The sequence below is a fragment of the Diabrotica virgifera genome, chromosome 2 (genome assembly GCF_917563875.1).
Source record: "Diabrotica virgifera virgifera chromosome 2, PGI_DIABVI_V3a".
NCBI classification, from domain to species: domain Eukaryota; kingdom Metazoa; phylum Arthropoda; class Insecta; order Coleoptera; family Chrysomelidae; genus Diabrotica; species Diabrotica virgifera.
The window spans coordinates 78,634,028-78,741,495 of NC_065444.1; the positions used below are offsets into that span (position 1 = coordinate 78,634,028).

The window sequence follows — 107,468 nt, forward strand, 5'->3', positions numbered from 1 at the left end:
CTTTAAATAGAGTAACAAATAGACCTTCCTTATTACGCTTTCTATTTATGGGTCTCACACTAAACCTTCTTACTCTTCTTTGCTTGTTAAGAACTATGGCAGATATAGTCGCTACAATTATTGTTAAATAAAGTGGGACTGCTGCCATGGCCAAAGCAACTTTTCTATTAATCTTCATATTTATTTAAAATTATTCACTTTTCTATGAATCTAAAGACCAGAAAAAAATTCTTCAAGCTCTATAAAAATTTGGTTAGGTTTGTATTTTCTGAAGTAGTTCTTAAATATTATGGTTAGGTATTATGTCTACTTATAAACCAATCTTAAATCTTATGAATTATGATTGTGGTTAAAGGTATGTTTATGACTATTTACTATGTCAGTTTATAAACCTGGCTTTAGTTGTTGTAAATTCACCGTCTTAATTCTTCTTCATCTTGGGCTTCCCAGCCTCCATGATAAACTTTACTAGATAGTAAAGTCCAAAAATCCTCTTGCAGCGCGTTAGCATGTAAACGGCCTCAAATAAAATGGATGTAGTTGTAATAACGCGTTATCAAAACGCGCTTTAAACGCTTGTCATGTGAACGGGGCCTTAGAGTGTTCTCTAGAAAATTATTTTGTTAAAAAAACTCATTTTCTTGGGATATAAGGAACACAAAAAACAAATCAATAAAACACGTTTTAAACAATATTTTTGTATTTAATATATATTCTTACAATAAAATTTTATTTTATAGTGACAATACCTCCTCGAATACGTTCAAGGCAAAAAATGCGGCCATCCACCGATCCTGTTTCAGCAGGATATAATCCCTGAAAGTAGCTAAGGCCCATATTGGACAATTGGAGCTGTATAGGCTGTCACGTTAATAATTGGACACAAAGCAATGGTTTATAAACGTAAAAGAAAGTACATATATATCTCCGGGTACCTATTTCATTTTAATCCAGTTCTCTTTTGTACCAATATTGTCAATATAGCCTAGGCGTCAACAAAGATTTCCGTGATTATTTCATCGACTACAAAAAGGCTTCTGACAAGATTATCTGAGATACATTTTGGATGTTATTGAAAAGGAAACAACCAGACAGTAAATAATGCAGAATTATAATACTACTGACTTAAAGTCAGTTATATAGCCTAGAAATCGAGACAAAAAAATTACAACAAATGTAAAAAAGGAAAACAAGGATTCATTTTCTCCTATGTAATTATACAGGGTGTTTGGTAAAGAATGGGCCATAGCTTAACCTTATATTCCTGAGGTTAAAATAGGTCGATTTAAGCTAACTTACCTTAGAACAAAAGTTGATAACCGAAATACAGGGTGTCAAAATTAAACTTTTATTTTATTTATTTTCGAATATTTCCTGACAGGCATGGGACAACAACACGAAATTTGGTAAGTGGTGCTGGTATTGTACACCTTACTAAATTATGTTAAAAAACGTTTCTGGCTACTACCAGAGGCGTACGACGGGGGAACGTGAATGGTTGACCCTTCCCAAATTCTACGCCACTGACGGAATTTCTATTTAGTGCAATTTTTTGATTCTTCAATACTTTCTATGTAAATAACATACTCTTGATTCGTAACGATAAAGCCATTAGTTTTCGAGACATTTGAAGCTAAAAACGAAGGAGCATAATACATTATTCAAAATAAGTGTGCCTTTTAATTTTTAACTTCAAATATCTCGAAAACTAATGACTTTATCGTTACGAATGAAGAGTATATTATTTGCATAGAAAGTTTTCGAGAATCTAAAAATTATGTTAAAATAGCAGTTTCATCATTGGCGTAGAATTTGGGAAGGGTCAACCATTCACTTTCCCCTGTCGTACGCCTCTGGTATTAACCAGAAAAGATTATTTAACATAAGGTATTGTATTGTAAGGTAGGGTGTATTGTCCAAGTAAAACATATTGTGGAATAGCTTTAAGCCGGTGAAATATGATATTCTTCATATACGATAGTAGTTTTAGTTCGGTAGCAGTGTAGTGATTCGAGTGTTTTGTTTGCTGTAATTATTTTGAATATTGGTTTAGTATTTCGTTTGGAGAGTGTAAAGTGTTGATTATCGTAATTTAATTAATGCGAATAGTGATGTCGCGCCCGTAGGAAAAAGAGATACACAAATTGCATGCGGGATTTTTCAACGGGCCGGATTAAGTAAGCAAAAGGGCCGGATCCGGCCCGTGGGCCGGCTTTTGCCCACTCCTGCTCTAGAGAGTATTGCCGAAAAGCATGGACACACTATATTGAGACTTCCCCCCTATTTTTGTGTTTTCAATCCTATTGAGTTAATTTGGGGACAATTCAAACCAAGTATAAGGCGTTCAAATAAATTTCCTAAATTTGACAAAAAGGTAATTGAGATAATTAAAAAAGAAGTAGCCAATATTACCAAAGTAGACTGGCAGAAAAGAATCGCCAAAGTGATCAAAGTGGAAGAATATTATAAGAAGATTGGGCACTTCCACATTAATGGTGGAAATAAATTTATTATTGAATTGGGCGATGATAGTAACGAAGAAAATACGGAAGAAGGAGAAAATGAGTTAAGTGTATCAGTATTTTAATTGTTGTGTTGTGCAATTCATTTTCCAAGCATAAGTGTAGTAAGTGTAAGTGTAGTAATGAAAAGACTCGGTTAAAAAAATATTTTTAGATTTTGTATTTTTAATAAATAAAAAAAGAACGGGGACATGCTTGCATTTTTTGCTGAATTTTAAAAGTTTTGAACTGTATACCTAAAGTAATTTTAGATCTAACTGTGTTTTTATAAAGTTCTTTTAGTATCAATAATTCTTACAATAACAAGATTAATTATAAAAGCTATTCTACATCAGTTATTAATGCAAGCATGCGGTAAGAGGGAGGGTCCCTGTGAGGTTAAATGTAATTAAAAAATTGATCAAATTAATTTTAACACATACGATGTTATGTCCTGCTTTAACGGTATTTACCTAAGTATAAAGAAATATTTTTAACTACATATTTAATTACCAGAAAAAACCAGCTGCCGGCCTAATAGCTTAAAGAAGAACTACCCAAAGCTACAAATCTTACCTATTACACTATATAGATTGCTTGAACAATACAGTACCTACACTTTCTGCCAAGTATCATAAGGATATGTCAAATAGTTTTATAGTACCGGGCAAACATAGTTATTAAAGTTTTAAATAAAGAATAAATTATTAAAAAATATATTTTAAAATTATTTGACATATCCGTGTCATACTTGGCAGAAAGTGTAGGCACTGTACACCCTAATAAATTATGTCAAATAATCGTTTCTGGCTACTACCAGAGGCGTACGACAGGAAAAAGTGAATGGTTGACCCTTCCCAAATTCTACGCCACTGATGAAGCTGCTATTTGAGCATAATTTTTAGATTCTGCAATACTTTCTATGCAAATAATATACTCTTCATTCGCAACGATAAAGTCATTCGTTTTCGAGATATTTGAAGTTAAAAATGAAAAGGCACAGTTATTTTGATTAAAGTATTATGCTCCTTCGTTTTTAGCTTCAAATATCTCGAAAACTAATGGCTTTATCGTTACGAATGCATAGTATGTTATTTACATAGAAAGTATTGGAAAATAAAAAAATTGCACTAAAATACCAATTCCGCCAGTAGCGTAGAATTCGGGAAGGGTCAACCATTTACGTTCCCCCGTCGTACGCCTCTGGTAGTAGCCAGAAACGTTTTTTTAACATAATTTTGTAGGGTGTACAGTGTACAGTACCAGCATCACGTACCAAATTTCGTGTTGTTCTCCCATGCCTGTCAGGAAATATTCAAAAATAAATAAAATAAAAGTTTAACTTTGACACCCTGTATTTCCGTTATTATCAACTTTTGTACTCAGGTAAGTTAGCTTTAATCGACCTATTTTAACCTCAGGAATCTAATGTTAAGCTATGGCCCATTCTTTACCAAACACCCTGTATATCATAAAATTTGTATTATTGTTAAAGTCGTGCAATCAGTCTTGAAGTCAATAGAGATATCTATTTGATTTCTAAATAAAGACTACAATACAGAGAAAAAAGACAAAACTACTGAAGTATTCCAAAAAATTGGTTAAGACGTCTCTAAATTTTTTATCTCTTCGGAAGTGATCTGTAAGTAGTTTGTAGTAACAAGACAGGTTTGTAGATTGCGCTCAGATGACCGAATTTGGTCATAAACTGGCCAAATAAATAAAATCGGTGTTATTGAAAATTATTCTTCATTCTTTTTGTACCATTTATCTCTTTGCGGCACGAGATTCAGTTGCACGTGTAAAATGACCACACTTTTCAAGAAACAACTGATAACCATTTGCGTTTGGTTGATAACTAAACCGTGCAAATTTTACCAATTAATGATTATACTTAATAGGGGCAGAGGGAATAAGTAATTCCAACCTCTTGCGTAGGTGTAACTTGAAAAAAATAGATTAGTAAGTGGTTCATTTTGTGGACCACTGTGGAACATGTAGCAAAAATTTGGTGGTTCAAATTCCAATCCGGTTTGCCGAAAAGAGTTATAGAACTTTTTCTTGGTGTATACTTAGAGTCACTTGTGTCTGTCTCTATTTTAAGAGCTACAGATATCCGAGACTTGAATTTTTGAAATTTTTCTACTAAATCGTCTGTAACTTTTCACGAAACAAACTGCCTAACGTTGTAAAGTCGCGTTTAATAGTTATGATATGTCAAAATATCAACATTATCGATGATACTTCATTACAATGTTTTTTTAAGCATTGACGTGAAGTGTTTACCCTATTAAGCTGAGCAGAATTGCAAATTAGCATCCAATATGGAGGTCCTACCACTGTTTGTGTCCAATTTTTAACGGAAATCGAAAAAAAACAAAAATATACGGTAATATGTCAGAACATTATACAAAAATGAACAGTTATCAATCAGGTTCCACTTCGAATAAAAAGTTTACATATTTAGGTCTAAAAATAAAGACTTTTACCAGTTATCTACAGCCTATGTAATAATTTTTACATCAGTCTTAAGAGTTAACCTGACCATCACAGCCTTTTAGTACTTCCTCGTCTATCTAATGCCAATTGTTGATGCTATATTTGCTGCCTTCGGTGAAATTAGGAGAAAAATTTACGTTTATAGTGACAGGATGAAGGACGTGCATGGGCATGTTCTCCAACAAATCATAATTGTGCAGGAACGGAAGTAGGGACTTATAATCGATGGTGAGAGGGATGTAATATGATCCTTTGGCGTGCAGGACGAAGATCGGGACGTTGAAGTTCTGTTTGGTGTCTACTGGGATCGATGCTTTGATGCTGGGGGAGTACCTTTGGATCACTTCGGCTCTGGGAGGTTCTAGTTTGTGTACTGAGGACGTGCTGTCCGATGGAGATCTCCTGTGTGTGTTGTCGCTGTCTGAGATTCGTGTGCAGGGCTCGCTGCTTGGAGGGGAGCTATGGCTGGAACTGAAAATATACCTTTTTATATGTAATCTACCGAGATAAGATGCGTGATATTGTGTATATCTTTCTTACAGTGTTTTATTACCCCATAGATGGTAGTGAGGATTAAGACAAGAAGGCTCACGGGTTTAACTCTTTCAGGGGCGACGGTACCCAAAATGTAGCACAAAAAATTCACTGAAATGGGCAGTGGTACATATTTCGTACCGCGTTTACATTGATTTTCTCTAATCCGTCCAAATAAGGTAAAATTTGCTGTAGCATTTTTTCCCTGAAAGACTTAAACCCCCAAGGATTTTAAACTGCAGTCTAAACTTCTCTGAAGAGGTGAAATACCTTGGTATTACCCTTGACATGAAGTTAACATGGAACTCTCACTTAGATAGTAGAGCTAAAAGAGCATATTGCCTATGAACAGTGTCGGCGAACGGTCGGACGCACTTGGGATTTTCCACCCAGGGAGATCGCCTGGATCTACACTACTGTCATTAGGCCAATGCTAACTTGCGGAGCTATTGCTTGGGTACCAAAAGTGCTACAGGCAAAAGCGGTCAATAAACTAAACCGTATTCAACGGATGGCTTGCCTAAATATAACACGTGCCATGAAAGCAACACTGACTGCTGCAATGGAGTTGCTCATTGGCATCACCCTTTTAGACATATATATCAAAGAGGTGGCGCTGATGACGACGATGCGATTGCGCTCAGCGGGTGCAAACCTTGATGGGGCAATGGGACAATTGAGATGTCGTTTCTGGCGAGGTGAGCTGGAAACGCTACCCCTGTTACGCGCAGTCCATAAAGTCGACTCAATTGTCGTTTCTCTTGTCGTTTCGCCATTACTGAGGATCGTGATTTCTTCCAATATTCCTAACAATTTTTCTCCATTGGTCTCTACCTTCAGCTGCTCTAGGAGCTTCGCAGAATGAGTTTCCAGCTGAATTCTTTATTTGATCGGAGCATCTAGTTGGTGATTGTCCTCTTGATCTTCTCCCCGGAACGTTTCAGGAGAAAAAGGCAATATAGGGAGACAAACGTGGCAAATGCGTATTGCATTATACACCGATGGCTTCAAAATGGAAGAAAGCTCAGGATGCGGGATATACTCCAGATCACTAAACCTTAGCATAAAATGGGGTATGGGCAAAAATGCCAGCATAGTTCAGACTGAACTGGCTGGTATCTCCATAGATGCAAAAGAGATAACCCGAAAACCACCATAATCTGCAAAAACAGCAGACAAACGCTACTAACCCTACATAGATCACGTGTCACATCAGGACTAGTAATGGAGTGTCATCAGTCACTAGCACAAGCTTCGGATAGTAACAACATCATCCTAAGGTGAGTTAAAGGGCACAATGGAAATAAAGGCAACCGCATATTACTGACCAACTAGCTAGAAAGGCAGCAGGCCTAAGGCTCTTAGGGCCTGGTGATCTTTGGCTGGTCAATTACAACAATCGCGAATATTGCCAAATGTCAGTCCCACCCGCAAACCGTGAACAGATGGGAAGAAGGGCCAGGATGTAGACTTGCCAAGGTAACACTAATGAACCTTGAGAAGTCGGCATCAGAAAAGTATTTGAGAATGACCAGAAAAAACGTACGCTTGACAGTGGTTTTTTAACTGGCAATTGTCAACTAAGCAAGCACCTCCACACACTGGGACTAGTAGACACACCTCTATGCAAGAAGTGTGAACGAGACGACGAAACTGTCGACGTGTCGAGCATGTCCTATGGAAAAACATGGGGACTCTGTCCGAAAATGGCGTACTGGACATATACAACGATTGTGAGACCCATGATAACATATGCATCCTTGGTATGGTGGACAAAGATGCAGCAAAGAACCGCTATAAACAAGATAAGCAGGATACAAAGACATGCATGCTTGGGAATAACGGGAGCAATAAAAACAACACCGACGGCGGCACTGGAAACCCTGTTAGACCTACCCCCTCTTGATATATTCATCAAAGGGGAAGCGAGGATGGGAGCATACAGGCTGCAAGGAAAACCAAGGGATAAATACGAGAACCTTGGGCATAATCAGATTTGGAACCAAGGTGGGGTAAGTATATCTGATACATACACTGACCACATGGTACCAAAATACACATTTAATAGGAACTTCGGAATAGAAATCAATGACCGAAGGGAATGGAACAGCATCAGTAGCAAAATCAGGGGAACGATCTGGTATACGAACGGATCAAAAACCGATGAAGGCACTGTAGCCGGTATTTTTAGTGAAACAGAGAATGTAGGACTCAGTTTCTCACTAGGAACATACACAACTGTGTTTCAAGCGGAAATGTACGCAATTCTGCAGTGTGTCATAATGAACAACTTGAGGGCCTATGAAAATAGACGGATCAATATACTCACATACAGCCAAGCATCAATGAAGGCACTAATGAGCCCGAAAGTGACGTCAAGGCTGGTATGGGAATGCCGGCAAGAACTGGATGAGCTGGCAAAGAACGGTTCATCAACTTCATATTTGGGCCCAGAACCTGCTCTAGGAGTACGTAAAACAATAATTAGGGGACAAGTCAGGGAATGGGTCAAAAACAAACACAAAGAATACTGGGGGAACGTACCTGGTCAGCGACACGGGAGGCCCTTAATAAGGGAACCCTCAAAACGGAGAGCTGAGGAACTAATAAAATTACATAGGAGTCAACTCCGCATAATTACAGGTCTTCTCACTGGTCACTGTGCCCTGAAAGGACACCTGAATAGAATTGGGCTGTACGAAGGGAACCTTAACTGCAGACTGTGCAATAGGGGAACTGAAACAGCATATCATGTACTGTACGAGTGTGAGGCTTTGATCACAAGAGGCAGGCTATTTATGGACAACCAAAATTAAGTCCAGCAGAATATGCCACCCAACCCATGCTAGGGATGTACAATTTGGTACGTGGAACCAAACTTGTGGATTGGGTGACATAAAAGGTAGGATGGTTGGCAAAATAAGCCCATGAAGCTGCAGTGCCATCGGAGACATATGTCAGACGACCTCCAAAAAAAAAATGTCCTATGAGAATGTTTGGATTTATCCAAGGGGAAATGTCCCCTGGTGATTTGTCTACCTTCCTGGAAATGACAGGATGGACAATGATCTAAGGACCACAGCCCCCTGGAATGCACAATGGGTCAATTGTGACTTAAGTGCTGGGAGACCTTACTCGCCCTTCCTACTCTACAGATACAAATTAATATGTAATCTACCGAGATAAGATGCGTGATCTTGTGTTTATGTTTCCTACAGTGTTTTATTACCCAATAGATGGTAGCGAAAATTAAGACAACAATAAAGTAGCTTTTAATGATAGTGTAGGAAACAGAGGTTGAACCTCGCAAAATGGACACAAGTCCGGTTTTATTTTTTTTCTGGTATATCAAGGGGTGCTTATTATGAGACTAACATTTTCTTAAAAAATTTCGCCCCGGAGCCCCCTTTTCATTCTTTTAAAGGGGGTGATTTGTGGTTTTTGCGAAACGTAGCCCTTCCTGTAGGTTTTACAAAAAATGTATTAATAGTAAAATGAAGAGAACTATATTTCCTACTATTTATTTCACGACTGCATATGTCTATTACACACCGTTTAGCGGGGGAGTTGACAAATATTTAAAAAAGATGTTTTAAAAAAATATATTTTTCCCTAACTGTACTGACATTTAAGAAGAAACCCTGCGGCCATTAATCACAAATAATTAGCTGATTTTTTGGTATAGGTTTCATTGAAGGGCAATTGCAAATTTTTAAATTACAGGGTGTTACCTTTTAAAAAACCCCTTTTTATACCATCTGAACCGCCGCCTATGCTAGAGTAAAAAAACTTTCAGCGATTATATATGTACTGGTGTTATTTACAAATTTCTATAATGCACCCTCATTTTTTTTCCGGAACCACCCCAAAAAAGGAGAATTATTAAAGAAAGTGATTTTCTTGGAATCCTTCACACACCATACCCTTTATTAAAATGCTTCATGTATCATTTTGTGCACGTTCTTATTACCCATACATGGACACCAAAAGCAATTTCTTGATGCAACCCCTGTAGTCAAAAAAAAATAAGTAAAGGGGGGGTTGAAAAAAATTTTTTTTTGCTTTTTGACCCATATGGACATATGCTCCATCAATAGGGTTTTTTTTATAAATATATTTGATTATTGCAACATCCCTGCGGAAACTACCCCTATCCTTGAAAATAAATTGCAGAAACTAACCCTATCCCTTGGAGAGCATGTTTGTAGGATTTTTTCAATATATATGCATTTTTTTAAAACTTATACAGAATTAAAGACCACTATTTTCTCTACAAATAAGGTCCTATGTATTTTTTTCGTATAAACAACCGTTACGGCACAGTGGCGCCGTAAACCTCAGAAATGCTTTGGCGGGCTCCAGTTTTTGTTTTTTTTTTTTCGTCACCTATTCATTTTATTGATAACGTACTTATGGAAAATAAAAGAGCACAGTGTCTGCTACACATTATGACCTATGCATACTTTATTTTCTTTGCACCCTCAAGCCACAGTGGTGGCCCAAAATCAATTTTTGATTATTTTTTTTAATTAATTCTCCTTTTTTTGGGGTGGTTCCGGGGAAAATACGAGGTGTATTATACAAATTTGTAAATACCACCAGTACATGGATAATTACTGAAAGTTTTTTTACTCTAGTATAGGCCGTTCACATGGTATAAAAAGGGGTTTTTTAAAATGTAACACTCTGTAATTTTAAAAATTTGCAATTGCCCTAAAACGAATCCCATACCAAAAAATCAGCCACTTATTTGTGATTAATTGCCACAGGGTTTCTTCTTAATTTTCATGACAGTTAGGGAAAAATATTTTTTTACAATCATCTTTTTTAAAAATTTGTAAACTTTGGTGCGCCACCCCCCTAAACGGTGGGTAATAGGCATATGCTGTCGGGAAATAAATACAGTAAAACCTCGAAATAACGGACTAATTGGGGGGACGGTATGTCCGTTAAAGCCGAAAGTCCGTTATATAAAAATAGGTTTAAAATCAATCAAATTTTTTTTTAAATATATGCCGTAGTATTTTAGATACAGTGTACAAATCTGTAAGTTAAGAGAGGGATTAAGTTTTGTTTGCTACTTTTTTACTTCTCGACTTCATCTCAAAACTTTCTACAATATACTCGTTTGGTTGCCAAAATTATTCACTGATCCATGCTTTGAATAAACTATGTATTTTTGGAAAAACGATTCAATTAAAGTTACCATCTTCTGAATGACGAATATGTTCAGGGGTTAAGCAGGAGTGTTGTCTAAAATCAATAAACAATTCACCTCTTTCGGCGCTATTTCCAGTTTCTTCTCTTGAAATTTTCTCACTGCAGGTACAAATTCTTAAATAAAACAATTTTTGAAAATATCTGTGGTGAACCATGCCTTATTAGAGCGATAATATGAAACGGGCAGATGATGCAACTTTGACAACTGTACATAGATTTACGAGAATTGCCAATAATTATAACAGTTAATCCATGCGATCCATCGGCTTGAGTACAATCTAGTGCCGAGATCCTTTCCTTGCTAATTTTTCTTCTAGAATTCGATTTTTCATATTTTTTTGCATTCAAATTTTTTTTCATTCGATCGGATTTTTTGTCCGTTATATCCGAAGTCCGTTAAATAGAGGTCCGCTCTATCGAGGTTTTACTGTAGTAGGAAATATTGTCCTCTACATTTTACTATTAAGTAAATTTTTTGCAAAACATACAGGAAGGGCTACGTTTCGCAAAAACCACAAATTACTCCCTTTAAAGGGATGAAAAGGGGGTCCGGCGAAATTTTATTAGAAAATTTTAGTCTCATAATAAGCATCCCTTGATATACCAAAAAAAAAAATAAAACCGGACTTGTGTCCATTTTGCGAGGTTCATTCAACCTCTGTTTCCTGCACTATGATATAAGATCTACAATTTGGATCTTAATTATTTAACTATATACCCAATACTGGGCGAGACCCCAGTACCCTAACGACTTTAAGGACTCTAAACTTCACGGTTATTTGAACCAACAATGTCCAACATCACAGTGATAACAAAAATATTTCCTCAAAAATCATGCGATTCATTTTAAAAAAACTTAATTAGACGAGATAAAGAAAATTGGACAATAATCCAACAAAAAAAAAGCAAAATAGAAACATAATATTTTTGAAGTGGTTATGATGATTAGAAAGAAGAAAAACAGTCTTTAAAACAGCTCCTTCCATCAAACTGAAACACTCACCTCTGATTTTCTATACTCGTCAACGAGTTTCTTCTTCCATTTTCTAGTTTCTGAATTTTCGAGGGCTCTGGAGTGCTCACGTTACTGTCTTGGTTAAACCTCAGTTTGATATTGGTCTTATATTTGTAGGACATTGCATGAGTTTCTGGGTGATCTGCGTGTTTCTCGTACTCAGCTTCTGTTACCATCTGACTATTGGGGGTTACTATGTAAGAGCCGTTGTTATTGTTGGGTTCGGATTCCATTTTGGGCAGAGAGTAGCCTACTGTCTTGGGATTTACGTCATTTGAAACTGAAAATAAAAGTATTTTATAAATAACTTGCCGATATTTATTTCTCGTTTCTCATACAAAATCTTTCGATCGCTCATTTCTCAAATCTTATATAAAAATGAATTTCTAGTTTCCTATGTCACGCCATAACATGAAAAGGACTTTTCAAAGAAGAATAAAAGTAGAAGTAACTTTGATCTGCTACTGACATGACACAATTCTAATGAAGACGATTTCCAGTTGTTCGAAAAATTACTTCTCAGAATTTACTGGGCTCGAGGTCATAATTAGTAGGTACATTCGATTGACATGAAATTTGGCATACACATAGGTAACATGTCACAGAAGAAAAGTGATAGTGCTGCGATGTGTGCTTTTGCTCTGGGGGTGAGTTTCATCCCTTCTCGGGGGTAAAAAATATATGTTCAAAATAAGTCCGCAAATGGATTAAACCGACTAATTCTAAGCAACTTTTGTTCTACAGAGCTTTTTCATTAAGTCAATACTTTTCGAGTTATTTGCGAGTGAATGTGTTCATTTTTTTACAAAATAACCACGTTTTTAGACGGTTTTTCACCGTTTTTAGACCTCAAAATTAAGTATTTTGTCCAAAAAAAAAACATTCTTAGCAAAAGTATAGCCTGTAAAAGAAAAAAAAATGGTGTGTAGTGTTCTAGGTCCAGTAGAAGCAAAGTTGTAGCTAATAAGAAATAGGTTCATAAAAAATGATGCACTTTTTGGAGAAAACTAATCTCAACTTTTTTAATGTGTTTAAAAAATATTATTTTTTGTTTTTTAAAAAAGGTTCTAGCATCAAAAGTAAGCAAGTTACGCTCAAAATAAAGTTGATCCCTTTTTTTTTGGCCAAAAAAACTCGGGAAGATCACCCCCTAATTAGCATCTTAAATGAAATTAATTGTTACCGCTTCACAATTTACTTTACTTATATGATCTCTAAGTTTCATCGGTTCAAAGAGCTTATTTAAAAAAAATTGGTTTTAAAGTATTTTTTTATCTTTAATTTTGAAAAAAAAATGCTTTTTTTTTAAATAACTTAAAATTTATTAGTGATACCAAAAATCACAAAGAGTATAAAAATGTAGGTTTTACTTTTCTAAATATTGTTGATTTTTTTGTTTTTCTGTAAGGCAAACATTGGTGAAGATATGGCTGTTCAAAATTTGCATACACTCGTGATTATTGACTAGTTCAAGCCCTTTCAACCACAGCCTCTTCAAAAATAAGCACTTTGAACTGATGAAACTTACAGATCATTTAGTTCCTACCATTTCCAACTATCGAATGTGAAAAATCGGGTTTTTCAGATTCGATACCTTGCCCTCGCATTATACGTGATACATCTTGTGGCAAATTCTCGTTATTGTAGCTTGATTAGGGGCGCGGGAAATATGCTGTTTAAATAATCGAATATGAACATTTTTTCATTTGGTTGACTGCAAACTGACGAAAATAGTTATATTCGATATTTTGTTTTGTATAAATATAACTAAAGGTATATTTGTCTAAATGTCGAATGTGTCACATTCGTTTTGTGTTATAATTTATTCAACAATTATTAAATTATAATCTGTAAACTGTCGAAAACGCTACACTGCTGAGAAGAATAAAATGCACGTGTTTACAATTAGTGCGAATTTTGTTTCAGTATCGCTTCCAAGAAATTCTTGTGAGGCAGTTTATGATTTCATTTTAACGGATTTTCATTATTTGATTATACAGTTATTCGCTATTATACATTCGCTACTTTGAATCATCGGACCGAAACAAATATTTGATTAATACAAAAAGCAAAGTAACAAATGTGATTTTTTGGAAAGAAAAAAATGATAAGCAGTTCAAATTTGTTATCAATCTAACAAGGATTAAACATTACATACAAAAAATATAAAAATTTTCCCATTTTGTCAATGCGCTGATTTAGGAGTCTCTAAAAGAGAGTTATTTTGCTCTCCTGAAAAGTACCACTTTTCACATTCGATAGCTGGAAATCGCAGGGACGATTTAAAAAATAGATACACGAGTAAAGCAACTTGTGAAGTGGTATCGATTAATTTCGTTTGGGATGCTAATTAGAGGGTTTCACGATTTTTTTTTAACAAAATACATGGTATAAAATTTATTTTGAGCGTAACTTCCTTACTTATAATGCTAGAATCTTTTTTAAAAAACAAAAATAAAGATTTTTTTAAACACTTTAAAAAAGTTATAATGAGTTTTAAGTTGAAATATTCGATTTGGAATTTGGCGAGTATTAACCTATTTTTCATTAGTTACTTCTTTTACTGGGTCTAGGGATCTCATACATACACCATTTTTTTACTTTTTTATGGGATATAGTTTTCCTAATGTTTTTTCTGACTTACTTACTTTTTGGGTTACTTGCAAAAAACCGCCAAAAAACGTGTCTTTTTTCTAACTCGGAATGTATTAACTTAGTGAAAACGTGCTACAGAACAAAAGTTGCGTAATTAGCCAGTTTATCCATTTGCCGGACTTATTTTGAACGTATATTTTTTCACCCCCGCGCAGGGGTAAAACTCACCCCCAGGGCAAAAGGCATAGGCACAATATCACTTTTCTTCATCGACATGTTGCCTACGTGTATGCCAAATTTCATGTAAATCTAAGCGGTTCTTCAAAATTTATAGGTTTTGCAATATTTTACGTAAGCACAAAATTTGCCCATAAGGATATTCATAAGATAACTTGGATATCTCCAGATGGAAGGACAAAAACCAGATAGACCACGTATTAATAGAAAGTAAACATATCAGAGCAATTACCGATTCCAGAAGCTACAGAGGGGCAGATACCAATAGCGATCATATTCTAACGATAGCCAAACTTAAACAAGAGCTGCCAAGAAACCCAAGAACAGCAAAAGAAAGATTAACATACAAGATAGAATTACTTAAAGAAGAAAAAACGGCAAACAGATTTGTGGCAGAGATAAATAAAAGACTTCGTTACCCCACCGCAGAAGATATTGATGAAGAATGGAGGAATATACAGATAGCGATGACAGAAGCAACGGAACTATGTCTAGGAAAAGTACAAGCAGAGAAACGAAGAGACTGGTTTGACGAGGATTGTAAAATAGCATTGATACGTAGAAATAAAGCAAAAATAGAAAAAGACAAAAATAATACACAGGATACTACAGAAAAATATAAAATGGCAAGAAGAGAAGTAAAACAAATCTGCAGAAAAAAGAAAAGAGAACATCTTGACAAACAGTTGAAAATAATAGAAGAATCATACATAAACAAGGAAATAAGAAATTTCTACCAAGAAGTAAAAAAATCCCGAGGAACTGCAAAGAGTAAAACAAGTTATTGTAGAGGTAAAGACGGTGTGCTTTTAGGAGAAACAACAGAAAAATTGAACAGATGGGCGGAGTATTTTGAAGAACTATTAAATGCAAATAAACAAGCAGAACCCCAGGAAATAAAACAACATGAACAGGATAACACAGAACAACAACGTGAAGAAGAACCTACACTACAAGAAGTAAAAGAAGCAATATTGAAGCAAAAAAATAACAAAAGCGCAGGAGAAAGCGGAATTCCGGCAGAGATTTTTAAAGCAGGAGGAGAAAAGCTGCAAGAAAAAATTTTCCGACTAATATTAACAGTCTGGCAAAAAGAGGAAATGCCGCAACAATGGAACAATGCACTCATCTGTCCAATCTACAAAAAAGGTGATGAAACAAGTTGCGAAAATTATATAGGAATATCGCTATTAGAAGTGGCCTATAAAATACTTGCAAAAATCATCCGAAATAGATTGCAAAAGGAGTTAAATAAGATCATTGGAGAATACCAAGGAGGTTTTAGACCAGGAAGATCAACAACATCAACTACAAAAAAGGTGATGAAACAAGTTGCGAAAATTATATAGGAATATCGCTATTAGAAGTGGCCTATAAAATACTTGCAAAAATCATCCGAAATAGATTGCAAAAGGAGGTAAATAAGATCATTGGAGAATACCAAGGAGGTTTTAGACCAGGAAGATCAACAACAGATCAAATATGTTTATTAAAACTAATACAGAACAACAGCTACGAACAAAATTTGGGACTACACATGTTGTTCATTGACTTTAAACAGGCTTACGACTCAGTAGACCGAGATATGCTATATAAAGCAATGAGATCCTTGGGTATTTCAGGAAAGCTGGTTAAATTAGTGAGAATGACGCTCAACAATACAAAAAACAGGATAACACTGGAAGGAAATTTTTCAAAACAATTCACAGTGAATAAAGGACTGAAACAGGGTGACACTCTATCTACAGACTTATTTAACTTGGTACTAGAGCATATAGTAAGAAGGATAAAAATTAGTACAAGCGGTACCATATTTAACAACAGACAGCAGTTTATAGCTTACGCTGATGATCTAGTCATCCTAACAAGAACAAAGGAACATCTCCAAAAAATATTCCAAAAGTTTGAAGCGGAAGCAAAAAGGTATGGATTAAGAATCAACCAAGGAAAAACAAAATACATGGTAATGAAAGGAGATATAAATAAAGAGGATAACTATATAAAAATGAAAGGAGAAGGAGATGAATATAAATTTAAGGAAGTAGCATAATTCGAATACCTGGGAGTGACTGTAACCAGTACTGGAAGGGAAGAAAAAGAAATAGATAAAAGATTATTGAAGGGAAGTCGAGTTGTGGGTGCCTTAAACGTGATATTAAAAGCAAAAAATGTATCAATAAACGCGAAAATCAGAATGTATGAAACGATAATACGGCCCACAGTGTTGTATGCGAGCGAAACGTGGGTAATGAATCAACAAGAGGAGAAGAAGATACAGATATGGGAAAGGAAGGTCCTGAGAAAAATTTTTGGAGGTATACAGATAGCGGAGAAAACCTGGAGGAGACGAACAAATGAAGAAGTAATGAGGATGTATGGGAGACCAAAAATAACGACAAAAATACGAGCCCAAAGAGTTAGATGGCTGGGACATATTACTCGAATGCCAGAAACTAGAAACGTCAAACGAATATTGAATGACAGAGCATTGGGAAAAAGGAGACGAGGTCGCCCAAGGAAGAGATGGTTAGAGGCTGCAGAGAGGGATTTGGAAGAAATCGGGGTGAAGGACTGGAGAAAGAGTGCAGAGGACCGAAAAGAATGAAGAAATATTATCCAGAATTTAGAAGCCGTAGGCCTATAAGGCCTGTTAGCGCTGTTATATATATAATATTTTACCGTCAAAGAACGTACTAGATATGCTAATACGGAAGACAAGAAAAGTTATAGACAATAATATACAAATATCATGAATAAAATGCAATCAAACGAGAATAAACAAACCAAGGACTAACACAAGAGTTCGATAAAATAATACGGAAAGATAGGTATACAAATAAATCAACGCACACAAAGACGTGTACGACTTCCTTAAAATGCCTAAAACCCGAAGCGAAGAAGATAATAAAATGACAGAAAGACTAAAATCGTAAAAGATGCGAGTGTTCAATTTTTCAGATGCAAATCTTTTTTTGCTGTATGATTTCAGTAATTTTTATCCTCAATTTTAAAGAATTCTTAAGCCAACCCTGACTAACAGTACCTAATTCATCATCATCATTATCATTGGCTCTACAACCCATGGTGGGCCTTGGGGCCGTTTCCTGAATTAGCTTCCATTCCTTCCTATCCTTCGCCTTGGTGTTCCAATTTCCCACTCCTAACCTAATTCATCCCTACCAATACAGACAACTATTGCTGAGACTAAGCAACGCGCAATGCTATCTCAGCCTCGGCCTCCATTGATTGTCACCCGTCTCTGGGACAGTTCTCATTTACTGCCTTCTCCACTTGAAGGCAACTGACCTTTTCTTTGGGCTAAATCTCAGTACGAAAACGAACATTGTGAACAGTAATCTCTATTGATCGACATCCGCCGCTAGAGAGATCAATGTATAAGTGGCCGTGAGCCTTTCTTTGGGTTCAAACTCTTCTCTGCTGACCCGCAAGAGAGCAAAAGTGCAAATAACTCTCTCTTGTGTGTTATCTTTTTTGGGTGCAACTATTAACTTTAACCTTTCTTCGCGTTCCATTCCAAGTGACGTGACAAATCGCGAATCCCTGAAAAACAATTAAAAATCGTGCACGAACCAGTTAATCCGCTTGCGAAACCGGCATGTGGTTTATCAAAACAATAACAGTGACCAAAAACGACTTGGTAATATTTTTATAAACTTATAATATTGTAAAAGACTAAGTTTTCACTCTAATGGCATACAACATATCCCACCAGAATGAAAACAATGGGAACCTTCTCTGGTTACACCTCCGAGGCTTCTACAATTTGCAAGCCATACGGATGCTGAGACTAAGGAAGATGAGGGAATTCTACAATTTACAATTCACGTCACATCTGCTCAGCGCGGTAAAGTTCCAACGAGACTGGTTCCCTTCATACTCCACACAGAGTAAATGTAAATCAAAAATGAATAACCATTTTCAATTTCGTTGCAAAACGAAAATACAGCCGAACCATATTCCAGTCCAATCAGAGAGTGCTGCAAGCACCTCTACCGGTTTCGAAACTTATTAGTCTCTCATCAGGAGGCACATATGCTGCTCTCCCCGATCCAACCAAAACAAACCCCAGCGTGCAGTCCCGAATTGCAACGAACGAAATGGCATAGATGCCCTAGCGGCAACTGCTAGCAAAAGACTAAGTTTTCACTCTAATGGCATACAACATATCCCACCAGAATGAAAACAATGGGAACCTTCTCTGGTTACACCTCCGAGGCTTCTACAATTTGCAAGCCATACGGATGCTGAGACTAAGGAAGATGAGGGAATTCTACAATTTACAATTCACGTCACATCTGCTCAGCGCGGTAAAGTTCCAACGAGACTGGTTCACATTTACACACACTCCACACAGAGTAAATGTAAATCAAAAATGGTTATTCATTTTTGATTTACATTTACTCTGTGTGGAGTATGAAGGGAACCAGTCTCGTTGGAACTTTACCGCGCTGAGCAGATGTGACGTGAATTGTAAATTGTAGAATTCCCTCATCTTCCTTAGTCTCAGCATCCGTATGGCTTGCAAATTGTAGAAGCCTCGGAGGTGTAACCAGAGAAGGTTCCCATTGTTTTCATTCTGGTGGGATATGTTGTATGCCATTAGAGTGAAAACTTAGTCTTTTGCTAGCAGTTGCCGCTAGGGCATCTATGCCATTTCGTTCGTTGCAATTCGGGACTGCACGCTGGGGTTTGTTTTGGTTGGATCGGGGAGAGCAGCATATGTGCCTCCTGATGAGAGACTAATAAGTTTCGAAACCGGTAGAGGTGCTTGCAGCACTCTCTGATTGGACTGGAATATGGTTCGGCTGTATTTTCGTTTTGCAACGAAATTGAAAATGGTTATTCATTTTTGATTTTTTATAATATTGTCTGTATATCATAGTCCCTCGATAAATTTCCAATTGAACCAGCAACTTAACATACAGTCCACGTAACTGAAATTATATTAATAATTTCGTATATGTACATGCCCTTATTGTACAGTGAGAGTGAAGGGGCATCGGAGGCGTAAAATATGAAGTTGGTGACCGAACTTACATAAGACTAGATCCCAGTTTCTGTGTAGCGCTATTGGAAGAGTAATTGTAATAAATGGCAGTCTACTCTTAAATAAATTGTTCGTTTATACTGTCAAATCTTCTTCTCCGACAGATATGCAATCGTTAACTTGATGCAACTGAGGCAAGATAATAATAAAAAAACTATTTTTTTTTTAATAAAGGGTTTAACATAATAAATATATAATAAATTTTAGTGAGTATTAGAAACTTTGTTTTGAGCATGAATCATGAATCATACTATTTAATTTACTCTCTCTGATTTTTAAAAGAGCTATGAATGCATGACTTACTTGGTTCTGGTATGTTCGGTACTGGTACAATGTGTTCTGTCAACAATGAAGAATGGTGGTTCCCGTTGAACGAGGCAGCACGGGAAAACGAATCTCCGTGCTTTTGTAAATGATTCAACAGTCTGACGCAAATGGCTTCACGTGGAAAATGTCCTTCCACTTCTACCATGAATCGCATCGCTTCCGACATACATTCTTGATATCCTAGCCTAAAATAGTACATAATATTATGGTTTGTGTTTCAAAAGAGAGTCTTAAAAGTAGTGGCGCCCCGGGAGGGAGAAGGGGTTTGATAGACCCGAGATAGAAAAATTTCTTGTCTTTTACAAACAATACAAAAAAATTTCGGTGCACAAGCTAACCCCCCCCCCCCTCCACAGAGACGAAAATTGTAGGTGCGCCACTGCTTAAAAGTAGATGATGGTTATTCGTGCTACATATTATACCCTCAGGTGAACGGGTCATAGGAAACTCAATGGTTTCAGCACGACGGGACAACCTGTCACAATACCAGGGAGTCTCTTCGAATACTGCGCGATCATTTTGGGAGTTGCCACTCACCAGAACTAATGCCACTAGATGCGTATATATGGGGAATTCTGAAGGAGTCAGACAGATCCACCGTCTGCCATTTCGGAATTGCGGACTAGAATTAAAGATTTTTTCGTGCCAGAGGCAGTGGCGGATCTAGAAATTTGCCTTGGGAGGGGAAATTTGCCTTAGGGGGAACTTCCAATAAAAAAACCAACCAAAAGACGTAAAAAAGATAAACTCAGATTACATAAAAGACATAAATAATAACTTATAGGCATTAAGTTCCCTTAATTTTCCTAACTAGCGTGTTTATTGGGTTGAATTGGTCTTTCTGTGGTTTCGGTTTCATCTCAGCTAATATATTCTTGTTTGAACAATTTTTTTCTTTAATTTTGGACCTTGTTAGGAGCGGAGCATTTCCTTATTTTCCCTCCCAGTAGATCCGCCACTGGCCAGAGGGCATCTTTAACATCTGTTTTATTGGGAACGTGGTCGTCGTGGATAATGTTTGCAAGGCTATTTCATGTATACTAGTTATATAAATTTTCATAAACATTCCAATATTCATTTCAGTACTGTTAATTTTGCCGCATACTGCATTTGTAAAGAATGGAAACCAGTATTGAAAACAAATGTTTCAATAATTGTTCTACGAAATAAACACACTCCGAAATTTTGCAAAAATATAATACATTTGCCAGAGTATTGCATAGAGGTTATTAACATAGAGTGAGCCTACCCTCCGCGATTCCTGACGACAAGATCTCTTGGACTGGTTTGGTGCTATCTCTTTCTAGCACATTGTATCGAGAAACTAAGATGACATTAAGTATGAGTATAGGCACGGAAGGGGAGGATTACTGAGGTGCGGCTAAAGATACAGTGCCGCTCCCTACTTTGCGCATGCGTCAAAATATTTACAACGTTGTCATGTTGTTTACACATTGACATCGCCGGGAAATTCAAAATGCTAGCTCGTGGCAAGGAATCTTTTATTTTGACAAATGACATAATAATATTTTTGTAATGTAAATGTAAATATAAAAATAACCTATAAAAATAAAATTCTATTTTGTTTTACCTGTACCTGTAAGGGTATTAAGAAAATATATAAGATCATTGAAAAGAGTAAAACGTTGAATTTAATTATTTTGTCAGTTAAAGAACAACATAACCATCATACAATATGGAAGTGCTATTTTAGGTTTAGAAGTTTTTAAATACTTTTGCATATTATGATGGGTATATAAAATGGAGAATTATGGACAAATGACACCATTGCAGAATCTTCAGACAGTAGTTGAAGTGCTGTATAATCAATCACAAATTGCCTCAAGAATTGTTATTGAAAGAATATTTGGTATTTTATGAAGAAAAGATTCCCCATATTAATATGTGAAATGAGATGCAAGTTACCTTTTGTTTGAAGAATAATATCGGCTTGTATACTTTTACATAATATTGCAGTTGTTAATATAGTCCAGAAAGCCACTGCGCATCCGCTAGGAAAAATATTCTAATTCGGATTTTTTGCACAATCTTACTCAAAAAGGACTCCTTTTAACAAATTTGCATGTTGCCAGGACCAAAAGGTGGTCAAAAATTTTTTAAACGTTTTTTTTTGTTTTTTTCCTAAAATTATTATTTTTGCATGAAAAAGTATTTTTAGGTTTTTTGGATCATTCCAAACAGAAAAGGTCTTTAGTCACTTTTCTCTAAAAATGATAGTTTTTGACATATAAGCGATTAAAAATTGAAAAATTGCGAAATCGGCCATTTTTAACCCTCAAAAACTATGTGAAAAACTGAAAATTTGAATGTTGTCAAGGTAGGTAGATATTCTTTAAAGATCGATTGATGAAATCCCGAAGAGTTTTTTGCAATACAGTATTCAAATCTCCTTTGTTTTTTAATTGCTTATCAAGCGTGCGCGACACTATTTTCCACCGACAGTATGGTGCAAATGAAAGGAATAAATTCGTTATTTCGTAAACTGGCGAATTTAAGGAAAAATCCCGAAACAGGTCGATTTTTATTTTTAAGTTATGATATTGTGGCATATATGGTATACTAGTGACGTCATCCGTCTGGGCGTGATGACGTAATCGATGATTTTTTTAAATGAGAATAGGGGTCGTGTGGTAGCTCATTTGAAAGGTTCTTCAATTCTCTAGTCAGTAATGTAAACATTTACATAATTATTTATACAGGGTGTCCTTCTACTTCTTTTTTTGTCAAATAATTTAATTTAATAAAAATTTTTTGGACACCCTGTATAAATAATTATGTAAATGTTTATATTACTGAATAGAGAATTGAAGAACCTTTCAAATGAACTAGCACATGACCCCTATTCTCATTTAAAAAAATCATCGATTACGTCATCACGTCCAGATGGATGACGTCACTAGTATACCTTATATGCCACAATATCATAACTTAAAAATAAAAATGGACCTATTTCGGGATTTTTTCTTAAAGTCGCCAGTTTACGAAATAACGAATTTATTCCTTTCATTTGCACCATACTGTCGGTGGAAAATAGTGTCGCGCACAATTGATTAGCAATTAAAAAACAAAGGAGTTTTGAATACTGTATTGCAAAAAACTCTTCGGGATTTCATCAATCGATGTTTAAAGAATATCTACCTACCTTGGCAACATTCAAATTTTCAGTTTTTCACATAGTTTTTGAGGGTTAAAAATGACCGATTTCGCAATTTTTCAATTTTTAATCGCTTATATGTCAAAAACTATCATTTTTAGAGAAAAGTCACTAAAGACCTTTTCTGTTTGGAATGATCTAAAAAACCTAAAAAAACTTTTTTCCATGTAAAAAAAAATAATTGTAGGATAAATACAAAAAAAAAACGTTTAAATAATTTTTGACCACCTTTTGGTCCTGGCAACATGCAAATTTGTTAAAAGGAGTCCTTTTTGAGTAAGATTGTGCAAAAAATCCGAATTAGAATATTTTTCCTAGCGGATGCGCAGTGGCTTTCTGGACTAATAGAGAAAACATTGAAATACTGGAAAAGGAGGATGCTGTTAGTTAATCAAACAAGCTGTGGCAGTATTTACATTTTCAACCAGGAGCAAATCTAGTGCAACTAAATTTTGTGTGTGTTTGTTTTAAAAGATTATTCTCCATTTAACTCAAGCCTAAATGGTTCCCACATAACAATTTCATATTCTTGGTAGATTCGATATTCAATATTCGATAAAGGTTTATTTCAAGAATAAACTTTTACGAATATTCTAAGTAACTATGTACATGAATGTGCTCAGTATATTTGGTCCGAGAATATTCTTTGAAGTATATGCAAAAAACATGAAATTTAGAATGTTTTTGTAGTATTTGCTATGCTTCTACTACACACATACTAAAAAGAATATATTCCGACGAATGTTGGTAGTATAATATGCTTCGAACATGATGGAAAGATCATTGTAATGTAGTATAATGTTGATAATTTTATTTTTATTGGACTGCAGTTTGTTAATAAATTTATAAATAAATAGGTATATTATATTGGTGACTGATTTAAGTATTTTATTATTATTAGCAGTTTATTAATAAATTTATAAATACATACATACATGATATTGGTGTTTGATTTTGAGTATCCTTTAAAATTTATTTTATATCTCATTCTGTTAAAAGGACTTCCACAACTAGCAAAAATGTATGAACAAAGAAGTTATTTTAAAGGACAAAAATAATAATAGAAAAATTAGCTTTATGGTGTTTTTTTGTTAATTTTTTTGACAGTATGTTTAAATAAACAAATGCTGATGACACGAAAATGAAAGTGTAATACATACTTTTGGTTGAAAACTTTATAGATTATGGGCCGGTACTTTATGTCCCGGTTAAACCTCGGTTAGCTAATCAATAAAGAAAAGTACCTCTTTGGGCCTCTTGCGTTGTAATATCATGTATAATCATAATATCATCATCATTGGCTCCACAACCCATGGTAAGTCTTGTGACCTGTTCCAGAATCAGCTTCCTATCCCTCACCTTGGTTTTCCAATTTCGCACTCCTAATCATAATAATAAGTATAATTGTGTTTATGTCTATGCTATGCATATATTTCTGTCCTGATTAAATCCGGTTAGCTAATGGCGGTTTAACCGGGACATAAAGTACCGGCCCTATATCTAATATAATAAAGGATTAAAATTCCAAAAACCTTTGTTTTATTGTATTAACCTGTTTATATTGTTAATACCATAGGTATATTATGTTACATCTGTTGAATTGAACTGTACTTTCGAATCCAGAATTTTAACAAATCCTAAACTTTTCCACAATTTCTCAAGCATGATATTTGTGAATTCAAATTAATTGAAATTACATCTTATATATCTATACCTACTAAAAATATTTATTTCTACACAAAAATGTTTAAATTAATTATAAAGAATGTCTATGTGATTCTTGTAATTAACAGTTTAAAATTATATAGCTTCAATAAATGTCCTTTTTTCATATTGATTTGGGTCAAACCATGAATAATCTGTATCTGAGAATAAACTTTTATTTAGGAATCCTTTTTAATGAATAAAACAGGACATACACATACAACTTAGATCCAAAATATAAAAAATATCCAACAAACAACCAAAGCTGTGACAAATATACAAAATACAAGTGAAGTTAGACGCAGACGCGTTTCTTGTTCTCAACGTAATTTGACAAATTTGTCCTTCAAACTATCTCGGAAACGGCAACGTTGGAGTTGAGGACACGCATGCGCAAATTAGGGAGCAGCACTGTATCTTTAGCTGCACCTGGATTACTGTCGCAGCTTTACTATGCGTACGAGTGAAACAGCACTGAGCCAAATAAAAAAGATGGTGTCACTTCATTCTGAATGACACTCTGTCTATGATAATATATAAGTCTATGGAGTATTGATGTAAAAGATAGGCCACACGTAGTGCAGAATGTGCATAACGGATTGCGTTCGGTCACAATGAAATTTGATATTAACAATATTTGTATTTTTAATTCAAATTTTCAGACTAATTTCAAATCCTTCAACAATTCAAAGGATTTTTAAAAAGTTTGAAAATACTGAGGCTGTAATTTCTAATTGTACCTGCAGGTATCTAATTGTACCTGCAGGTATAAAAATCTGTGGCTAACGGACTCGCATCCAAGCCATTTTTTCACACACACACAAACACATACCTGCAGGTACAATTATACTTAGCAATAGGTTCATAACTCTACAGCCTAACATTCATAATTCTACAGCCTCAAAAATTTTGACAACAAATAAATTCCGATTGTATAAATTTCAGTGACATCAAGAACTAAGAGAAGGGAGATGATGAGAGATGAGCAGAACTTTGTTATAAAATTCAAGGGAGGGCTTGAGAGACAATTTTTAAAAAACTTTTTGTTTAGCGATTAATTTACATTTACATTAAATAATGAACCAAATGTTCAAAATTATTGGATTTGGTCGACAAGAAAGCCTCAGCATATCATTGAAAACAATACTCAATATAGTTGAAAAATAAATGTTTGGTTAGGAATATTTAGACACATTATTGGAATATTTTTCTATGACGAAAATTTGAAATCAGAAAAGTTTTTGGACTTGCTACAAGAGGAGATTTTACAGAGACTTGCAGAAGTAACTCCAGATAAAGAAGAAATTTGGTTTCAAAAGAATGGGTGCCCTGAGCACAATAGCCAGGAGGTTAAGGAATTCCTAAAAAACAGTTTTAATAATCGTTTAATTGGACTTAATTATGGTCTAAACAAATCAATAATATTGAGACATACAATACGAAAATATTGTACATATTGGGAATTAAAACACACGAAATTATTTACACCTCATTCCAGCCATTCTGGGATTTCTATGCACCTCCTCTACTTTTGAGATGTTTTAGGGTCTGTCACTATTTGGAAGTTCAGATTAGGACTTGTGAAACTTGTACCATTGCTCCCTTGTTAGCTCTGACCGTCTTGATAAAAAATTCTTCTGATCTCTTCTGGGTGGCGAAAGCGACTTTACATTAAATGCGATTCTTTAGATTAAGACGTAATGTTCTTGAAAAGCAGGACCCCCTTGGGATTAAAGCAACGGACGTTAATTTGTATGCCTGTCTCTCAAAAAATTACTTCAACCATGCTTGTCATCATCTTCCAATCTAGGGTTTTCAAGCTATTGTCTATATGTATTTGGTAAAGCTATTCTTGTGTTCATATAATGTTCTCGTAGCTGGCTCTTTCAGTAGACGATCTGTTTGTCTGCCAAAGAAAGAATTTGACACAGTAAGACTTACAGATGTAATACACCTCTTGTATAATAAAGAATTCGCGCTGGATATTATAAAAACAATTTCAAATATACTAAAACAATAAAATGGAAGTCAGAATAGATTAACAACTTACGGAACCTTTAGATACGGGGGATTCACTAAGCCCTAAACTATTCAATCTATTCGTGGATTAAGTCATAAAGATCAAAACTATTTCACCTCACTTCTGACACCACTTGTAACGAGGATTAAAACACAGTGTTAGAATTGTTTACATAAATAATTTATTTAAATATTTACAAACTTAAGTTGCCATTGGTATAGACGTGAAGAAAGCACTAATTATTATCTACGAAAACATTTCGTTTATAAATTCGCAAAAGTGTGTGTGTTATTGCGTTGCCGCTCCTGCAATACTCAGATCAGATTTATCGATGGATTTTTATGTAGTTTTTTCTTCTGAATCCAAATCTGAAAACGGCATTTCGATATTTCTAACCGTCTTCGAGATAATCGACCTGAAAGTCTAAAATGTGACGTCACAATCGTTTTATTTTCTGCCGACACACTACACGTCCAGCTGAAATCGTTGCTATTAAGTAAGCTAGTTTTTTAATCTCGATTTGTTAAGCAAATCATAGGTTATTTACATTTGAGTTTGACACTTCGTGAATGTCAAACTAAATTTTAAATTAAGTATTAATAAATCATCAATGACATTTGATAATGAATTTAATTATTAAATAAAATAAATAAGATGTTCAAAAATACAATTTGAGTATATTTTAAAAGCAATAATTTATTAACAGCTTTAAAAGGGTTTATACGAGTATACGGCCTCCCCTTTATGATAAATGGACTGTTCCATTTGCTATGAAATTAAAATATAGTCGGTTCGCTAATCTCGACACAACTGGCTAGTGATTTTAGTAGGTAATTTTTTTGTTTTTTGCGAATTTTGCCAAAATTGGAAAAATTACTAATTATTTAGTAATTATTAACTAATCAGTAATCATTTTTTTTTTGCCAAATTGACAAAATTATTGACTAAAATCACTAGCCAGTTGTGTGAGTTTAGCGAACCGACAGTATATGAAATAATATTGTTTGGTATAAAAAATTATGGTCTGATATGTGCAATTACATCCTTCTAATAATAATGGAAAAAAATATTTGAAGATTTTTTTCAAATTATGGATACCAACAACATTTTAATTTATAACTCTTTTATTTTTAATTTGACGAAGAAAAGTTATTCTTCATAAAAAGCTCTTCATGTTCTAAGATTTATGATGCAACCATCAAATATAAAATTTTATACGAGGTATTAAAAAAATATGAATTTCGATCAAGAGTAAACTACCTTTATAGTTCATAACATTTAAATTAGAATGATATAATTGCACATTAAAACATAATTATTAATTCTAAACTAGTTTTCATAATAGCAATTTTCCATATTATGAATTAAAATACGTAAATAAACAAAGTTTTCGTTATGATAATGCTCGCATTTTCAGCTTGTTTTTTTATTAATTTGTCTTCCGGTCGCGCAATGTCATCGTCGCATATACCATGAATTAACTACTAAAAGTATGTAAAATGAACATATTATATGCACTTATTGTAAATTTGTTTCATATCTTCCGGCCGCGCAACACAATACAAAATGAGTAAAATTAGTAGTTTTTGCAAAATTTCAAAGTTTGCTTTCTAGTACAATTGAATCATACGACTTTTAGAGATGCTATAGTTTAATTATATTACAATAGTATATTTAAAATCCAAGCATACAAGATAAACTTTGATATTCAAGTGGACTTCGGTAGCGCAGCTTCGTCAAAAACAGCAGACTACCGAGAGCCGAGATGAAAGTGACGAATACCAGCGAAGCGCGCGCAGCCACAAATAGAGATACATGTGGGAAGACCTCTACAATGGAGTATTTGTCTTCTTCATTACAACGAACTGCCATTCCGCCATCTTCTCCAACATTTAGATGGAAATACAACAGGCCCACTAGGATATTCAGGACTGATTGGTAAGGCCCTACCTGATTGTTAAAGACTACCAATTGTTGATTTTAATCATATTGATTGTGAGATTCCAAAAGTTGACAAGCGTATTCTTAGCAAGAACTATTTGTACTTGCTTGAGATATCAGAAGTCATCAATTCAGGACATTGTTCAGAAGACTTTGTAGTACGTGATCCTGGCCCAATGACATTCAAGATGGCTTACTACTGCAAACCGAGTTTTGCATTTCTACATCAGTGTGTCAAGCAATTCTAAAAATCTGAGTGAGATTGTCACATTCATTCTCAAATGTTATATGTCTATGTGGTTTGCCATAAAAATAAACCACTAATTACAGATGGGCCTAGACATGTTTACAAAATCATTGAATCTACAAGGTACTTACCAAAAGAGCTTTTTCAAGTTGTTGATCCCATTTTAGAACGGAATGCTTACTTTGCCCATCCCGAAAATTTACTTTTGGCTATGATAACTGAAGAAAGAAACCATATCCGAGAGCTGGGTGTCAGGCGTGTCATGAAAGCAAAGCAAGCAATATCTGAAAGTGACTATCAGAATCTTTAAACCACCAAACCTACATTTTGAAGCTAAAGAGTATTACGAAATTATCAGATGGAACACCATTACACTGACTTCTCTTCCACTGTTAAGAACATTGACTAATGAAGAGATAAAACAGTATGTAAGCAATGAGTTCAAGTCTGTTATGAGTATAGATCAGGATCAGATATGATCACGTACTACAAAGTCTTCTGATCAATGTCCTGACTTGACGACTTCTGATATCTTAAGCAGATACTATTGCTCCTTGCTAAGAATACGCTTGTCAACTTTTGGAATCTCACAATCGATAGGATCAAAATCAACAACTGGTCTTTCCCAATACCTGTCTTTCACAATCAGGTAGGGCCTTTCCAATCGCCCCGGATATCCTATTGGGCCTGTTGTATTTTCATCTAAGTGTTGGAAAAGGTGGCGGAATGGCAGTTTGTTGTAATGGAGAAGAGAAATACTCTATTGTAAAGGTCTTCCCACATGTATCTCTATTTGTCTCCGCGCGCGCTTCGCTGGCATTCGTGACTTTCGCCTCGCAATCTCGGTAGTCTGCTGTTTTTGACGAAGCTGCGCGACCTAATTCCGCTTGAATATCAAAATCATATGCCTGGATTTTAAATATACTATTGTAATAGAATTAAACTATAGCATCTTTAAAAGTCCTATGATTAAAATGTACTCTAAACAGTCAAACTTTGAAATTTTGCAAAAACTACTAATTTTACTCATGTTGCGCGACCGTAAGATATGAAACAAATGTATAATAAGTGCATATATATATATATATATATATATATATATATATATATATATATATATATATATTGATTTTACATACTTTTAGTAGTTAATTCATGGTATAGGAACGCAATTAAAACTATCTGGCCTGCTTAAGAAAAATCAATTTTTTGCTAACTTCGAGGGCATTGCGCGAAGACAAATTAATAAAAAAATAATAAGTGCTTTTTTCAAGTCTATACCAATGGCGACTTTTGTGCACTATGGCGATCTGAAATAAAAAAAAAAGTTTTTTTCGAACCACCCTATTCTGGGGATTTCTATGCAGCTCCTCGACCTTCGAGATGTTTCGGGGCCTGTCTTTCACTTTCTCAACCGTTTGGAAGTTCAGGTGAGGACTTGTAAATCTTGTAACAGTATGAACATCTACATAAGACGAAATGAATGAATGATAATGAACTAATATAAACTAAAAATCTTACTGTATTTACCGATAGTGCTCAGTTGGATTCCCTTGGTCCTGTTGTAAATATTTCATATGTTTTATAGCCATTTCAATGATTTCCGTCTTCTCGATCCTCCCTCGTCCTTTTTTCAAATATTCTGTAGGTATTAATCGTGACAAATCGGCGAGACAATTGTTCATTCTATCCCTTCTTCTTTTCTCTATTATTCGATGTGACATTGGATCTTGCTAGTAAAAAAATTATACCTTCAAAGTCTTTTTTATTTTAATTGGCCACCACAAATTGTTAAGCTAAAATCATCGGCGACTAAATAATGCTGACTGTGATGCTAGTACAGTTGTACAACAATTATTAATGCACACAGACGGCACAGAACATAAGCAAGAACACAGTTAATAAAAAAAATTATTTATAATATATAATGATTAAGATTTTTTTTATTTTCAAAATCAAAATTTGGTTAAAATACAAAACAACAAAAACTTGTTTCTTGGAATATTCATATGTTCTCTAGAATATCCCAGCATTTTTGGTCTATTTTATAATATTCTTTACGTGCATCCAAATAAACTATTTATATAGTCTAGTCGCAGCAAAGGGGGTCCAGTGGACACTTTTAAGTCGCCGCGATTTGATGGTGGTATTATAGGTTTTTTGGGTCGCTGAATCCAATGGAAGTGGTCTGGAAGACCAAATGTGGGCGTTTAATTGTGATTAACAAATTATGGTCAAATTAGGTGTTTTTCAGGAATTATTAGAAGCCATGTAAATAAATTGATAGTGTTAAGGTCTTCTCTGGTGTATTTTTGGTCGCTGAATCGAATGCGACTAGTCGCGATTACTTAAAATGTGTTCTTATTTTGTTAATAACAAAATAATTGTTCATTCGCCGAAAAGCTCGAAATGCGTTATCTACAGCAAGTTTGTAGTCTTTTTCATAGTATTTTTATACGCTAAATCGATTGTCACTAGTCGTGATAGCTTAAACCACGTTCCGACTTTGTTATTAATAAATTATTGCAAAAATAACGGTTTATAGCAGGTTTACTCACGGTTTTTGCTCTAAATTTTAAAAACCCACTTGGAATGACATCCAATTTGGCATGCACGTAGCTAACATGTCAAACAAAACAAGTATATTGTACCGATGTGTGCTTTTACCCTGGGTGTGACTTTCACCCCGTTTCGGGGGTGAAAGAAGAAACCTTTAAAATAAGTTCGGAACTGGATCAACTGATTAATTCTAAGCAACGTTTGTTCTATACAGTTTTTTCACTAAGTCAATACTTTTCGAGTTATTTGCGAATGAATATGTTTATTTTTCAACAAAAAAACCAAATAACTCGAAAAGTATTGAGTTAGTGAAAAAACTGTATAGAACAAAAGTTGCTTAGAATTAATTAGTTTATCCACTTCCGGACTTATTTTAAAGGTTTCTTTTTTCACCTCCAGGGTAAAAGCAGACATCGGCACAATATCACTTGTTTTGTTTGACATGTTAGCTACGTGTATGCCAAATTTCATGTCAATTCAAGTGTTTTTTTTTTTAATTTAGAGCAAAAACCGTGAGTGAACGTAGGTACTATAAACCGTTATTTTTGCAATAATTTATTAATAACAAAGTCGGAACGTGGTTTAAGCTATCACGACTAGTGGCAATCGACTTAGCGTATAAAAATACTATGAAAAAGACTACAAACTTGCTGTAGATAGCCCATTATTTCGAGCTTTTCAGCGAATAAACTATTATTTTGTTATTAACAAAATAAGGACATATTTTGAGTAATCGAGACAAGTCGCATTCGATTCAGCGACCAAAAATACACCAGAGAAGACCTTAACACTATCAATGTATGTACAGGGCTTCTAATAATTTCTGAAAAACACCTAATTTTACAATAATTTGTTAATAACAATTAAACGCGCCAGATTTGGGCTTCCAGACCACTTCCATTGGATTCAGCGACCCAAAAAACCTACAATACCACCATCAAATCGCGGCGACCTAAAAGTGTCCACGGGACCCCCTATGTTGCGACTAGACTAATAAGGGAATACTGTAAAATAAAACATTTAAAGAAAACTAGAAAGTATCAAGATCAAGAGTAGCAGAAGACCTCTGGGATCACAAGTTTTTCCAATCTGGATTGTTTCTCAACCAAGAAGCTTTTGCTTTCTGCCTATACTTCGTCGGATTTTTATGTTTGCCTTGAGAATCAGCTTCATACACCATTTCATATATAATATCTCCTCTCAATATAAAAAATATGCTCTGCTTAATCATAAAACACGAACGATGCCGACTACCTCAACCCCTTCCGTGGAGGTCATGGTTGACCTACCTCCATTACATGATATATGGATGGAGAAGGAGGCGAAGGTAGGAGCATACAGGACGCGGATAAGACACCAGGAACCAGGCAAAAGGCAACGGTATCGAAATGTCTTACAGATATAGAATGTTCGTAAATACGGTTGTCGATTCGTCGGCTTGTCTGTCCTGTATATGTTCGTGGGCAACTGAAACAAGGTATCTCGTAGACACCTAGACGTCTTCATGGGGATTTGGTCTTCTACGGATCTGACGAAATTGGACAACTTGGAATGAGTAGTGAAGATGGTTTTGATGTTTAGAGTTTAGAGAATTAAGAGTTTTACTGATCTTGTCAGTGACACCTTTGATAAAAGGTAGAAAGATTTAGGGTTGGTCGGCGGCAAGGTTTCTTTTTTGGATGGAATGGGGTTTAGATGTTTTGAATGCTCATATTGATTTAGGTTTTATGGTAGCCGTTTTGTAAGAGTGTTTTCCTTATTGAATGAATTGATTGATTGATTATTGAATTGATTTCGGATGGTCTGTGAGTCGCTAAATCTTATGGAACGGCAAACAAGAGTGTTGATAACTGAATTGAGTTGGTCGGGATGATGGTGTGACTGGATATTAAGATAACGGTTTGTATAGGTGGGTGTTTCTGAATAAGAACATCAAGGTATGCCAAAGACGCCTTAGACTCAACTTCCATGATGAATTGAATACTGGGATGTATTCCATCCAGGTGGGAGAGGAAGAGGAACAAAAATATCATCAACGTACCGTACCAGCAGGTGGGTTTGAGATTTGACGAGGACAGGGTTGTTGTTTCGAAATGTTGGGCACCTTTGATTTGATGATAGAAATGATTTTGGAATGAAAAGTATGTACCTATTAGATAGATATACAGTATTTTATAAGAGATAATGTGTCTTGGGGAATTTAATGTTTATAGAGTCCAAGATGGAAATGGTTTCATCAATAGCAATAGGAATGTTGGTAAATAAAGAAACATTGTCAAAACTAACTAGGACATCTGAGGGAGATATAGAAATATATTTGTCAGAAGATCAATGAAATGGAGAGAATTTTTGACAACGGACAAGGCGTTTTCAGCTAATGGTTGTAGGTAGGGATAAGGCGAGATGTTTTGCCAATTTCTGAGTGGAGCAATTGTATGCACTGACGGTGGATATTAGGGGGACATTGGGCTTATGGATTTATGGAAGGCCGTATATTCTTGGAATTCGGGATCAAATCGGCGACAGTGGGAAAGCTATGTGGTCTATAAACCCAACGGCATTGGATAAACCCCGCCGATTACAAAGAAATGCCTACCCTAAATACAAACATTTTTCTCTGTCGCAGTCGTCAGATAGTTTTAATCGAAAGTTTAATATCAATTTACGTAAAAAATGATAAATAAATTACCGTCACAAAACGGAAAGCGTTCCGTAAAAAGTTAAAAAGAAGACAAAAGAATCTACTATGTAATCATTTCAGGGTAAAAAACTCTTGTACCTACGTTATTGAATATAATCTACATACAATACAAATATTATGCAATATATCTTTATGGTATGTCATCATTACATTATTTGACGTCAATGATACTATTTTGAGTACGTAAAACTTGGGTAAGCATTTACTTGTTATCAATCTCGTTAAAGATATTTCACTACTTAAATGATTAACCAGCTAACTTTGGATTTTTTTAGTCAACAGGATCATAGAAATATTTATTTTCCAATTTTTTGGCAGGTTTGTAATTTACCTTGTGGAATGTTTCTTCCTTTTAGCAAAAACAATGACCAATAGTTAGTTATTTCATCTAAGAATACATACGGAAATGGTGTAAAAACTTCAAATCATTCCCATTTAAAAATATAAGACCTTATGTTATGTATTACATTCCTTTTAAAAATTATTGATATCACAGTTGATAATCCTCAACGCAATGTTATAAACCAGTTATCACATTCCACATAATATTCTTTAGCAGTTGTTTTATATTTTAACAAAACTGTGTCTTTGAAGATCAAACAAATTTACAAATTTTGCACTTCTATCAAATATATTACACAGACCAACAGTGGAAAAGTTTCTTAATTATTTTGCTAATAGTCCATTTACTCACGGTTTTTGCTGTTAATTTTAAAGAACCGCTTGGATTGACATGCATTTTGGCATGAACATAGCTAACATGTCAAAGAACAAAAAGTGATAGCGTGACGATGTGTGCTTTTGTTGGGAGTGAGTTTCACCCCCTTCTCAGGGGTGGAAAAACATATTATGTTCAAAATAAAATTCCAACTTGGATAGACTGACTGATTCTAAGCAACTTTTATTCTACATAATATAGAGTTTTTTCACTAAGTCAACACTTTCGAGTTATTAGCGAGTGAATATGTTTATTTTTCCAAAAAAAAAACACGTTTTAGACGGTTTTTCGCAAATACCCAAATCAAAAAGTAAGTATTTTACCGAAAAAAAAATCCTTCGCAAAAATATAGCTTATAAAAAAGTGAAAAAAATGGTGTATATGGAGTCTGTACATAGATCTAGCAGAAGCAGAGATGTAGCTAATGAAAAGTAGGTTATTATTCGTCAAATTCCAAATCGATTATTTCAACGTGAAATAACCAAAAAATGAAGCACTTTTCGGGAAAAACTCATAAAAATGATTTAAGTGTTAAAAAAACACTTTATTTTTTTTTAAGTTTCTAGCATTAAAAGCAAGTAAGTTACGCTCAAAATATAGTTGGTCTCTTTTTTTAGTAAAAAAAATCGTAAAAATAACAATCTAATTATTAGCATCCCAAATGAAATTATTAATTACCGCTTCACAAGCTACTTTACTTATGTACTGTTTATATGATATGTAAGTTTCATGGGTTAAAAAAAACTTAAAAATTGTTAGTGATACCAAAAATCTCAAACAGTAAAAAAATGTAGGCTTTGCTTTTCTGGATATTTTGAATTCTTTTGTTTTCCTGTAAGACAAAAATTGGTTAAGATATGGCTGTTCAAAATTTACATACACTCTTGATTTGTGGCTCGTTCAAGCCATTTTAACTAGGGCCTTTGAACCGATGAAACTTACAGATCATAATATAAACAATACAAAAGTAAAGTAACTTGTGAAGCGGTAATGATTAATTTCATTTATGATGCTAATTATGAGGTGATTTTCACGATTTTTTACCAAAAAATAAAAGGGACTACGACCAACATTATTTTGAGTTTAACCTACTTACTTTTGGTCTCAGAAACTTGTTTAAAAAAACAAAAATAAAGCTTTTTTAAACGCTTTAAAAAGGTCGCAATGAGTTCTCCACGAAAACTTCTTTATTTTTTTGGTTATTTCATGTTGAAATATTCGATTTGGAATTTGACAAATAAGAACCTACTTTTCATTAGTTCCATCTCTGCTTCTGCTGGGTCTACAGACGTCATATACCTATACACCATTTTGTTGCTATACACCGTTTTTTATAAGCTATATTTTTGCTAAGAATATTTTTTTCGATTAAATACTTACTTTTTGAGTTATTTGTGAAAAACCGTCTAAAAAAATGTTTTTTTTAGTTGAAAAATGAACATATTCATTCGAAATAAGTCAAAAATTGACTCGGTGGAAAAACTCTATAAAACAAAAGTTGCCTAGAATTTGACAGTTTATCAAATTCCGGACTTATTTTGAACGTATATTTTTTCACCCCTCAAGTAAAAGCACACGTCGGCACAGTGTCACTTTTTTTCTTGACATGTTAGCTATGTGTATGCCAAATTTTATGTCAATCCAAGCGGTTGTTTTAAATTTGGAAGTTTTGCAATATTTTACCGTGAAAGAATGGACTATAATTCGTCAAAAAAAAATACGAATTAGTAGACATAAAACGACATAAAATTTGGTTATATTTGTTAAAACAGTTTTTACGAATAATTTTTTGTTGGTGTGCGTTGTTTGTAAAGTGCCAACTTATAATAACAAAACATAGAAGTCACCATATCTATTTAACGAAATATGTAATTACAAATAACGATAAGATTGTTATTTTAACATATTTTTCCGCGTGTTTTAGTACATTAAAATCATAACAAAATTTCCGAATTACTTGTTAACATATCTGAAGAAAATTGTGCATGTCATGCAACCATTATCTCTGATTTTATTAGAAAAAGAACATACACGAGTCTGATACATATGCAATACGCAAAAAATACGCTTGTTTTCTGATTATTCTCTCGTTAATACTGTCAAAGATAAAGAGCGATGCTTCCAAATGGAAAATACAAGCAGATAAGAGGAAGGTATAGTGGCAGGGGTGGCCAAAGCTGTGGCTCTTTGAAGGATTATTTGTAGCTCTTAATAAATTTACCTGAATTAAAAGATGAAGTTTTCGATCCTAAGAGCATTATTAATAATATTTAGAAAATATTAAAATATTACTAAAAGATTTTTAAATCAAAAACTTATTGGTCCATTTCCTTAGAACACCTCCAAGGCTTCTAAAATTATATATATATATATATATATATATATATATATATATATATATATATATATATATATATATATATTGAATGGGTTGCATATGTGAGTCCATATTAAATATAGTAATGAAACACATACTTACTCACAATCATTTAATTATACTTTGACGACCGGTTTCGATCTCTACAATATACAGATCATCTTCAGGTCGGCGTTACAAGTAGTTAAATGCTACAATAAGAGAAAACTTGTGTTAGACCAGTGTCTGATTGAAGAGATGTTAATAGAAAGCCAAATTTAAAAAATTTTTTTATAAAATTTTTTGAAATAAAGGTTTGCAACTGTTGACATTTCAGAATATTGGTATATACAAAGTCAAACCTATGAGTAAAAATGCTCATAGGCATGTATGTGCAAATGGGTGCATACAGTTTGAATTTGTTGAGATTAAAATTTTTAACCATTAAAAAACAAAATAAACATAAACTGACTTAAATATGCTTCCAAATTCAAAGTAGTAATAATAAAAGAGATAGTCATTAGAACAATATTACTATCTCTTTTATTATTACTACTTTGAATTTGGAAGCATATTTAAGTCAGTTTATGTTTATTTTGTTTTTTAATGGTTAAAAATTTTAATCTCAACAAATTCAAACTGTATGCACCCATTTGCACATACATGCCTATGAGCATTTTTACTCATAGGTTTGACTTTGTATATACCAATATTCTGAAATGTCAACAGTTGCAAACCTTTATTTCAAAAAATTTTATAAAAAAATTTTTTAAATTTGGCTTTCTATTAACATCTCTTCAATCAGACACTGGTCTAACACAAGTTTTCTCTTATTGTAGCATTTAACTACTTGTAACGCCGACCTGAAGATGATCTGTATATTGTAGAGATCGAAACCGGTCGTCAAAGTATAATTAAATGATTGTGAGTAAGTCTGTGTTTCATTACTATATTTTATATATATATATATATATATATATATATATATATATATATATATATATATATATATATATATATTAATATATATTAATATATATTAATATAAAAATAAAATTTTTATTTTATTTTTATATTGGTCTTTACTCCTTCGAGTAACTAGGTCTATTTTCTGTTGAAATTTACCAGCTGAACAGACGGGGTCGTGAATTGTAAGTTTTTTGAATTCCCTCTTGTCTTCTTCGCTTCAGCATCCATCTGGCTTGCAAATTTTAGAAGCCTTGGAGGTGTTACCAAGGAAATGGACCAATAAGTTTTTGATTTAAAAATCTTTTAGTAATATTTTAATATTTTCTAAATATTATTAATAATGCTATTAGGATCGAAAACTTCATCTTTTAATTGCCAGATGACGCTAGTCACCTATTTTCACTTCAGTTGCAATGGGTGGGAAAACCTCTCAGTGCGGATCAATTGGGGTATGGAGAACAAGCCTACGTTCTTTCCGATGAGGCTCCAATAAGAGCCGAAAAATCGAGATTCAAGGGACTGGACTGCGCTCCGTATTCTAATTGAAAAGTAAGATTGTTTTGCCTTCGCATGCAACTGAATTAAAAATAAACATTTTATTTTATTTTTACCTGAATTACTTTGAAGCCAAGATGAAGACCACACTATAGTTCAACTACATTTATAAATTCTTTAAACATCGACTTATTGTCGACATTGTTATAGCCGAAATGGCCTAATTATTGTAATATGAAGGTCTTTTGACCTAACTATGTAGCTAGTTCCAACTACTTTGGATCTAAAGTTTCTACCTGATGATGGACTGATCGGTCCGAAAACGTTTGTGTGTTTTTTGTACTATAGAGGTACCCACTTCAATCGAATTTGGATCACTTTAGATAAAAATTTTAATAAATTTATATACCATCTACCTACAAGTGAAGTTTTACTTCCTTAGTAAGTTTTTTATTATGGTTTACAGCGATGCATCATTGTTATTATGAGAGGAATATTTTCCTTTATATTTTACCTGAATTACTTTTCATTTTTGTGTTTCAAAATGTCTTAAATTACTGACAACAAATATAAAAGACTAAGTGTAACATGAGGACTTAGACAAGAAGACCCCTTATCACTGTTGCTATTCAATTTGGCCTTAGAATATGTAGTAGTGTATAAGCAAAATATCATCTGAGCTGACTGGGGGATTAGCGAATCGAAGATCAAAACTATTGTTGGCTTTTGCTGATGATCTAGATCTAGATGCAGTCGCTCATTCTACAAGAGACCTGAGAGAGGTATTTTCAGAACTCGAGAAAGAAGCAGGTAGTGTGGGTCTTCGAATAAATAAAGTTGAAATACATGCTCGTAACCATAAATCCAAAACCAAAAGTTAGGCAGAACATAACTATTACTGGCCACAACTTCTAAGTAGGAAAAGAGTTTAAATATCTAGGGGCGGTCACCACAGATGACAAAGGCATATAAAAAGAGGTCTCAGCAAGGATAGCTGCGTGAAATAGAGCATTGTACTCCCTATCATCATTATTAAGATCTAAGCTGCTAAAAAGACAATCTAAATTAAGACTTTATATGTCAATTATTCACTTAAGGGGTGGGGGGTATGGTTTGAAATATTTAATTTTTTTTATTATTTCAAATAAAAGTGCATACTTTCAAGAATACTCTCTGAAAATTTCAAAATAATCGGAGTAAAATTTACAAAGATACAGCGTGTTGAATATCCCTACCATCGACTCGCTTTGCCGCGACTTCGCGCCAGCACGCTTGAGCGTAGTGAGAAACGTTAAACAACTGCTCGCCTTCTCTTTTGTAGATTACTCCTAGATTCAAAAAACATATTTCAATGTGCATCACTTTACGATTTGGCAGACAAATAAGAAGATGAAGATGCAGTTGTCAAAACTAAACGCATTTTTCTCAAAACTGCTTTTTCAAATGCGGTGGGCATTGTAACTGAAAAACTACTCGGCCGATCTACCTGATATTTTGCACATATTTTCTTGAGACATTTCATGAGGTAACAACGTCGAGATATTTTTCTTTTTTTGCTTATTTTTTGTTCAACAATAATTAATCTGTTGATTTTCACCAAATTTTTACCAAAAATTTCATTTTTTTGATTTCTGAGTGATTTCTGCCAAAAATTCAAAAATCATTAAAAATAAAAAAACTCGACGTTGTGACCTCGTGAAACGCATAAGCTAATTAAATCTTTTTGAATTTTTTGTTTCGTATGATCTAGTGATGAGTTCTGATGTCCACCGCAAAATCCATTTTTTTCTGAGCTGCCTGTCAAAATTTGTCACCAATGGCTTACTTTTCAATATTTTGGATTGAATTTTTTTCTAAATATTCTTTGAATTGTACTTAATACGATTATTTAATTTAAAAATAAAACAATTGTACCATAGCTTCGAAAAAAATTCACAAAATTGTGCTTGATATGTTGATTTCAAACCATACCCCCCCCCCCCTTAATTGTTAAATCGGAAGTGAAACATGGAGACATACTCATACATCAGCGGGAAATAAATAAGCTGCTGGTAATTGAAAGGAAAGTTTTCAGAATGATATACGACCCTCAAAGGGATACATTGCCAGGAGAGTGGAAAAGGCAACGCAAAGCTGAATTGGTGAATGTGTATGGTACTGAAAACATCGTCAGATATATAAAAGCTAAGATAAAATGGACAGGTCATGTGGTAAGATCAGAGGAGGACAGAGTGTTAAAGACGGTGTTTTTTAGAGACGGTAGAAGATCAGTAGACCGTTCCAGAAAAAGATGGAAGGATGATGAAGAATCGAAGTATCCTTAGAAATGATAAGTATGAGTTATTACAGCTGATTATGAAGGGTAAAATCGAAGGAAAAAGGGGGTTCTGATAGCCGACAAATATCTTGCCTGAAAAACATTCGCGACTGGACCGGGTTAAACCGTTGATTGAATATGCGTATATCCGTATATTCAATCAACGGTTAAACACACAGACGCTTTTCAGAAAAGCAGAAGATAGAGACGAATTTGCAATGGTTATAGCCAACCTTTATGGGTGGAGTCGGCACTAGAAGAAGAAGAACGATCTGAAGCATTTTATTTTACTTTAAAATTCGTGAAATCCAAATAGTGAGAGAAAAATTTAAAACCTTTTTTATACTTTCTAAATAATTGTTTCATTGAGGCTCGCGAAAAATTTCAAATTTTGAAAAATGGCCCGGACTATTAAGGAGCTTGGCTACCCCTACCCCTGGTATAGTGCATAAAACTTGATAAGATCTAATAGTCCAGAAAGCCACCGCGCATCCGCTAGGAAAAATATTCTAATTCGGATTTTTTGCACAGTCTTACTCAAAATGGACCCCTTTTAACAAATTTGCATGTTGCCAGGACCAAAAGGTGGTCAAAAAATTTTTAAACGTTTTTTTTTTTTGTTTTTTTCCTAAAATAATTTTTTTTTGCATTGAAAAAAGTTTTTTTAGGTTTTTTGGATCATTCCAAACAGAAAAGGCCTTTGGTGACTTTTCTCTAAAAATGATAGTTTTTGACATATTATAAGCGATTCAAAATTGAAAAATTGCGAAATCGGCCATTTTTAACCCTCAAAAACTATGTGAAAAAGTGAAAATTTTAATGTTGCCAAGGTAGGTTGATATTCTTTAAACATCAATTGATGAAATCCCGAAGAGTTTTTTGCAATACAATATTCAAAACTCCTTTGTTTTTTAATTGCTACTCAAGCGTGCGCGACACTATTTTCCACGCGACAGTATGATGCAAATGAAAGGAATAAATTCGTTATTTCGTAAACCGGCGACTTTAAGGAAAAATCCCGAAACCATTCGATTTTTATTTTAAAGTTATGATATTGTGGCATATATGGTATACTAGTGACGTCATCCGTATGGGCGTGATGACGTAATCGATGATTTTTTTAAATGAGAATAGGGGTCGTGTGGTAGCTCATTTGAAATGTTCTTCAATTCTCTATTCACTAATGTAAACATTTACATAATTATTTATACAGGGTGTCCTTCTACTTCTTTTTTTGTCAAATAATTTAATTTAATAAAAAAATTTTGGACACCCTGTATAAATAATTATGTAAATGTTTATATTACTGAATAGAGAATTGAAGAATCTTTCAAATGAGCTAGCACATGATTCCTATTCTCATTTAAAAAAATCATCAATTACGTCACCACGTCCAGATGGATGACGTCACTAGTATACCATATATGCCACAATATCATAACTTAAAAATAAAAATCGACCTGTTTCGGGATTTTTCCTTAAAGTCGCTGGTTTACGAAATAACGAATTTATTCCTTTCATTTGCACCATACTGTCGGTGGAAAATAGTGTCGCGCTCGCTTGATTAGCAATTAAAAAACAAAGGAGTTTTGAATATTGTATTGCAAAAAACTCTTCGGGATTTCATCAATTGATGTTTAAAGAATACCTACCTGCCTTGGCAACATTCAAATTTTCAGTTTTTCACGTAGTTTTTGAGAGTTAAAAATGGCCGATTTCGCAATTTTTCAATTTTTAATCGCTTATATGTCAAAAGCTATCATTTTTAGAGAAAAGTTACTAAAGACCTTTTCTGTTTGGAATGATCCAAAAAACCTAAAAAAACTTTTTTCTTGCAAAAAAAAGAATTTTAGGAAAAAAACAAAAAAAAAACGTTTAAAAAATGTTTGACCACCTTTTGGTCCTGGCAACATGCAAATTTGTTAAAATGAGTCCTTTTTGAGTAAGATTGTGCAAAAAATCCGAACTAGAATATTTTTCCTAGCGGATGCGCAGTGGCTTTCTGGACTATAAGGTTTGTTCCAACTCGATACAAAAACGTTCTTGAATCGTTACGCGCATGCGCCATAACGAATAATTATGTGCAGTAACACATTTCTCGTTACTGCGCATACTCGTAACCGTTCGAGAACTGTTTTGTATCGAGTTGGAACAAACCTATTGTGTACTAGGGCGGTCCGATAAGTACTTAATTAAAAAAAAAACGAAAATTTTGGAAAAGTGGTGATTTATTTCTGAACGTAGTTTCCTTTTAGACCGATACATTTGACCCAGCGGTGCTCCACCTTCTTTAACCCGTTTGAAAAATACATTTTATCGAGGTGTGCAGAGCAGGCTTCCGTAGCGGTGATGAACTCCTCATTCCACTTAAATTTGTGTTCGGCGAGAGAGTTTTTCAAGTTTGGAAACAAACGTACAAAGTCGTACAGCGCCAAATCTGGAGAATACGGTGGATGGGACAGTAGCTCGCAGCCCAATTTGACCAGGGCGACGGCTGATGTGTGAGGCGGTGAGTTTTCATGGTGGAAGAGTACATTTTTCTTCCCCAATTGGGGCTGTTTTTTCTGCAATTCGGCGTCGAATCGGCACAATAATACAGCATTGTAAAGTCCTGTGACTGTTTGGCCCTTTTCCAGGAAGTTGATATAGATCACAGCTTCTCTCATTTTTCTCGTCACACGTCTTCTGATATCAGAATAATTGTCATTGGCATAACAGAGATGATTTATGTTGTTCTGAAGCTATTTCCTGATGATTTAGTAACTCCATGACAGATACAAATAGTTTTAGCCAGAAAATATCTCCCTGACGAATCCTCTGTCAATTTTTATCTTCTCAGACATGCAAGGAAGGTTTGCAGTTATTATGGAGTTGGTAAATGCGCTTAAAAGGAATGTACACGTTTATTGCATTCCAGAAACAAGGTTTTAAAGGGAAAAAGGCGAAAGAACTAGGTGAAGGGTACAAGTAGTATGTAGGGAAAAGTAACTCTAGGAGTGATATTGGTATAATTACCTACTGATAAAGAAAAAAATAACGCAATAGAAGTTGTCTAAATGAGTGATAGAATAATGTCAGTGAAATTTGTACTTGATAAAGAAGTATTGAATGATGTGTTTATGTATTCTACTCAAGTCAGTCATGGTGAGAAAATGAAAAAAAAAATGATTTACATTATTATATTAATTATTATATTAATAAAAAAATACAATCGGTACAAAAGAATAAAGGCAAGGACAATAATTGTAAATTCTAGTGAATACAAAATAATATCAGTGGTATGACGTATTGTATATGCATCAGTCATCATAGCAACGTTTTGGTATACTATTTATTGACAGAATACACTTTTTGCAATTATTAGGATTTTGTTTAATGTTAGTATCGTAGCAAAAAAAATTAACATCCAACAATCAAAAACTTACCCGAGCTACTTTATTCTTTTTATAGGGTCCATACTCACAATCGTCTTCACTACATGTAGCTGTAGAAAAATTTAAATTTCTGAAAGAAAAAAAGGTATTTGGTATAGAAAGAAAAGATGACAAGTTATTTGTCAAGTAATAACAAGCGTTTTGCAAATATGTTGTAATAATATTTTGGGAATTATTAACGTCTAGAAATTAATACAGAAAAAACAAAATACCTGCCAATAGGTACCGAACTATCGAACATCACATTAGAAAATAATGAAATCATCATGCCCTGCGACCATTACACATATTTAGGAATCGTTTTTGACACAACCGGGAAAGATGATGAAGAAATAAAGAGAAGAATAACACAATCCAGAAAAACAATAGGTTGTCTAAACAGCGTACTGTGGAATCATGAAATAGGAAAAAGAAGAAAACACAATATCTACGAATCTCTTATTAAAAGCAGTCTATTGTACGGAGCAGAAACTTGGCGGATAACCGAAAACAACAGAAGAAAGCTGGAGGCAGTAGAAATGGACGCTTTTAGAAGATCAGTAGGAGTGTCACGCAGAGAGAGAATACGTAATGATGAGATAAGACAGCGAATGGGGGTTGACGGCTCTCTAACAACAGACATAGAAAGAAAACAGCTGATATGGTACGGACACGTCCAGAGGATGGATAACTCAAGACTCCCTAAAATAATTATGCAATGGGTACCACCAAACCGCAGAAAGAGAGGAAGACCCAAGAAATCTTGGAGAGAGGGAGTAACGAAGGCGATGAGCGCAAGAGATCTTAGAGAGGGCCAATGGGATGATAGAGTGTCATGGAAATTAGGCATCGGACAACGTCGCAAGACGTTTTAAAACCGATTGATATATATATTATTAACGTCTACTTTTAAGAATGTAAAACGGGCTTCTCTATTTTCTCAGTGTGATTTTCCTTGGTTAAGTCCTTTTATTATGTTGGTATAGCATTGTTAGCGATGGCGTTCCACAAAGTCTGTAGGAAAAACAAATTGATACTCGTTTTTTAGGCCTTTAAACGAAATGCAGTCGGGAAAAGGTTCTTACTGCCGGTAAAAATTAACAAAACCATGTAATCTTTTTCTCATAGGCATCTTTCAGTGCGTCACAGTTTTTCGATTTCTTTCTAAAGCCGCGTTTACACGATGACAATTGGCGAGACAATTGTCATTGAACAATTGTCATCACGTGGTTGCGGATTGTAGGAGATCAGTCCAGTTGAACGAGAAGATGTTTATGCGGGGCCAACTATTGCCATGGCAGTAGACAGCTAAAACATGGCCGACTGCTCGTCATCTGTTGTGTCCGGTGAGGACTTAAAACTAATGTTAAATCAGCTTTACCGGCGAGATTTCGAGTGGTGGGGGGCTCATTGGGCGCAGCTCATTGTCCTCAGTCTACTCCCGGAGACAACTGAATTTTGGGCCAATTGTGAGGGCAGTTGGCAAGGCAATTGGCTTGAAGTGTTTAGACGAAGACAATAATTTCAAGCCAGTCAGTTGTCTTCTGACAATTGTATCGCCAATTGTCATCGTGTAAACGTGGCTTAACGCATTAAATTGTATGTGACAGAAAAAAAGCACGTCCGTAATTACAGACATTTATAGAATTTATTCTAGTTGTCGATAGATGGCGCTATAATCGAAAAAAAAAATGATTTACGAATTATATAATATATCTACGAATATAATCTGTACAATTTATAAGACTATACAAATCAAAGAAAATACCATTTAATAAATGCAATAAACACAATTGATTTGTTCTTATGCCAAATTTCAAATAAAATGTGACAACTGTCAGATTTAACTAAAATGTCATGTTAGAATAAATGTTATAAATGTGTATTATCACGGACTTACCTTTTTTTCTATCATTTGTGACGCACTGAAAAATCCCTATGAAAAGGACCATACTTACGTATCGCAACATGTATAAACTGTCCTTTCTTCTTTCATTCTGGAACTTTCGTCATGGGCATTACAACTGAAACAAAAAAAAAATCAACTTAAACGATGTTCTTTTGCAATAAAATATTTAGCAGTAAAAAAGGATGGTCCAAATTATACAAAACACCTATTTTGCACTATGAAAATTTGAAATTTGATGTTTGTAACGTTACCAGATTTACCATTTTTCTAATATTATTAGTCACTTTTGTTTTTAAATACAACACCCTGCATATTGTACCTTTGTTGTGATCTCCACTTCAATACCAGTTCAACCATATACATAGGCGTAACCAGGGGGTGGTTTTGGGGGTTATAACCCCCCCCCATTTAACACCATTATATTCCACACCCCCCAGAGACCTTCAAGTAGATGTAACCCCCCCCTTAGGATCATCCTGGTTACACCTCTGACCATATACAATACTTTTGATTTCATGTAGTCAGGAACATCTTAAAAAGATAAAAACAAAAGCCTAGAAACTTTTAACTGTCTCAAGAAATTTTTTGATTCAAACAATGTACAACTAAATTTTTACACAATAATTAAAAATTTACTAGGTGCATTGCTAAATTAATGTCTATCGAATCAAGTGTTCAAAATGTTCACCGTTGTCAATTTAACAGTCTCCTAAACGATGGTAGAATGTGTTTACTAAATTTCTCCATGTTTTTCTAGAAATTTATTGATTCATCGATAATTCTTTGCCTTAGCTATGCAACACTTGTTGGTTTAGTTTATTCTAATGTTCAAGTACCCTTAATAAAAATAATCTTTAGGATTCAAATCGGGTAAACAAGGAGGCCATTCAATACTACCTAATCTACCAATTCATCGTCCAGGAAATGTCTGATCTAAATAACGCCGAACATTTACAACAAAATGAGCTGGAGCTTCGTCTTGCTGAACCCATTTCTCATTAAAATTGGCTCTGCCTGTTCGAATGCCATCTGTTACTCGTCCAGTTTCCTCAAAGTGCTTTATAATTTTTTGTACCGTCGCCTTATGAACAGGTGAATGGTTTGGGAGAGCATCGTTGAACAAGTTGGCTACGTAAAATACTTCACTATAAGATATTTTTTGTCTCTCGCCGTAGATCCCTCATCATTAAAGCAGTAATTCGTCCTTTTTCATTAAAACCCATTTTTATTGTAGAGCTTTTAAAAACGCATAAAACAACTGTCAGCTTTAGTTATTAATACATTTTATTTTAAAAAAAACTTTTCAATAAACGTTAAATTGAGGGAAAATCTAATGGGACAGGATAATAAATGAATATATCAGAAAAATGACAAAAGCAGAAACCTATTACGGAGTACATTAAACAGAAACAAATGTTGTAGTTCGGACAAATTAATAGAATAAAACCAGAAAGAATTACAAATTACAAGAATTCCCAATTAGAATTGGGAAGTAAAAGGAAAAGGGGAAGGCCCAGAAGGAAATGGATAGATCAGATCAAAGAATTAGAAAAAAATAAACGGAAAAGTATTGAAGAATTTAAAGACCATGGCCAAAAATAGAAATGCATGGAAAATGGGTAACGAAAGAACCGAAATCCCAATCCGACGCCTGAGGGTAAAAAAGGATATGAGAAGTATTTTGAGAGCGATTTCCGAAGTGGAAATCGAAACGTCAAAATAAACTTTTGACGGACAATTTTAAAGGAAAATTGGGGCTTATTTACAATAAAAATAGCACATTAAATTAAGATGCCACGCCACAAGAAAATAGCGTCAAAACAAAACTATTGTGTAATCTCTGTATATTTAATAAGAAAGTATAGTCCAGGTTTTATCGTCGCCCCCGTTAAGTCAATTATTCCGATTCGATTTTTTTGCACAAACTTACTGAAAAAGAATTCCTTATAACAAATCCATAGGGTGCCAGGCGGTACCGTGGTCGAAAAATTGTTTAACCCCTCGTAAGGCGGTGCGGGGTGCAGGTGCACCCCAGACCTCGTTTTTCTCATCTATCTTTTTTAATAAATTTTTTTAATTTTTGTCCATTTTTTTATTTGTATTAAACTCAATTCTAAACGTATTCCACCCATTACAGCATTTACAACTCTTTGCGTTTACGTGCTTTTTTGAAAAAATGACTTTTAGGTGCAAATGATGAACATTTCGTATCCTGAATTGGACGCTTCTGATGTTCCACCTGGAGCTAACAGAGCTACGGGACAAGTTTGGTGTTACTTATGTCAGAGAAAAAATACCGAAAGTCCAGGCATAACTGTATTGTGTGTAAAAACTTTGTGTTGGTCATTCTGTGAAAAATTCCATGTGTTTGTCTTGGGGGCTGTCCATTAATCACGTGAGGCTCGAAAGGGGGGGGGTGGGGTCCATAAAAAATCACGAAACATCACAAGGGGAGGGGGGTGTAGTGATAAATCACTTGTATTTATTTTTTCGTCACACGTGTTCAAAAATCGAAAGCAAAATTGGTGTGACTGATAAAAAAAATTAATTTTTCATTCACAATATTCTACAATACAACAACACATTAATTTTCTTTCCTTTCACCCAAATTTCTATAATAAATAGTTTTATTAATATTGGATGTGGATGTTAATGTTAAAAGCGACATGGGATACCTACTCTTCATGGTAAATTATCTTAAATTCTTAAGATAAGAAGGGACACTTGCGAAGTGTTCTGTTTCTTACCATATGTTTCCACTAGGAATACTGACCCTGTCGCCGTCTCCTATTTTATTTATGAGATTTTAGTATGTACATGATGTATTATACCTATTAACATGGATAAACAGCTAATAGGTCAGTTTTAATTCTTCAGTAGTTTTAATTTTGTATTCTAAAATTAGATGATACTTATAGATACGTGTACATATTTTATAAATACATGTGATATTGGGGCGGACGGGGTAGCCTTAAACCTCACCATGTATCACCAAGGGGTTGGGGGGTTAAAAAATGCCAAAAAACATCACGTGATTAATGGACGGCCCCTTGCGACGATAATAATTTTGTTTAAGAAGAAATGGGTACTTTTTTTGTAAAATTATGTTTCGTACTATAATAAATAAGTCCTAATTATCTTTCAAATTAATTTCCACGACGTTCACATATAAAAAAATGGATATACAGCTGGGGTGCAAATGCACCCCGCACCGTTGTTTACGTAAGAATCTAAGCACCGCCTTACGAGGGTTAAACAATTATTTTAAACAAATTCAGCACAAATTGATTGCTGTCGAGTTATACGCGATTTAAAATTTGAAAAATGCGAGAATGTCCATTTTTAAGCCTTAATAACTCGGTTAAAAATAATTATGATGGAAGCCAGAAAGTGACCATATTAAACTTTAAAGCCCCCTCTACAAGATGCTGAAGAAATTTTTGTCATTATTTTATTACTAAGCTGTTCATTTTAATTATTACCAATGGCGGTAAGTGCGTATTAAGTCCAGGACACACATATCCGCACCGCGCCCGCACCCAGCAGAGACAGCGACAAAATACCTTACTTTTTCTTTCTCGCCGTAACACGCCCCACACTCTACCGTGTGTCGGCTCGGGTTCGGTGCGGATATGTGTGTCCCGGCCGTTAGGCGGTCGTCGATGGTGAGTGCGAAAGAGATGCACCATTCCGGCCGTCCAATGGTCCATCTCACTCGCACTCACATTGATGGCCGTCTCAATACACGCTTAGCGCTTCTTCTTCTTTAAATCCGTCTCCTATCGGAGGTTGGAAATCATCACAGCTATTCTTATTTTACTGGCGGCTGCCCTAAATAGGTCGATGGAACTGCAGCCGAACCATTCCCTCAGATTTCTTAATCAAGATATTCTGCGCCTACCGATACTTCTCTTACCCCTGATTTTACCCTGAATGATCAGTCTCAGCAGCGAGTATTTGTCACCTCTCATAACATGGCCAAAGTATTCAAGCTTTCTTCTTTTCACAGTAAGTACAACTTCACATCCTTTTCCGATCCGACGTAAAATTTCGGCATTCGTCACGTGGTCCACCCAAGATACACGTAGCATTCTACGGTAACACCACATCTCAAAAGCTTCAATGTTTTTAATGCTGCCCATCTTGATGGTCCATGACTCAACTCCGTATAATAAAGTGGAGAAGATATAACACCGCAGCATACGCACTCTCAGATCAAGATTTATGTCACGACTACAGAGAAATATTTTCATCTTGTTAAATGCTGATCTAGCTATTTCTATTCTTGCTCTTATTTCTTTTGTTTGATCGCCTGTATGATCCAGGCAAGCTCCAAGGTATTTATAGGAGGATACCCTTTTTATAACCGTGTTATTGACAACCAAATCATTCCTGGCGTGTGGATCTATTGTTATTACCATCCATTTAGTTTTTCTGAGGTTTAATGTAAGTCCGTAGCTGTTGCAGTAGTGGTTAGTGCGTTCCATCAGTCGTTGCAGATCTGTAAGATTGTCTGCTAATATCACTGTGTCGTCAGCGTATCTCAAATTGTTGATTGTATTTCCGTTGATCACTACACCACAACTAACGTCCGACAGAGCTTCTTTAAATATGACTTCGCTATAAAAATTAAACAAAAGAGGAGACAGAATACACCCCTGTCTTACTCCTCTACATATTTTGATCTCCTCGGTCATTTCATCATCTACCTTGACTTGTGCTGTTTGATTCCAATACAAATTAGTTATTATTCTAATATCTTTTCCATCAATGTTCTTTTCGATTAGAAGTTGTCTCAGTCGGTCGTGTCGGACTCTATCGAAGGCCTTCTCAAAGTCTATAAAGCAGGCGTATACATCCTGATTGATATCCAAACACCGTTGAAATAGTACGCCCACACCAAAGAGCGCTTCCCTCGTACCAAGGCCGTTCCTGAAGCCCATTTGTGTTTCACTTATTTCTTCAAGTTTGCGGAAAATTCTATTATGAATGATTTTTAGAAAAACTTTAAGCATATGACTCATCAAGGCAATCGTTCTGTAATCCGAGCACTCTTTTACATTTGATTTTTTAGGTATACATAGCGCTCATTGTTGATAATTAAAAATAACATCTTATTAATGAAAAATGAAATATTGACAAAAATTTCTTCGAGATCTTATAGAGAGGGCTTAAATCTTTGATTTGGTCATCTTCTGACTTTCATAATAATTATTTTTAACCGAGTTATTTTATTAAGCCTTAAAATCGTTATTTTCACGTTTTTCAAATTTTAAATCGCATACAGGGTGATTGATTAGTAGGGTAAAGCTCAATAGCTCCGCTATAGTAATAGATAGCAATAAAAGTTAATAACAAAAATTTTAGCCACCTTTGAGCTTCACATTACAAAATTAGTTAGAATGTTATAGGGTGTTCGATAACACAGTGGCAGACCTAACTTATGTTTTTTTAAATGGAACGCCCTATATTTTATTTCATATTCGAAATCCTGTTAACTTCTCCATCACAAAAATATAAAGGTTTGTAATGTTATAAAGGGTATTTACAAAGTTATAACCAATTTTGTATGAAAATCGTAACAAGTTCAACTCCCTGTATAAATAAAAATAAGCACAACAGCAATGGTTTATTAATGCCATATTTTTTTATTTTTTGTCAAAATTTTTAAGAATTATTGATATTGCTAATTTTCTTTATATCAAATACAGGGTGAGTCAAAACACAAGTACTATATTTTCTCAGTAATGTTAAATGGAACACCCTGTATTTTATATCATTATTGAAAAGAAATTTATTAGTTTTCGAGATATTTTCATTTTTCAGAGCAAATTATTTTAGGTGTTTAAATTTATCTAAATTTTAAGTAAGCCATGACTGAATTGACAATTGAAGATTACCGATTATCAATCCGGTAATCAATGTAACACTGTAGCAAATAAAGAAATAAAAATAATTTATTAGCAATACATTTTACAAACAAAAACACAACCACTACATGCAACATTTTTGAAACAATTAAAAACTATCTTTTTATGTAAATGCAACAAATAAACAAAGAAAATTAGTAATAAATTTTACAAAAAAACACACAAACACAAAATACATATTTTGTGAAGACAATTAAACATTACTTTTGCATGTAAATGTAACAATCTAACAAATAAAGAACGAAAAATAATTTATCAGTAATACATTTTGCAAAAAAACATGTTTGAAAAAATTAGAAGCTACTTTTAATAAAATATTTTTAATATTTAATTACATAAGGTGTTCAAAATTATCTCCTAACACATTTATGTACGCCTAAAAACGATCATTGAAGGAGCTACTTACTCTACGGAGCATTTGTAAATTAACACATCGAAATACACTTTGTATTCTATTTTTCATCTCATCCCTTGTTGTTGGAGGTATTTTATAAACTTCATTATTAACGTAACCCCAAAAAAATCAGTCCAGTTTATTAAATTCTGGTGATTTGGGTGGCCACGCTACTGGTCCATTGAAAAATGAAAATATCTCGAAAACTAATAAATTTAGACATAGGGAATGTTATCTAAAAATTAAAGTACGGTAATGGTACTTTTCAATAGTGATATAAAATACAGGGTGTTCCATTTAAAATTACTGAGAAAATAATGTACTTGCGTTTTGACTCACCCTGTATTTGATATAAAGAAAATTAGCAATATCGACCATTCTTGAAAATTTTGACAATACGTTTAAAAATATGGCATTAATAAACCACTGTTATTTTGCTTATTTTTATTTATACAGGGAGTTGAACTTGTTACGATTTTCATATAAAATTGGTTATAACTTTGTAAATACCCTGTATAACATAACAAACCTTTATATTTTTGTGATGGAGAAGTTAACAGGATCTCGAATTTAAAATAAAATATAGGGTGTTCCATTTAAAAAAACATAAGTTTGGTCTGCCACTGTGTTATCGAACACCCTGTAACATTCTAACTAATTTTATAATGTGAAGCTCAAAGGTGGCTAAAATTTTTGTTATTAACTTTTATTGTTATCTATTACTATAGCGGAGCTATTGAGCTTTACCCTACTAATCAATCACCCTGTATAACTCGACAACAATCAAATTTAGAGAAAAATTACAAGAAACCATTTTTTGCTCAGAATTCTTAAAGAATCTAAAAAAAAGTTGTCCGAAGTAAAAAAAAATTATTTTTGTGAATTTGTATAAAAAAAAAATTGTTTAAACAATTTTTAGACCACGATACCGCCTGGCATTTGTGGATTTGTTATAAGGACCTCTTTTTGAGTAAGTTGTGCAAAAAAATCGAATCGGAATAATTTACCTAACGGGTGCGGCGATACAACCTGGACTAATAAAATGAAATTCGTTTCCATAAAAAGTTTATTTGCAATAAAAATCTATAAAGCTCTCAAGATATTTTTGTTACATCAATCTCTAAATAAATCCAAAGGTTTCCCTTATTATTATTTGCTCAATTTGCTGTTGTCCTTAGCCCTTCGCCGCCGTCCCCCGCTCCCCCTCCCAATCCGTCCATTACTCAAGTTTGTAGACCTTTCGTCATTGGCGCGCGTGTTTTCTCGAGTATTTACCTTATCTACATAACGTGCCACACGTGTGGGAGTGACCTTGCAATGAACTCTGGCCAAAAATCATAAGTGTGTTTGTACGAATTTGCATTACTGGTTTCGTGGTTTCTTTCCGAATTTATTAGGTCTCATGATTTTAATTATACAGGTGTTATACTTTTATTATGTTTTTCCAGAAATTTGTTTCGCACCGCGGCGCATGTGGAATTGATAACAGAGACGTAACTACCGCCGTATCAATTATTGGGGACCCCCGATGTGTCGAAACAAAAATTCAATTTACACAACTGAAAAACTTATTGCACAATTTCACTATTAGGTCATAACATACAGGGTATCATAAAACTCTCCTGAATACGAAGATAGGAGATTCCTCAGATAATTTTAATATATTTGAGCCCAATTCGCCTTTTTTTATAGTCAATAAATGCTACCTAGAGACCTAGAGAGCTCTTTGAAGATGGCGCCTTGTAATTAGTTTTTTTAATATCTCCAAAAAACGAAAACTGGTATATTTATTTAACTACCAGAGATAAATCGATTCCATCAATTTTGAATTTCTAGTACCGGTCATAGACGTCCGTTTTGGGTAGGGCAACTGTTATTTTATGGCATAACTTTTTGTCTTTAACTTTTATGCATGTGTGACACTGGATTATTAAATTGTAAGGTACATATTCTAGTACTAAAAGGTACTGTCGCTTTAAGTCGTTAGAATGCACCATTTTCTAGAAAAATTTGAAAATTTTTAGTTTTTTGAATAATTTATTAAATAACTTTATTTAATAAATGGTGGTATTTTTTAAAAGCGGGGGAGAAACCAGAAGGTTAGGAACAGGTTTTATAATACAGCGAAAATGGAAGGAAAAAGTAATGGCATTCCAACCAATATCAGATAGATTATGCACAATAAGATTAAAAGGGGACAAACGAAACATAAGTATAATAAATGTACACGCACCGATTGAAGATGCCACAGAAGAAGAAAAAGATGAATTCTACGAGCAATTGGAAAGAGAATATGATAAAATACCAGGGTTTGACATCAAAATAATAATGGGAGACTGCAACGCCAAAGTCGGAAGAGAGAATATATACGAACACATAATAGGGAAATATAGTAAGCATGAAGTGTCGAACGATAATGGCCAAAGAATAATAGGCTTTGCAACAGAAAGGCAAATGGTGATAAGAAGCACACAATTACGCCGAAAAGATATATATAAAGGAACGTGGATTTCCCCTGATAAGAAGACAGTAAATCAGATAGACCATATTTTAATAGAGAAGAAGCATGCAAACAATGTAATAAATGTAAAGAGCATGAGAGGAGCGGACTGTAACTCTGACCACTACTTGGTGAGAGCAGAATACAAAATCGAGCATAACATAAAGCGAAACAATAAAACAACGGAAAAAATTGGAAAACAATTCAACATAGGACTACTAAAAGATAACAACACACAGAAGAAGTATGAACAGGGAATAACCAACAGACTAATCAGGGAACAAGAAACGTCAAGCCCAGACAAACAATGGCAAAATATCAAAGAAGCAATCTTGAACACAAGTAAAGCAATCCTAGCGAAAACCAAAAGAAAACACAAAACAAAAGATTGGTATGATGAAGAATGTCAAGAAGTAGCAGAAGCAATAAGAAAAGTAAGACTCAAAAATCTCACAAATGACGAAGAAAGCACTAGAGAAGAATACAGAGAATTGAGAAAAATCATGAAAAGAAAATGTAGAAGCAAAAAGAGAAAATACAATAAGAACAAACTGAAAGAAATAGAAGAAAAATTTAAAAAAAAAGAAATAAGATCATTCTACCAGGAAGCAAAAAAATGGAAAGAGGATATCAAAAAAACAACCCATATATGAGAGATGATAAAGGGATGTTGCTAAATGAGCCGGAAAAAATAATGGAAAACTGGCAAAACTATTTCACAGAACTGCTAAATAAGAGCGAAGTACAAAAGGAAACAAGCCATGAAATTGAAGATGATCAGATAGCAATAGAAATACCCACAGAACAAGAAATAAAGAACGAAATAAAGAGCTTGAAAAATAACAAAAGCCCAGGAATAACAGAAATATCGGCCAAAATGATAAAATCAGGAGGGAAAAGACTACAGAAAGAGATGACCTGATAAAAAGAATATGGGAAGTAGAAAAAATGCCAGAAGAGTGGACCATAGCAAGAATATGCCCTATACATAAAAAAGGTGATAGAATGCTATGCGAAAACTACAGAGGCATCGCACTATTAGAAATAGTTTACAAAATCTTGGCACAAAGTATAAGAAAAAGGCTAAGTCATTATTCGGAAAAAATACTGGGGGAATACCAGGCAGGTTTTAGAAACAACAGATCAACGACTGACCAAATATTTGCCTTAAAAGAAATACAGACTACCTGCTACAAACATAAAACAGTACTATATGCTTTGTTCATAGACTTTAAGCAGGCTTACGACACAGTAAATAGACAGCAGATGTACGAACTGATGAAAGAACTGGGGATACCAAGTAAAATTGTTAGGATGATAAAGATGACGATGGAAAACACAACAAACGAAATAGCTTGGAAAGGGTATACATCCAAAAAGTTTGAAACCAAGGAAGGATTACGACAAGGAGACCCACTATCAACAATGGCATTCAATCTAACATTGGAAGGAATAATCAGGAAAAGCAGAATAAACATGCAAGAAACGATATTTAAAAACGGCCACCAAAGCAGAGCATTTGCAGATGATCTGACGCTATTAGCAACAAGCAAAAAAGAACTACAAAAGTTAATGAAAACATAATAACGGAAGCCAAAGAATTCGGACTTAAAATAAATGAAGAAAAGACAAAGTATATGATAATGGGAGAGATCCAAAAAGAAAAAGAGAATAACATCATAGTACAAATAGATGGAGAAAAAACATACTCGTTCAAAAGAGCCAAAGAAATTATTTACCTGGGAGCCAAAATAGATGAAAATGGTCATGAAGAAGGGGAGATAAAGGCAAGAATAGCTAAAGGAAATAAAAAATATGGAGCATTACGCACATTATTGAAATCCAAATACGTATCAAGAAAAACAAAAATAAGAATTTATAAGACTGTTATCAGACCTACAGTAACATACGCAAGTGAAACATGGGTGCTCAAAAAGTCAGAAACAGACCTATTAGAAAGATGGGAGAGAAAAATGCAAAGAGCAATATATGGAGGTGTGAAAAGAGAAGGTCAGTGGAGAAGAAGAACCAATAAAGAATTGGAAGAACTATATCAAGAGCCAACGATTACGACGACGATCAAAGCACAGAGAATACTGTAGCGTGATTAGTGTAATTACTTCTAATTACAATAAAACTAGCGGTTCGTAATTTATATACGACTTTATTTATATAAGTTACAGACGAATTTATCTTATACACTAAACTTATTCACAAAATATGCCCGTATTTATACCCAGTTGTTATTCTGGAACAATCGACTCCCATCTCGAGCTATCGGCTTGTTCCGCCTACGTGACGTACCTTCCAGAATTCTCCGGCGAGGCCTAGCACATCCGATTACGTCATTCTCGAGGTGTTTACTGTTATACGGGGATCGGCCAAGATTTCTCTTCCGCTACACTGCTCCCCTCTTAAGATCTGAGCGTCTCGATCAGCAACTCTAAATGAAGGCCCAGGATGGCGGAATCTACACGACTCTCCAGCTCTGCATACACCCTTCAAGAAGAAATAACAGTCTACTGTCTTTGAAGGGTACGACATCTTCGGGTTCATGCAACACACAGTGATTTGTACACCAGTTCCTCTGAAGACCACTTCAAGCATGCTTCTCACAATCTTCCAATCCAGATTTTCTACTGCATGGCCTATTTTTGGTAAAGCCAAATTTTTGATGTCATAATTACACACGATTTTCTTCAAATTAGTTAGAGCACGCCATATGTTCTCGTAGCTTGGCGTGTCCGTATAAGACTTTCTGGTCACCATATACAGCAAAGATCGAGGACCATCTTCCAATCGCAGTACTCTTCCAATTTTAGGCTGCTGATTTCTTAACTCGTCCAGGCGGCCGAACTTTCTATTGAATACGGACGATATTCCTTTAGTCATCTCGAGGTCTTGGGCAACACAGTGGGCCAGAGAGACGTTTTCTGGAACACCAAACAGATCTTGCTGAACTTCTGTGGTCACGCCGAATCTAGCACTCTTTCTCGCTGCGTAATTTGACATAAATTGATTAAAACTTGGCTGTGCGACATCTTTCATCTCCTGTTGGAGGACTCGTGCTTCTTCTGTTTCATTTGAGCCAGCATATGGTGCAAGACGATTTATGTGAATAACTTTTGGTTTACCGTTTGGCAACTTCTTAATTCTATATATTACGTCATTTATTTTCTTCTTAACTTCATACGGACCTTCCCATTGTCTTTGCAGTTTAGGACACAAGCCTCGACGACGTTGCGGATTATAAAGCCAGACAAGATCACCTACTTCGAAGCTTTCATTCTTGCATCGAGAATCATATTGATCTTTCATTCTGTCACTGGCTATCTGGATGTGTTGTCGGGCAAGTTCATGAATGTTGTTCATTCGTAATTTCAGGCGGTCAACGTAGTCTTCGCCTGCAACATGTTCCTCGGAAGGTCCGCAGCCAAACTCTAGGTCGCAGGGCAACCGAACTTCACGACCCAACATCAGGCAGGTTGGTGTTTGACCTGTAGTTTCATTTACGGCCGAGCGGTAGGCCATCAGGAATAAATGAATGTGTTGGTCCCAATCTCGCTGATGTTCAGATACAACTTTGGACAAGTGTTTACCCATCGTTCGGTTCATCCTCTCGACCATCCCATCTGATTGAGGATGCAGGGGTGTTGTTCTGGTCTTATTGGCACCAATCAATTTACAAACGTTTTGGAAAAGAGCTGACTCAAAGTTTCGCCCTTGGTCGGAGTGGATCTCCAAGGGAACACCAAATCGGCTAAAGAATTCTTTAACAAGTACCTCTGCAACGGTAGCAGCTTCTTGATTTGGTAATGCATAGGCCTCAGTCCATTTTGTAAAATAATCCATGGCTACCAGGATGTATTTATTTCCAGCATCGGTTTCTGGAAATGGACCTGCAATGTCGATAGCTACTCTTTCCATAGGACTTCCAACATTGTACTGTCTCATGGGTGCTCTCTTTTTACCAACCGGACCATTACCGGATGCACACAGTTCACATTTTCGGCACCATCTTCTTACATCATCTTTACAGTTCACCCAATAGAACCGTTCTCGAACCTTTTGCAGAGTCTTCGTAATACCAAAGTGTCCACCTGATGTACCGTCATGCAACTGACGCAATACTTCTGACACTTTACTTTTAGGTACAATTAACTGAAGCTTAGATTCTGTACCATCATCGTTCTCAAAGGTTCTGTACAGAAGATCATCTTTTAGTACCAGGCAATTCCATTGGCTCCAGTAGGCCTTGACTTCTGGACTACATGCACTAATGTTCTGCCAACTAGGTCTCTCACCTTGCCGCATCCAATCCAATACTCTTTTTATACATGGATCATCTTCTTGGGCGTCTTGTAACTGTTGGGGCTGCCATTGCTCATTAATTACGGTGGTTCGTCTCACGGGGCAAAATCGTTCCTCTAATTTGGCACAGTGATTACAATTCGCACTGCATGGTCGTCTCGAAAGGGCATCAGCATTTGAGTGAACTCTTCCGGCCCTGTGTTCTATCTCGTAATCATATTCTTGTAATCGTTCTAACCATCTTGCCATCTGGCCCTCTGGATTACGGAATTGTATGAGCCATTTTAGAGCAGCGTGATCGGTGCGAAGAAGGAACTTTCTACCATACAAGTATTTATGGAAATGTTCGCAAGCCTTCACTACACCCAGCAGTTCTCTTCTGGTAACGCAATAGTTTCTTTCCGGTTTCGACAGGACTTTGCTGAAATAAGCGATGACTTTTTCCTGTCCGTCCTGGATTTGGGAGAGAACAGCTCCTATAGCACTGTTGCTAGCATCGGTATCCAAAACAAATTTTCCTGCCTGTCCCGGGTAGCTTAATATCGGTGCACTGATCAGAGCCATTTGTAGTTGTTCGAAAGCTTTTTGGCACTCTTCACTCCATGTATATTCTTTGCCCTCCTCCGTCAACTTTGTTAGGGGCTTGGAGATATTGGCAAATCCTTTGACAAATCGTCGGTAATATGTACATAGGCCAAGGAAACTTCTAATTTCATGTTTATCTTTTGGTACTGGCCAATCTTTAATTGCATCAATCTTTTCAGGATCAGCTGTTACACCATTACTCGATACAATATGTCCTAAGTACTTAACTTCTCGTCGAAACATGTGACATTTCTTCGGACTTAACTTCAAGTTCGCTGCCCTCAATCGTTGAAAGACGTCTATTAGATTCTTGGCATGTTCATCAAAGGACCTTCCAACCACAATTACATCATCCAAGTAAACCAGGCATGTTTTCCATGTTAGACCTCTTAAAACGGCCTCCATTAATCTTTCAAATGTGGCAGGGGCATTACATAAACCAAACGGCATAGCCGTGAACTGCCAAAGCCCTGATCCTATCGAAAATGCGGTTTTCTCCCGATCGGCTGGCTCCATGTCTACTTGCCAATATCCACTTTTTAAATCGAGTGTGGAAAACCAACGAGAACCGGAGAGAGTATCCAATGTATCGTCTATTCTGGGCAAAGGATAACTATCTTTTTTTGTTACCGCATTGAGCTGGCGGTAGTCGATACAAAAACGCGTTGAACCATCTTTCTTCTTTACCAGAACTACTGGTGATGTCCATGGACTGTTCGATGGTTCAATTACTCCTTGTTTGTCCATATCCTTGATAATCTCTTCGGCCTCATCTCTTTTCGCAAATGGAAGTCGTCTAGGCCGTTGTCTGATTGGCTGAGCGTCTCCGGTATTTATTTTATGCGTTACTATGCTTGTTTTGCCCTTATCCTTCTTATCAATAGCAAAAACATCTTGATACTCTATCAGCATAGACCTTACTTTTTCCGTTCGTTCATAGTCAAGGTCTTGACATCTTTCAATGATCATCTCGACAAGGTCTTTTGGATACTTTGACTTTGATGATTTCTCATTGGTATTCATAGAGCAAATTGAAGCCACGGGAACACACTGTCCGATCAAAGCTCCTCTACTTAACTTAATAGCAGTTTCCCTTAAATTCATAACTCTTACAGGGATGACATCTCGAACTTTTACCAAAGTTTTCGCCGTTAGGAACTCGACATTTTCTACATCTTCGACCATCCTTAAACTTCCCTCTCGGCAGTGTCCATCAAGCATGGTCATCAGAATTTTCTCACTATTACCGGGTATGGTTACGTCGCATGTAGTTAGTAAGCGGATGACATCTTCTTTGTCGTCGTGAAAGGGCAACTCTTCACCGTTGATCCTGAGAACTCCATTTTGAACATCCAATATTGCCCCCACTTTTCGTAGTACGTCCATCCCCAATATGAACTCGTCGGAGATCTCGGCAATTAATACTTGATGTTCAACTGTGGTCTGGCCAATGGATACTGACATATTAGCCTCGCCATATGTATTAATTAGCTCACCAGTTGCTGTTCTAAGCTTTACTGTTGCAGGTGATAATTTATTATGGTCTCGTACTACATCTGGACGTGCGATAGTTCTCGTTGCACCTGTATCCACCAAAAATGATCTACATCTATTATTGATACGACCTTCGATGTATAAGTTGTGGATTCCACCGGAGGACGTAAGGTTGACAGTTACTATGGGGGCTCTAGTTCTCGAGGTCGGCAGTTGCCCCTTGGTGTCGACCCGCTCTAGTTTTCCGACGGCTGTACGATCTTCTTACAATTACGTCGAATGTGGCCTACGTCTCCGCAATTCCAACATCTAGGCTCGCGTCTCTTTGGCATCTGATTACTCAATACTCTCCGTATCATTTCCTCCAGACGTTCATCGTTGTGTTCGTCACTTTCTTCAATGGTTCTTACTCTATGGCTTCGTGAAGTTTGACTAGCCGTTTCGTGTTCCAATGCAATAGCAAGTGCTTCATCTAAAACTTTCGGTCTTGCTAGTCGTAAAGCTTTCTGTAGTTCACTATCTTTCAGCCCACTGACAAAGGTATCTACCGCAATTTCTTCTAAAACGCTGTCTGGCACCTCCGGATAAGCCAACCGCACCACACGAGCCACATCTGCTTCAAATTCTTGCAGATTCTCACTTGCTCGTTGACTTCTATTTCTCAGTTGTGCTTTGTATACTTGTTGTAGATGGGCATCTCCATAGCGTTTTTCTAGACGAGTGAACAAGGTCTGGTAACATTTTTCTTGACCCTTAGGAATTGATCTTAATATATCTGCAGCATCACCTCGCAAAGCAGCAGTCAAGGAAACAGCCTTTTCTTGTTCGGTCCAATGGTTGGCGGTCGCAATAGCTTCGAATTGTCTAAGGTATATGGACCAAGAGGACTTCCCATCGAATGGTGGTAATTTAAATCTCATATGATGCGATGTTTCGTCTCTCGGTGTTTCATCCTTCACTACAAGATCTAAAGCTACTGCATTAACTGATGGTTGTACTTTTGTATCAGTTATCATGCTCTCTAGTTGTTTGATCTTCTCTTCTAGCATTTCTTTATTGTCGTCTACACTTTTCTGTATCTTATCGAATGTTCTGGAAACTTCTTCAAATTTCTCGTCGGTCTGTCTACAAACGTCTTTTATTACTTGAGAAACACTTTCAAATTTCTCATCGATCTTTTGAGAAACACTTTCAAATTTCTCGTTGTTCTGTCTAGAAGTTTCATCGATCTTTTGAGAAACACTTTCAAATTTCTCGTTGCTTATCTTAGAAGTATCATCAATCGTTTCAGAAACAGTTTTTAATTTCGATAAGATTACTTGTTCTGCTGACTGGAAGTGGAACGTCTTTGGGTCTTCTCCGTTCTTCGTGAGGACATCCTCGAGTCGTGCTTGTAGGACTATCTTGAGCCCACTGCTGTCCAGATCCCGTTCCTCGAGCTGTTCACGGAGCTGTTTTACTGTAAGTTCTTGTAGCAACATCTTTGGTCGGCACACACGTACTTTCCAAAATGTCTTTTAACAGTCTTTCCGAATACCGAACAATCAACGCACTTTAACTATTCCCGACGAATAAAGTCCAAAAGTATTTTAAAGTCTTTCCGAATACCGAACAATTAACGCACTCCGGTTATTCCCGACGAATAAAGTTCAAAAGTATTTTAAAGTCTCTCTGTAATTCACTTATTTATATCGCACTAAGTTAACCGAACACCGACACCAACTGTAGCGTGATTAGTGTAATTACTTCTAATTACAATAAAACTAGCGGTTCGTAATTTATATACGACTTTATTTATATAAGTTACAGACGAATTTATCTTATACACTAAACTTATTCACAACATATGCCCGTATTTATACCCAGTTGTTATTCTGGAACAATCGACACCCATCTCGAGCTATCGGCTTGTTCCGCCTACGTGACGTACCTTCCAGAATTCTCCGGCGAGGCCTAGCACATCCGATTACGTCATTCTCGAGGTGTTTACTGTTATACTGGGATCGGCCAAGATTTCTCTTCCGCTACAATACGATACTTGGGGCACATAGAGAGAATGGGAAGTAAACGAATGCCAAAAATGGTACTCTCACGAAGACCAATACAAAAGAGGAGGAAAGGCAGGCCAAGGAAAAGATGGAAGGACAGTGTATATGAAGACTTGAAGAAAAGTAACATTGAGAGATGGAAAGAACTAGCATTGGACAGAAGGAGATGGAGAGAGGTGGTGAAGGAGTGTATAAAAAGACTGAAGTGTATTTAAATAAAATTTACAAGTTTTATAAGTTATGTAAGTTATACTAAGTTATTTATTATATTATTTATGTAATCAGAAATGTAAACATTTGAGCCCTAGGCCTACAAGGCCTGTTGCGCTTAATAAATAAATAATTTAATAAATATTTGGTTCAATACAAGTGTTTTTGCTTCAACATTTTTTTAAACTATCCCATATCAATCATTAATCATGGAAAAGGGGCCCCGCGACAAACTTTGATACGGTGCCTCTGTGGAGCTAGACGCCACTGATTGATAACTTTGTGATTTCATGAACAATTATAGCGAAGTCAGTGTGTCGCATTGCTACGGAAATATAAGTTTCTTTGTCTCTCTCTGTATAAAAATTCATGAACTTAATGAACTATTATGCCTTGTTTTTAAACCAGGAGAAGTAAACTAAAAGACAGATTCACACCCAAGAAAGTCATTAGAAAAATTAGAAAAATTACCAAATACATCTTTTTTTTTATTGATCATGTCGACCTTCGAAGGTAATGCATAAATTATTATACTTATACGTGATACATCTTGTGGCAAATTCTCGTTATTGTAGCTTGATTTTGAAAAGTTATTTTGCTCTCCTGAAAAGTACCACTTTTCACATTCAATAGTTGGAAATGGCAGGGACGATGTATTCTCTTACATTAACTTTCCCACATCTCGTTTGCATTTTCTACCCTTTTTACTGGGTTTGTCTCGTACTTTCTTCTGTCTTTTTATACTACAACCATCTTTATATTCTGGTCTTCTAGAGTCTTCATGGTCTGAGTATTTCAGAGTGCTTGATTAATGGTATTTTTAACAGAAATTTATCAAGTACCTACTATTTGTGATGTCGTGAGGTGATCTTACATTGGAAAATGTTAAAAGTGTTATAACTCGAGTTTGTTTTGCTAGTATGTATGTCTATTTGTTCTTATGTAGATATTTTTCGGACTATAAGATGTACCTCAAATTGGCAAGATGATTTTATACAGAGTGTTCCAACGAAAATTTGACCCCCCTCCCAGTAACTCAGAAACCAAGAGTTTCTTCAGAATTTTCATGCAAAATTCGTCCCCCTTTCCCTGCCTTGCATCAACCACCATTTTTTTAATAGCAAGTGTAGTCGAGTGGAACATCATTTGAAAGGTATTTTTTTTCTCTACAGGACCCTCTATTTTTTTTAATGTGAGGAATAACTTTAAAGATAATTTTGGATTTAACTAGTTTATAATAAATTTGTTAAGTTCAAAATTATCTTCAAACTTATTACGTAAATTAAAAAAATAGAAAAAAAAATAGAGAAAAAAATTACCTTTCAAATGATGTGCCACTCAACCACACTTGCTATTTAAAAAAACGTGGGGATCGATGCGGGGCAGTAGGGGGTTACATTTAAGGGCATGAATTTTACAAGAAAATTCGCCCCCCTCCCATTAAAAATTAACGTGTTTTTTTAAATTTTGAAGAAGCTCTTGGTTTCTGACTTTCTGGGGGGTCAAATTTTCGTTGGAACAAACTGTATATTTAAATTAAATGTTACTTTCCGATCATCACTCTCTTTGTCTTTATCCCTATGCGGGGTCGGCTTCCCTAATTACATTTTTCCATAAATTTCTATCTTGGGTCACAACAATATCAATCACCTTTACCGACATGTCCTACCTAATACAGGGTGATTGATTAGTAGGGTAAAGCTGAACAGCTCCGCTATAGTAATAGATAGCAATAAAAGTTAATAACAAAAATTTTAGCCACCTTTGAGCTTCACATTACAAAATTAGTTAGAATGTTACTGGGTGTTCGATAACACAGTAGCAGACCTAACTTTGTTTTTTTAAATAGAACACCCTATATTTTATTTTATATTCGAAATCCCGTTAACTTCTCCATCACAAAAATATAAAGGTTTGTAATGTTATACAGGGTATTTACAAAGTTTAACCAATTTTGTATGAAAATCGTAACAAGTTCAACTCCCTGTATAAATAAAAATAAGCACAACAGCAATGGTTTATTAATGCCATATTTTTTTATTTATTGTCAAAATTTTTAAGAATTATTGATATTGCTAATTTTCTTTATATCAAATACAGGGTGAGTCAAAACGCAAGTACATTATTTTCTCAGTAATGTTAAATGGAACACCCTGTATTTTATATCATTATTGAAAAGTAACATTAACGTACTTTAATTTTTATATAACATTCCCTATGCCCAAATTTATTAGTTTTCGAGATATTTTCATTTTTCAGAGCAAATTATTTTAGGTGTTTAACCCGCCGTTACACGCGTCTTCTATCGTGACGTGGTTGCACGCGTATGAGCGTCGCCCTCACCTACATAAATTCGACTTATTTCGAGGAAGAATGAATGTCAACATGTATAAATATAAAATGGGTTGTACTCACATATTACAGAAAGTCTTGTAAACCATTTTTTTTTATTAATTTAACAAAACAAAAGTAAAAATAATATAGATCAAAAGCAAGTTTTCTTAATTTTCAATTTCAGCAAGCCACTGAAGAAATTAACTTTCTTTACGCGAATTAATTTTACTAAAAATACAAATTAAAATTAACAGCTGTTCTGAAGCTATTTTTTTGTAGCATTTATGTAATTAACTATTAATATTTTGTATTTTGATAACGACGTCCGAGGTGGAATTCGAAACGTCAATAAAATCAATTTTTCAAGTTAAATTGTGGCTTATTTCCCAATTAAAATAGGTAAATTTAAAAATGGGTTCTTAACCAGTGGAGCACCTAGAATTTTCCTCTGGGGGGAGGGGGTTTGCTTGGGCACCGAAAGTTTTTTGTATTATTTGTGAAAGACAAGTTACATTTTCCTACTTTCTTTTATATATATTTCTATATGCTCTGGGTGGGATTTTAACCCCCAAACCCCCCCTTCGGTGTGCCACTGTTCCTAACCTAATCCAAACAATAATATTTTAATTAAACCTACCTAAATATTAAATAAAAACCTAAAAGATTCTTTGGGATAATAGAAACGTGATTTCACTGTGATTGCACGCGCAGTGAGGAATTCCCTCACTTGAAGAGGGATGTCTCTTCTTTCAACTATCACACAGCACACTGACCGCCTGAAATATTCTATAACTTTTTCGTACCCTCTCATGAACCATGCTAAAGGCATTCCTGGGTGCTTAAGGTTATCGTATTAGTTTACACAATTTCATTGGTTATAAACAAATATGGTGAGGGATTCCCTCATAGCGCGTGTAATGGCGGGTTAAATTTATCTAAATTTTAAGTAAGCCATGACTGAATTGACAATTGAAGATTACCGATTATCAATCCGGTAATCAATGTAACACTCTAGCAAATAAAGAAATAAAAATAATTTATTAGTAATACATTTTACAAACAAAAACACAACCACTACATGCAACATTTTTGAAACAATTAAAAACTATCTTTTTATGTAAATGCAACAAATAAACAAAGAAAATTAGTAATAAATTTTACATAAAAACACACAAACACAAAATACAATATTTTGTGAAGACAATTAAACACTACTTTTGTATGTAAATGTAACAATGTAACAAATAAAGAACGAAACATAGTTTATCAGTAATACATTTTACAAAAAAACATGTTTGAAAAAATTAGAAGCTACTTTTAATAAAATATTTTTAATGTTTAATTACATAAGGTGTTCAAAATTATCTCCTAACACATTTATGTACGCCTAAAAACGATCATTGAATGAGCTACTTACTCTACGGAGCATTTGTAAATTAACACATCGAAATACACTTTGTATTCTATTTTTCATCTCATCCCTTGTTGTTGGAGGTATTTTATAAACTTCATTATTAACGTAACCCCAAAAAATCAGTCCAGTTTATTAAATTCTGGTGATTTGGGTGGCCACGCTATTGGTCCATTGAAAAATGAAAATATCTCGAAAACTAATAGATTTAGACAAATTTGGGCATAGAGAATGTTATATAAAAATTAAAGTACGGTAATGGTACTTTTCAATAGTGATATAAAATACACGGTGTTCAACCAAAAAATATGGCATTAATAAACCATTGTTGTTTTGCTTATTTTTATTTACACAGGGAGTTGAACTTGTTAAGATTTTCATATAAAATTGGTTATAACTTTGTAAATACCCTGTATAACATAACAAACCTTTATATTTTTGTGATGGAGAAGTTAACATGATTTCGAATTTAAAATAAAATATAGGGTGTTCCATTTAAAAAAACATAAGTTTGGTCTGCCACTGTCTGCCATTCTAACTAATTTTGTAATATGAAGCTCAAAGGTGGCTAAAATTTTTGTTATTAACTTTTATTGCTATCTATTTCTATAGCGGAGCTATTGAGCTTTACCCTACTAATCAATCACCCTGTATAAGAGTCTCCCCCAGGTGTTCTTTGGTCTTCCTGTACTCCTGTCATAAACCCGCAGATCAGCAATTTTTCATTTCGGGTACCTAATTAACTTCTCGACGTTGAACATGACCAAACCACCTTAATCTAAGCTCTCTCATTTTGGTATCACTTGGTCTAAACCCTAGAAAATTTCCTAATAGACGAGTACTAATTCTTAACGTTATCCTTTTTTGTCACTACACTCATCCATCTAAGCATTCTCATTTCCGCCACATGCATTCATTGTTTTTCTTTCTTTTTAACTGCCCAAGGTGTAGTTCCGTACATTACAGCTTATCTTATGGCTGTTTTATAAAATTTTCCCTTGAGCTTTCAGCAAAGTGTTCGACCAGTGCATCCCTCCCATCATGAAATATGGATGTCAAACCTGGACCCTAACCAAAACAAATATGAATACACGGGCAACAACAGAAAGGGCCATGTTAGGTAGGTATACGACTGTCAGATAAAAAAAGGAACGACTAGGTAAGATCAAAAACAAATTTTCGCAGGCTGCACTGCTAAGACAAAAAGACCAAAGTTAGAACGCTGCAATACAACATTGGAGACCTTACGCGAGTGAGAGTTGAAAATATATGCTGAAGTTTGATGCTGAAATAGGTAAGAAATGCAAGAGAAAAGGTAGTTTGGCTTATTAGAAAATCAGGGACATACCTATATCTGTTTTGGAATTGAAATTTCAGATTTATTTTTAAAATTATTATTGTCGCGCTACAATAGATAATATTCTCTTTTTAAATATAATATGATAACGCCACCGTATTGTAAGCTATTAAAAATGAGTTTTGGTCCAACATTTTTACAAAATGACTACTGTATTTTTGTTGCAACAATCATAAAAAATAGATTCAACAATTAAACCGAACGATACTTTTGGAGCGGACTTTTCTGAAAGTTCCCACCGACAATTTAGAAACTTTCTTAGAATCTGGTGCTGGTGGAACTTGTGCAAGTTTGGGCACGAGCTGCTGCGTTGCGTTACGTGAAGTGATTTGCGAAATAGATGTATATAATATTCACGTGTTTTTGCCTATTAAGTAATAGGATAGGTATATGGTACGTAATTCCGGTGCAAGGATCTATTGCAAGGAAACACGTTTATAGAAAGAGGAGACTGTAGACACGTGGATGGATTTATACCCGTGGCATGTATAAATACGAGGCTAATGTAAAATATTCCGGAGTTACCCAATAGTAAAAAATGTTTTTAGTTAAAAATCGGTGTATCTTGATACAAGCATCAGTCGTACTATCTTTTTCTTCTTTATTTCTACACCAGTCAATGGGAGAAAGAATAGGATATTACCTCCGAATTCTATCCTACTGCATGGATTTTAATAAAATTTTGGGAATATCCTCTACTTATCTTCTAGTTCAAAGTCTAGCCTATGCCGATGTGAGCTTTTATCTGGGGGGGTGGTTCTCACCCCTTCTCGGGGGTGGAAAATTTTTTGTTTAAAATTTCCGCGGAAGTGGCTATAGAGCCTAATTCTAAGCAAAAACTGTTTTATAATTGTTTTGAAAATTCAATACTTTCTGAGTTATTTTGTGGTTGAAAATTGGCCATTTTCATTGAAACGTAACACCTGTTCTAACGGTTTATTGCGAATTATTACCCAGCAACCCACGTACCACGTGTGGGAGTCATATGTTGCTCTAAGGCCATATCCATAGGAATTATATCCATCCTTTGGATTTAATTATGTATACACTTTTATAAGACATTTAGTCTATTTTTAAAAGGTTTTAACCTTAGTATTTTTGAGTGGCTCAGATTGTTCTTGTAACACTGATGATGCTCTTGTTACAGAGCGAAAACGTTTTGTTTTTATATTTGTAGCCCTTTTAGGGGCTTTTTAAATTAACATACCTTTTACCAAGACAAATTTTTCATTAAATTTAGTTGACGTAAGTTATTAAAAAAAAAATGACGGTGCCCCGTCAAAATAGCCCCGTCGAAAAAAAAAGCTCCGACAAATTAGCCCCGGCATAATATCCAACACACACAAAATAGCTCCGACAAAATAGCCTGCAGACAAAATAGCCGCGGAATAATAGCCCGCCCACAAAATAGCCCCGACGACAAAACAGTCCCGACAAAAAAGCTCCCTTGAGAATTCGTCATGAAATAATCCCTTAAAATACATTTTTACGGAAATGGTAATTATCCTCTATTCAGATGTTTATCTTAACCACATTAAATAAAAATGGTCTTTTCAGAGAACTCGAACCCTGTGGTCTGTTTCGATTAAATGTGTTCTGCTTTTCGATTAAATTCAATATTCAAGCCAGCTCTCCCCCAGCCATCTGCCTCTTGGAAGTTTGAAACATTTAATTTAAGCCAAAATGAATGTTTATTTGTGATATAAACATTTTTGTCTGATTTCTGACAGCAGCAAAATGTATTTTGAATTAAATAAATTACATATTTTATATTCTTCTATTTTTGTCAAATAATTTAAATTAAAAAAAAATTTTGGACACCTTGTATAAATAATTATGTAAATGTTTATATTACTGAATAGAGAATTAAATAACCTTTCAAATGAACTAGCATTTGAAACTAGCCCCTATTCTCATTTAAAAAAATCATCGATTACGTCATCACGCCCACATGGATGACGTCACTAGTATGACATATATACCAAAATATCGTAATTTTAAAAATAAAAATCGACCTGTTTCAGCATTTTAAACATCACGGGTTTACGAAATAACGAATTTATTCCTTTCATTTGCACCATACTCTATGTCTGAATTGCAGATATATGAATGAGTTAGATTAAATTAAATTATTAGAAGATTTTTTTTACTAAACAAACAACATTTTTGTTGAATTTATTAATATTTTGTATTTTGACAACGACGTCCGAAGTGGAAGTCGAAACGTTAATAGAATCATTTTTTAAGTTAAATTGTGGCTTATTTTCCAATTAGAATAGTGATTTAAAATAAATGGTACTCCGTTAAAAGGTAAAACTTTTTATTGGGGGTGTTGTCGCCGGGGCTGTTTTAGCCGGGGCTGTCTTGACAGGGGCTATTTTGTGTGCGATCTATTTTGTCGGGGCTATTTTGTTTACGGGCTATTTTGTCGAGGCTATTTTGTAACCGGGCTATTTTGACGGGGCTTTTTTGACGAGGCTGTTTTGACCGGGTTATTTTGACGGGTCACAAAAAAAAATAGTTGAAAATTGATGTACAAACTGTCCCCGTCACAAAAAAAAATTTGACGTGTTTTGCATATTTTTAGATTTTCTATAGGGATCAAACGATAGGGGATGGTGCCTTTTCCAAATTGTCGCAATGTATAGATGTACCGTGTGTTGCTATATAAAAACGAAATTCTTACTAAATGTTGCGCAAAATTATTAATCAACCATATGTTTGATATCTCACATACACTCGCCAATCGCCAATTAATACGGCTTATTGCACAACTTTAAAAGTTCAAGTTACTGCGAGATTATTAAGCCAATTTCTTATGTTTCACATTTTATATAATATCCAAAAACATGATTCATGTACATTTGACATTTGCAATATCCTCGTTTCTTAATATCTGACAATATATTTCTTTAATTATTATTCTGTAATACTAGGAGGCATCGAAATCCATACACCTTATATATATAAGTGTTATTTCTTCCTCAGCCATGTTTATTTTATTATTACCTTGTATTTCATCAGCTAAGATCTATCTTTGGACATACGCTTCCTTGTCTTTCCTCCAGCATTCTCAATCTTGGACAATTTGCATTCATATCAGTCCAGCATGAAGTTTTATGGTATGTATATGGTTTTCTTCTTCTTAAGGTGCCTATCCGTTCCGGATGTTGGCGATCAGCATGGCTATCCTAACTTTGCTTGCTGCTATTCTGAATAGTCCGGTTGTCGATGTATTAAACCACATTTTCAGGTTTTGAAGCCAAGATATTCTTCTTCTCCCTGGTCCTTTTTTTCCAAATACCTTGCCTTGAAGAATGAGTTGCAACAAGCCATATCTCGTTCATTCCTCATAACATGGCCAAGATATTCTAGTTTGCGCTCTTTGATGTGTTAATAATCTCGCATTACTTGCATATTCTACGTAGAACCTCAACATTAGTCACACGATCCACCCACGAAATTCTCAAAATGCGCCTGTAACACCACATCTCGAATGCCTCGAGTTTTCTTAAAGAAGCCTCGGAAAGTGTCCAGGCCTCTACTCCGTATAATAACGTAGAAAATACATAGCATCTGATGATAGAGATTTTGGTAGCAAGAGGTATAAATCGTGGCTTCTGAAAAGAGACTTCATCATTATGAACGCTGATCTCACTTTTCCTATGCGTTGTTTTATTTCACTTGAGTGGTCCCACTGGCTGTTTATGTTGGTAACAAGGTATGTGTAGCTGTCGACCCTGTCAATTAGTTGTTGGTTAAGTTAACCAAAAGCTGTGTATTTAATATTTCGCGCTTACTGACTACCATGTACTTTGTTTTTTTTGTATTGAGATCAAGTCCGTATTCTTTACTTATATCCTGATATGCGCGACATTTTTCTTTGCAAACCATATATTAGTACCTTCTTTAAAGGTAAAATATTGCAAAACCTCTAAATTTTAAAGAACCGCTTGGATTGACATGAAATTTGGCATACACATAGCTAACAAGTCAAAGAAAAAAAGTGATATTGTGCCGATGTGTGCTTTTGCCCTAGGGGTGAGTTTCATGCCCTTTTGGGGGTGAAAAATATATGTATATGAATTGCAGAACTCGCTATCGCTCATTCTGCAAACTTTCACATGAGTGCCTTAAACGTGTACTTTTAACACTTATATCATCAATAACTATTTTAGAACTCCATACGAGCGTTAAAAATGTTACTTTAAGGCACTAATGCTTTAAAAATTTTATGGCACTGCAGTTCGTATTGACCGTATAGGCAATTTTGATGTAATGTCAAAAAAATATAAAAATGGAATGTCAGTCAAGTTCAAGTAAAAGTTTTTGTAGATATTGTCCTGTAATTACGTTTGTAAAAAAAATATTGTATGATATGTGTGTTAAAAAGTACATAAGGCACTCATGTGAATTGCAGAACTCGCTTCGCTCATTCTGCAAACTTTCACATGCGTGCCTTAAAGTGTACTTTTAACACTTATATCATAAATAACTATTATAACCTTAAAAGATCCTAATCCGATTTTGATTCTGTCAAGTGTATTAGATAGGTAGAGAACCTCTTTATTGTAAAAAAATTAGCAAACTTCTAAATGGTCTACTTTTTCTTCAGAAAGTTTTTAAAAAATTTTAATTTAAAAAAAAATTTAGATTGCAAAATTATTCTGCAAAATCTATCAGGTCGATTTTAATGAAATTTGGTGAAAGATTTAAGTATGTTGTAATAATTTTCTAAACGAATTACGAAAGTTCTAAGTGCAACCAAAGTGGTTGAAAACCACTGAATAAAAACAGGCTTATTTTGCCCCCTTATTTTGTATTTATTGCTATTTTGTAGCAAGGGTATTAATTTAAGACATTTTTAACCAGTCTTTTATTATAGTCCAGAGAAATAAGATTTTTCTCGTGACACATCCCCCTCCAGGCCGAAACCAAATTTTTCGAGTAGTATTGACATCTAGGTATATTAATAACCTATATGTTTCCTGCAGCCGATTTTGATGATATACATAGCTCTATAAACAAATGAAGATCAAAAAACGCTAAATTTTCGCTTTTTTCGTCTATTAATAAAAAATGAAGCACAAAGAGGCGTCAGACAGGGTTGTATACTGTCCCCACTGTTGTTCAATTTGTATTCAGATAGAACATTTAAGGAAGCGCTGCATAATTTGGAATGGGGTGTGAAGGTTAATGGAATTCTGATAAATACAATCAGATATGCAGACGATACAGTTATTTTAAGTGATGATATGAATGGATTACAACACCTTTTAAATGCCATTGACAGAGTGGGAAGAGAGTTTGGCCTAAATATAAACTGTTCAAAAACAAAGTACATGGTATTTAGCCGTTTGGCCCATCAAGATTCACGGTTATACGTTGATGGTCATATGATTCAAAGAGTACCCAGTTTTAAATATCTTGGTTGCCATATTACTGAACAACTAGATCCAGATAAAGACATAAAATGTAGAATCGAGATAGCCCGCACGACATTTTTAAAAATGAGGTCATTCTTCTGTAATGATACCTTGCAACTTCAACTTCGAAAGCGCATGATTAAATGCTACATTTGGTCAGTCCTCTTGTATGGTGTCGAAGCATGGACATTAAAAATATCCACCATTAACCGTTTGGAGGCCTTTGAAATGTGGCTGCACAGACGTATTCTAAAAATACCATGGACGGCTATGCTGACAAATGTGGCAGTCCTTAAGAGAGCAAATGCTACCCGTGAGCTGCTTGATAACATCAAATATAGAAAGATGGCCTATTTTGGACACGTAGTAAGGGGAGACCGGTATAATATTCTTCAACTTATTATGATGGGTAAAATCGAAGGACGCAGAGGAATTGGTAGAAAGCAGGCCTCTTGGTTGAAGAATATCCGGGAGTGGACAGGAATAAAGAAAGCAGAACACCTATTTAGAATAGCTCGAGACAGAGACAGTTTCGCCATGTTAATCGCCAACGTCAAGGGGACTTGATAGGGCACGTTAAGAAGAAGAAGAAGCATTTTAAACAAATTTTAGAGTAAGAAACTGATAAACCATATAAAGATCTTCAATATGGCGTTCACTGCATATGTCTATCCTTATTTGTTGCTTAGAAAATTGTAAAATAAGTCATAAATTTTGAGATTTTATAAATGTTCATAACTTATGTAAAAATTAAGTTAGAACTTTCTTATTATACGGAGTGCTGAGACTTCTGGTGCTTAAATTATATTCTAAATTTCAAAGCAATTGGTCAAATAGTTTAAAAGTTATTTAATTTGTTTATCCCAAATTAATTTTTTTTTGCAACACTATAAGTCAGAAAACGATGAGGTTGCAGTAATACTTTGGACAGTTTATGAAAGAAGAAGATTTATTCTATTAACTTAATTTAAAAAAAAATGACAAAAAATAATTATAAATAGTGTAAACTTATTTTGCAAAAACATGTCGATTTTTTGCTTATAAACAATTAGAATAACTTTTTAACCGTTACCCGTAGAAAAATTATTTTTCCATATTTAGAAAGACTAAATTTTTATACACATTTAGAAAGAAAAACAATTGTCCTACGACAATTAGGGACAAAGTTAGCCCCCTTCTTTTTTTAATTCACGGCAGCTTTGTTTATAACAATTAAGAAATAAAATTAGCAGCATTTGAAAGAACATACTTCAAAGTTTTAACGTACCAAGTATACAAAAGATTTTCTTTCAAGGAAATCGTCCACAAAGCTTAAAAATGTGGCCCTTAAAATCGGCCGGCGTTGAAACTTGGGATAGCGATGAGAGGGGGAGCTGTTAACTGTATCTCTTGTTCTCGATTATTTATTTCGTTGTTACTTTTTTTTTAATTTGTATGTACTTTTTACACGTACATTACGAATATGCGTTATTTAAATAAACTAATTTTTATATACACCATCAAATTTGTTTAAACAATTTTTTTAATAATATTTGATGTAACTTTTATTGTAAAACGTACATATTAGTTATACAGGGCGTAACAAAAATACAGGTCATAAATTAAATCACATATTCTGGGACCAAAAATAGATCGATTGGTCCTAGCTTATCTTAATACAAATGTGCACATAAAAAAAGTGATAGCCCTTGAAGTTACAAAATGAAAATCGATTTTTTCAAATATATCGAAAACTATTAGAGATTTTTTATTGAAAATGGACATGTATCATTCTTATGACAGGAACATCTTAAAGAAAAATTATAGTGAAATTTTTGCATCCCATAAAAATTTTATGGGGGTTTTGTTCCCTTAAACCCACCAAACTTTTGTGTACAACCCAATTAAATTATTATTGTGGTACCATTAGTTAAACTCACTGTTTTAAAAATTTTTTGCCTCTTAGTATTTTTTCGATAAGGCAGTTTTTATCGAGTTGCGGCTTCTTTTTTAATATATTTACATAAAAATTTTATGGGGGTTTGTTCCTTTACACCCCCCAAATGTTTGTGTACGTTCCAATTGAACTATTACTGCGGCACCATTAGTTAAACACAATGTTTCTAAAACTTTTATGTCTCTTAGTATTTTTTCGATAAGGCACCTTTTATCAAGATGTGGCTTCTTTTTTAATATGGTTCAAAATATGCCTAAAAATGTAAATTATAAATAATAAATTTTCATACGATTACAAAGTCTTCATAATTGTACTTAACCATATTTATCATATACAATATTTAAAATATCTCAATAAAAACTGCCTTTTCGAAAAAGTACTAAGAGGCAAAACAGTTTTAAAAACATTGTGTTTAACTAATAGTACCACATTAGTAATTTAATTGGAACGAACACAAAAGTTGGGGGGGGGGGGGGTTTAAAGGAACAAAACTCCCATAAAATTTTTATGGAGTGTCAAAATTTTACTATAATTTTTTTGTAAGATGCTCCTGCCATAAAAATACCACATGTCTATTTTCAATAAAAAATCTCTTCTATATATTGGACAAAATCGATTTTCATTTTGTAAATTCAAAGGGCTGTAACTTTTTTATGTGCATAATTATACTAAGGTAAGTTAGGTTTAATCGAACTATTTTTGGTCCCAGAATATGCGATTAAATTTATGACCTGTAGTTTTGATACACCCTGTAATTATTATATTACTAATCCTATTCAATTATTCCTAAATCTAAAATTGGCTTATAATATTAAACTGAAAATAAAAAATCTCAAATAAACTAGGATTTATTTCTTGATAAACATGCTACTAGATAAACGAAAAATGAAATGTAACAAAATTAGAGAGTGGATAAAAAGAACAAAATTATTTTCAGAAATGTTCTACAATATTGTAATAATTGTATCTTACAACATTGAAAGTTATAATTTTAAGATTGCAAAAAAACAAAATATATTTCATACATTTTGGTATGATAGCAAGACTATTAAAATAAAATTAAAGGAGGTTTATCTAGGAATACTTGTATTTTTATGAAAAACGTAACAATTATCAGTTACCCATTTATTATAAGTTTTTATAAAGTCAAGTGCATATGATCCAATCCTATAATTGCCAACAAAGTCATCCTAAAAATATCGTAAAAGAATTTCCAAAAATTTTTTACACAATTTACATAGTTAATTAAATAACTACTTTATTAACAAAAACCATATCCGTAACGTACGCAAAGAGTACATGCCGATTAAAAAAAGAAACTCCAAAATAGATAATAGAGAAAGATTGAGGTTTTGATAACCGAAGTCCATAAACGATTTATATCTCTGTACTAACAAGTACTCGGTGCAACCAGTTTTGCAAGAGCAGATAGTTTATTTTAATAAAATATCTGATATAAAGAAGATCTGTTGATCGGATCGGCACTAACGGTTCTTAGCTTAATTTCCAACCCCAATCAATTACGTTTATCTCTTTTTTGGTGGTTCTGTAACTTCAGTTTTTCATTCATATAATAGCATGTTTACTAAAAAAATTAAACCTAGTTTATTTGAGATTTTCTGATTTCCATAGACCAATACTATTTTTAGAAACAATCGAATGGGGATAATTTGTTTTTTCATACTTTAATTATTACCAAGTTTAATAAAAAACTATGTATTATTATATTATTCATAAATATGTATGTTTTGTGATTAAAATTACTTAAAATATTATTAAAAAAAATGAAAAAAAATTGTTTAAACAAATTTGATGGTGTATATAACAATTAATTTATTTAAATAATGCATACTCGTTCTGTACGCAAAAAGTACATACAAATTAAAAAAAGAAACGTCGAAATTCATAGGCGAGAACAAGAGATACAGCTAACATTTCCTTCCCCCTTCTCATCGATCTCCCAAGTTTCGAGGCCGGCCGATTTTAAGGGTCACATTTTGAAGTTTTGTGGACGATTTGTTTGAAAGTATATATTTTTTATACTTGGTACATTAAAACTCTGAAGTATGCTCTTTCCAATGTGACTGATTTGATTTCGTAATTGTTATAAAGAAAGCTGCTGTGAATTAAAAAATGGGGGGCGGCAACTTCGTCCCTAATTGTCCTAGGACAATTTTTTTCTTTTTTTAAATTTGTATAAAAATTCAGTCTTTCTAAATGTGAAAAAATAATTTTTCTACGGGTAATGGTTAAAAAATTATTCTAATTGTTTATAAGCAACAAATCGACATGTTAGAATTATTTTTTGTCATTCTTTTTTAATTAAGTTATTAGTATAAATCTTCTTCTTTCATAAACTATCCAAAGTATTACTGTTACTTCATCATTTTCTGACTTATAGTGTTGCAAAAAAAATTAATTTGGGATAAACAAATTAAATAACTTTTAAACTATTTGACCAATTGCTACGAAATTTAGTGTGTAATTTAAGCACCAGAAGTCCCAACATTCCGTATAATAAGAAGATTCTAAGTTCATTTTTACATAAGTTATGAATATTTATAAAAACTCAAAATTTATGAATTATTTTGCAATTTTCTAAGCAACCAATAAGGATAGACATATTCAGCGGGAGCCATATTGAAGTTTTTTATATGGTTTATGAGTTTCTTACTTCCAAATTTGTTTAAAATGCTTAGCCATTTGGCAATAAACGAAAAAAGCGAAAATTTAGCGTTTTTTGATCTTCAATTGTTTATAACTATGTATATGATCAGAATCGGCTGCAGGAAACATATAGGTGATTATTATAGATGTCCACCCTACTCAAAAAATTTGGTTTCGGCCTGGAGGGGGTTGTGTCACCAACAGGCTATTTTTTTTTCCTTATTTCTCTGAACTATTATACAAAATTCAATTATCTTTATTTTTCTACGACTTTGTTCCAAAATGAATCCTTTTAAAGTTATAAGCAAAGAAAGTAGAAAAAAATCGATGTTTTTCGAAATTTTTAATATTTTAATTTTTTATTAATGTTCCGGGCATATTTGAGAAGGAGCATAAGTCAATTCTTATTTTTGAAGTTGTCACCTAACTTTATCTGCAAAAATCCGAATGCCACCTCGCACATCCAAAAATACACGTTTTTTCACAGATACCTCCTGGTCTATTGGTCTATTATGATGGTTCCTGCTATTATTTTTTGGTCTCAAAAATGATCGACCTTGGCCTATTTATTTTTACCTATTTATTTTTCATTACTCGTCTTCTACTACCGTAATCGTAACTTGAATACGATATTTTTAGTTTTAGTCTCTTAAGATCTCCTTCCGTAGGTTCAAATTCTTAAAAAACTTACAGAAAATAAAAGTATAAGTCGATGCTTTTGTTGGAATAATCTTCGCCTTATGTATAATTCATTTGATTATTGTCGCCAAAGTGGTGTCCAAAGTCGAAGTCATAAATAAGGTGATATTTTAATTTCAAATTTAATTATGAAGAAAAATTGCTAATGAAAAAAGTTAGAGTTCCACTGTCAGAATGTTAAGAATACGATAATTCACTTGTTTTCAATTTTTATCATGGTTAGCGCGTTGTTAATGAATTTATTAGTAAAGTGTCACGGCCGGATTTAAACATATTTTCCACAGTTTTCCTAGTTTCTGTGTTATTCTACTTCTACACTTTATTTAGTATTGAGGGAGAGAGAGATAGAGAGCTACGTACAGATAGACATAGAGATAGAGGGCAAATTAGCTGGATTATTTTCTCAAAATATTACTCAAAAATTTAAAAAATATATTCTGGCTGATTCAGAGATCACATAAAGGCTACGTATGTTATACACTGCTCCAAGAAATTAACGCACCATCTACAAAAACAAAAAAAAAGAGGGATTTATTGGTATTTTAAATTTAATTGTATTCACTTTTGCATTGAATGTATCATGTTCAGTATGCTGCATAATAAACAGTACTATGATTGCTGATGTTTATGATTATACATATACATACTAAGCGCCAAAATTAACGCACCACCTTAAAAATGGGACATATTTAATGTCTCATATTTCCTAAAGCTGTTGTCTGATTTTAGTGATATTTTAATATGTTATAGCTTTATTCTTCAAGAATATCAATGTAATAATATTGTTGCTAAACAGATAAGTGTCATTGTATACCGGGTGTAACAATGATAGTGTGTTTTTTCCTCAAAGTTTGGAACATCCTGTGGAATATTCTAGCGTATATAAAATATTTAAATTAAAACTCAACTGTAACCTTTAGCTATCTTAACATTTTGCTTTTTGATTCATTCGCTTATGTTGTATAATAAAAAAGTTAGGTACTTTAACAACTAGCAACATTTTTCATCAATAGGGGGTGTTTCTAAATAAGTGCGACAAACTTTAAGGGGTAATTCTGCATGAAAAAATAATTTGTTTGCTAATCCGTTTGCTTTATAAACATATGTCCGTAAATGCTTCGTTTCCGATCGAGATACGGGATGTTGAATTTTTTCTTACAAACTGACGATTTATTTATTGCTCTAAAAACGATTGAGATATGCAAATGAAATTTGGTAGGTTTTAAGAGGAAGTTATTGGGCATTTTTTGGCATACAATTAGGAATTTTATATTCACCATTGGCGTCCATACGGGTAATATGACCAGGTAATATGACCCGTATGCACGCCAATGGTGAATATAAAATTCTTAGTTGTACGTCAAAAAATGCGCAATAACTGCCTCTTAAAACCTATTAAATTTCATTTGCATATCTCAACCGGTTTTAGAGCAATAAATAAATCGTCAGTTTGTAAAAAAAAAATTCAACATCCCGTATCTCGGAAACAAAGCATTTGCGGACACATGTTTATAAAGTAAACGCTCATTATTTTTTCATGCAGAATTACCCCTTAACGTTTGTCGCACTTATTTAGAAACACCCTGTATTGATGAAGAATGTTGCTAGTTGTTAAAGTATCTAACTTTTTTATTATCCAACATAATCAAATATATCAAAAAGCGAAATGTTAAGAAAGTCTAAGGCTACAGTTGAGTCTCAATTTCAATATTTTATATAGGCTAGAATATTCCACAGGGTGTTCCAAACTTTGAGGGAAAAACACACTATCATTGTTACACCCGGTATACAATGAAACTTATCTATTTAGTAACAATATTATTAAATCAATATTCTTGAAGAATAAGGCTATAACATATTAAAAAAATCACTAAAATCGGACAACAGTTTTAGGAAATATGAGACATTAAGTATGTCTCATTTTTAAGGTGGTGCGTTAATTTTGACGCTTAGTGTATTGTACTTATACATGATAATAATATGTATAACCTTGCAAACATTATTCACGACGACACGTTCCCGATAAACCAGATGTTAAAGATGCCCTCTGGCACGAAAAATCTTTAATTTTAGTCCGCAATTCCGGAATGTCAGACGGTGAATCGGTCTGCCTCCTTCAGCATTCCCCATATTATGTACGCATTAGGTGGCGTAAGGTCTGGTGAGTAGCGATCTCCCAAAATGATCATGCAGTAGTCGAAGAGACTCCCTAGATGTGTCACAGGTTGCCTCGTAATGCTAAAACCATTGTTGATTTAAGCTTGGACCGTTTTCGTGATCTTTTCGTATGACCGAAAATAGTACTCCACGAGAAATTTTTGAAGTTATACTTCTTTAGGCGCGATTGAGATGAGAGTAAAATTTCATAATTCTGCTCGCATGCGCACACAGACAGTATGGTATAAACGTTATACGGGATCTGATTGGGTGTTAAAATCATCTGTCAATAATTGTTTAATATGGACATTTTGGATAAACAAATTAATGTTGTGTATATTAGTTTTTATTGTTGTGATGACAGAGAAAAATGTAAGTTTATAACATTGTAGTGACTTTTTAAATAGTTTTTAAAAGCGACAGGTACATAATAATTGTAAATATTTCAGTATCCTAATAAAAAATTTCATAGGTAGGACTAAAATAGTATGTAATGCTTTGATTTACATAATTTGATTACCATCAAAATTTCTATCAATATTCACCTAATATATTGTTTTCTTACTCTATGTTTTGTTGTATTCTAATATTTCTTTCAATTCTAAATAATTTCAATTCAAAATTAAAATAATTTGGTTAAATTCAGAACCGTCAAAAGTTTAATCCGTTTAGTTAGTTGATTTTCGCACATGATGACAACATGTTCTCCGTGGGTAAAAGTTTAAGGTGAATGAATTTCAATACTAACTGCGCTGATAAGCGGGTTCGAACCCCAATGGAAACTTTTATTTTTTTTATTTTTTGAAGTTATACTTCTTTACGATCGGGGGTGAAATTTTTATAATTCCCTGCCGCATGCGCAGACACACAGGGTCAGGGACAGGGACAGGGACAGACGCGTTGTTAATCTTTCAAATTATGTATGTATCAGCGCAAATAAGTCATTAAAAGAATATATTAGTGTTATTAATCTTCTTCTTCCTTCTTTTATGTAGGCTTTAAAGCCTGTTTCTTCTTCAATATTAGCCTCCTAAATCGTTTAAGTTATCGCACCATCTTTTTCTTGGTCTGCCAATACTTCTTCGTCCATTTGGTGACTTATCTCGTGCTATTCGTAATATCCTATCCTCTGCCATTCTACTAATGTGTTCGTTCTACTCCTGTTTCCGTTTTGTCACCCATCCATTTATGTATTCTACATTGCATGATCTTATGTTTTCGTTTCTCTCCCTATCCAACAGACTTTTCCCTGATATTCGTCGGAGTATTTTCATATCTGTTGTTTCTAGTAGTCGTCTCGTTTGAGTTGTGTTAAGTCTTGTCTCCGCCGTGTATGTCAATATAGGTCTAATTGCTGCTTTATAGATTCTTAGTAAATGTTCTTAGTATAGTGTTTTTAGTAAATGTATTATTTATTATAATTTTTGTGTCTTTAGATTTGTCTTCCTCGGGCGTAAGATAATAAAATATCTATTTTTATACTTCACTTTGATCTATTTGTCACCGTGATGGGTAATTATATCCGACACGTTAATAGCACGGGGCTTCATAGCTCGGTTGGTATAGCATTGGACCAGAGATCGAGACATCGCGGGTTCGAATCCCGGATGATTCATATTAATATTCATTTTTTTTTGGTATTGTTAAGTTTTGGTTAATTTTTGGTAATTATTGTTAATTTTTGGTATTGTAACTGTTAAGTATATTTATTTCGTTGAAATTATAAAATATAATAGAAGTATAACTTCTTACGTGCGTACAAAGTACACACACATTCTTTTTTTTTCCTGCAAAACTGGGAACCATCTTGAAGCACATTTAGTACGTTCTTTAACGGTAAAATATTGCAAAACCTCTAAATTTTAAAGAACCGCTTGGATTGACATGAAATTTGGCATACATAGCTAACAAGTGAAAGAAAAAAAGTGATATTGTGCCGATATGTGCTTTTGTCCCGGGGGTGATTTTCATCCCATATTCGTCCAAAGTAAGTCCGGAAATGGATAAGCTGACTAATTTTAAGTAACTTTTGTTCTATAGAGTTTTTTACTAAGTCAATACTTTTCGACAAAATAACCAGACTTTTAGAGGGTTTTTCGCAAATAACTCAAATATAGTATTTTGTCGAAAAAACATTCTTAGCAAAAATATAGCTTGTAAAAAATTTTAAAAAATGGTGTATATAACACGTCTCTATACCTAGTAGAAGCAGAGTTATAGCTAATTAAAAATAGGTTCATATTCGTCAAATTCCAAATGGAATATTTTAACGTGAAACAACCAAAAATGAAGCACATTTCGGGGAAAACTCATTACAACTTATTTAAAGTGTTTAAAAATAGATTCATTTTTGTTTTATAAAAAAATTTCTAGCATCAAAATCAAACAAGTTACGCTCAAAATAAAGTTAGTCCCTTTTTGTTGGTAAAAAAATCGGGAAAATCACCCCCTAATTAGTATCTCAAATGAACTTAATCGTTACGACTTCACAAGTTTCTTGACTCGTGTATGTATTGTTTATATGATCTGTAAGCTTCATCGGTTCAAAGTCCTTATTTTTGAAAGGGTTGTAGTTAAAAGAGGTTGAACGAGTCACTGATCACGAATGTATGCAAATTTAGAAACACCAAATCTTAATCAATTTTTGTCTAACAGAAAAACAAAAAAATTCATGATATTCAGAAAAGCAATGCTGACTTTTTTGTTTTTCGAGATTTTTGGTATCTCTAACAACTTTTAAGTTATTTTGAAAAAAAGCATATTTTTCAAAATTAAATTTTTTAAAAATTTTACTTTAAAACCAAATTTTTTCAAAATTAAGCACTTTGAATCGATGAAACTTACAGATTATATAAACACAACATAAGTAAAATAATTTGTGGAGCGGTAATGATTAATTTCATTTAAGTTGCTAATTAGGGGCTGATCTTCCCGATTTTTTTTTGCCAAAACAAAAGGGACCAACTTTATGTTGAGCGTAACTTGCTTAAATTTAATGCTAGAAACTTTTTATAAAAACAGAAAAAAAGCTTTTTTAAACACTTTAAAAAAGTTATAATGGGTTTTCCCTAGAGTTGCACAAGTTTGACTTAAATGTTTGAACTTGACTTGAGTTTGACTTAATTTCAAGTCAAACTCAAGTCAATCCTTCTGACAAATAATTCAAGTCATGTCAAACTGGTCAATCGTACAGGTTTGAAAATTCAAACTGTTTGTCAAACTAGTTTGAAAGAGTTTGAAAAATAATTTATTTAGTAGATATACTTTTTTGTCGAGATTGACATGTTAGTTGCCAATTAAGATAAGAAAATTAATAATACAATGAGTGCCACATAAAAGTATCTTGATACAGGAAGCGATTATAATCAAAATAGGGTAAATTTTTTGAAAATGATTCCTGTATGCTTAGAATTGCTTGCTGGTAAGTTTCATTTTATCGATATAACTTTTTTATATTAGAGTGTCACTAGATTAAAACAAAGAATTCTTGGGATAGTTTTTTTATCATACCAAGTGTAATTTAATCTACTTTGAAAGCTTTAAAGTATTACGTAACGCAAGTTGGGAGAGGGTAACGCAAGTTAGTAAATGGACTAATTAAACATCTAAGATCTAACAACATCACGAGAAAAACCAAATGCAAAATATACAAAACCCTGATAAAACCGGTCCTTATATATGGATCAGAGACATGGACACTGTCGAAAAGCGATTTTAAGGGGGTGAAAGAAAATGACGTATGGCACAGAAAATATAATTTTGAACTATACGCAACATACAACGAACCCGACGTCATAACATCCTTAAAGATTGGACGTCTGCGCTGGATGGGCCATGTTAAACGGATGTTTGAGACCGAAACACCAAAACATATAATGAGGCAAACATCAGTAGGGAGAAAGTCAAAGGGAAGACCCAAATACCCAAACTTAGATACATGGAACAAGTGGGACAAAACCTGAAAACACTTGAGATTACCAATTGGAAGAACAAAGCAAGGAACAGAACAGAATGGCGGAAAATCCTAGAACAAGTCAGGACCCAAAAAGGGTTGTCGAGCTACTGATGATGATTAAGTTTGGGGAGGGGGTTATGGAAAACGTTACGGCGCGTCATACGGAGGGAGGGGGGTTCGAACAGCGCGTTACATAACATTGTTTTTTAACTTAAGAGCACACAGTAGCGATCAACAGGTAGCAACAAACGCGGTCCAAGATTGCGAAAGTTCTGCGAACTTTCAAAAGTGAGGCAACAATGCGTCGTTAATTCGACACTGACAGTGACGTTTATACTATCAAAAACAATAATTTTTATATACATAGGCGCGAAATGTTGCCATGTCAGTGACGTTCGATTTCTTGTTATAAAATAATCGATTTTTAGTAGTTCCAATGTGACACAAAATCTAGGCACGGGATAAAAAAGTTTATTTGAAGAAAGTGTATTTTTTTGTCTTTCTTAATGGCGGTACAGGCTCCTTTTTTCAATATTTTATTTAGTTATAGAGTTATTTCCACATACTAACATATTTCTGAAATTGGTCTCTGTAGCGCCATTCTTTATTATATTACGAATATGTGTGCCAAATATCTCGACAAAATATTCAAAATTAGAGCCGCTATCTTGGATCGCGTTTGTTGCTACCTGTTGATCGCTACTGTTTGCTCTTAAAAAAAAAAACTACGGAATCACAATCTCCTAACTTTTCAACTTTCGTTTATATTTTACATAGAACCCCTGGTTTGTATTATATTGCCCCCTCACGCTCCGCTCATGTTACAATAGGACAATAGTATTCAAATGAAAAAATCTTAAAATTTGTCTTAAGATCAAGCACAGTAACACATGAACACATGTTGGCAATAAATAGCTGGACCGTTCTTCACAACAAAAGATGAAAAGGTACAGATGGGATAAAGATGTTGTAAAATTGTATTAAATACGATACTTGAACGGCCCCTTTAACAAAAATTTATGATGGAACAACAAAATATTATATTTTTGATAGACTAGGTTTACTGATTTTTTTGCGACTTTGCAATGTCGTCTTAAAGAATTAGTTCACTAATTGTCATTTTATAACACTGTTCTTTATTTTTACATAATACAAGTATGTACTTTTCAATTTTCATTGTTTTGAAATCACCTGCCGCAATATCAAATAAATCAGTATATTTATTTTTCTTAATTAATTCTACTTCAACTACAGATTTTTTTCTCTTAATTTCTGCAGTGGGAGAGAAGAGATACCTTCAAAATCAGACTTAATTTTATCTGGTACTTGGTCTGAGCCGAAAAATATTCAGGTTCAGATATTATTTCACAAAGCACACACTTCAAAACGAACGTAATAAACAAGCCAAGCACATACTTCTTAATATGAACTACAAACTAATTGCGGAGTAGCAGAGTACAGATTCAGACCTATCCAAATAAGTCAAAACAAAAGTCAGTAGGTACGCTCTCAATTAGAATTGGAAATAAACACGTTGCGCAATATGATATTCAAACTTCAAACTGTTTGAAGAAGTTTGATTTCAAGTCAAACCTAAAGATATCGAAATCAAGTCAAGTCAAACTTTTTTACAAAAAAAGTTTGGTTTTCAAGTCAAGTCAAGTTTGTTGAATAAAGTCAAACTAGTTTGACTTGATACATCTCTAGTTTTCCCCAAAAAGTGCTTAATTTTTTGGATATTTCACTCCAAAATATTCTATTTGAAATTTGGTGAATATGAATCTATTTTTCATTGGATCTAACTCTGGTTCTACGAGGTCCAGAGACCTAACGCGTACACCATTTTTTTTTTACTTTTTTACAGGCTATATTTTTACTAAGAACGTTTTTTTTTTCGACAAAATACTTACTTTTTGAGTTACTTGCGAAAAACCGTCTAAAAATGTAGTTATTTTGTTGAAAAATGAACATATTCACTGGCAAATAACTCGAAAAGTGTTAACTTGGCGAAAAAGCTCTATAGAACAAAAGTTACTTAAAATTAGTCAGTTTGTACATTTCCGGACTTATTTTGGACATATATTTTTTCACCCCCAAGAGGGGGTGAAAGTATCCCCCAGGGCAAAAGCACACATCGGCACAATATCACTTTTTTTCTTTGACATGTAAGCTATGCGTATGCCAAATTTCATGTCAATCCAGGAGGCGGTTCTTTAAACTTTAGAGCAAAAACCGTGAAAGAATGTACTAATTAGCACCTAACATTAACACAACATCCACATATTAGTGTAGGAAACAGGTTGAACCTTGCAAAATGGACGCAAGTCCGGTTTTATTTTTTTTTCTGGTATATCAAGGGGTGCTTATTATGAGACTAACTTTTTCTTAAAAAATTTCGGAACCCGGAACCCCCTTTTCACCCCTTTAAATGGGGTAATTTGTGGTTTTTGCGGAACGTAGCCCTTCCTGTAACTTTTGCAAAAAATTTCTTTTATAGAAATATGAAGAGGACTATATTTTCTACGATTTATTTCCCAACAGCATATGTCTATCACCCACCGTTTAGTGAGGGTGGGGCCCCAAAGTTGACAAGTTTTTAAAAAAGATGTTTTAAAAAAAAATATTTTCCCCTAACTGTAATGGAAATTAAAAAGAAATCCTGCGGCAATTATTCACAAATAAGTGACTGATTTTTTGGTATAGGCTTCACTTAAGGGTAATTGCCCTTTTTTTAATTACAGGGTGTTACATTTAAAAAAAAAACCCTTTTTATACCATCTGAACCGTTTATGATAGAGTAAAAAGACTTTCAGCAATTACGCACGTACTGGTACTATTTACAAATTTGTATAATGCACCCCCATTTTTTCCCCGGACCACCCCAAAAAAAAGAAGAATTAATAAAGAAAATGATTTTCTTGGAATCCTTCACACACAATGCCCTTTATTAATATACTTCATATATAATTTTGTGCACGTTATTATTACCCATGCATGGAAACCAAAAGCGATTTCCTAGTGCAACCCCTGTAGCCAAAAAATAAATAAATAAAATGGGGGTTGAAAAAAATATATTTTTTTTGCTTTTTGATCCATATGAGCATATGCTTCATCAATAGTGTTTTTCAAAAATATATATGGTTATTGCAACATCCCTGCGGAAATCACCCCTATCCTTGAAAATATACTGCAGAAACTACCCCTATCCCCTGGCGAGCATGTTTTTACGATTTTCTCATTACCTATGAATTATTTTTAAACAAAACTTATACAAGGTTAAAGATCACTATTTACTCTTAAAAATTAGGTCCTATTCATTTTTTTCCTATAAGCAACCGTTACGGCACAGTGGCGCCGTAAACTTCAGATATGCTTTGGCGGGCTCCAGTTTTTGTTTTTTTTTTCGTCACCTGTTTGTTTTATTAATAAAGTACTTATGTAAAATAAAACAACACAGTGTAACCTACAAATTATGACCTATGCACATTTTACATTCTTTGCGCCCCAAGGCCACAGTGGTGGCCCAAAATCAATTTTTGCATATTTTCGCCACCTACACGCATTTTATTGCATTAGTTCTACCTTAATAGCACAATATTCACCCTTAAGTGGTCGCTAAGCAGTGACGGATCCAGGGAGGGGTGATGGGAGCGATCACCCCCCTCTCAAACCAAGTGATATTATATTTAAAGATTATAAAAATATTCATTTATTTTTATAGAAATACTTATATTATTATTTTTATTAGAATGGCGTACTTTTTATGCTTTAGCGACAGTGGCGGATCCAGCATCATTAAGAGGGGGTGCCAATTGGCTAAATTCTATAAAAATGACAAAAGAAAGGGGTTTGAAACCCCTTTTGTCAATATTTGAAATAAAATAATGACAAAGCTGCTATTTTTAATTATTATTAACAATTAGCGCTATAGTCCAACTGTATCGTCGCCCCCGTTAGCGAAACTATTTCGATTAGATTTTTTTGCACAAACTTACTCAAAAAGAGGTCCTTATAACGCATTCACAGGGTGCCGGGCGGTGCCGTAGTCGACAAATTGTTTAAACAATTTTTTTTAAACAAATTCACAAAAATAATTTTTTCATTGCGAACGATTTTTTTTTAGACAATTTGGGTTATTCTGAGCAAAAAATGTTTCTTGTGATTTTTCTCTAAAATTGATTGTTGTCGAGTTATATGGCCATTTTCGCATTTTTCAAATTTTAAATCGCGTAGGTATAACTCGACAACAATCAATTTTAGAGAAAAATCACAAGAGGCCTTTTTGCTCATTTTAAATGTATTTTCAAGCACTATAAAAATTATTAGTAGCATTATACACCTAAAATCGACCGTTTCTCTGTTATTTCAAGTTAAATACACCAATTTGAGAATGTACCAAAAAACAAACTATTTTCACCTACCATATCTCTTTTTGTATTATAACTAGAAGATTTATGAAGGCAAGTGTCTCTTTGTTTTTTTATAACCTACAAAAATGTTTAATATAGTTCATTTAGTTAGATGCATAGTTTTTAAGGTATTCGCAAAAAACCGTTCGAAAAGGCCAATGAAAATGGCCAATTTTCAACCACGAATATCACAAAAAGTATTGAGTTTTCAAAAAAAAATTATAGAACAGTTTTTGCTTAGAATTAGGTTCTAGCTGCTTAGCGAATTCCGTGGTAATTTTAACCAAAAAATTTTCCACCCCTAATAAGGGGTGGGAACCACCCCCAAGATAAAAGGCATAGTATAAAATAGGCATATACAGTATAAGCATATATAGTATAAAAGGCATAATACAAAATGTTAATACACAAACTAACCAGGATTTTCGTTATAGAAAGACATGTTACTGATTGCTCCCTTGTAGCAGTAAAAACCTTAGACCATAAAAACTGATAGACACGCCGTAATGCTATTCTCTCGTCTCGAAGAGTGAAGCCAACATAAAACGATTCACACAGCTGTGCGTGACGTCAGTTTACGGCAGAAAACTTTAGAGATTAGAAGTGTTTATAGGCGTTGTAAACTTTTTAAAGTGTTCCAATTTAAAAATTTTCCAATACACTAATTTTTTAATTATGGTGTTATCTTGCAGAGCATTTAATTGTACGCAGCGACAAAAAAAAAAGGGGAAAACACCTAAAATCCAGTTTACAGCAGCATAATAAACAAGCGATTTGTCAAAAAATTGAAGAATTTATAAAGTATCTTAATTCACTCAAATATTCCAACAATGGTGAACCACTGCATCTAAGCCAAAAATAAACGGGTTTTATTAGTATGATGCAAATGCGAATTTGAAAAAATTACGTGAAGGATCATATAGATGGAGGTCTGAAGTATCTTTCGGCCTATAAACTTTCTCAGTATCACTTAGAAGTTTTCTTTAGTTCTATTATAGCAGTCATGGAGGTTACAACAACAACCCAACGGCAAAAAAATTTGAAGATGCATATAAAAGACTCTTAATGCACACAAGTGTTACAGGATCTACCCAGGCTAATTGTATAGAACAGGCACCTTCCACAATTTTAGCAATGAGCACAACAAATACTGTGAAAATGAAAACTGTTGATCATCAACTCATTGACAACTCTAGAACTGATGAAAATAATAGGGAAATAATAACTAGTAACCATGATTATACTGTAAATAATTTAAGTTTTTCAAAAAGAGTCATCTTATGTTTGTGATGCTGTTGACTATATCGCTGGGTTTGTAGTTAAGAAAGTTAAGAAAACATTACATTGTAACATATGTTTGTGTGCAATTGAATGTGATAATTTACAATGTCCATTCATAAGACACAAAAATTATAGCATATCAAAAAAATTTTTAATTCAACCTTCTAAAGACGTCATTCATATTTGCAAAATTGCTGAAAGCGAAATTAGAATTATGTAGGTACCTACAATTCAAAAAAATTGAACGATTCTAAATTATTGACAAAATTGATCTTAAACGTGCATGGTTCTGTGTTTAGCGAATACAAAGAACATGTTTGATCATGATTTTGAAACAAACCATTTGTTTAATCGAATAAAGATAATTTGTTCGCATTATTGATACATCAGATTGTACCACGAAGGTGAAAAACTAAATAATGTAATAAGAGTTAGAAGTAAGTTAACAAAAGCTATTTTGTTTTGTGGTCATTAATTAATAGATTTCCTACATATTTTTTCACCTAACGTGAAACTAACACCCAAAAGAAAATTACTCTCCTTTAAATTTATTTTTGATTATCAAACAAGAAGAGATATACCAACGATATAATTTCAAATAAAACATTTATTTTTATAAAATTAATTTAAGTCAAAAATATTTATTAATTACTTTGCTTAATTATTTTTCTTCTATATTTTTTACAAAATATTAAGTTATACTACAAAACTATTTATATTACAAAAGTTATACTATAATTAATCTAAAATTGGGTAATTTTATTAGTGCTTTGCTAAGAATCCAAACAAGTTCTTGCCGTATTGTGACGTCAGTTTCGCGGAAGGTCTTTGCTTCAACGGTTCGGTACAAGGCGTGTCTATCAGTTTTTATGGTCTAAGGTAAAAACCAGTGGTGGCCGGGGAGAGTGAGAGAGAGGCACAAATAATAAATATATTTACCGAGCCATTCATGTTATTTTTCTCCCTCTGTCAACGCTAACCGGTAGAGAATTTCATTTTGTGCCCATATCATTCAAAATCACAGTTAACACAAATTTTGACTTTGAATTAGGAGATAAGTAGAGGCTAGGCCCAAAATTTCATTAAAATCCATGCAGCATGCAGTAGGATAGGATTCGGAGGTAATATCCTATTCTTGCTCCCATTGACTGGCGTAATTTGATAATTGCACTATAAATAGCGATGAGAAAAAAAATTAATATAAATAAATTCCATTAATTACGTGCAATTGACAAAAATACTTTCAAGTTAGTCCCATATAGTACAAAAAACATAACAGAAATAAGGAACTGTTTAAGTTTGATCCCTTATATTATTAATGCCCTGTCACTAAATTAAACCCATTTATTTATTATATTTTGCATAATATAACGGCTCAACTAAAAACTATTCTATATAATACAAAATGTTAAAACACAAACTAACCAGGATTTTCGTTATAGAAAGACATGTTATTGATTGCTCCCTTGTAGCAGTAAAAACCAGTGGTGGCCGGGGAGAGTGAGAGAGAGGCATAAATAATAAATATATTTACCAAGCCATTCATGTTATTTTTCTCCCTCTGTCAACGCTAACCGGTAGAGAATTTCATTTTGTGCCCATATCGTTCAAAATCACAGTTAACACAAATTTTGAGTTGAGCCCTTATATTACTGAGGATTGCGATATACAGGGTGTAACAAAAATACAGGTCATAAATTAAATCACATATTCTGGGACCAAAAATAGTTCGAATGAACCTAACTTACCTTAGTACAAATATGCACATAAAAAAGTTACAGCCCTTTGAAGTTACAAAACGAAAATAGATTTCTTCGAGTATATCGAAAACTGTTAGAGATCATTTATTGAAAATGGACATGTGGCATTCTTATACAAAGATCATCTTAAAGAAAAATTATAGTCAAATTTGTGCACCCCATAAAAATTTTATGGGGGTTTTCTTCCCTTAAACCCTCCCAAACTTTTGTGTACGTTCCAATTAAATTATTGTTGTGGTACCATTAATTAAATTCAGTATTTTTAAAACTTTTTTGCCTCTTAGTACTTTTTCGATGAGGCAGTTTTTATCGAGTTGCGAGTTCGTTTTTAATATGTTTACATAAAAATTTTATGGGGGTATTGTACCTTTAAACCCCCCAAATGTTTGTGTACGTTCCAATTAAACTATTACTGCGGTACCATTAAATAAACACAGTGTTTTTAAAACTTTTTTGCCTCTTTGTATTGTTTCGATAAGGCACCGTTTATCGAGATGTGGCTTCTTTTTTAATATGGTTCAAAATATACCTAAAAATGTAAATCATAAATAAATTTTCATGTTATTACCAAGTCTCCATAACCGTACTTAACCATATACAAATATGTGGTGGATTTGACAAATATTCAAAATATCTCGATAAAAACTGACTTTTCGAAAAAGTACTAAGAGGTAAAAAAGTTTTTAAAACATTGTGTTTAACTAATGGTACTACAATAATAATTAAATTGGAACGTACATAAAAGTTTGGGGGGATTTAAAGGAACAAAACCCCCATAAAATTTTATGGAGTGCCCAAATTTCTCTATAATTTTTTTTAAGATACTACTGCCATAAGAATGCTACGTGTCCATTTTCAATAAAAAATCTCTAATAGTTTTCGATATATTGGAAAAAATCGATTTTCATTTTGTAACTTCCAAGGGCTGTAACTTTTTTTATGTGCACATTTGTACAAAGGTAAGTTAGGTTAAATCGAACTGTTTTTGGTTCCAGAATATGTGGTTAAATTTATGACCTGTATTTTTGTTACACCCTGTATACGACAAGAAGAATAAATGACGATGGGGATGTGGCCGATGTGGTAGACGAACAGAATATGTTGTGTAAAGCCACTAATAATTAAGTAAGCACATAATTGCGTTTTTTCTTAGCATTAATAATTTTCGGAAGTCCTCCTATTACCTATTATAGACCTAGATCAAATCTGTCAGAAATCGGCAAGTTGTAACCTACTCAGTGGCGTACTGAGCATGGTTCCGCGGGTTCAGCGGAACCAGGGCCCCGGCCCCGCAGGAGCCCGCTTTAACGCGCTTTTTGCTTCTTTTGTTTCTAATTTGATGGGGACATTTTGAACTACACAAGTACACACAGAAAATGTAACTACAGTGGAACCCCGATAAGTCGGCCCCCGATAACCCGCAAGTCCGGCTAACTCGGATCGATTCTCATCAGACAAACATTTCAACAATAAAAATGTATGTAATATACCTAATATTTGAGAGATAATGTGGATTTGTGTAATTTGAACTATACCTACGATAGTAAAAATGACTCGTGGCACACGGAGGCAGATCGAAGTTCATTGTCTCGGATTATCGGAAACAACAGGCACCTGTATTCCTTTATTTATTTCAAACTTTCTTAGCATTGTTCAAAAAAGACTAAAAAACTATTAAAATTCTTTTTTGTCTCCACTGTTCTTAAATAACATAACATTGTTCCGATTGTGACCGTATTGTGTGTAGTACAGTCGTATTTTTCACTTCCGTTCTGTAATCGTGCTTCAGATAGGTTTGTGTTTGCGTGTTTTTTGTCTACGCATGAGTTTTTTACCAAGAAATAAACAATACTCTATACAACTATACGTAATTTAGATGTGTACTGTGCATATATATTTCATGTTATTTCAATTATAACTGAGTTTATCTGTAAGTATAGCGTCTTTTATTAATTTTTACCATATTCTCCGGCCAACCCGGATTTTCGATAACCCGGATCGGCCGCGGTCCCGATTAATCCGAGTTATCGAGGTTTCACTGTACTTAATAGATTTTAATTTTTGTGTAGGTACTTATAAATAAAAACGAAGAATTCCTATTCCTCAAAAAATTTCAAAACAAAATTTATTGAAATACAGTGTACAATACTGTTGTAAGGTTCCTTTCTAGTTTTATCTGCTTTCCAAAGCCCATATTTCAACACCTGTAAAGGCTAACCGGCAGGGCCTGCCTACACGTGATAACTCAAAGACCTATATTTTTTATATTAGCAAGATTCATGAATAAGATGTAGGTAGGTAAACTACAAAGTTGCAAATATGCATTGCAAGTTTTATACTGGGTCATAAAAATAATCCCAATACAATAGGCTCGATAATCGTGTTTATAGAACCGTCATCATTCAGCCTGTACTTTTATATAGGCAGGTAATTCTTAAAAATTGAAATTAAATTCTAAATTAGTATAGAGTATAGACAATAGTGGTAAGTGGTAAGAATAACTAGACCCTATATTATAGAAACTAATTTCTTTTTAAGAAAATCTAGTCGTTTGATAAAAAATATCAAATCCACCGTTATCCAAGGTTTTTTTTTACATTTTTTTAATTTGGGCGTTTTATCTCCCTAGAGGTTTGTATGTAATTACATATTTAACTTATTTATAAATGTATCATGTGCAATTTGAGAATCTATTTTGTTGATATAAATTTCATTCCAATGTTCATTTTTTAAAAGCTGTGTTAGTTTCCCGATATTAAGGTTTTTAATTATGACTGGAGATTTGGATGTAGAACATTTTTGAGTTTTATTATTTATAAAAACGGCTGGCGTAAAGTGATCGTGATCAGTCATGTCAGTATGAAAAACAATAGGATTCATATTAATTTACTGTTTTAAAATTGTTTTCAAAAATGAGCACTTTGAAGCAGTAAACCTTACAAATCACATAAGCAATACATAAGTCAAGTAGTTTGTGAAGCGGTAACGATTAATTTCATTTGGGATGCTAATGAGGGGGTGATTTTTACGATTTGTTTACCAAAAAAAAGTGTCCAACTTTATTTTGAGCGTTACATAGTTAATATTGAATATTGATGCTAGAAACTAAAAAATAACAAAATTATAGCTTTTTTAAAAAGTCTAAAAAGTTGTGATGACTTTTCTCGAAAAGTGCTTCATTTTTGGTTATTTCACGTTAAAATATTCGATTTGGAATTTGACGAATAAGAACGTACAGTTGCGGTCATTAAATAGTTTACAGGATTACGTATGTAGGAGCCGATTTTTTAAATTTTTACCCCGTGTAAAGTTTACACTGTAAACGCACCTTTTACTTCAAAGTGACGTTACCAGTGGTGTACCTAGAATAGGTTGATTAAAATTAAAAAATCAAAATAATATAAATAATATATTTTACAAAATTTAACAAAATGAAAAGTATAGAAAGAGGTCTTTTTGAATAAACTTGATTATAGTATTAATAACGAAAATAAGGAAGTCTGGTTTTAAAATACCCTTTTATTTTAAATCTATTTTATATTAAATATTGATAAACACATCTTTGTTTGATTTTCCATATGCACATATGGCTCACGTTTAAATCTGCAGCAACTTGCCTTAGTGACCAACCTTCTTCGAGTTTGGCAACTGCTCTTGCTTTTTGCGCATCACTCAAATGCATTCGAATCATTTTGGAGGAGTTTGATATCGTTTTATTTTATTTTTCAACATTTCTGAAATTTTTGACAAGCATTGACTTTTTCAAATTTCTTGACTTTGATATTTATCAAATCCGTACGACACTGCTATTTTTGCAGTATTACAATATAAAAATTAAAGTGTAAACTATTCAGTGACCGTAACTGTACATTTCATGACCTACCGCCCTACCGGGTTTAAAGACTTCGTATATAAACCATATTTTTCACTTTTTTATAAGCTATATTTTTACTAAGATTTTTTTTTTTTTTCGATAGCATAGGTACTTACTTTTTGAGGTATTGGCGAGAAACCGTCTCAAAACGTGTTTTTTTTTTGAAAAATGGACATATTCACTCACAAATGACTCGAAAAGTATTAACAGTGAAAAACTCTATAGAACTTAAAGGTTGCTTAGAATTAGTTAGTTTATCCAATTCCGGACTTATCTTGAACGTATGTTTTTCAACCGAGAAGGGGTGAAATACCCCTAGGGCAGAAGCGCACATCGGCACAATAGGTATCACTTTTTTTTTTTGTTTGACATGTTAACTATTATGTGTATGCCAAATTTCATCTCAATCCGAACAGTTCTTTAAAATTTACAGCAAAAACCGTGAGTAAATAGGACTATAAATTATGTAGCTTGAAATAAAAATGTATACCATTTGCGACTTGCAAATTGTAGAAGTCTTGGAGGTGTCACCAGGAAAGTGTACCAATAAGTTTTCAATTTAAAAATCTTTTAGTAATATTTTTAATATTTTCAATATTAACAATTTACTATTAGGATTGAAAACTACTTCGTACTTCGTCTATGTAGCTTGAGTTTTCATGATATATTTTATGTAGAGTTGCACAAGTTTGACTTGAATGTTTGAACTTGACTTGAGTTTGACTTAATTTCAAGTCAAACTCAAGTCAATCCTTCTGAAAAATAATTCAAGTCAAGTCAAACTGGTCAATCGTACAGGTTTGAAAATTCAAACTGTTTGTCAAACTAGTTTGAAAGATTTTGAAAAATAATTTATTTCGTAGATATACTTTTTTAACAATCCACGAGGAAAATAAAATTCCTGTAGCTGGCTGTATACCATAAATCACAAAAAATGCAGGATCCTTCGTAAAAGGTATATTTAAAAGACGCTAATAAGGGTTGCATCACAAAACAAAACGTTTTCGGATTAACAAGTAATCCATCATCAGTGTTAAGCCAATAACATGCATGCGTGAGCCACCAAAAAGTTATGGGTAAAAACCCTTTAAAAGGTATAAGATCTTATATTATACTACATATTATTATGTTTAAAATAGATGTTGCAAATATTCCTGGATATTACCCAGGACAACACAGGACCCTAACTCACGTGGATGTGAAATATGAAAGGGATGAACCTCACATATTGAAAATTGAGTGTCAACTATATCTTTTAAAGGGTTTTTACTCATAACTTTTTGGTGGCTCACGCATGCTTATTGGCTTAATTGGCTCAATTGGCTTAATTGGCTCATTGGCTTAACACTGATGATGGATTACTTGTTAATCCGAAAACGTTTTGTTTTGTGATGTAACCATTATTAGGGTCTTTTAAATATACCTTTTACAAAGGATCCTGTATTTTATTTTTTTTTATTTTTTTATATACTTTTTTGTTGAGATAGACATGTCAGTTGCCAATTAAGATAAGAAATTTAATAATACATTGAGTGCCATATAAATCATCCTTTAGTTCTAATAATTTTAGTATTTGTTTCCCTCTACTCATTTTTAAAAATCATGTACAATAAAACACTCACACTTTTACAGTAAACTATTTTTTAGCACGCACAACAAAATTAAATAAAAAAATACTACATGAAACAGTTTTTGGTTTAAATGGGATCTAGCTATTTTTATAATTTTCTGCTTTTATAACCGATAACAATAAACACCGGCACCGTCTTCAACGACAGAACGAAAGTCATAAAAAAAGGTTTAGGAAAGTTAAAAAGGAAGAAAACAAGGAACCCTCAAAAATCTGTTTTCGTACCAACCCCTTTTTAAGGATGTTAATTCCTTGAAATTTTATGGTCAAATTTGGATTATCTACATTTTTTCAATAACAAACGCCCCAGAATCTCATAACATGTGGTGTGTACTAAAAGTATAAGTCAAGCTGCGTAAGTGAAAGCAGAAGGTACTAATAGTAGAAGTTGACCTGTACCTTACAAGGCAGACTTTTGAAATTAAAAGTTGTACTGTTGGAACAAAATCAATATTTATACATGAAAAACAGGCTATTGATTTATACTCTTAGTACAGAAATGATTAATAAACATTCAAAATTCAAAATATAGAAGAATCCCGAAAGGTCCATTTTATGACTTATACTATATTCTTAGTACATAACACGTTAGACATAATATAAAGATTTTATATAGATTATTTGTATTTTTCAATTTAATTACATATATAAACACATTTTCACTTTAAAAAAATTCCATCATTTTTTGACGGAAACTTCAAAATTGATGTGTACATTAATGGGGACAAAACTGTTATTCTGGCCAAACGCTTAGTTTTAGTTTAGCATAAACAGACCAAAGTCGGCGCTTAGTCTACAATTGCGAAACTGTTATGAATGGCAGTTATGGATATATGGCAGTTATGAATGGCAGTTAAGAATGGCAGTCTTGTTATGCAAAACTAAAAACTAAAATTTTTTTTCTTAGTAACCGTTAACGTGACAATAACAGGTATTTTTCCAAGATAGTTTTAGCTATGTGTCACCAGAATCCGCTGTTATCTCGATTTTAAAGAAATGGCGCTTGGTCGAATTATGCATAACGCTGTCCTTTTAAAGAATTAGTTCACTGTTTGTGATTTTATAACGCTGTTCTTTATTTTTACATAATAGAAGTATGTATGCACTTTGCAATTTTCATTGTTTTGAAATCACCTGCCGCAACATCAAATAAATCAGTATATTTATTTTTCTTAATTAATACTGCTTCGACTACAGATTGTTTCTCTTAATTTTTGCAGTGGGAATACCTTCAATATTAGACTCAATTTGTTCTGGTAGTTATTCTGAACCGAAAAATATCCACATTCAGATATTATCTCCCAAAGCCACACACTTCAAAACGAACGTAATAAACAAGCCAAACATGGACGTCTAAATATGAACTACAAACTAATTTGCTGAGTAGCAGAATACAGATTCAAACCTATTCAAATAAGTCGCAACAAAATCCGTACGCTCTCAATTAGAATTGGAAATAAACACGTTGCCAATATGACATTCAAACTTCAAACTGTTTGAAGAAGTTTGATTTCAAGTCAAACCTAACGAAATCGAAATCAAGTCAAGTCAAACTTTTTTACAAAAAAAGTTTGATTTTCAAGTCAAGTCAAGTTTGTTGAATAAAATCAAACTAGTTTGACTTGATGCATCTCTAATTTTATGATATTAATGATTTTATGATGATTTATATTTAATGTTTTGGGCGGGGGGCCGCATCCCAACTGGAACCAGGGCCCGCTGATCTATCAGTACGCTACTGAACCTACGTAATTATTGTACACACTGTACGCTAAAACCACATTGAATAAGTAGGTTCAATTTTTTTACAATTTTAAATTATTATAAGAAAGAAGATATCAAAAACATTTGGTGCGTAATTTGAAAACTTCAAAACAACTTTTAATTTCGAAGATATCGGATTCATCTTTAAAAAACAAACCAAACACTAGTCTATTAATCGTCGAAATATGCAAAATAGTCACAATGAATGATCTGTTTCGCACGTAGTGGTCCATATTTTAATCAGAAAATCGTATGTATCTATCAACTTGTTAAAAGTTGAAACGTGCCTAATATGTTGCAATTTTGTAAATTATTTGTATTAAGTTATTAATAGCTCACGTTTGGAGAGATCTGAATTGGTAAATAGAAAGAATGAGTGGGAATTTACGTCATACAGATATAATTTTATCAATCATATTTCAAAGATACAACTAAAGAAACGTTTTGGTAATTAAAAATGATTTTACCTTTCGTATTTAACCCGCTGAATGGGCTGTATGTTCGAATTTTCCTCCCAATAAGTAGGTGTCATATCCATTTTGAAAAACTAAGCCTCGTATTTTGTAAAACTTAAAACACAATTCACAAATAACTAAAAACACACCACATAAGTAGGAACAAGAGATCGATCAAATATGCGAAATTTTTAATTGTTTACCGAAACTTTGACAGGTGTCGTACGGAACACTTGTTCGTTACAACTACCTCTTGTACAACTTGGCTGGGCACTGATAAAAAGCAAACGACCAACACGCTAGAGTACACGTGAGCTGTACGATCGATTCCAGACACACTTTCACTTTCCGTCTCTCTCTGTTGCGCCAAAAGCGCTACGTGACAAACAACATACACGGGATGTCTTGTTCCACTGTTTGATAAAAAAATAAACAAATATTATTGATGATGCTTGGAAAAGTTTGGCTGATGTGATTGATTCAATTAGCGTACTCGATTTTTGATTTGGTTTTTATTGGACGTCAAGAAAGAGACTTATCGATACGTCGTTCTGAGCGTTTTCTAATCTTATTGCACATGACCTAAGTGAGAGATCACGTTTAACGTAACGTGGAGAAATGAGTCGCGGATCGCGAACCACGTGATGGGAACAGTCGCCCGCTAGCACTTTTATACTATTAGTCCATTTACTCACGGTGTTTGCTCCAAATTTTAAAGGACCGCTTGGATTGACATGAAATTTTTCATGACAAAAGAAAAAAGTGATATAGTGCTTTTGCCCTGGGTGTGAGTTTCACCCCTTCTTGTGGGTGAAAACATATACAAATAAAATAAAAATTTTATTTTTAATTCAGTTGCAATGCGAAGGCAAAACAATCTTACTTTTCAATTAGAATACGGAGCGCAGTCCAGTCCTCTGAATCGCGATTTTCGGCTCTTATTGGAGCCTCATCGGAGAGAACTTAGGTTTGTTCTCCATACTCCAACCGATCAGCACCGAGAGCTTTTCCCACCCATTGCAACTGAAGTGAAAATATTAGGTGACTAGCGTCATCTGGCAATTAAAAGATGAAGTTTTCGATCCTAATAACATTATTAATGATATTTAAAAGATATTAAAATATTACTAAAAGATTTTTAAATTGAAAACCTATGGGTCCGTTTCCTTGGTAACACATCCAAGGCTTCTAAAATTTGCAAGCCAAATGGATGCTGAAGCGAAGAAGACAAGAGGGAATTCAAAAAACTTACAATTCACGACCCCGCCTGTTCAGCTGGTAAATTCCAACAGAAAATGAAAATGGACCTAGTTACTCGAAGGAGTAAAGACCAATATAAAAATAAAATAAAAATTTTATTTTTAATTCAGTTGCAATGCGAAGGCAAAACAATCTTACTTTTCAATTAGAATACGGAGCGCAGTCCAGTCCTATGAATCGCGATTTTCGGCTCTTATTGGAGCCTCATCGGAGAGAACGTAGGCTTGTTCTCCATACTCCAACCGATCAGCACCGAGAACTTTTCCCACCCATTGCAACTGAAGTGAAAATATTAGGTGACTAGCTTCATCTGGCAATTAAAAGATGAAGTTTTCGATCCTAATAGCATTATTAATAATATTTAGAAAATATTAAAATATTACTAAAAGATTTTTAAATTGAAAACTTATTGGTCCGTTTCCTTGGTAACACCTCCATTTTTTAAATATTATTAATAATGCTATTAGGATTGAAAACTTCATCTTTTAATTGCCAGATGACGCTAGTCGCCTAATATTTTCACTTCAGTTGCAATAGGTGGGAAAAGCTCTCGGTGCTGATCGGTTGGAGTATGGAGAACAAGCCTACGTTCTCTCCGATGAGGCTCCAATAAGAGCCGAAAATCGCGATTCATAGGACTGGACTGCGCTCCGTATTCTAATTGAAAAGTAAGATTGTTTTGCCTTCGCATTGCAACTGAATTAATAATAAAGTTTTTATTTTATTTTTATATTGGTCTTTACTCCTTCGAGTAACTAGGTCCATTTTCTGTTGGAATTTACCAGCTGAACTTACGGGGTCGTGAATTGTAAGTTTTTTGAATTCCCTCTTGTCTTCTTCGCTTCAGCATCCATTTGGCTTGCAAATTTTAGAAGCCTTGGAGGTGTTACCAAGGAAACGGACCAATAAGTTTTCAATTTAAAAATCTTTTAGTAATATTTTAATATTTTTTAAATATTATTAATAATGCTATTAGCGTTGATTGATAAATACGGAAAGATACGAAACCCTATGCATTATTTTGTTGTCTTTAAAACCTGCCCGTATAGTGGCGCGCCTAGCTTAAATTTGTTGGAACTAGCCTTAGAGGGAAGTGTAAAATTCTCCCTAGTCAAGGAACTCGCCAAGAACACGCGGTTATTTTACGTGGCCCGTATTCAAAATTTTAACGCAGCAGTCACTATCATATTAATCTGTATTAATTTTTTTTTGTTTTTGTTTCTTCAAAAATGTTGAAAATATAAATTGACTATAGAGTTTTTTCCACTAGTCTTGACCTCACAAGTAAATACTTTTCGAGTTATTTGCGAGTGAATATATTCATTTCTCAAAAAATAGTACGTTTTTAGACGGATTTTCGCAAATAACTAAAAAAGGAAGTATTTCACCAAAAAAATATTCATAGCAAAAATACAGCTTATCAAAAAGTGAAAAAAATGTTTTATATAAATATGACATATTATGAAGTCGTAGACCCAGTAAAAGCAGAGTTGTAGCTAATGAAAAGTAGGTTTTTATTATTTGTCAAATTCAAAATTGAATATTTCTACATGAAATAACCAAAAAATTAAGAACTTTGTGGGGAAAACCCATCATAACTTTTTTAAAAAGTTTAAAATAAGCTTTATTTTTATGAGTTTCTAGTATCAGAAGTGAACAAGTTGCGCAAAAAATAAAGTTGATCCTTTTTTTTGTAAAAAAAAATCTAAAAATCACCTCCTAATTAGCATCTCAAATGAAATTAATCAGTAGCGCTTCATAAGTTGCTTTACGTATGTATGCTTATTATAGAGAATCTGTAAGTTTCATCGGTTCATAGTGCTTATTTTTGAAAGGCTGTAGTTAAAAGGGCTTCAATGAGTCACTAATCACGAGTATATGCAAATTCGGAACAGCCATATCTTAACCAATTTTTGTATTACAGAAAAACAAAATATTCAGAAAACCAAAACCTTTACACTTTGGGATATTTCGTATCACAAGTTATTTAAAAAAAGGCATTTTTTTTTCAAAATAAAAAAATACTGTAAAACTAAATTTACGACGAAACTTACAGATCATATGTATTATAAACAATACATAAGTAAAGTCACTTGTGAAGCGGTAACAATAATTTGATTTTATTCGTCTTGAGGGGCCAAACGAAAAACACAAACTACTTTTTTTCTTTTTAAATCGTGTTCTGTTGTGATTTATAGCAAATTTATAGCACCTCTTTCGAAATAAAAATTTTATGCAAGTTCCCTTTTAGAGGGTGATTTTCACGCTTTTTAAAAACTATCTTTTACAAAAAAGGACCAACTTTATTTTCAGCGTAACGTGCTTACTTTAATGCTAGAAACTTTTTTAAAAACAAAAACAAAGCTTTTTTAAAGAAATGTGCTTTATTTTTTGGTTATTTCACGTTGAAATATTCGATTTGGAATTTGACGAATAAGAACTTCCTTTTTTAGCTACAACTCTGCTTCTACTGAGTATAAAGACTTTATACACACATTTTTTTTTAATTTTTTATAAAGTATATTTTTATTGAATACTTTTTTCGATAAAATACTTACTTATTGTGTTATTTGCGTAAAACCGTCTAAAAACGTGTTTTTTTTTGTTAAAAAATAAACATATTCACTCTCAAATAACTCGAAAAGTATTAGCTTAGTCAAAAAACTCAATGGAACAAAACTTGCTACAATTAATCAGTTTATCCACTTGATAGATACTAGATAGTATTAGACTTATTGATATTATAGCTACCTAGCCTTATACAAATTGGATTTAGAAAGTCCACATCTACATTAGACAACCTAGTGGATATTGAATCTGTAATTCATAGGCCATTTGGATGTGACAAAAATATGTTTGGCTTATGGCTATCTTTTATTATATTTTATAACGCGTGCCATTTGGGGATTAGATATAAGAATTCTATTAAGTTGGCCAATTCCAGGAAATATAAAATTTATTAGTAATTTCCTATATAGACGAAACTTATTCGATTAGATAACGTTCTTTTAGACTCAAAAATCCAATTAAACGACATTCCTCAATGGTCTACTCGTTGCACTTTTCCTTATTGCAATCAATGACATCGCTAAATCACTTAACCCACTTGTCATTTAGAAATTAGAGAATTGGTCAAACACTACTGGCCTAGAATTTTCTCCCACTAAAACGAAAACAATAATCTTCAGTAAAACTCCAAAGAAGCACATTATACTACCAAAAATCTACCTAAAGAATTTCTTCTTCTACTTTTTCTTTTATATAGGCAGTACTGCCTGTTTTTCTTCAACGGTGCCTTTCATTCTGTCCCTAAATTGTCATTCCATCTTTTCCTTGGGCGTCCTATACTTCTTCGGCCTAACGGTGACTTGTCCCTGGCTATTCTTATTATCCTTGATTCAGACATCCTGCTTATGTGTTGATTCCACTCTTCTTTTCTATTCTTTACCCAGGTATTTATATTGTTTACCCCACATATGCATCTGATTTCCTCACTTCTTACCCTGTCCCGTAGTCCTTTTTCAGCAATCCTTCTTAAAATCTTCATTTTGTTGGTATCCAGAGGTCTTTGTATTTTGCTTGCATCTGGTCTTGTTTCGGCAGTGTAAGTCATAACTGGTCTAATAACTTCAGTCAAATGACTTATATATTCGGTCCTTTGTTTCCACTCTAAGATATTTGTTTTTCCAAATTGTGTCGTTTAGGCATCCGGCCGTTCTACTGGCTTTAATTATTATTAGTCTTTAACCTCTTCTTCGATATTATTGTCGGCTGATAGATTAATTCCCAGGTATTTACTTTTATTGTCTAAGTCCAATTGGCATCTTATTGGTTCTCTGGATATTACTAAGCTTTTTGTTTTTTGGGCTGATATTTTCATATTCATTTCTTTTGCGTTAATGTTGAATTCGTGCAGTAATCTCTTTATCGCCCATTTTTTACCCTCTTTTTTTCTTCACTTGTTTTATCATTGCATCCAGCGTTATGTTAAACAGTAGAGGGCTTAGTGAATCTCCTTGCTTGATTCCTGTCTTTGCTTCTATATGGGTTCTGTTATTATTCCATTGACTTTCATTTCTATTTTATTTCGTACATGAATGTTTTCTATCAGTTTTATAATATCCAGTGGTAAATTTTTGTCATATAGTAGGTGTATCACGTCTTTTAATTGTATTCTATCAAACGCTTTCTCTAGGTATATAAAACAGAAAAACCCTCGCTTGTTATACTCTAATGATTTTATGCCATTATTTTCTTCATCAGTATTTTTGTTGGGAGTTTCAGTATAGTGCTCCGTAAATTTATCCCTCTATAATTACTGGGGTCTGCCCTATCACTTTTCTTAAATAACGCTATCATCTGAGTGGTACTCCATTCTTCTGGAATTCTTCCTGTATTTATTATTTTACTTATCAGGATATTCAGTTCTTTGTGAAGTCTCTCTCCTCCGTATTTTAAAAGTTCATTAGCTATTCCATCTTTCCCTGGTGCTTTTCGATTTTTCATCTGTTTTAAGGCGTTCGTTATATCTTCCTCTTTAATTTCTGTTTGCTCATCCGATTCTAATCCTGGTTTTCCAGTTCTTCATGATTAGTTGTTTGATACAGGTTTTCTAGGTAATTTGTCCATGTATTTGTATCAATATGTTTTACTTGTATCAATTCCTTCATCTCTGCTGTTTGACCTCTTATCATTTTCCACATTTCCTTTTGCATCCCGTGTAAGTCGTGCTCCATCTCTTTTGAAAATGCTTACCAATGTTCTGTTTTCTTCCTTCTTACTATTGAGTTTAACTCATTTCAAACTCTTTTATATTCTTCACATATGTTTGTCTTGTTCTTTTGAATTTGTATTCTAGCTAGATTTTCTATTTTCTTGGCATTTTATTTTTATTTTTCACAGATCCATGGGGTGTTCTCCTTTTCTTTCGTATATGTTTACTTATCTTACGTTCTCCAAGTGCGTCCGTTGCTGCCATTTTGATATTATCTCTAATCTTCCTCCAACTTTCTTCTATGTCTTCATCTGGTGTTGTGTAGTTTTCGTTCAGTACTTTTTGCAGTCTTCTCTGGTATAGATCTCGTGTTGACAAGTCTTGTAG

General features: G+C 33.9%; 1 protein-coding gene across 2 annotated transcripts; it reads right to left on the reverse strand.

The window, feature by feature from the left end:
- Positions 1-682: 682 nt before the first annotated feature.
- Positions 683-101,669, reverse strand: LOC114331060 (transcription factor cwo). Of its 2 annotated transcripts, XM_028280534.2 has the most exons (7): positions 101,120-101,669; positions 46,570-46,635; positions 44,624-44,702; positions 30,614-30,816; positions 19,973-20,181; positions 11,758-12,049; positions 683-5,471 (listed from the first exon to the last, which is right to left on the reverse strand). In XM_028280534.2, exons 1-7 carry the CDS (start codon positions 101,188-101,190, stop codon positions 5,078-5,080), a joined length of 1,314 nt encoding a protein of 437 aa, XP_028136335.2. In that variant the 5' UTR covers positions 101,191-101,669; the 3' UTR covers positions 683-5,077. The 2 variants fall into 2 exon arrangements, with proteins under 2 accessions (XP_028136335.2, XP_028136336.2); XM_028280535.2 differs by lacking the exon at positions 101,120-101,669 and having other exon boundaries at positions 30,614-30,879; positions 46,570-46,610.
- Between the last annotated feature and the right edge of the window lie 5,799 nt (positions 101,670-107,468).

Bases quoted from the DNA above. Each gene is read 5' to 3' on its own strand.
- LOC114331060 (XM_028280534.2), bottom strand. From the start codon at position 101,190: ATGGATATGACACCTACTTATTGGGAGGAAAATTCGAACATACAGCCC. The intron at 44,703-46,569 runs GTAAGTATGGTC...TTTTTCTTTCAG, and splicing joins GTTTATACATGTTGCGATAC to AAATTTAAATTTTTCTACAG. The intron at 5,472-11,757 runs GTGAGTGTTTCA...GTATATTTTCAG, and splicing joins ACGAGTATAGAAAATCAGAG to TTCCAGCCATAGCTCCCCTC.